Below are 144,179 nucleotides of genomic sequence, written 5' to 3' on the forward strand. Positions count from 1 at the left end.
GGGCACTCTTTTTCCCTGGACCTCCTATTTCAGAAAGTGTCTTACTACCTGGGAGATTAAATCCTTGCTTTCAGGGCTTAATTTTTTTTAATAGTAAACTAACAGGAACACAAACTGAAAGTTGGTAGAGTATCGTAACAGAGTTGGGATACACAGAGCACAGAGTCCAGAAGAGGTTGAAAATGGGTGGAGCCAGGGGAAGTTCCAGCAACTCTTAGGAGCCCAGGGAGGTATCAGGATTCAGTGGTACCAGTCTGGGCTGGGTGTCAGACTTGGCTGCTTCATCACATTCATAGCATGGAGCCAGCAGGTTAGATTCCCAAATGTCTGGGTTTCCTGGCATCACACCATCTGAGGCTGTTACAGGAACACCCAATCATTCAATATCTAATGATTCATAAGTACCCTAACAGCCCCTCCCCATCCCACCAACTATTTCCATCAAGGGATGTGAATGGAAAAGATGGCTGAGGGGGATATCCATCAGGGAGAGAGGTGAGGGAAATATTCAAGGTTCCTTTGTCCTTACCTGGGAGCTGATACAGGAGTGGGACAGTGTCCTTTTCTGTAAGGTGTGCCTTGATGAAGACCAACTCCTAACCTTGCCATGAGACCAGATCATCCTGTCCAAGTAATTTTTAAGCAACTGGTACCCGAATAATCCTTGACTACCCCTTCCTCCTGCTCACAGTTTGAAGTAGCTCCTATCACTCACCCCAAAATGAGTTGGAAGTTTAAGAGATTAGAAACACAAATCTTATGTCCTGGCTAGCTCACCAACTGACATGACCAGTTAATGTCAGCCTTGAAGGACACCACTACAGGGGTTTTAGGTCCTTACATGCACCAAGGACTGAACTGGAAACACAGTTATATCTAAAGCAGTTTTTCTTTTTCTTTTTTTATTAGGTATTTTCCTCATTTACATTTCCAATGCTATCCCAAATGTCCCCCATACCCTCCCCCCCCTACTCCCCTACCCACCCACTCCCACTTTTTGGCCCTGGCGTTCCCCTGTACTGGGGCATATAAAGTTTGCAAGTCCAATGGGCCTTTCTTTCCAGTGATGGCTGACTAGGCCATCTTTTGATACATATGCAGCTAGAGTCAAGAGCTCCGGGGTACTGGTTAGTTCATAATGTTGTTCCACCTATAGGGTTGCAGATCCCTTTAGCTCCTTGGGCATTTTCTCTAGCTCCTCCATTGGGGGCCCTGTGATCCATCCACTAGCTGACTGTGAGCATCCACTTCTGTGCTTGCTAGGCCCTGGCGTAGTCTCACTAGAGACAGCTATATCAGGGTCCTATCAGCAAAATCTTGCTAGTGTATGCAATGGTGTCAGCATTTGGAGGCTGATTATGGGATGGATCCCTGGATATGGCAGTCTCTAGATGGTTCATCCTTTTGTCTTACCTCCAAACTTTGTTTCTGTAACTCCTTCCATGGGTGTTTTGTTCACAATTCTAAGAAGGGGCAAAGTGTCCACACTTTGGTCTTCGTTCTTCTTCAGTTTAATGTGTTTTGCCAATTGTATCTTATATCTGGGGTATTCTAAGTTTCTGGGCTAATATCCACTTATCAGTGAGTACATATCATTTGAGTTCTTTTGTGATTGGGTTACCTCACTCAGGATAATGCCCTCCAGGTCCAACCATTTGCCTAGGAATTTCATAAATTCATTCTTTTTAATAGCTGAGTAGTACTCCATTGTGTAAATGTACCACATTTTCTGTATCCATTCCTCTGTTGAGGGGCATCTGGGTTCTTTCCAACTTCTGGCTATTATAAATAAGGCTGCTATGAACATAGTGGAGCATGTTTCTTTCTTACTAGTTGGAACATCTTCTGGATATATGCCCAGGAGAGGTATTGCGGGATCCTCCAGTAGTACCATGTCCAATTTTCTGAGAAACCACCAGACTGATTTCCAGAGTGATTGTACAAGCTTGCAATCCCACCAACAGTGGAGGAGTGTTCCTCTTTCTCCACATCCCTAAAGCAGTTTTTCATTCACTAATCTCACTTACCCATTCTGTTCTCCCTCCTCATTAGGTAGCAGAGGTATTATAATTGATCCAATTACATTATTATCTCAGTGGAGTTTCTCTTTACATTGGAATCCTTAGTACAGTACCCCGTTTATGAGTATCTAACACAGCAGTATACAAACATTACCAAAACCATTTACAAAGTATGGAAATCTAACATCAATTGGTGGAGAAGAGTATATAGCTGACATTCACACCACACTTCAGAATTTGCTTTTCCCAGTGAACTACAACCTTTAAAACCTGATGATGTAGGTCACAGATAAGCCCAGTTATATCGACAAACTCACAAGTACTGACATCAGTCTATTTTCTCTAAGTTGATTATTAAAATGAAGGCAGCAGATCATCATGTCAGCCAAGCTCCTCATTCTCTCCCTGCAGAACATTTACAGGGCACTCTTAACCTCTTAGAAAGCTAATGAACAATAATGGCACCTGAGCCTGAAGCCTTCCACAAATTGTCTTCATAGCTAGCTATCAGCAGCTGTGCCAGCCTGGTGTCACCAGTTGTATCTCAGACTGGTCAGTTTAGAGATGATAACACCTCAATCCCTAAAACAGTCTTGGAGATGCTGACAACCTTGCTTTCCTGGAACCTGTAACTCATCACCCCAATTCTAATCAGATATGCTCAAACACCATCATCTAAAACTAGGTACTAATACACATATTTGTATTACATTGTATCACACTGGTTGTCTTGCTTCTAGGCCATGCCTGGGGTCTCCTTTTCCACCTCTGTGTAATTCTGAGAGTCACCTTTGTTACTTCCCTTTCCAGATCTTATTCCATCAAACAATACTCAAAATGTATTCACTGGAGAAACATGGCCTCCAAAATAGGAATACATTTCTATGATTTATTCAAATGTTCCACCTATTCTTAGCAGAGCTAATCATACAATTCTATTGACTTGGTGGGAACTCACAGTAACTGCGTAGACTGACTGCAACAGTGTTGTACATTAGAACAACAATTATTTCCTAAGTGGGGTTGGAATCCTTTGCACACAGGTACCCATCGTCTTATTGGAGGTAGCAGATCCATGATTGATGCATACACCTTGAAGAGTCAGTGTAGTTCTGGAGGTCCTTGATTGGTATTGCAGTAAAGTTACACATGGTTTCTAATGCATGAGCTGTAGGGCCACATTCAAAGCTGTGCCTAGGAAATAAATGACTGTCTTCACAAGAGTGGGACAGTCCAGCCTTACAAGTTATTGTCTGGTCTGGCAGTGAAGAAGGGTGAGATTATAATGTCTATCAAGTAAATCTTCAGTAAGCGCAGTGAATCAGGTGTAGGATTTCCTTTGAAGGATTTCACTTGCTAGATGACTGTTCTAAAGGAGATGAGAAGCAAGTAAATAAATCAGTGCGTGTTTTACACTTTTATCTTAAACATTTAATGTTACCGGGTTGTTTGTTTGTTTTGTTTTATTTTTAGATAAAATGGGGGATGATGAGATGCAAGGTGTCGATTACGTCTGTGATCATAGGTCCATGAGGCAGTTAGGAAATCCACAGTGACGCAGTCTGAGACATGTCAGTCTACTCTAATGTGCACTGGAAGTTACTGAGCTTTAAATGTTTCAAGAACAAGCCCAGCACAGTTCACCCTTACTTATGTTCTTATACTCTGACTAGTGGAACATACAAAGTCATAAAGACTGATGCAGCAAAATGAGCCAAACTTTACACTGTGTGTAAAGGATTAGCCACCCAGGGACCTAGAAATATCTGGAAAGTGTGGACAGCCAGAATTCTGGACCCAGATGAAAACCATGACTGACTTGCTTCCACTTTTATTCGAGTCTCTTCCTTTCCATCTTAGCACAACCCCATATTTATCAGAAGAGCAAGCCCCTTGAGCAGACTCTAGTAAGCATCCAGGTATACAATGCCACCAGATATCTTTACAGATAACAGCAGGAGACACAAAGAGTAAATCTTCTTGTCTCTTTAAATAAAAAGATCCTACTCACTGAAAAAAAAAACTAATTGTATTTTCCACTATATTATTCTGCAATTCCTCTAGCCTTTCCCTAACCCCTCCTCAAGTCTCATATAATGATATTTAAGTTAGTAAAGAAAAATTCAATTCCTTCGTTGTTGGTGGTAAAAATGATTTTATAATGCCTTTTGAGACAGTATCTTGCTATACAACTCAGGCTGACCTCAAGCTCCTGAGCCTCCTGTGTCTACCTCCCAAGTACCAGGATCATAGACTTCAGGTCCATGTCTGTCTGTCTGTCTGTCTGTCCATTCTCTCTCCCTCTCCCCCTCCCTTTCCCTCTCTCTCTGTTACTTTGTTCCTTCATTTGCTCATTTCTTCATTCCTTCTTTCCCTTTACACATCTTTACATTGAGAATGGCTTAATAAAGAAAATGATGACTTACATCATATCCAGTGGAGTTATCATCATCGCTAACCTGATTGACAGAGACAGAGCAGATTTCTAAAAGAGAAAACAAAATAAATTTCTCTTGGTAAGAATTATGTCTCTGTGTAATTGTGAGAGTCACCTTTACTACCTCCCTTTCCACATCTTATTCCAACAAACAATACTCAAAATGCATTCATTGTAAAAACATGGCATCCAAATTAGCAATACATTCCTATGATTGATTCAAGTGTTCCAAAGGGGAAAATAAATACAAGCCAACCAATCAGCAATTCTTGGCTCATTAGAGCTGTTGGCTAGGCTTCCACCGACTACTAACAATGGAAATGTCCTGGCCAAGCAAGGGCTGACAGTGGCAGTTACAGCACAAGAATAGATGACTTTTGTCAGAAAAGCCTAGCCTTGCTGAAAACTCTGGACCATTTAAACATAGCCTAGAGGGCAGGTATCTTAAGTAATAGAAAACGGAATTAAAAAAATCAAAGAATACGAATCATAGTAAATTAAACAACAACCAGAAACCTGGGGAGAGGTAAGAATTTATGGAATTTAGTATAACAGATCCAAATACGCTTTCATTACACCAAGCTGTAGAAATATCGAACGCTTCTTTTTACAATCAAAAGGAATATAACCTGACCTGAATTCTGCCCGCCTACATCATCAGAACCCCAATTCACTTCTTCCTCTGGCAGGGGAACCAGGTAAGACTGAGAGCGTCAGCAGCAGAGTATCCGTTTCTTCTGCTCCCTGGTTTGATTGGAGATCAGAGAAAGAGTTAAGTAGGTTTGCATCTCCCTCAACCCTTTCCCTGTAGAGTCTCCTTCCTCTGGCTGTGACTTTTCACTGAAGGTCACTCTCCATTCAGGAGTGATTTGTTTTGAAGCCTCCATTTCAGGATTAGGGAACTCTTTTCTCTCCTTGCCACCTCAAGTTTAAGTTTGGCTCTGATTCAGATGTGGTAGCTGGGGGTTGAATCCATTATCTTTTTGACTAACTCTGAACAGTTCTGAATGTCCTGTGTATTTCTTTGGGACTGGATGTGGGCTGACTTTCATTGTACACCCTGTCAATATCAAGTAGCATGTGACAACCCATCTCCCATAATTTGAATTTAATCCAACCATGGGATCATTATTTTAGGTCAGAAAATGAATCTGGAAACAAGATAGACTACTTGAGATATATCCTCTCTGACTGTTTCTGGTCAATTAAGAGACATTCATAACAAGCAAGGAGGCCAGCCTACCTATTAGACTGAACGATCACAAGGTTGGAGAAATGATCTCTTGTTGTCACCCTGAAAACCTCATTCTCAATAATGGTTTTCTGGTAACTAAAATCTTGTATTTGCAAGAGGCATGAGATTTACCTGAATCCCCAGGAAACCTGGGGCTTCTTGGAAGCAGGGCACAATGAGGAAGAACTTCTGGGAGCTCTATGTTAGTGTTGGTGTTGATGCTAGTGGGCAGGGAGAGAGATGCAGTCCCACAGACCTGTTTTGTGAGCCTGCTTTGCACTTGAACACCTTCCAGGATTCACATTTCCTGGAATGTGAAAATCCTTACTTTGTACGGATTCCTTCCAGGTCAAGGTCTGATCATTTATGTACATACATCTCAGTACAGAGGTCTAAGGATTGGTCATCACAGTTTCTTAAGGCATCATTTTAAATAATGGTTTGGTAATACAAGTTTGTTTCATAGAAATCAGAAAAGAGGTGGTTTTGATGTGTCAAGGATTTCAAGAAAAGACTCAAGATTATAGCAATTTTTGGAAGCACCAAATGTAAAAGGAAGTCTGCGCAGCAGATGACAGAGACCGGGGACAGAATGGAATTTCCTGCATGAGGTGGAAGCTGGGAGATCCTTGACCTAACCACTACAAAGACAACTCTTTAAAGTGCTATTTTAGTTCCTGCTAGCTATTTTTTAGTACAAGATGATCGGTTCATCCTGTTGATTATTTTAAATAATATTTTGGAACTGTTTTTTTTAAAGTACACTTATGATTTTTTAGTTAATTGAACCATCTTACCTACTAGTGATTAAAATTGTAAAAACCCAGGACTATTAAGAATGAGCTACAGGGAATGTGCTCATGTATATTCTGGTGTGCCTCCGATCACCTTGCTTGGAACAAATTTTAGGAAGCAGAATAGTTAGGTGAAAATGCCAGCCTGTTAGTGGATTTGGATAATTGTAGAATGACTCTCAGAAAAGTAAGATATTTACATCCACAGCCAGCAGTGTAGAGGTGTGCTTCCCTACATACATTGTTAATAGTAAGGGTATAGAAACCCACTAGCCAAGCCAAATTCTCCATATTACCTGCAGGGTCATTAGAGTCTCTTCTCAGTTTACAGCAGAGTATTGCTGTCACTATCAGTAACAGTAAAGGGGGCAACCAAAATCCAGGAATATTTCTTTGTAATACTCTTCCTTGAGTCAGTGCTAAGTAAAACAAAGTGACAGAGTCTGAACTGAAGGAAACTCACCAAGTGAGACAAATGAGGATAGGTAATTTTCAGTACAGTATGTAATGAGGGTAGGTTAGTACCAGTACGGTATGTCTACCTTTTAGGTTGGGTTTTATTGCAAAGGGGACAGAACTAATATGAAGAACATTTCATACAATGAAAGGGCCCTCAAAAACGTTTTCCAAGGTTAGTATAAATAAACTATTAGTATAAATATGTCTGGTCCCAGGCTCTGTTACAAGAAACCTATGGTCACTATAGTGTCAACCAATTTGGGTCTGGATGAAGAATATACTTAGGAGAGAAAGGAGTCTGAAAACTCAAAGCTCAAGGACTCTACTCTGAGTGTTTAATTTTCCATTATTTTATATTACATCAGGAAATTAACACATCCTTTTATTTTAATAAAGGAACTATTAAGAATGGAAACCTGTGTGAGCTGGTAGTTCTGCTTAGACCTTCAGGCACAGGTACTTTTCCCTCTGACTTGTTGAAGACAGTCCTAAGGGAACAGTGGTACTCCATTCGTGTATTTGCCCTCGTGAAAATAACCCTGCACAATATAACTGCATCAAGTCTTATCTGTGATCCTCAGTCCCTACCCAGATTGAAGAACTCGACACAAGGTCACATATTAACTCAGCATGGCAATTTAGAAAAGATTGTTTAGGACCATTCGGTTCAAGGAAGTTTTCACTGAGCAGATCTAAACATTAGGAATCCCAAATGCCACAGTTTGGACATGTTTGTATGCTGTGACATTTCCTAGCAAGGCAGCAAATAGAAGTTTATAATTAAGGATAGAAATCAAAGTGTGGTATGAATCAGAATGGCCCCCGTAGGCGCATATATTTGATTCCCCAGTTAGTTGAACTGTTGGGGAAGGATTAGGAGGTAAACCCTATTGTCAGAGGTGTGTTTCTGGGGGTGGGCTTTGAGGACTGAAAATTTCATGCCATTCCTAATTCTCCTCTCTCTCTCTCTCTCTCTCTCTCTCTCTCTCTCTCTCTCTCTCTCTCTCTCTCTCTCTCTCTCTCTCTCTCTTTCCCATCCCCCCTTCTCTGCCTCATGCTTTTGGATGAGGGTATAAGCTCTCAGCTATTGCTCAGTGTCATGCCTACTTGTCTGCTATGATATTTACCTCTGAAACTGTAAGTCCTTCAGTAAACTGTTTTCTATACATTGCATTGGTCATGATATCTTAGAGCATTAACAGAAATGTAAATAAGACAGAGTTGGTACCAGGGTATGGGCTCTTACCTTGACAAGCCTGGTAATGCTGATTTATTCTTGAAGAAATGGAGAAGACTTGGGATTTGGACTATGAAAATGGTTAAACACTGAAAGCAGGACTTAATGGGTTATCATAGGAGTAATTTGGAAGATAAGACTTCACCCCAAATCCAGCAACTTTGTGGGGAGAGCCTTCTTCTAACTTCACAACAAATGAAAGCTTATGCAACTGACATTCAAGGAGCAGGGCAGACTTCATCCAAGCACACAGCAGAACTTGGCAGCATTAGCCAGGTGGATCCGGCTTTAGAGTTGTGAAGGACTAAGAGGTTAAGGAATTTCCTTTTGCCATTAAAGAAAACTGCTGAAACCAGACATGTAGCAGGGGACTCCCAGCATGGTGGCCTAGAAAGGCCACTGGATAAAGCTCAGAAGGTGAAGCCTGGATTATGTTGGAGTTCCAAGATGCTGCAAATGCTAGAGTCATGAGATATCTACCAAGGAATGCTACTTACAGGGAGTGGAACAATTCCAAAAGAGTGAAGCATTTTTGCAGTCAACAAAGCTAGAAACGCAGAGCCATCTAAGCCCGTTGGCATCATACTTAAAGGATTTGGAGTTTACCCTATTGTGTTTCAGTCCTGAATTTACAGCAGTTTACACTTAAAAGGTTGTCTTGAGTCTCAGAAAAGACTGAACTTTTAAACAGAAGACTGAAGATTTTTGACATAGGACTGAATGCACTTGGCACTGCAATATGGCCATGCACCTTTAGGTGTTAGGGAATGGAATGTGGTAGTTTGAATGTGAATAGCCTTCATAGGCTCCTATATTCGAATGCTTGGTCCCCAGTTGGTGGAACTGTTTAAGAAGAGTTAGGAAATGTGGCTTTGTTGGAGGAGGTGGGCTTTGAGATTTTAAAAGCACACCATTCCCAGTTACATTATCTCACTTGTCTCTTCTATCTATCTATCTATCTATCTATCTATCTATCTATCTATCTATCTATCTATCTATCTATCTATCTACCTATCTGCCTCCTGGTGGACCAGATGCAAGCCTTCAGCCACTGCTCCAGCATCATGCAAACCTATCTATTGGTATAAATCCTACCAAAATGTCCATGAGCTCTAATACTCTGCAACTGTGAACCCAAATTAAATGCTTTCTTTCATGAGTTGCTTTGGTCATGGTGAAAAGAGAACCAAGAAAGCAGGTCTCAGTTAAAAATTCATATCTAGTACCATGACTGTTCATCCTGATCTCTTCTTTGCTGGGATATTCCTGTTACAAGCCTCTTCTTGAGGAATGTGGGCAGAATTTCTCCAGGCTGCACTGGACAGAGCTTATTTGAGAATAAGAGGTTTTGGGAAAAAAATCTTTTCCGGAGCTGGAATTGCCCTGATGCTTTACTTTTGGTGAACTGAAATCTAAATTTCTGCTTAAGGAGATGGGGCATATGTAGTATTCCGACAGCAACTTCCTGATTGTTTTTATACTCCAAAATGAATCCAATATGAGGCAACGGTTTTAAAAATAGAATTTGGGCTTCACTGCATTTTACATAAAACTAACACCCTTATTGGGGAGAAAAAATAGGAATTATAAATGCATCCTTATTTTTCCATTCTGTATCATCAAAAGGAATTTTATCACTGAGCATTGAAGCTTTCCTTGAAGATCACATAACACATGGACAGCTAAAGATTCTTGAGACACATAATAATTTTCATAATATCAAATATCCTTTTTAAGGGGCGAAAGAGAACTGTTAGGGTTTTTTCTGTGCCAAGGTCATAGAGGAAGGGTGGGAAAATCAACCACCGCACCCAGCAAGGCATCTTCATGGCCTACATTCTTTGACTCTGGTTAGTAGACTAGAACCATTCCTTATAAACAGAGATTTTGGCAACTGGCAGTAGTGAAAAATGAGCAGACCCAGGTGCATCAAGAATGTGCTCCATATATTATGTGGTCATTGTTTTCACTAAATTAATAGACAGTGCGATGTTTCCCAGCATCCAGCAGTACCCAATTCTAATTTCCCCTGTGCCTACAACTTCAGCTCCTAAACCAAGATATATAGGGTATATATGACACAGGGCAGTGAGCAGAAATTGGAGGTATTTAACTTAGAACCACCAAAATGTGCATGTGACCCTTCATTGAAAAACACAGAAACAATAAAAAAAAAGAAATCTTCTGCAAATAATTGATCAAAAGATGCTGTGTCTCCTACCACCATTAGTAAACAGTTTGAAAAGTCTTAAGGAACCTTTGTTGTAACATCCAAAATGCATTAGCCAATCCTATTTGCATCTTACCTACATGCAGCCCGTGGACAGTGAGAAAAGTATACTCAGTTGCAGAAACATTACACAAGTATTCCTCACTATCTCACACATGAAGATCTCTCAAAGTCATGAAGAACTGTGATGTATCAGCTCTTTATTCCATGAGAATTGAAGGTTAGTAGCCATTGCATCCTGTGATGAGCTTATATTCCAATCCAAGATGGAATATCTCCCATTTCCTACCTCAGACCCAGGAACATGGAAATCTTGATTTGGTCAAGAAAAATTGCTCCTGACTCTACACCAGAGTGAAATGGATTTAGTTTGATTTCTCCAGTGAGTACCTAACAACAGAAACAAAAAGTAAACAATAAGTGAAGACAAACTGTTAGGTGAATTTTCTAAATTATCCTTGTGATTAGGAAGGAATGCAAGTGGTAATACTTATGTTTGTGGGAAAAGCTTTCTGATACTTGTATTCTAGGATTACATAACAAGAAAATCTGTCCTTATTCTATTTTATTTACTTTATTCTATTTTTTTCCCTCTAAAACTAGATCAGACCTTCAAGTTGCTCTGGGATGAGGTCTTCCAGAGGGAAAGGTCCTGGATCATAATTTCTTCAACCTGAAGAATCGCTTTGAAACATTGCACCTACTGTTAAGTCTGGCAACCAGTGTCCACATGGTAGAAGGATAGCGCCAACTCCCACAAATTATTCTCTGACTTCCACAGGCACATTGTCACATTACATTCCCCAAATATGTATAGTAAAAAGTATTTTTGAAAATTAATGTTCAAAACTCAGCAATAGTAATAGTCCAAGTTAATAAATCTTAAAACTGGGGAGAATCAGAACTTGTAATCTTTTAAGAGATATGTATTCCTATGCATATAGGAAATCCTATTTGGGGGAGGAGCCATAGAGAGATAAACAAAAAAATTCATGGACAGATTTCCTGTGTTTTTACTCAGTGTAAAACACCTTATAAGGTAGGTACTTCTATTTTATGAATAGGAGCTGATGCTCAAAACCAATGTAGCCAAATTATCCCTGCTGCAGATGGGTTTTTCTTTCTTGGTTTTTTTCTTCACAGATTCTTTCCAAGCACCTCCCAGCCTTGGACATAGCACCTGTACACAAAACATCGAATGGAGCCCACCTGCAAATTCCCACTCTCTTCTCCATATTTGCTTTAGAAGAGAATGTTCAATAGCATACTCAAAAGATGAATTTGATCCTGTAAGATTACTTTTAATATGAAATGGACCAGGAGCCCCAGTTTCTTCTGAACTGTTTTCAGACACACCTGTATTGTCCATTTTCTAGGTAATATGTGAATGAGGATAAAACACCCAGGATACTGCATACCAGAAAGATCTCTATATTCCTCTTTACATATTTCATTACAGGTCTGTGGAAAGCTGCACAAGAGAAAGAATAGTCTATGAAGAAATGTGGCCAGTAGCTTCCTTATCAATACCTATGTAATAACAGCTAATCTCTATGAGCAAGATCTCTCAGTTACTTAAAGTCAAACAAAAACTATAAAAGCTTAATATCAGGTATTGTTACCCATGAAGAAAAGAAACAATATGCTTAGGTTCACAACAAATAACAATTTCTATTCTCTAAACTTACCTGACAAAATTAGTGGCCTCACTGAGTAAGAAAATAGAGTCAAAATCAGTAAAGTTCAAGTAGCACTCTGTACTCTTTAGCTACTGACTCTTCCTATTTGAGTCTTGTTTTTTAACATACAATTCTGAATCAATATATAAAACAGTTAAAAGAGTCAGAGGAAGAAGGAGTAAGAAATATATAAGACAACATATTAGAAAATTTCCTCCCAAAGCACACAATACAGTACAGAATACTGTTATACAAAATACCCTCTGTAGAGAGAATCTGTTAAAAGCAATGTCTGTCGATAAAAAAACTGATGGCCCGTGAGTTAAGGCAGGAAATAGGAGATGGGACACTGGAAGGACGAGAGAAGGTTCTGGGAAATAGCAAGAGAATAAAAGGAGACACGGGGAGATTCAAGGGAGTAGTGGAGGAGGTTAAGGTAAACCAGCAGGTAGCAGAACTCAGGTCAGAATAAGGAGAGATTCAAGTGAGATGCTGAGGAGACAGGAATGAAGAAGTGGAACAGGACTAAAGAGAGGTAAATAACCAAGTGGTGGACAGAATATTTTAAATGGGTTAAATAAGTTATGAGCTAGTCAGGGGATGAGCCAAAGCTTTGGGCCTAGGGATTTATTAATAAATAATCTCATGGTTGTCATTCTGGGAGCCAGGGCTGGGAAAGAAAACTTAGAATTTAATTTTTTTAAATTTACAACCCTCGCTGTACTACACACTTACACACACTCATGCTCACTTGACAGTATACCTCAGAAACAGTGTAATTTATCTTCTGGCCTATACAGAAACTATTACCATAGAATAGTCACATGATGCTTATGGTTTCCTAATGCATATGAAAGCAGTTCTATATTATATATAGTCACTTACATATACAATATCCTTATAATTGCTTTCTTTCATTTGAAACAGGTACTTTTCATGGAGTCCAGTCTGGCCTCAAGCCATGTATCCAACTTTTTCAGTCTCCCTAATACTAGAATTACAAGTGTATGTCAGTGCACTATGCTCTGTAATAGCACTATACCTTGAAAACCAGGCTCATTCATAAATGGGAAATCTATACAACTCTCCCCTCAATGCTCAGTGATCATTATGGAGGAAGGGACAGAAAGAATAGAAGCCAGAGGTTGGGATGACTGTAGCAAAACAGTGTCTTCAGGACCTGGCAAAACAATTGCAGCCATGAACTTTCAGGAACTATGGTTGCCTGCACAAAACCTACCGAACATCAAGCCATTCAATATTCCAGAATAGGGAAGACAAGGCACATGAACTTCCATGCCTAGTTGAGGAATTACTGACAGTTGATACTGGCTTGGGAAGGGGTAGGTTTTGTTAGGAGTATGACCCCCCCCCCCCCCGTAGGTTGGCCATGCTGTAATTGATAGCCCCACATTCATACATGTATGAGCAGCACTGATTAGATTCAATAGGTTATTTAGAAATAAATAAATAAATTTAAATTTGGGAAGGGTACATAGGTACAAGAGAAGCTGGAAATAGGGAACGGGGATTAGATATGATAAAAATACCTTTCATACCTATATAAGTTAAAATAATGCATGTTAAAATAACAAAATACAACTGCATTAATAGTAAGTTCATAATAGTGCAAGAATGACTGTGAAACAAAGAATACTGTCTAACATACCACATGAGATCAGCACACTCATCGTTAACATTACCATATCAACAAGAATTCTTGGTAGTATAATTAATTATGAATAGGCAATGAAACTATCTCAGTGGTTTCATATGTTTTAATTAGACGCCAGTTCAATTAAACACGGACTTGACCATTGGCAACCATGAATACATTAATCATATAATATGGCTAGAATTACATTATAGTTACTACAGAGTGGATAAAATCAAATAATATCAACAGTAACTTTATTTGAATTACAAAAAGGCTATTTAAATTTAATTTGGTATTTCTAGTCACCATGTTGGAAGAAATTTTTAAGACTGATGATATTCAGTGCTAATAGATCTACAGGGGAAATAATTGTTCTTCTGCTGCTGATGTCATTGGAAAACTAAAATCTTACCTCTGCTACTTTTATTTCAGATAATTTGTCATTGTTTTCTACAACTATAAAGACACACATCACAACAGAGTCTGTGATGGCAAACTCTGGAAGTCCCAAATACCACTAATAGGGGAAATGGTTATATTAATCATTATGTGCCCATACTATGAGATATTATGCAATGGGAACTGTCTATGATATTAAGCATTAAAACAATGAAGCAGATGTATAGGAATTGAGTTTAAAGGAAGATACTAGAATATCAAGTTTAAAAAAAAGCTGTTTCAGAACTGTATCAAATTATATTATTGGGGTTACTAAAATTTACATACCCATTTACCTCCCACTTTTAGCATAACTTTGATTCTGACATTTTCTTTTCCCACATAGCAGATATAAATTCTTTCATCCAGAACGCTGAATCTTTTGACAATAAGAGAGACATTCTCATCGTGAACTTCACTATGAAAGAGGGAGGTCCTGTTTGCATATCTTAGATACTGTGTCTCCAAGTGATCTATGCCATGATAGTTACTGTGAACATGGTTTTATTGATTTTTCAAGTAAATTACAACTTGAGACCCACTCTTAAATGGGCAAGAGAGAACTACATCTTCATCATATTGTCCAGGAATGTGTTGCTCATTATTACTAATAAGGTGGCTGAAGATGGCTAGGAATGTCTATCATTAGGAACAGAGATAAAATGAAAAGGGTTAGTGACAGGTGCTTGTCAGGGCTTATGTCCCCTGGACTATCTGAGTGAACCTCCACTCAGAATAGCCTGATGACCACATCTTCCAAAAGCCCTGGCTTGGTAGTCATTGGAAACAAGCCCTGACTGTGATGGAGTATCTTCCCCTTTAGTTGCATATCTAATTGAATCAAAGTAACGGTGAGATTGGCAACTGTCCAAAGCATAAGCATATTAGTTTCTAACCCACTTGTCCAACAACAGAGAGAGTCTGTCTCTCTCCAAATCACTACTGTAGTACAAGAAAGATTGAATATGATTGAATTCAGCATTGATAACTCCTGTTATATTAATAGTTTTTGAAATTAGCTAGAGCCACATGGCCTTAAAACTGAGGGAAAAATTAGTTTTACAGAGTCAATAAGTATATGGAGCATTTAGAAGACAGTTCTTGGTTCAACAATCTGTTAGTAGTCTGAAAGCTAGTCTCAGCCCAAGACAACATGGGCCAGGAGATCAAAAAGAGAAATGAAGTAATATATTGACTTTGTCTTTAGAATATGTATTATGTTTATTATTTTTCATCATAGTGAGAAAACGCCTGATAAAAAGCAACCTAAGGCAGAAAATATTTATTTGAGCACATTGTTTCATAGGACTCAGTCCATGCTGGATAACTCTATTGTCTCTGGGTCTGAAGTGAGGCAAAACTTCATAACGATAGGAACATCTGCCAGAGGAAACAGACAAAAGGAGAGGAGACAAAAGTAAGGTACAACTCCTAAGGATATACACAACGTCCTATTCCTGCCAGTGAAGCCCTTGTTCAGTGTGGTCTGCAATAGCCATACCTTCAGCTTCAATTAAGTGATTTTATTAAGCACATAACAAACAAAAGTAAAAATACAAGTACAAACAGCAGGTAGACAAAAACCACGGGCCGAGAGCAAAGTGTCATCACTCAGGTGCATATAACATCAAACAGAAATAACTACAGAAGTCTGAGGGACAGAGTACACAGAGCTAACACTATCGCATCCCTGCTGGAATTCCCGACTGAGGGTCTCTCCATTGATAAACTCCTTTTTCCACTGGAGGCATTTTTATATCATGGGATAAACAATAGTAATATCTGTAAAGAATGGTTTGCCTTCTATCTGTTCTTAAGAACACAATGTTTTTAATGTGTTCATCTGCTTGTTCCCTCCCTGTTATGGAGATCCAAGTAGCCAGCCTGACTCAGGACAGGATTTTAGAGGGCACATACTAAAACCATGCCTGAGTCTTACACAAAAAGGGTCTCTACACTCTCAGAACCAAGTTTCAAAAAACAAACAAACAAACAAACCTTAAGTAGTGCACTGTTAGGTCTTAGAAGTTCTGGAAATCAGTCTGCCGGTTCCTCAGAAAATTGGACATAGTACTACCGGAGGATTCCGCAATACCTCTCCTGGGCATATATCCAGAAGATGTCCCAACCGGTAAGAAGGACACATGCTCTACTATGTTCATAGCAGCCTTATTTATAATAGCCAGAAGCTGGAAAGAACCCAGATGCCCCTCAACAGAGGAATGGATACAGAAAATGTGGTACATTTACACAATGGAGTACTACTCAGCTATTAAAAGGAATGAATTTATGAAATTCCTAGGCAAATGGATGGACCTGAAGGGCATCATCCTGAGTGAGGTAACCCAATCACAAAGGAACTCACACAATATGTACTCACTGATAAGTGGATATTAGCCCAGAAACGTAGAATACCCAAGAAACAAGATACAATTTGCTAAACACATGAAACTCAAGAAGAACAAAGACCAAAGTGTGGACACTTTGCCCCTTCTTAGAATTGTGAACAAAACACCCATGGAAGGATTTACAGAGAAAAAATTTGGAGCTGAGATAAAAGGATGGACCATCTAGAGACTGCCATATCCGGGGATCCATCCCATAATCAGCCTCCAAATGCTGACACCATTGCATACACTAGCAAGATTTTGCTGAAAGGACCCAGATATAGCTGTCTCTTGTGAGACTATGCCGGGGCCTAGCAAACACATAAGTGGATGTTCACAGTCAGCTATTGGATGGATCACAGGGCCCCCAATGGAGGAGCTAGAGAAAGTACCCAAGGAGCTAAAGGGATCCACAATCCTATAGATGGAACAACAATATGAACTAACCAGTACTCCACCCCCACCCCCCACCCCCAGCTCGTGTCTTTAGCTACATATGAATCAGAAGATGGCCTAGTCGGCCATCAGTGGAAAGAGAGGCCCATTGGTTGTGCAAACTTTATATGCCTCAGTACAGGGGAACGACAGGGCCAAGACGTGGGAGAGGGTGGGTGGGGGAGTGGGTGGGGGAGTATATGGGGACTTTTGGGATAGCATTGGAAATGTAAATGAAATAAATACCCAATTTTAAAAACAGGAAAAAAGTTCATATATCCAGAAATGAGCTCACAATAGATTACAGAAAGACTATTAGTAGTTAGATAAAAGCCAGCACTCCTGGGGAACTTGTGAATGCAGTTCCCATCCACTAGAAGAAGTCATTTCCCTTCCCTCTGACAGAAGAGACATATGACTCTCTATTGACATGTACCTGTGGTACACATGCTGGCCTCTAGGCTCCTTCAGTCCCTAATTACAACTCCTTGTTAAAAATTTCAAAATCTATGCTAGCTTCCTGGACCTTCCTCCAACTCCCCTACCTACTCATCCTCCTTATCACCCAGCCACTCTTCCTATTCTGTCTGTCTCTGTCTCTGTCTCTGTCTCTGTCTCTGTCTCTGTCTCTGTCTCTGTCTCTCTCTCTCTCTCTCTCTCTCTCTCTCTCTCTGCCATCTATCTCCTTGCTCTATTGGTATCTCTTGTTATCTCACTTTCTCCACCATTCTCTCCTGCTCGTCTCCCATCTCTCTTAGACAATCCTGGCAACGCTCAATCTATCTCTTTCTCCCTGATCTGGACCCATCCAGATGCCTCTGGATATTTTCTTTCTCTTATTCTCAATCAAAACCTCCCCTAAACCATACTACGAAGCAGCCTTTTCAGCTGTTTATTTTTTACACCTCCTCACATAAATACGTAAAAATTTTCCAATAGAATATGTGTTACAGCCCCCATCTCCTAAGTTTTCAGAACCTCGCAAAATAACACCAGTAGTCAGAAGCCAAACATTCAACATATGAACCTGTGAGGGACAATTCACATTCAAATCCCAATAGGACCATACTCACAATAACCTGTAAGTCAGACAAATGAGATTTGGGGAATATTACTCTGGACATAAATATAAAATTATATTTCTCTTGAATTATGAGATTTTGTTGTTGTTTTATTGTGAATGTGAAAAGACTTCAAAAATCAAAATAACTCAGTACAAGTAAGGGTTTTGTAATGAAAACTTAACTACATTATAGCATTGAAAACACCTTATTCTTTGAGTCATCATGCAAAATGTAAGTAGGTCCTATTCTCTTCTCTGAATTCTAAGATATTAAAATGAGAAAGAACCTATTGTGGACAATGGAAGAAATTATTTTCGATTTTTGTCAATGTTGCTTAAGATTGAACAACTGGGCACTGGTGTGGCTCTGTTATGCCCTTGCATCTTGTTCACCCCTCTGTGGATGTTTCTCTCCTCCATGTCTTATCAGACTCCTGGAGAGACTTAGAGTCTCCTTAGCAAATGAGAGAGATGTGGCATTATGTTCAGAAACCAACATGGAATAGTGGGGAAGAAAGAAGTGACTGTTAGCTGATAGCTGCTAGGATCTACCTCTCTACTGCTTCACTCCAATAACTGACAACTGGGGCAATGTGGAATGAAAATGCTTCTGTACAGCAAAGAAGGCAGCCTACATTAAGGGAAAAATCTTTACCAGGTAAGCATTATAGAGGGTTGGTATCTTTAATATACAAATAACTTAACAAAACAAAACTAAACATCAAAAAAAAAGTTAAAATTTTAAAATTGTGCATGGAACTAAAAGATGAAATTAAAAAAATAAAAAGTTCAACATCTCTCACCATCATTAAAGTACAAATTAAAATTGCCCTGAGATTTTTGCTTTACTCCAATCAGAATGGCCAAGATTTTAAAAATAAGTCATAAAATGCTGGCATGGATATGGAAAAGGGAGAACATTTTATTCATTGCTGCTAGGAGTGCAAACTGGTAGAGCCATTATGGAAATGAGTGTGGAGGTTCTTCCGAGAGCTAGAAATAGATCTACCATGTGTTCCAGCTCTACCACATTTGCACAGATACTCAAAGGTCACTGCATCTTACCACAGAGGTATGTGTGCTTCAGGACGCACTGCTTCTCTACTCACAATAGCCAGAAAGTAGAAATAGCCTAACTGTCCATCCCTTGATGATCAGGTAACGAATATATGATATATCTACATAATTGAATATTAGTCAGCTAAATGACTCCTAATTACATATTGCTAAAACTGTAGATCAGTACATCACTCAACGTTCATCTTCAGGTTAGGTGAGAAAGGAGAAGAAGGTGTCTATGGGAAGAGTTGGAAGAGTGAATTTGACCAAAATACCTTGTGTAAAATTCTCAAGGAATTAATAAAAGTGTTTAAAACAAATAAAACCAATGAAAAGGTAAAGGTTCATTCAAGAATCCATTTGGGTTATGGATTTTTAAATAACTGCTCTATAAGCAGCTCTTTTAAAGTGATTTTTGTTTCAATCAACACCTGTGACTTTCAGCTGTTTAGTTGTGTATCTAGATCTTATATATTTACAAAAGCTAAGAGTTTAGATGTTGCACATGAGCAAAGTGGCCTACAAAGGCTGTTTTTACTATACTCAGATGCAGTGGATCTGGCATCTGGATGATCTTGCTATTTAAAAAACCCTCTATCCTGACAAAATAAACCCCCTTTTTATCAGGACTGACACACATATGAACTCACAGAAACAACAACAGTATGCACCAGTCCTTCCTGAGTCCAAGGTAGATAGGGCCTGAATACTGAGAGAAGGGAAAACGGGCTCCCCTCCCTAACCAAGAAGCTGTCTCTAAATGACAACTACTTGCAATGGAAAAATTAGTTTTCTTCAATGGATATGTTAACACACGTAAAGGCAGACCCCATGTCCAGCAGTAGATGGCCAATACAAGAGAATTCAATGGTAATTTTGGAAATTTCTTTTTATTTATCTCATATTTCTTTATTTGATATTTTTTAACCATACTGGACTTTAACTTATATGATATGGTTTCTGACTTTGTGTTTTCAATGGGCTGTGTGTGTGTTATTCATACTTTTTTTTATTTTTAATTTATTATAATTATTATTTTTAGTTTGTTTTCTAAAAAGATAAATAAGGCATGGGATTGGATGGGTAGGAATGTGAGGAAGCTCTGAGAAGAGAGGAGAGAAGAGGACTCAGGATCAAAATATATTGCATATAAATTATTCTCAACTAAAAGAACAAATGTTTCATTATTATATATATTTACCAAAAGTCTATTTGTGTAATGAAACCATTCTCTAAATTTGTAAGCGGTCTAATATTTTGATTTTGGCTAGTGTGATAGTTCAGTTAGCCTATTGAACTGAAGTTTCTGAATTTTATTTCCATAGCACAAGCTCACTCAATTCATATGGGACTTTTGCAGAGTTCGGCTCTGGTGCTAATTATTGCTGGCTCTTTTTAACTGTGTGATAAGCCTTCTAAGATCTGATGCTTATGAAAACAGTTTATCTCAATGGCATTCTCTAAAATAAAAATGTTAATGATGGTTTAAAATAAAATAGAATCTCTATGATAGAACCTTGAAAATCTGTCAAGCTGGGGTACCAAACTTCTCCTCTGAAATGGAATCAGTCAAACTCCCCTTTCTAATGACTTTAGTAGCAGACAACATATTAGAAAGAATTTTAAATGAGCGCACAGAAGAAAATGTGTTTTTTTTTTCATTCATGTAGACTTCCGGCCTGCTGTTTCTGCTGGTCAACAAACCAATCACACAGGAAAATCCCCAGTGCTGAGGAGATAAAATTTGAGTACCCATAGCTAAAATCAGGCCTGGTTTGGTCCTTTTCAAATTCAGAATATTTCAACAAACATAATGAGATGACTTAGGGATAGCACCCAACACTAAGTCCCATTCATTTACATTCTATGTACACATTAAACACACAACCTAATGGTAATTTTAATTTTAATTTTTATTTTTTAATCTGTGTTTTCACTGTGACCTGTCACAGAAGGCCAGCTGTAGAAGATTCCCAACTGTGGAGTCACGTCAGTGCTCAAAATGTTTTAGATCTTGAAGCAGTTTGGATAAAGAACGCACAATCTATAGCCCATTTACTTTTTCTGTTACTGTTAATCTCAGATGATACAAATGACTAACACCCGGATTACAAAAGCAGTTACCCTGAGAGCCACCAGGGAAACAGTGTGATAACAGAGACGAAATGGAGCAGCGCCTGTGCCTTCGTTTCTTTCGGAGGTCACGTTAACTGTGTTAACTGTGCTGCAGAGGAGAGGCCAAAAAGAAAAAGAAAAAAAAAAAAAAGAAGAAGAAAGCATGTCATGGATTGTAACTACAAACGAGGATTGAAAAGAACTACAGTGTCTGACTCCAGGAGATTACTTTATTATACAGCCACACAGATAACTTGCCATAGCCATTACACACCGTATTATATAAATTCAGTGGCAAAGAAGTTCTTCCTGCAGCATTGGAGAAAATCCAGTTATAATGCAACTTTAAATACCATGCTCCTGGTTTTGTTTGTTTGTTTGTCTTTTAAGAACGCATGGTTTTTTTTTTTTTGTTTGTTTGTTTTGGTTTGGTTTTGGTTTGGTTTTTTGCATACAGGACACTAGCAGGATCCATCGCCATGTCTACATTATGATATTAACGCTAAAGGGTTGACGTCACATGGAGAGCCGGGTGTGCTGTATGTGAGTCGCTGATAAATGGCTGTTGGATGAATAGGGACTTGGCAGCGATCCTACAGAGGTTCTCTAGACAATAGCTGATATTTATAAAGCTCTCTACAGCGTGAATACATTACCTTTATAGTAAAATAGACTAAAACCAAATTCAATTCAATATTAAATGCCAGCGATAACTATGGCATTGTTTATTATCGCATATGAAAACAGCCAAAGCGTAACAGCAACCTCAGTGTAAACCACAAGGCTGCTGTGAAAACGGGGGCAGTGGAGCATACAGTGTCTCTGGTTTGAATGTGAAATGCTGCACATGGTCCGGTCATTGAACACTCAGTCCCTTGTTGGTGGCCCTATTCGCAGAGGTTTGTTTGACATGGCCTTGCTAGAGGAAGAGGAAGATGTCGCTTAGGTAGGGTATGGACTCTGAGAGTTTATATTCTGGCCCTGCTCTCCCCTCGCTGCCCCCTTTTGTTCTTCTGGTTAAAGATCTCTCAGCTCCTTGCTCCTGCTGCTGTCCCTGCCACCTGTTGCCAAGCCTTCCCAATGTGATGAACACTCATCCCCAAGGCTGTAAGTCCAAATACAATCTTTCTTCCAAAAGTTGCTTCTGTTCTTTGTGTGTTATCACAGCTACAGACAAGTAACTCACAAGGATGATTAGCTACTTGTCCACACACAGCATACTTTCAAGGAAAATAGAACTGATTTTCTTGAATGATGGGATTACAGTTAATTTTTTTCTCTTTGAGAAACAGTGTCTTAAAGAATAGCCTATAATTTGTCTTAAAATCACTAGAAAAATTTAAAGAACCATTTGGCAGTTGTACAATTGAGAATGTGCTTTAAATATGCCATAAGATATAAAAATTTAGAATGATTAGGATTATTCCAAAAATTTAAATTAGACTCCTCCATCAAAACAAAATCCAATAGCATGATAATTTATAGTTTCAATTTTACATTTTACATGCTAGAAGGAAATAATTGGATTTGCAACTTTTGCAGAGTTTCTTCAACTTGACTCATTTTCTGATTTTCTATTAAAATGTGTTCATTTTTCTGTTAAACTTGTTTGTTTCTTTATTAAAGAACATTTATATAATAATTAGAAAAGCAATAAAGAAAAACACAAATATTAACATATAAACAAGATTAACTTTCATAATAGGACTGTTAGCTTTCATTCCTTCAAAGAAAGAGCTAAATTATTTGGTAAAGTGAAAACCATTATAAAATGGCATTAATTTTTAAAGTAAGATAATTTCTTCTTACAGATATACCTACATACATAAGATACTAGTATACATTACATCACAATGACAATCTATGTATGAGAATATAACTGGTAAATTCATTTTTTAAAGATTTATTTATTTTTAATTTTATCTTTATGAGTGTTTTACCTGTATGTATTTATACATGTATATGTATCTACCTATTTCTAGCTTCACTAATCCTTAAAAGAATTCCCTAAGTAACTGTCTTCATTTTCCTTTAGCAGGCTTCCCTTATCCTCTGGGTTTTTGTTTGTAGGCCATATCAAAATGGCCTTTGTCACTGTCACCAAGAACTTGCATATGATATCATTTGTCATCTTACTTGGCCCTGAGTACTCTCAGGTCAGTAGACTGATAGTTATCATGAACTACTCTGCTCTGGCTGTAAGGTACTGAGTTTCCCTACGTTTCTTTCCATAGGACCCCTTGGTCCTTTGGTGGTTCTTCTTCTGCTTGTCCTGACAATATAGAAACAGAATTTTCCCAAGCTTTCTGCTTTCTCTACCCATACTCTCTCTATGTGAGTTCATGGAACTAGAAGCCTTGTGAACCAAGATTCTGGAACATTTCTGAGTCAACATCATTTAGCCTGTGTTATTATTCTACAGACATCACTAAGTCAGCGTGAGCCTTCAATAAGTGTCTTTCCCTTCCGATTGTTTTGCACTCCGCTCTCTTCAAAGCTAAACAGTAAGAATTATCGTGTGTTTCCTCAAGTACTCACTTCAGTAACTGACACCAAATTCTCCCACTTGTTTAAGCCAAAAATTAAGCTTGTTTCTTCCACTTCCTCAAGCCCCATATCAAGACCATTGACTTGACTCTCATCTACTTCTCTCCCACTCTATTGTCTTCATGCCGCTCCAAAGCACTACTGCCTCTTATGCAGAAATCTAAAAATAGGTATCTGGATGACTATCCTTGCCTCCTTATAGCTCACTGTCAACACAACAGTCAAGAACCATATTGTCAAATATATATGTCATTCTGTGACATTACCCTAATTAAATCTGACAGTGGCTTCGTACCACCAAGAGTAAGAATTAAATTCTTCTCCCTGCACATTAAGCTCTCTGTGCTCCGACTCCTTCTTCAACCTTCCCCATAGTAGCCCATAATGTATATTCTCAAAGATTCATGAACACAAGTACTCTAGTCCAAGGGTCAGCCTAAGCATGAGCTGAAAATTGGGTCCTTGAGACAATTTAATTCCTGTATTTTGAATAAAATGACTAATTACAGTAACCTACTTATCATCTAAGATAAAGCACCATGAAGAAAGTACACAAAAGCTTGATTTAACACTGTAGAAATCGTTTCAGCATTCAGCTAAGTGAGGCAGTTAATGAGTATTTGGCCCTATTTTTATGCCTAGGTTTTATTTTTAGACATTTATTTTTTTCCCCTTCAAAGCAGCAGAAAGCTTCTACCTTGGATGGAACTGGTTGTCCAAGTTGCAATCAGCACACTTACAAAAGAGTTCAAATGTTAGAAGCTGCTTGTTCTGGTATACACTGGCTAGATTCCAGATGTGAGAGAGAAAAGCACATACCGGCTTCTGTAAAGACTATGAGGAGACCGGGGCAGCTGGGACGCAGGGTCTGCTGACACTCGCCAGCTACCCACAACACCCGCCACAGGATCTTAAGACTTCTGGTGAGTGGAGCACAGCTTCTGCTCCAATCCAATTGCGCGGGACCTGAGACTGCATTAGTTAGGGAAGCAGAAACCGGCCTGAGTAGGACCACAGGCCTCATCCGGCTGGATCAGCGCCTGGGTAGCGGCAGCGCAGGGTTGCCTGACACCCGCCAGCTACCCACGACCCCCGCCGCAGGATTTTGGGACTGCTGGTGAGTGGAACACAGCTTCTGCTCCAATCCAATTGCGCGGGACCTGAGACTGCATTAGTTAGGGAAGCAGAAACTGGCCTGAGTAGGGCCACAGGCCTCACCCGGCCGGATCAGCGCCAGGGTAGCGGGAGCGCAGGGTTGCCTGACACCCGCCAGCTACCCAAGACCCCCGCCGCAGGATTTTGGGACTGCTGGTGAGTGGAACACAGCTTCTGCTCCAGTCCAATCACGCGGGACCTGTGACTGCTCTGGTTGGGGAGAGAGAAATCCGGCCTACATAGGGCCACAACCCTCTTCCGGTCAGAAAAGCACCTGGGCAGCTGGGGCGCAGGGTCAGCTGACACTCACCAGCTACCCACAACACCCACCACAGGATCTTAAGACTTCTGGAGAGTGGAACACAGCTTCTGCTCCAATCCAATTGCACGCGGGACCAGAGACTGCATTAGTTAGGAAAGCAGAAAAACGGCCTGAGTAGGACCACAGGCCTCTTCCGGCTGGACCAGCACCGGGGTACCGTCAGCTACCCACGACCCCCGCCGCAGGATTTAGAGACTGCTGGTGAGTGGAACACAGCTTCTGCTCCAATCTTTAAATAGTGACAACGATAACAACTAACCCCAGAGATTACCAGATGGCGAAAGGTAAACGTAATAATCTTACTAACAGGAACCAAGACCACTCACAATCATCAGAACCCAGCACCCCCACTTCGCCCAGTCCAGGGCACCCCAACACACCGGAAAAGCTAGACACGGATTTAAAAGCATATCTCCTGATGATGATAGAGGACTTCAAGAAGGACTTTAATAACACACTTAAAGAAATGCAGGAGAACACTGATAAAAAGGCAGAAGACAATAAAGAGGAAGCACAAAAATCCCTTAAAGAATTGCAGGAGAACACTGCTAAAGAGTTACAAATCCTTAAAGAAAAACATGATAACATAATCAAACAGGTAGAAGTCCTTACAGAAAAACAGGAAAACACATCCAAACAGATGATGGAAATGAACAAAACCATACTAGACCTAAAAAGGGAAGTAGACACAATAAAGAAAACCCAAAATGAGGCAACACTGGAGATAGAAACCCTAGGAAAGAAATCTGGAACCATAGATACAAGCATCAGCAACAGAATACAAGAGATGGAAGAGAGAATCTCAGGTGCAGAAGATTCCATAGAGAACATTGGCACAACAATCAAGGAAAATGTAAAATGCAAAAAGATTCTAACTCAAAACATCCAAGAAATACAGGACATAATGAGAAGACCAAACCTACGGATAATAGGAGTGGATGAGAATGAAGATTTTCAACTCAAAGGACCAGCAAACATCTTCAACAAAATTATAGAAGAAAACTTCCCAAATCTAAAGAAAGAGATGCCCATGAACATACAGGAAGCCTACAGAACTCCAAATAGACTGGACCAGAAAAGAAATACCTCCCGACACATAATAATCAGAGCAACAAATGCTCTAAATAAAGATAGAATACTAAAAGCAGTAAGAGAAAAAGGCCAAGTAACATATAAAGGCAAGCCTATCAGAATTACACCAGACTTTTCACCAGAGACTATGAAAGCCAGAAGATCCTGGACGGATGTTATACAGACACTAAAAGAACACAAATTCCAGCCCAGGCTACTATACCCAGCCAAACTCTCTATTAACATAGATGGAGAAACCAAAGTATTCCACGACAAAACCAAATTCACACATTATCTCTCCACGAATCCAGCCCTTCAAAGGATAATAACAGAAAAAAACCAATACAAGGACAGGAACCACGCCCTAGAAACAACAAGAAGGTAATCCCTCAACAAACCTAAAAGAAGACAGCCACAAGAACAAAATGCCAACTTTAACATCAAAAATAACAGGAAACAACAATTACTTTTCCTTAATATCTCTTAATATCAATGGACTCAACTCCCCGATAAAAAGACATAGACTAACAAACTGGCTACACAAACAAGACCCAACATTTTGCTGCTTACAGGAAACTCATCTCAGAGAAAAGGATAGACACTACCTCAGAATGAAAGGCTGGAAAACAATTTTCCAAGCAAATGGCATGAAGAAACAAGCTGGAGTAGCCATTCTAATATCTGATAAGATTGACTTCCAACCCAAAGTCATTAAAAAAGACAGGGAGGGACACTTCATACTCATCAAAGGTAAAATCCTCCAAGAGGAACTATCAATCCTGAATATCTATGCTCCAAATACAAAGGCAGCCACATTCATTAAAGAAACTTTAGTAAAGCTCAAAGCACACATTGCACCTCATACAATAATAGTGGGAGACTTCAACACACCACTTTCACCAATGGACAGATCATGGAAACAGAAACTAAACAGGGACACAGTGAAACTAACAGAAATTATGAATCAAATGGATCTGGCAGATATCTACAGAACATTCTATCCTAAAACAAAAGGATATACCTTCTTCTCAGCACCTCATGGTACCTTCTCCAAAATTGACCACATAATTGGTCACAAAACAGGCCTCAACAGATATAAAAATATTGAAATTGTCCCATGCATCCTATCAGATCACCATGGACTAAGGCTGATCTTCAATAACAAAATAAATAATAGAAAGCCAACCTTCACGTGGAAACTGAACAACACTCTTCTCAATGATACCTTGGTCAAGGAAGGAATAAAGAAAGAAATTAAGGACTTTTTAGAGTTCAATGAAAATGAAGCCACAACATACCCAAACTTATGGGACGCATTGAAAGCATTTTTAAGAGGAAAACTCATAGCTCTGAGTGCCTCCAAAAGGAAACTAGAGAGAGCACACATTAGCAGCTTGACAACACACCTAAAAGCACTAGAACAAAAGGAAGCAAATTCACCCAAGAGGAGTAGACGGCAGGAAATAATCAAACTCAGGGGTGAAATCAACCAAGTGGAAACAAGAAAAACTATTCAAAGAATCAACCAATCAAGGAGCTGGTTCTTTGAGAAAATCAACAAGATAGATAAACCCTTAGCCAGACTCACTAGAGGGCACAGGGAAAGCATCCTAATTAACAAAATCAGAAATGAAAAAGGAGACATAACAACAGATCCTGAAGACATCCAAAACACCATCAGATCCTTCTACCAAAGGCTATACTCAACAAAACTGGAGAACCTGGATGAAATGGACAAGTTCCTAGACAGATACCAGGTACCAAAGTTGAATCAAGATCAGGTTAATGATCTAAACAGCCCTATATCCCCCAAAGAAATAGAAGCAGTCATTAATAGTCTCCCAACTAAAAAAAGCCCAGGACCAGATGGGTTTAGTGCAGAGTTCTATCAGACCTTCAAAGAAGATCTAATCCCAGTTCTTCACAAACTATTCCACAAAATAGAAACAGAAGGTACTCTACCCAACTCATTCTATGAAGCCACAATTACTCTGATACCTAAACCACAAAAAGACCCAACAAAGATAGAAAACTTCAGACCAATATCCCTTATGAATATTGATGCAAAAATCCTCAATAAAGTTCTTGCTAACCGAATCCAAGAACACATCAAAACAATCATCCATCCTGACCAAGTAGGTTTCATCCCAGGGATGCAGGGATGGTTCAATATACGGAAATCCATCAACGTAATCCAGTATATAAACAAACTCAAAGACAAAAACCACATGGTCATCTCCTTAGATGCGGAAAAAGCATTTGACAAGATCCAACACCCATTCATGATAAAAGTCTTGGAAAGATCAGGAATTCAAGGCCCATACCTAAACATGATAAAAGCAATCTACAGCAAACCAGTAGCCAACATCAAAGTAAATGGTCAGAAGCTTGAAGCAATCCCTCTAAAATCAGGGACTAGACAAGGCTGTCCACTTTCTCCATACCTATTCAACATTGTACTTGAAGTCCTAGCCAGAGCAATTCGACAACAAAAGGAGATCAAAGGGATACAAATTGGAAAAGATGAAGTCAAAATATCACTTTTTGCAGATGATATGATAGTATATATAAGTGACCCTAAAAATTCCACCAGAGAACTCCTAAGCCTGATAAACAGCTTCGGTGAAGTAGCTGGATATAAAATTAACTCAAACAAATCAATGGCCTTTCTCTACACAAAGAATAAACAGGCTGAGAAAGAAATTAGGGAAACAACACCCTTCTCAATAGTCACAAATAATATAAAATATCTTGGCGTGACTCTAACTAAGGAAGTGAAAGATCTGTATAATAAAAACTTCAAGTCTCTGAAGAAAGAAATTATAGAAGATCTCAGAAGATGGAAAGATCTCCCATGCTCATGGATTGGCAGGATCAACATTGTAAAAATGGCTATCTTGCCAAAAGCAATCTACAGATTCAATGCAATCCCCATCAAAATTCCAAATCAATTCTTCAACGAATTAGAAAGTGCAATCTGCAAATTCATCTGGAATAACAAAAAACCTGGGATAGCAAAAACTCTCCTCAAGGATAAAAGAACCTCTGGTGGAATCACCATGCCGGACCTAAAGCTCTACTACAGAGCAATTGTGATAAAAACTGCATGGTACTGGTATAGTGACAGACAAATAGACCAATGGAATAGAATTGAAGACCCAGAAATGAATCCACACACCTATGGTCACTTGATCTTCGACAAGGGAGCTAAAAACATCCAGTGGAAGAAAGACAGCATTTTCAACAAATGGTGCTGGCACAACTGGTTGTTAACATGTAGAAGAATGCGAATCGATCCATTCCTATCTCCTTGTACTAAGGTCAAGTCTAAGTGGATCAAGGAACTTCACATAAAACCAGAGACACTGAAACTTATAGAGGAGAAAGTGGGGAAAAGCCTTGAAGATATGGGCACAGGGGAAAAATTCCTGAATAGAACAGTAATGGCTTGTGCTGTAAGATAGAGAATTGACAAGTGGGACCTCATGAAACTACAAAGCTTCTGCAAGGCTAAAGACACCATCAATAAGACAAAAAAACCACCAACAGATTGGGAAAGGATCTTCACCTATCCTAAATCAGATAAGGGACTAATATCCAATATATATAAAGAACTCAAGAAGGTGGACTCCAGAAAGTCAAATAACCCCATTAAAAAATGGGGCTCAGAACTGAACAAAGAATTCTCACCTGAGGAATACCGAATGGCTGAGAAGCACCTGAAAAAATGTTCAACATCCTTAATCATCAGGGAAATGCAAATCAAAACAACCCTGAGATTCCACCTCACACCAGTCAGAATGGCTAAGATCAAAAATTCAGGTGACAGCAGATGCTGGCGAGGATGTGGAGAAAGTGGAACACTCCTCCATTGTTGGTGGGATTGCAAGCTTGTACAACCACTCTGGAAATCAGTCTGGCGGTTCCTCAGAAAATTGGACATAGTACTACCGGAGGATCCAGCAATACCTCTCCTGGGCATATATCCAGAAGATGTCCCAACCGGTAAAAAGGACACATGCTCCACTATGTTCATAGCAGCCCTATTTATAATAGCCAGAAGCTGGAAAGAACCCAGATGTCCCTCAACAGAGGAATGGATACAGAAATTATGGTACATTTACACAATGGAGTACTACTCAGCTATTAAAAAGAATGAATTTATGAAATTCCTAGCCAAATGGATGGACCTGGAGGGCATCATCTTGAGTGAAGTAACACAATCACAAAAGATCTCACACAATATGTATTCATTGATAAGTGGATATTAGCCCAAAACTTAGGATACCCAAGATATAAGATACAATTTGATAAACGCATGAAACTCAAGAAGAATGAAGACCAAAGTGTGGACATTGTGCACCTTCTTAGAATTGGGAACAAAACACCCAGGGAAGGAGTTACAGAGACAAAGTTCGTAGCTGTGATGAAAGGATGGACCATTTAGAGACTGCTGTATCCAGGGATCCGTCCCATAATCAGCTTCTAAACGCTGGCACCATTGCATACACTAGTAAGATCTTGCTGAAAGGACCAAAATATAGCTGTCTCTTGTGAGACGATGCCGGGGCCTAGCAAACACAGGAGTGGATGTTCACAGTCAGCTATTGGATGTATCACAGGGCTCCCAATGGAGAAGCTAGAGAAAGTACCCAAGGAGCTAAAGGGATCTGCAACCCTATTGTTGGAACAACATGATGTACTGACCAGAACCCTGGAGCTCTTGTCTCTAGCTGCATATGTATCGAAAGATGGCCTAGTCGGCCATCAATGGAAAGAGAGGCCCATTGGACTTGCAAACTTTATATGCCCCAATATAGGGGAATGCCAGGGCCAAAAGAATGGGAATGGGTGGGTAGGGAAGTGGGGGGCGCTATGGGGGACTTTTGGGATAGTATTGGAAATGTAATTGAGGAAAATATGTAATAAAAATATTAAAAAAAAAAAAAAAAGACTATGAGGAAAAGGAATCCAAATGCTAAAGGCAATCGGTCAAAGGAGAAAGCCAAAGGCTATTTCTACAATGGTAACATAAGGGTGAGAGATGAGTTAGCATGTGCTCATCACAACAGCTACCAGCCAAAGGGATAAGGAGCTGTCACTACCAACTGACAATAGTGCTGCACATCACTTAGGGGTCAGACCAGAGTCTTGAACCTGTCCATTATCAACATGAAGCTAACACTGGTTTCCAACCAGCTGAAACCACAGCGTTAAGTCAGTGGCTCTGTTCTACAAAGGAGTTGTACACCACACATCACTGGGCTCCTTCTACCTTTTTTAATTTCTTTGAGGAAAAGTAAATTCCAGGCTACTTCCTTCCCCCTCTGCATTTCTTAAAACTTGTCTCTCCACAGGGTCCATGGCTCTGAGCCAATTTGTAAAACAAATGGAAACAGAAGGAAAACTCTTTGCAGCATCCTGGGGATTTCTCCTTATCATCTACTTAGATTTTAATAGCATTGACTTTGTTAAGACAGAATAAGAACAAAAGAATGGGGCTAGAGTTGCCTTCTCTTTATGCAAATATCTTCCCTGTTTTACAACAAAACTCCACCACATTGGGGATTCATAGATTAAACTGAAAGTCTGACTCTCTAGGGGGTACCATTATTGCCTTTGGATCTATTGGTTGAGATTTCTGTTTGGTTTTAGAAACAAGGCTAAGAGTCTGTGCTGATACATTCTGGGGGGGGGGGGGCGCAGGGGGAGAAGGAAGAGATAGAGAGGTATAATTGTAGAGAATCAAGGATGGAAGAAAGGGATTCAAACAAGAATGGGCAGCAAATACAAGAAAAGCAAATGGCCACTTTCTCACTTGCAAGCTTTAAAGACCAGAGCACCTAGACTCCTTCACAGGATAGCCCACTAGTCAAAATTTTCCTATGAAAATTTTCTTCTGGTAGTACACCTAACCTCTTGGGACAGCTACTAGGGAAGCAAGATACTATGATTCACTGTATAGAATCTTTTAAAATAGTTCTAAGTATTATTTTTAAGTGTGTGTGTGTGTACTTGCATGTGTATGCACACATAGGGATGCAGGGGTGCGTAGAATCCAGGGCTGGAGTTATAGGTGCTTGTGAGGTACCTGATGTGTGTGCTGAGAATCAAATTGCATCTTCTGGAAGAACAGAAGTATGTACTCTTAACTATTAGCGTCTCTCTAGCCCTAGTATATGGAACTTTAATGGTAAGGCACATTGAATTATTATGGAGGTGGGGGGACCAGAGCCTCTAGGAGTCTCTTTGAGTAAGATCTACACTATAGTTGCTGCAGCTCCCACTGTGGAGGACTCATTACAGGAACTTTTGAATTTGGTCTTTCTACATGAGTCAAGGTTTTCTGATGACATACAGAAATGTAGAAGTTGAACTGAGACCTGGGTGTTTTGTTTTGTTTGTGTATGTTTGTTTGTTTCTTTGTTTCTTGATCAACCTCCAAACTGGCCCAAAAGAGTAAATACCAAAAGTGGTTGGTAAATTGAGTACAATAAAATGCCTATTTTTAAAAATTCCATCTTGTTCCATGTTTGGTTGGTTGGTTGGGGGGGGGGATGTTGTTTGTGTGTTTGTTTGTTTTCTTGCTTTTGTCATCTTGACACAAACCTGAGTTATTTGGGAAGAGGAACTTCAATTGGGAAATTATGCATCCCCAAATTGGCCTGTGGTACATTTTCTTATTGCTGTGGGAGGGCCCATTTCACTGCGCATGGAACTACCTGAGCAGGTTATTTAAGAAAGCAGGTTGAGCAAGCAGTGGGAGCAAGCCTGTAAACAGCATCTTCCTTGATCTCTGCCTGAGTTCCTGCCTCAACTTACTTCATTCACAGTCAATGGACATGACTAGACTTATAGAAGCCAAAGAAACCCTCTCCTCCCCAATTCACTGCTGGTCATGATGCTTTATCACAGTAATAGAAACCCTAACCAGGACAGGTACTCATTTAATTTCTGATCTTTTTCTAATTAGCAGGCATTTAATGGCCTGCCCAGGTCCTTTATAATTGCTTCGATCAATTTAGCTTTCATAAGTGAATTATCCAGCTGCTACTGCCTGTTCTGTAGCTGCAAAGTTCTTCAGAAGACAGTGACTGGATGGCAGAAGCAGTAAGCCGGGGATTGGATCACTTCTCTGCTGCCTACTGCAGTGGTAAGTCTAATGCAAAACACCTGCTGCAGGCCAGAGCTTGCCTGCCAGAAGGTTGAGCCTTATCCAGAAGTGACACCCTGGTCTCGATACTATCTCCGCCTCACCCATCACTGCCCTCCCTTCCTTACTGGGTACAGGTGGGATCACCCTGGCTGCTTGTTCACAGATCTCCTCTCAGGTAAGGTTGGGACACTGGAAGCAAAGCCCAAGACAAAGCTTTTGGATGGGAGACAATAGCCCGAGAGAATACGATCATGGCTTCAGTGCCTTCAAGGACCAGTTCCCAGTTTTGATTCTAATCATGCAAGAAATGCTGCTTTGGGGGAAAGAGGTCAATTATACAACCCTCCACAGCAGCATTGTGTAGAAGAAGGAATATAGTCAGACGAGTGGCCTTTTCTTTCTTTCTTTTTTTGTTTTTACCAAGGATGCTGTAAAATCACAGGAAGAGAAACAGACAAAGGAAATCATCACGGGGAACAAAATAGACAGCAGGCACCTTGTCGAGCACATAAAAGCAGGAAACAATTGAAGAAGACTCCATTAGGAGCAGTATTGAGTGTATACAAATATGAAGCTTAAAACTTCTTAAGAAGAGTAACCTCTGCCCCTTTAAAACATGTCAGTAATGCCGACAGCACACTAAACGTGTGGGCAAAGCCAAGGTCTCATAGCTGTACACGACTGCTCTCTTGAGCTCATTGAATAATTTAACGAAACCGTGTGTAATAGAATTTTAATTTTGCAAAAAGACATGAACAAACAGCATTTCTGCAACAAGGAAGCTGGATAGGATGCAGGTTTAGGGAAGGATAAATAAAAGCAAGTTACAAAAAAAAAAAAAAGAGGAATTTAAAAAAAAAATCTGCTCTCAGATAAAATCTAAGAGAGACAATGACAAAAGACCAAAGGGAGCATCCTAGAAGTGGCTGGAGTCTCTTGAAGATCTCTGGTCATTTTCAAGGAATCAGTACTGAAGATGTGGGATATTACATTATAGACCTGGGAAGTACAAGAAAGGAGGCTCAGAAAACCCTCAAACAGCAGTTGGTTCACATATCCAGTACAAGGCCTGCCTCTCCCTCCCCAGAAACCCAGTCCTTTAATTTTATAAATTCAAAAATTAGTTTACATATTAAAAAAAAACAAAACAACAACTACTATTGGGCCTGATAATGCAGACATAAGAATTTCAACTGAAGTGACAAACAGTCCCAAATCCTACACATAAAGTGTCAAAGAGGAGGCTCAGCAGTATGTGGGAGCTGAGGAATCAGGCCACACTGACCCGGGATGCTTCCTGGGTTTATTTAGATTTGCCACCTAATCTCCACACTAGAATTTCATCCTATGCTGGTCGAGGGCATTAACATATAGCTACATCTATGGAATGCCTAGTAAAAGATTCAGTGCACCCCATTTCTCAGTGTGAATTTAATCATTCCATACTAATCCCTATGTCCTCTCTTCAACAGGAAGTAGAAAGCTCTTCTTTGAATCTCCATATTGAGGTGTTGGTGTGGATGAACTGTAATTGAACATCAAAGCCTAAGATTTGGGGTACAGAGCAGGCTCAAACCAATCCTGAAGAGACTTGTTCCTAAATATGTATATGGCCTAGAACTTCTATCCCATGATGCTTTATGATAGACTACTTTCAGCAAGCACTTCTGTCTATGTACACTTGGATTAGTGACTTCCTGTCCTTAGGATTTAGTGCTGCTGCTAACCTGACTGCCTGGTACAGAAGAAAAGAAAAACTCCTTGCACAGCTCAGTTAATCACTTCTAAGTACAGTGGTTATCATGTTTGCTTTGTGCCAGTGAGATTTCTGTAACACCCAGGGTCAACTCCGCCAAATAACTTTTGTTTATAAAGCTTTGTGTCTGCCGCCCTGTACTGTATACACAATCCCTTCCTAAGTTAGAGTAGAAAAATGTTACGATTCTAAGATACAAGCACAAGTACCTTACATTTATCCTGATCCCCTAAGAAACAAGACTAAGATTTTGTCACACAGCAAATCTGACATCTTTTGGATCACTAAAATTATACAGGCTGAACATCACCTACGGGTCATAAACTCTCCATGGAGGAGCCAGCCAGTTCTTAATCTCAAAAAGCTCAGTGTAGTACCAAAAGACAGGTGGATTATGAAACAAATAAATCACAATACAGAGATGAGCAGCAATAAGAGCCCTCACGGGGTGCTCACTAACAAGAGAGCCTGCTGGGGTAGGGCACTTAGAAAAGGCTTTCAGAGCATCCGTTTTGAAGAACAAGGAGAAAATGACCCAGAAGGAAGAACAGAGAATAAAGGGGTTAGATAGTCCAACAGAAAACAGAACAAAGCTTCAGCCATATGGAAACATAAATCTTAAGTGATATCACGAAGCAGCCACATGGAAGAGAAAATGCTGGCAAGGTGTGGAAGGGATATATCACAATCGTCCTTGGAATTCAGACTAAGTACATAAGAGCTAATGAGGAAGTCACATTTTACAAAGGGTACTGTAGCAGAATTTTCCCTATCCAATCACTTTAAATATTAATACAACAAGAACCCTGTGATTGGACTTGGAAAAGGAAGGCAGAGCTAAGTAAGAGTTACCAAGACAGGGAGTAAGACAGGAGAGGGGGAAGAACCAAGATGGAGGATGAACAGGACAATTCAGATTCCATGTGGCTTTAAATAGCCACGGGTAGCTATAATATCATATAGGGATAGGATAATTGGCATACCTTGTTTAATCTAGGTGATAAGCTTGTATCATTATCAATTGGCTCTGAAATTACTGTGTGGGCATCTTGTGAATTGAGAATTTATTGATAACTAAATCTGACTGACTAACTATAAGCATCTAGAGTTTTGACTTACTGGGTTACTAGAATTTGGGACCGCCAACCACAGTGGTTTAAGGCTGAGAAAGTACGGGCAGCACTGAGGTAGATTAACAGAGAAAGGAAACTGCTGACTGGGGCTAGCGAGACCACTGGGCAAAGAGTAGCAGGGTATAGCGTGGGAATCATGCCATTCATTTTTAATATTTCCCGAAACAGGGTATATCAGTACAATTGTAATGGTTGATAAAGGATGCCAGCCTGTGACTAAGATTGCAACAGGAAATGATTCAAAAGCAACGTACTAGTGTGAAAAGGGTAAACTGAGGAGAATGTGAAACACAACATCACCATCCCTCTGCTTCTGTGCTAGCAGAACTCCTCTGTCCAGTCCTGTGTAGGAGGTGACCATTCCCAGCTAACTGGAGAACTGATATGCTCATGAATGCTGACCAAGATGGCCATGACTGGTGCAAAGCAGGACTTGAAGTCCTCCAAAGTTAGAAATGGAAGCTATAAGCTTGTGTTCACCCTGAAGTTGAGCGGGGTCAGAGGTAAAAGGTGCAAGCCAGCCAGAAAGTCTCAAGTTTCTTAAAAATAAGAAGCCAAATTGTATCTTGGGTGTTCTCATCTATAAGATGGAACATAGGGCCTACAATGGAAAAGCTAGAGAATGCACCCAATTTGCTGAAGAGGTCTGCAACCCTATAGGTGGAACAACAATATGAACTAACCAGTACCCCCAGAACTCGTGTCTCTAACTGCATATGTAGCAGAAGATGGCCTAGTTGGCCATCACTGGGAAGAGAGGCCCCTTGGTATTGCAAACTTTATATGCCCCAATACAGGGGAATGCCAGGGCCAAGAAACGGGAGTGGGTGGGTAGGGGAGCAGGGCAGGGGAAGGGTATAGGAAACTTTCCGGATGGCATTTGAAATTTGTATATAAAGAAAATATCTAATAAAAAATGTGCAACAAAAAAAAGGAAAAAAAGAAAAGGAAGAAGAAGAAGAAGAAGAAGAAGAAGAAGAAGAAGAAGAAGAAGAAGAAGAAGAAGAAGAAGAAGAAGAAGAAGAAGAAGAAGAAGCCAATTGACTATCACTATAAGATACTTGATTGTGGAGCCATGACCACAATGCCTAACATATTCACCCTTTCCTACTTATAACTCTGAGTCTAAGAGAGTTAGTATAGTGGAAAATATGTTCAATATATTGCACTGCTCTGCCCCCTCCCCCAATAAATTTCGGAAATCAATTTGAAAACCAGCAACTACTATTTGAACAATGAGATTGAAAGAGTCTGCTGTTAGGAGGATGTCTACAGTAACTTGTTGCTTTGTTCCTTGCCTCAATTGTCTAAGCATTGCTTTGGTGCCTGGAGCTGCAGTACCCACATGACAGGTATGAGAGACTGAGTAAATAGTTAAAAGTCAATAGGAGATAGACAATAGGACAGAACAATGAGAGGATCTAGATTTTATAACTTCTGAGTCCATCCTCTGAGCTGTTCTGAACCCCTACCCCCCTCCATAGTTAATTAAACAATACATTTAAATTACCTTGAAATGAGTCCTCAGATGTCTCCAGGTGTTTAAAAGTGACATCAAATTAAAATAATCAGTGAAGAAAAATAGCTAAAGCTTTTCTAGCACAAAGGCTAGACCTTGTATTTTTCTATATAACAAAGTATAGAAAAACAAAACAAAATAACCCATCTCTTTTTCTATCTCAGCCAACTGCTGAAAGAAGCCATGTTATCTTTTACCAGAATAAAGAGGCATTCATGTGCTTGATAATAGTGCAAGTAACATTTAATTTGAAGCAACAAACATTAGATATGAGCCATTGGAATTTTATAGCTAGTTGAATGCACCTTATGTTGTATGTGGAAGGTTTCTAACCAAAAGAGTTCCCATTCCCTTTTAGTATAAACAATAAAAAGGAAAATACTGATTTTCAACTGAGGCATCATTTTACAAACATGAGAGATTTCTGCTCCACCAGAAAAGAGCAGGGCTGCCTAGTTGACTCTCCAGGAAATCTTGTTTTTTTTTTTTTTTTTTTTTTTTTTTTTCAAAAAAACAACAACAACAAAAAAGCAAATTCCTGTTTTCAAGAGGATTATACAAATAAGCCTATAAACAGTAAAATGACTTCAAAGTAAATAACAGGAATAATGAACCTGACATTTTACAAAATAATGATTTGTACTTCAATGCCATAAATTTAGTGTTAAATTAGCTAAGTGTTGAATCAGCTCAGACTTCAGAGAGGCAATGTAAAAGTGCTAGTTTGGTGGATAGGTTTTCACGTTCAGAAACAGAATATAAGTTTCACTTACTTTGACAAACAGGTTCATTCATACAAATAAATTTCCCAATGCACCTACCAGCCAAACTCTATCCAGTTCCATTCCACTCTAAAATTAGAAATGCTGCTAAATTTTCTGGACTCAGGAAAGATGTTGCAAATTCAGGCAAGGATTTTGAGAGAGGCAAGATCAGCCACTAGTGACTAACAGATGGGATGCAGGGCTTTATGACGGAGGCATCTTTACCTGCTCTTACCTAGGTTTTGACAGTGAGATTCCCACCTGGCATGATTTGCTGCTGAAAAATGATTGTGTTTCCCTTGTGGTAGCTTCCAGTCTCATTATTTAAAGACCATCTGCCACCTCTATCTTTTCTCTCAAGCAAACCCAACTTCTGATAAATATGTCTGCTGTATCTTAGTCTTATCCATTGATACCATCTTTCCATATACCATCCTGTTCTTCAACAAGGATTCTCACTTAGAGACTCTTTCCTATACTTACAAATACAAAATATAAGTCTCTTTGGCCCTATTGTTCCTTCTGTGTATCATTCTTATTCCCAGCTGACTCCCTTCTGAGCTTTATCTGGAGTGATATCTTGTTTGAGATGCTAACATGCCATGAGACCATTTACAGAGCTAGCAATGAATACATCCTATTGCACTGACTCAGAGAAACAGACTATCCAACGTAGCTTACCCAACACCAGTCACTAGTGTATGTTAATCTTTGGAAACCCCAAGTACCATGGTCTTGCAAACAGAGATTCTGTTTAAACTCCTAAAGCCTCTTATAACAGCCTGGCAACTTTGTCCAAGGACAGCTCTGAGAATCAATGGAGTCATCCTCTTCAGACATCTTGGTTCATCAAGGAGCCGAGTGTCCTATTCTGAGGTACTCAGTCTACTTAGGCCCTATGAATTATTCTACTGTGAAGATGCCATTGTGAATGATAACAAGAAAATATATAGGATCATTAGGGACTATTATGAGCAATTTCCATATCAACAAATTTGAAATTTTAAATGAAATAACTTTCTGAGCAAATATATCCACCAAAATTATACTATGGAGTTATTTAAAAATTTGAGTAGGCCAATAGCAAGTTAGAAAATTGAATTAGTAATAAAATGGATCCACAAAAAGAGAAACCTGGGATCAGATATTTTCACTGGTAAATTTTGTGAAACTATTAAAGACTAACACTAATTTTTAACCATCCTCCCTTAAAATGTTGAAAATGGATGAGTTCTCCTAAACTCAGTCAACAAAGATACCACTACCTTTACCACAAAAGCAGATAAGTATAAGGATAACACTGAATGTAGAAAACTATCAAAAACAGCATTCCTGATAAATATAGATTAAAAAATTCTCAACTAAAAACTAGTACGGAAAATGGCCATAATACCTCAGTCAAGCAGGATTTGCTCTAGGAACATGGGGATGGTTCAACTTGTGTAAATCTGTTGATGCCATACATGTCTTTGATCAAACAAAAGACATAAAGCATATGATCATTTCAATATAATACAAGATGTAGTATTTAATAAACTTTAACATTCAGTCCTAATAAGCACATTCAATGAATTATGTGTGAAAGAAATGTACCTTTATTTTAAAAAGCTATGTGGAAAACCTCTTCCCAACAGGTGAGGAAAGTCTGACAGTATAATCTATGATCTGGAACAAGTCACATATGGCCACTCAAGATTTTATCAATATGGTACTAGAAGTCTTAATCAGACAACCAGGCAAGAGAAATACACAGAAGGCACCCAAATAGGACTATATTATCCCTGTTTAGAGATATCATGATTTATCAATAGGAAAAGCTAAAAAATCCATTAAAGAAGTCAAACAAAGGTGCTAAGTAAAATTAGTAATGTTGTTGGACACATGATCATCATGCAAAAGTATATTGGTCATTTTTCTATCATTACAAAATACTTGAGATAGTCAACCTATTTTAAAAAATGCTTTAGATCACAACTTAGAAATTTTAGGCCACTCTCATTTGGTTCCATCACCTCAGGCCTGTGGTAGCCTAACATGGTGGAGCAGAATCATATATCTCCTGGCCAACAAAGAAAAGAGAGCGAGAAAGCAATAAAGTCAAGCAGCAATTGAAAACATGTTGTCAATGGCCTAAAGACATCCCATTAGGCCCTATCTATTTTGAGTTCTACCACTTTCCAATGATATTATTGGTTAGACTAACTAAAAATATAGTCATGTGAGTCTAGAGAGATAACTTAGAGGTTAAACACAGGTTGCTTTTCTAGAGGACCATGGTTCAACTTCCAGCACCCATATGGTGGCTCACTACACCAATAAACTCAGTTACATAGCATCTGATGCCTTCTGGTTTCCATGGACACCAGACATACAAATATACGCCTAGACATCTATGCAGGCAAAACACCAGTACACACAAAATGTAATTAAACTTTCAACTGATCAAAAACCTAACTAAATGCAATAACAAAATTGCAACGCTCCTAGAAGAAAAGAAGGAAAGCACTACAAGAGTAAGACACTAGTGTAGAGAATAATATCCTAGATAAGACTCCTGAAGCATTGACAACAACGTCAGAGTAGACAGTTGGAATTATATCAAAACAAGAAGGTTCTTCATGCTGAGGAAAACACACTGGGACAACCTGAGAGATGGGAGAAAATAACTAATCATCTAACAAGGCATTAATACCGAGAAGGAATAAGGGAATTAACAACATTTTGATGATAATATCCCAGGGCTTTTGTTTGTTTGTCTATTGAAAATAAAATTATATTCATATAATATATCCTGATCATGGTCTCCTCCTCCTCACCTCCCCCTAGAACCTCCATACCTCCCCACCCTTTCTCCTCCATGTCTTTTTCTCTATCTTTCTTAAGAAAACAGACAGACAAGCAGAAAAATGGACAAGCAAAACTAAAACAAATTTTCAAAATGCTAACCAAGAAACAAAGAAAGACAAATACACACACACATATAAGGCCCTTAAAAACACAAAATCAAAAATGGTAACATACAAGAAAAAGACCCAATAGAGTTAAATAAGTAAGTAAGTAAATAAATTAATTTTAATTTTAAAATACCCAAAGCAATATGAAACATAAAATATCTCCAATTAAGTTCATTCTGTGTTGGATAACTAAGGCTGAACATGAAGCTTGTCTCCAAGTGTGCCTGTTTACCTAGTGAGACACCATTGGAAAAAGTAGTTTTTCTGTTGGAAGGAGTTGTTAATTGGAGATAGCTTTTTGGTTGGGGATGGGATCTCATGTCTACCTCCTCAACTTAGTTCTGAGACTCCATCTTGTTTGAACCTGTACAGGCCCAACACATGCTGTCACTGACTGTGTGAGTTTGTATGTGTACCAGTCCTGTTGTGTTGGGAAGACATTGTTTCCTTGGTATCATCCATTTCCTCTTACTCTTAAATTTTTTCTACCTCTTCCTGAGCACTGAGGGAAGGGATTTGATGAAGACATCCCATTTATGACTAAATGTTCCAAGATCTCAAACCCTCTGAAAATAGTCCAGTTGTTGGTCTCTGGGTTAGTTTTTATCTACTGAAGAGTATAACTTGAGTTACTTATCTATGAGTAGAGCACAATGTTGTTAGTTGTCATTTTATCACTTAATTTCCATTACCAGAAAAATAGTATTTGATTCCCCCCACCCACCAGGTCAAGAATTGGCTCCATCTCTGAGTGAGCCTTTAATCCAAACAGATAGTGGTTAGTTAACCCAAAACATTGCACCACCGTATCATACAAGCAAGTCAGCATAGTAGATAGAAGGGTTTGTAATGAGTTGGCATTCACTTTTCTCCCTTGATAGTGTGATCAAAGTACCATGAACTCTAGTCACTAGGGTTGATGTTTCTAGGTAGCCAACAGCTTGACTTGATCTTCAATAGGTCATATAGGTGTTGTCTTCAGCAATAGGGCCCTTTCAGTTTATGGAGATTAACCACTACCCTTACCACTAGTCTGATTTGTTTAGAGCTCTCCATAGGGCCCCTTTGAACAAAATCTCAGTTAGCTGTAACTCATTCCTGGCACTGGAAATTTCACTTGGTGGGAAGAGATGTCTATTTGTGGCTTTGTCTCCCTCATGATTTGATGATTCTATTCCATTCAGATAGTGTGTGTGTGTGTGTGTGTGTGTGTGTGTGTGTGTGTGTACTTAAGAAGCTTCTACTGTAATAGGTTTCTGTATGATCCCTCAAGTGGCCCTTAGAGTTTAAGTAGACCCTCCTCATATTCTCTCCCTGAAGCCCTCTTTCCTCTCCCTCCCTGTTTAATCCTCTCATTCCAGACTCCCTCCTGTTTCTCTCTATGTCTCTCCCTCCTGCACAGTTCCTTAATCTATATACTTAACCTCTGTAGTTATTTAGATAATAGGATGGTTACCAGAGGCTTGAAAGTTAACATCCACATATAAGAGAATAAATACCATATTTGTCTTTTGGAGTCTATGTTAACTCACTCAAGAGAATTTTTTCTAGCTCCATCCGTTTACCTGTGAATTTCATGACTTTGCTCTATTTTTATAAAACTGAAGAATATTTTATTTTGTAAATATACCACATTTTGCTGATCTATTATTCTGTTGATGGGCATCTTTGAAGTTTCCAATTTCTGGTTGTAGTGAATAGAGCACAAGTTTTCATGGTTGAAGAAATATTTCTGTAATACGCCATAGAATCCTCCAGGCATATACCCAAGAACTGTAGAGCTGGATCTTGAGGTAAATCTATTCTGAGCTTCCTGGGGATACACATCACTGATTTCCATAGTTGTGGAACAAGGTTTCACTCTGACCAGGAAAGCATGAGCATTTCCCTAATTTCATATCCTCGCATGAGCTGTCAATTGTTTTATTAATCTTGGCCGTTATGATTGGTATACTATAAAATTTCAGAATAATTTTGCTTTTCTGATGACTAAAGACGGTGAACATTTCTTTAATGTTTCTTAGTTATTCATGTTTCAATGTTTAACTCAGTTCAGTTCTGCACCCAATATTTAATGAGTTATTTGACTTTGACTTTATATATCCATGCATTTTGGATATAAGCACTCTATTGGATATGGAGTTAGTAAAAATATTTTCCCATTCGGTAACCTGCTATTTCCAGATGTTGATGATGTCCTTTGTCATATAGAAACTTTTCAATTTCATGAAGAGAAAGTCTTTTCTTACCAACGAGTTCAAACTATTTCCCACATTCTCTTCCTTCAGATTCAGTGTATTTGACCTTATGTTGAGATTCTTGATCCATTTGGAGTTGAGTTTTGTGCAAAGTTGTAAGTATAGATCTATATGGATTCTTCTATATAGCTATCAAGTTTATTTAACCAGCACCATTTTTTAAAAGATGCTATCTTTTTCCAGTGTGTATTTCTGGTTTCTTTATAAAATATCAGATATCCAAGGGTGAATTGACTTATATGGAGGTCTTCAATTTGATTATGTTGATCAATGCATCTGTTTTTATTCCAGCACCATGTTGTTTTTATTATTATAGCTCTATAGTAAAATTTAAGAATGGGAGGGGTTATACCACTGGAAGTTCTTTTATTACTCAGAACTGTTTTAGCTATCTTGTTTTTTTAGTTTCCTTCCATATGTGGCTGAAAAATTATCCTTTCAAGGTCTGTGAAGATTACTGTTTGAATTTTCATGGGAATTATACCTATAGATTTATTTTAGTAGAATGTCCATTATAACTATATGAATGTTACCAATCCATGATCATGGGAGATCTTTCCATCTTCTCACATCTTTTTCAATTTATTTATTCAATATCTTAACATTTTTAACATGTAAGTCATTCACTTGCTTCACCAAAGTTACCCAAGATATATTATTTGAGGCTAGTGTGAAATATGTTAGTTCACTGATTTCTTTCTTAGTCTCTTTGTCATTTGTTCATGGGAAGGCTACGTGTTTTGGGGGTGCTAATTACTTTTGGGGATTTTAATTTCTACTACTTTTTAAAAAATTATTAATCAGCTGTAGGGGTTTCCTGGTGAATTGTTAGGGCCATTTGTATATATAAAATCATATCATTTGCAAATAAATGTACTTTGACTTCTTGCTTTCCTATTTATGTTCCCTTGTTCTCATTCAGTTGTCTTTTGTTCTACATAAGACAACAAATACTACGTAGGTATGGAAAGAATGGACATACTTTTCTTGTCCCTGATTTTAGTAAAATGGCTTTGAGTTTCTCTCTGTTTAGGTTCATGCTGGCTGTGGGTTTATTGTAAACTGCCATCATTACATTGAAATATATCTCTTGTATGCCTCATCTCTATAGGTCTATTATCATGAAGGGGTTTTGGATATTGTAAAAGGACTTTCTACATCTATTGAGATGACCATGTGGTTTTTGTCTTTCAGTCTGTTTATGAGGTAAGATTACATTTATTAATTTACATTGTTGAAACATTCCTCTATCTCTGGAATGAATCCAAAGTGATCATGGTAGATGATTGTTTTGATGTGTTCTTGGATTCAGTTTGCAAGTATTTCATTGAGTATTTTTGCATCTATTTTCACAAGAAAATTAGTCTGTAATTCTATTTCTTTGTTAGATCTTTACACAGTTTGGGTATCAGGGTAGCTATGTCCTCATAAAAATGAATTGGGTAATGTTCCTTCTGTTTCTATTTTGTGGAATATTTTGAGGAGTGTTGGCATTAACTCTTCTTTGAAAGTCTGGTAGAATTCTATGCTAATACCATTTGGGTTTTTTGTTTTATTTTGTTTTGTTATTTTGTTTTTTGTTTGTCGTTGTTGTTGGGAGACTTTTAATAACTGCTTCTATTTTACTGGGGGTCATAGGCATGCTTACAGTTGTGATATTTTCTTCATAGATTTTCCTTTGATGAATATATAGTAATCTGCCCCATCTCTTCTGATAGTGTGGGTTTGAAATCTGTATTGTCAGATATTAAAATGGCTTTCTTCTTATCTTTGCTTGATTTTAAGGTGTACTTCTTGGATGCAACAGAGAGATAGATCCTATTTTCAAATCAGTCTGTTAGGCTGAGTCTTTCTATGGAAAATTGATGGCATTGATGTTGAGAATTATCAGTAAACAGTGTTTTTGATTCTTGTTGTTTTGTTGTTATGGTGCAATATTTTCTCCCTTTGATTTACTCTTTGAGGACTATTTATTTTTCTGTTTTCTTTGGTGTTGCTTAATCTCTTAAGATGAACTGTTTCTTCTAATGCCTTCTGAGGGGCTGAATTGGTAAATAGATACTGCTTAAATTTGGTTTTAATGTGGAATATTTTCTATCTCCATCCATAGTGATTGATAGTTGTACTGGTCATAGTAGTTTGGGCTGTATCTGTGCTCTCTTAGAGTTTGTAAGACATCTTTCTAAGATCTTCTGACTTTCACACTCTCTATTGAGAAGTTTGATGTTATTATAATGGATGTATTTGTCCATGTGTCTTGGCCTTTTTCCCTTGCAGCTTTTGATAGACTTTCTTTGTTCTGTAAGTTTAGTGTTTTGGTTATGCTATGCTGAGGGGACTTGCTTTTCTGGTCACGTCTCCTTAGTGCTTTTTCTACCTTGATAAGCACCTCCTTTCTTAGGTTAGATTCTTTTCTATGATTTTATTGAAAATATTCTATGTGCTCTGACCTGAGTTTCTTCTCCTCCATCTAATTCTATTATTTACAAATTTGCTCTTTTCACAGTGTCCCAGGTTTACTGGATATTATTTGCCTAATTTTTTAGATTTAATATTTTTTGACTGAGGTATCCATTTTTTTCTTACTTGTCTTCAGGAACTGAGATCCTCTTTTCCATTTCTTCCTTGTTTCTCCCTTGATGGTCACTGGGTATCCTGTATGTTTCTAGGTACTAGGGGCTGGTAGATAGGAAGGAGAGTGGAAATTTCCTACCCAAGTCCAGATCAGGTATAACCATTGATGATCCCAAGTAGGAGCTAATAATCCAGTTTTTAAAGAGGTATGATATATGAATAAACATTTCCTAAGTGAAGCTACTGAAATGTCAAACAAGCTTAAGAAAAACTTCTTAAAATAACTATCAGGGAACTACAAATTGAAACAATGGTGGAACATAATCTCAATCTAGGTAGTCTGGCTATTATCAAAAATAAAAAAATAACAAATGATGATAATGATGATTAAAAATAGAAATTTTTGCATATTTGGGGTTCAAATATAAATTAGTGGCCTGATGGCTCAGAGGCAAGACATTTGCCAAGCCTGACAACCTGAGTCCCATCTCTGGGATTTATGTGGCAGAAGGAAGTAACTGATTCCTGCAATTTGTCTTCTGAATCCACACACATGCCAGATCATGTCCTCTCCCTTGCGAAATGAGTTTGAATTCAAAATAAATATAAATTAGCCATATAGCTGTGTTGCTATGTTTCTGATCCACTATTCAAAAGAGTCAAGGTACAGACTTGAACCAGGTGCCTACTAATAGATAGACAAATAAAAACTGTGACATACTGCAGTCTAGACATATCAAATTGACTAAAGCATATGAATTAAAAATTGTTGTATATGGAAAATACTCAATATCATTAGAGCTGTAAATCTAGGTTCTTTGTCTCAACTTTATAAGTTATGACTGATGTTTATTTAAACAAATAAAATGTTGGTCTATGCATAAAAGTGTACTATTCAGATACATACAAAGAAGGGGATCCTGTCATTTGTGTCAGTATAGATGAAATGTTATGTGAAATAAGCCAAAAATGACAAATTGTGATCACTTTATAGAAATAAAGAGGAGTTGTGGCCACAACTTCCTTGAGGCAGCAAGGGTAGACAAGATGGGATATGGTTGAATGACAGATAACCATGACACAGTATGAGTGCTCAACAGCACAGTAAGCTGAGTAGCATTTATAATAATTAATTCCTCATTTTACAAAGTACCAAAGGGGTTTTAAATTTCTCCAACAGTGAGAAGTGTTAAATATTTAAGATATAAATCCCTGTTACCCTGATTTGATCACTGCACAAGATATCCATGTATCAAACTACCATATTTTCTTCACAATTTTATACAATCATGTCTAGATTACTTTTTACTTGATTTTAAAATATATTTACTCATACATAAGGTACTCTAGGTAGCCCTCTTCCCTGATTTATCTCTACTGTTTAGGATGTAATTATTTTATAGAAAGAGGAACCCCCCCCCCTTTGGTTACCACCTAACCCTGGGAAAACCACCAGAACTAAGCACATCCTCACCCACTAAGCTCAACCAGGCAGTCCAGTTAGGGGATGGGGACACAGTGGCAGACAACAGAGTCAGATACAGCCCAAACTCCACTTTTTAGAGAACCCACATGAAATCCAAGCTGCACATCTGTAACAAATGTGTAGGGGGCCTAGGTCTAGGCCCTGCGTATTCTTTGGTTGGTGGTTCAGTCTCTGTAAGCTCTTATGGCCCCAAGTTAGTTTATTCTGTAGGTCTCCCTATGGTGTCATTGACCCCTTCAAGTCCATCTATTCTGTCCCCCAACTTTTCCACAGTACTCCCCAGGCTTCATCTGATGTTTGGCTGTGAGTCTCTATTACATCTCTTTCTATTTACTGCTGAATCAAGGAAGCCTCTGAGGAGACAGTTATGTTAGGCTCCTGGCCACAAGCATAGCAGAGTGTCATTAATAGTGTTAGGGATTGGCTCTTTCCCATGAGATGGGTCTCAAGTTGGGCCAGTCATTGATTGTCCATTCCCTTAATCTTTGCTCCATCTTTAACCCTGCACATTTTATAGGTCGGGCAAGTTTTGGGTAAAAGGTTTTGTGTGTGGGTTGATGTTGCCTGTCCTTCACTGGAAATCCCATCTGGCTGCAGAAAGTAGCCAGTTCACTCTCCGTATCCCTTGATGCTGCTAAAAGTCTCAACTAGGATCACCCCCCTAGATTCCCAAATGTCTCCTCTGTCCCAGATTTCCAGCTAGTCCCAGAAATCTCTAAGACTTTTAACATGAAGGGAAGTTGTAGTTAGTCAAACACATTTTCAGCATCTAATAAAGTAATTGTCTGTGTGTTTTTTATTTCAGTTTGTTTATATGGTGGATTACATTGGATTTTTGTATATTGAATCACCCCTGCATCCCTAGGATGAAGCCAACTTGATCATGGTAGATGATGTTTTTGATGTTGTATACTTGGATTTGGCTTGTGAGGTATTTTATTGAGTGTTCTTGCTTTCAGTGTTCTTAAGTAAAATTGGTCTGAAATTCGCTTACTTTGTTGAGTCTTTGTGTTGAGGACTGTGGCCTCATAGGATGAGTTTAGCAATGTTCCTTCCATTTCAACTTTGTGGAATAGTTTGAGTATTGTTATAAGCTCTTCTTTGATAGCGCATCTGACCCCTGGTTTTTTTTTTTTTTTAAGTTGGAAACTTTTAATAACTGCTCCTATTTCCTTAGGGGTTGTAGGAATATTTAAATAGTTTCAATGAACTTGATTTAACTTTGATGAGTAGTATCTATTTAGAAAATCTTCCACTTTATTTAGATTTTCCAGTTTTGAGAAGTACATGCTTTTGACATAAGTTCTAATGGTACATGAAATTTCCTCAATGTCTATCTCCCTTTTCATTTCTGCTTTTGTTAATTTGAAAACTGTCTCTCTGCCTTGTTGTTTGGCTAAGGGTTTAATTTTTTGTCGTTGATTTTTTTCAAACCAGCTCTTCATTTTGTTGTTCCCTTTGTTTCTAATTGATTGATTTCAGCCCTGAGTTTGTTTATTTCCTTCCATCTACTCCTCTTGGGTGTGCTTGCTTATTTTTTTTCCCTAGAGCTTTCAAATGGATTTTAAATTGCAGGTATACAAATGCACCAATTTCTTATGAAGGCACTAAGTGGTACTAAGAAGGCATAAGAGGAAGGAACTTCCCTCTTAGCACTACTTATATCTTGTCCCATAAGTTTGAGCATGTTGTCTCTTCATCTTCATTCATCATGACATTCTAGAAAGTCTTTATATTCTTTCTTTATTTCTTCCCTGATCTAGTGACCATTGAGTAGAGAGTAGTTCAATTCCCAGGAGTTTGTAGGCTTTCCTTTGTTCTGTTGTTTCCTGAATTCCAGCTTTAATCCGTGGTGGTCTGATAAGATAAAGGGGGTTATCTCAATTTTTTTTTTTTGTCTCTGTTGAGGCTTGCTTTGTGACCAACTATATAGTCAATTTTGGAGAAAGTTCCATGATGTGTTGAGAAGAAGACATACTCTATTGTATTTGGGTAAAATGTTTTATAGATATCTGTTAGGTCCATTTGATTCATAACCTATCTTAATTTAATTATTTCTCTGTTTAGTTTCTATCTTGATGACAAGAGTGAGATGTTGAAGTCTCCCACTATTAATATGTGGAGTTCAATGTATGATTTAAGATTTACTAATGCTTCTTTTACAAATGTGGGTACCATTTAATTTGGGGCATAGATGTTCATACTCGAGATGCCATCTTGTTGGGTTTTTCCTTTGACCATTTATGAAGTATCCTTCCCCATCTCTTTTAACTACTTTTGGTTGAAAGTCTACTTTATTAGATACTAGAATGGCTACTCCAGCTTGCTTCTTTGATTTGTTTGCTTTGAAAACTTTTTTCTAGCTCTTTACTCTGAGGAAATTTCTGTCTTTGTTGCTGAAGTGTGATCATTATTTGCAGCAGAATGGTGAATCCTGTTTACACATCCATTCAAAAGATATAATCCAAAGCTTAAACCTTTTTATTAGAAAATTGAGTCCATTGACTCAGTAGAAACTCTATAAGCTAAAAGAGCCTAGACAAATATTTTGTAGTTTAAGAGACTATAGATGTCAACCTATACCAGGTTGCCAACCTATATCCAGCAAAAGTCTCAACCACCACAGATGGAGAAAACAAGATATTCCAAGACAAAATTGTTCAAATTTGAACAATATCTATCCACAAATCCAGCCCTACAGAAATTATAGAAGGAAAACTCCTAACCAAGGAAGTTGACTTCACCCAACAAAACACAGGAAATAAGTAATTGCATCCCAGTAAAAACAAAAGAAGGAAAGCTGGTATAATTCTGATAGGTGTGCCTTTGTATGTTACTTGGCCTTTTCCTTTTGGAAATTTTAATATCTTTATTTTTTTGTAGATGTAATACTTTGGTTATTATGTGGCAGGAGGATTTTCATATTTAGTCCAATCTAATTTGTGTTCTGTACACTTCTTGTTTGTCTATGATTTTGCTGAAAATATTTTCTGGTCCTTGGAGGTGGGACTTTTCACCTTCTATTCCTTTTATTCTTTGGTTAGGTCTTTTCATACTGTCCCAGATTTCCTGAATGTTTTGTGTCAGGATTTTTTTAATTAAGATTTTCTATGATTGAAGAATAATTTCTTCTAACAAATCTACCTTAGAGATTCTGTCTTCTTTCTCCTGTACTCTGGTGGTGATGCTTATGACTGTTATTCCTGTTCTCTTTTCTGTTTTCCTCTCCAGGATTCCCTCAGATTGTGTTTTCCTTATTGCTCATGTTTCCATTTTCAGATCTTGAACAGTTTTGTACATTTCTTTCATCTGTTTAATTGTATTTTCCTGTAGTTCTTTAAGGGATTTATTCATTTCCTCTTTTAAGGCCTCTATCATTTTTATAAGATTGGATTTAAGGTCAAGGAAATTTTCTTGTGTTTCTGTTGTTTTAGGACATCTAGGGCTTGCTATAGTGGGATAGGTTTGCTTTGAAGCTTCCATGTTGCCCTGGCTCTTGTAGATTGTATTCTTACACTGTCCCTTTGCCAGCTGGATCTCTCTGGGTGTTCTTGGTTTAACAGGTCTCTGGGAAGGAGGCCTAACCTGAATATTTCTGATGCAGAACACTATGGGTGGGCAACCTGAATGATCCTGGTGCAGCAGACCTGGTGAGGGAGTATGGAGCAGGTAGCTCAGAGAAACAATATGAAGTTCAGGGCAGTTGGGTGCACAGTTGGGAGACTTGGGTGAGGGATCTAACCTGGATGTTCCTGGTGCATATATCCAGGTGGTATGCAGAGAGTGGTCAGGCCACAGTACTGTATTTCTATATTTTGTTCCTCTATTCTCCAGTATAATTAGGGTGACCAATCTTTAATTACCAATGAAGATAATTGCAATAATCAAACAAAGGAAAACAAAGTCTTATAAAAGAGACTTTTCTTTGTATCAATCCTGAAAGCACTTTGAAAGTTTCTAGCTATAAAATATAGAATGCCAAAGACATTTTTAAACCACAAGAGAGGAATTCAGCCATTCTTTCATGTTTTTATCTTTTGGTGGATTTTTGTTTGTTTTTGTAGTGATCTTGGAGGAAGCAATTGGCATTTTAACTAAATGAAGATAAATGAAAGAATTAGCATAAACAATGTTTGCTAGGAGACTAAACCTTCCTTTTTTTTATTCCATTTTGGTTACATTAACCTTTCAGAACTCTAACCATACAATAATATTTAACTATAAGTAATTTATATATATTATATGCAATACCAATATGTATTCCTAAGAATAATCATGTGTCATGCTATAATTGCCATTTTATAGGCAAATTCAGGAATTTAAAGATACAAAATAACTTCTTCAAGGTCACACTTGGCAAATGTCAGTCAAGATTTTGAATTGCATCAGGCTCGTGAATTTGGAGCATTCTGTTAACCACTCTGCTATGAAACCTCACATTGAAAGCATGATTCATTACCTGAGAATTATTCCTCTGAGAGTCAATCATCAGGTTGATAGTTTCTTGCCCAGGCTTAATCTTTTGTGAGTCATGACCATTTTCAGAGTCTTTGTCCATGTTCTAAGAAGTTAGTTTCTCTTAGGTAGGTGGTGATTGTGAAATCCTATATGGCTTTTCAGCCATATCTTGTCTTAGACACCAGGAACAAGATTAGTTAGTGCAGTCATTCCAATAGCCTCTGTTACATTTGCTGAGTTTTCTTCTGATAGGATGTGTCTATTCCATTAATTATTCACTGAAGCCTCTTTTCTTCTCCAAAATGCCCCACTTTAGATGATGAATGACATGATCTGATTCATATTGTTGCCATCTGCTCGAAAATCCAAAGCCCCAGCTAAGGAAGTAGGAGAAGTTTCTTCCTACCTAGAAACACTGCCTTCAACTCAGCCTTTCTTCTCCAGTTTTCATTTCACTCTGAAAAGGATCATTAATCTCAGTTAATCGAAATCTCCTGTCCTACTATTCCAACTGAGGATAGGCTAATAAGTCAGGCATGGACAATCATGGCAACCCATCTCTCTGGGCAGTAGGTAAGTGATTCAGGGAGAGTCAAGCCACTGCGAAACTTTAAACAAAATATATTTCGCAACAGCAATAATTCCTACAAAATAAAATAGCCTTCTACATGGAATGAGAGGAGTGAACACCAAAGCTTCAGTGATTGATTGTTGGGAAGCAAATGATTGCATATACCAGAATGAGCAAAAGGGTGACCCAATAGACGTGCTCTTCTGACTTGGATCCGTACTTTTAAATTCATTTCTTATCAACTATGCTGGTATCTTTGCATATATGCTAATAAAACCCTTTCAGTCTAATTTAATTTGAATTTAGTTTTATAACTTGCAGATAAAAATATTCTGACACTTCATACCACCCAAAGTTCACTCTTCAATGATTTGTGCAAAGATATGAAAAAATGCAAATAATGCCCCATTTCTAACCTAGAATAATGTCGAAGAGACATATATAGATAGATGCGTACTTACAGGCTGGGTGTCATTTGTCCAAAATGCTTCATGCTTAAAGTATTTTCTATTTCAGTTTTTCTTATTTTGGTGTATATATATATATATATATATGGAATATATATATATGGAATATATATATATGGAATATATATATATATGGAATATATACATTGGTCAAATCTAAACATGAAATTAATTTGTATATGCATATATACACACATAATTATATCCTCAATATAATTTTTAACTTTGTACATGAAACAAAGTTTTACAAGGCAATTTTTTCTGCCTGTAGCATCTTGCGACTGTTTTGGAACACCTCATTTCAGATTTCAAAGTTTTTAATTAGGAATGTTTAACCCTGCTCACTTCTTCATATGTGTAATATTTCATATGTAATATTAAGTTGCAGGAAAGACATTAAAATAGTCATTTATATCACAGGTAACGACATGGGCTAATTTTGATTTTTTTTTGAAAAGTAGATTAGAGAAATTTAACAAGTGCTTTTAAAACTTCAAAATGCCTTTTATCTGCAGTGGTTTTAATGAGAGGGCTAATATATTTGAATGCTTAATCACAAGAGGATGGCACTGTTTAAGATATGTTTGAAGGATTTAGGGAGTCTTGGTCATGGTGTCTCTTCACAGCAATAGAACACAAACTAAGACAATATCGTTTCTGTGGGTTTAGTAACAGGTAAACAGATTTGGGGGGAAAAGGAGAGAGCACATATGAGTGAGATATGAGAGAGGGAGAGAGAGAGAGATTGGGAGAAAAGAAGGAACCATGTCATCTTAGCTTAAGAAACTCTGGAACTGAAGGGAGATCAATTAAGAAGCAACCCTAGCAGAGACTCAGACAAGGCCAGAACTGTCCATAGGAACACTAGAGACCAACTGAGCTCTGACCTACTGGGTTCCAGTAAACAGATACTTTGATGTTCAGCCTCTGCCTCTGCCTCTGCCTCTGCCTCTGCCTCTGCCTCTGCCTCTGCCTCTGCCTCTGCCTCTGCCTCTGCCTCTGCCTCTGCCTCTGCCTCTGCCTCTGCCTCTGCCTCTGCCTCTGCCTCTGCCGCTCGCTTCCTCGCTCACTCTCGCTCTCTCTTTCTGCCAGAGATTCCTCACTAACACTGGTACTCTGATAGACATTGCAAACTTGCTCACTATCATCACAATGGGAACCAGAACCTCCACACTATTACTGCATCAAGAATCAAAGCCCTGTTGTGCAGACAGCTGCTGTTCACAAAGGTCAGTGCTTCTCAAGCTGCCTGTAGAAAGGGGACAATCACATTTGTTTCTAATATGCCATAGGCAAAATCATTGGGGGAAATTTAATAAAAATGAAATGTTAAAAATTAAACTAAGAAGAGCATTCTCTGCAAACCTCAATTTATTATAACATACAATAAGCACACAATTTTCAACACTAATGTGAGAGTAATATTGCAATAATCCATATCTGTGCCTTGGTGCCAGCCTACAGACCATTACCCTGTTTTAACTTGTACTGCTCCAGGTGATGTTCATTCCTGCTCCAACTCTGCTTTATACTATAGTCCAAGAGGAACACCTTCTGGGTAGCATTTGGAGACAAAAGATGGTGTCTATCCTAAGTTATAGTTTAGCAAGCAAGGAAACGGTCTTCATTTTTCTGTAATGCATGCCTAAGCCAGGACCACTGATACTATCCTCCCCTTGTCTTACTGACTGTGATTGCTGCCACACCTAAGCCATCTCCCCAGTAGAGTAGCCCGAGCCTTGGTGCTTGAGTTCTGTCCATTCTTAATGACTTTGTCCATAATAGGGTGAGAGAATTTCCTACGAATTCCTCTCACTGAGTACACTAGGAAGAGGAAAAGATCTACAATCTCATCATAACCCTCTCAGATCCACGTGCACCGCCCCTTATGAAGCAACCTCAGTCACCACAAATGGGATTGGATACCACTTTCTGCCACTTTTCTCCAGTCCCAAGGAGCCCAAGTGACCCATTTTATCTTCTAGGTTAGAAGGATCATTCTTATTCCATGATGAAAGATAGCATTTCTCCCATGTATACTACCGAACAGTGACACTAAAAGAAACAGTCGATATTTTGCAAAGAAGTTAAAGGGTTGGAACTGTTGGGTGTGTCATTTTCTCTTCACCCCATGTCTTCTAGCTATGGGAAACAGCACTTTAAGACTAGAGTCAGATTCTCACTTGGATTCTGCAATTTGCTGTATTCTCAGGTAAAGGATGTCCTGTGAGATTCCAAGACATAATATTAGAGGCCAGTGACCTACATAGAAAACTAACACTTTTATCAATAGAGAAGATGAAACAACTCATTACTTTTGAATTTTCTTATCAACTTCATTTTTTTTTTGACCAAGGAACTCCCTTCACAGCCAGCTTGAGTGGAATAATAGGACTGAGTATGAAGTATTTAGAAAAGTCCGTGGTTGGCAATTGTTGCATACATGTAGCCAGGAGAAAGAAGGAAAATTGAATACAGTTGCCTTTTCTAATGGGAGCAATTAAGTATACTGAATATGGAGCTGGCTGTGATGCTGTGCTGCTGTATCAGAGATGTGGGCAGGTCTAGAAGGTGGGCGGAGGATAATTCACATATGACTGTAGCATTGTCTGCTTGGATGACAGGAATGCTGTCTGTGGAGTGTACATGAAGAATCTCTTTCTACTCCAGTCGTTGCATCTTCCATGTCCCACTTCATTGTTCATCAGAAAGGATCCATTGCAAAAGAGGCCATCAGATGTGTGAGAAAGCATTAGCAGAGTCAGCTCTTCTATGCCTCTTTTACATGCTTGTTCAATGGGCACCAGGGCTATCTTATACTCTCAACCATTCTAAGTGACCCACACTTTCAGCTTTCTCTTTAGTCCTCCAATCAGTTTTCCATTTCCTAGAGTGATAGGTCCCAGAATGGATACTGGGCCTATCTTTATGCCTTTTTCATCAAGAAGAGTTACAATGAGATATAATATTTAATATCCTATCTACTTGCAAGTTTTCCTCCATCACCTACGGTCTTTCTGAGGTAGTGCTGCCAAGAGGTCCAGGGGTAGGGTGGCAGTGAAGACACTTTGCTTAGTGATGACATTTGTTATTTTTAAAAGTCATTCTCCTATGCCATAGTTTATTTTATAGTATTATTTATCGTGTGTGTGTGTATGTGTGTGTGTATATATACATTAGAAGGATCTGTTAGGTACTGTTTGATTGCTGTGAAAAGATATCATGATCAAGGCAACTTAAAAGAGATAGCAATTAATTTAGGGCTTGCCTATAGATTCAGAGGGTGTGTGCATGGCCATCATGGCAGGAAGCATAGCATCAGGCAGTCAGGCATGGTGCTGGAGCAGTAGCTGAGAGCTCACATCTTCATCCACACACAGGAGACAGAGAAAAAGAGAGAGAGAGAAACAGAGACAGAGAGACAAAGAGAGAGAACCAGCAAGGAATGGCTTGGGCTTTTGAAACATCAAAACCTACCCTGGTGGCACACCTCCTCCAACAAGGTCACACCTCCTAATCCTTTCTAAATAGTTCACCAAATGGGAACCAAACATTCAAGTATATGAGCTTATGGCAGCCATTCTCATTTAATCCACCTCATTCTACTGCATGACTCTTGTAGGCCTATGGCTACATCATAATGCAAAATGCTTTTAGTCCAACTCCAACACTTCCTCGTCTTTTACAGCACTGTTTCAAAATCCAACATCTCTCCTAAGGCCTGAGGCAATTTTTAATGATAACCCTTTGTAAAAATCAAAAAAGTAAATTACACACTTCAAATATACAATGGTACAGCATAAACATTTTCATTCAAAAGAGAAGAAAAAGAACACAGAGAGGAAATGCTGGACGAAAGCAAAATTGAAATCCAGCAGGACAAACTCCCAATTCTGTATCTCTATGCCCTGTTATCTACTCTGTCCATTTTTGTAAATAACACACACATACCTCTCTCTCTAGGACTGACTTCACATCTTGTCTGTAGCTTTTCCTGAGAGGTATCTCATGGCTCTAACATCTCAAACATCTTCTAATCTCCAATGCAATCTAAGCTTGACTTTCAAAGCTTCATGCAATGGCCTATCTGGGCCTCCATAAAGGGACTCTTCTGCCACATGCCTGGCCTTGGTTTTTCTTAAGTGCTGAGGCAGATTCTACCACCTCTGTATATCCCCTATTCCTTCTTTAGCAGTCCAATAACTTGGAATCAAATATTGAAATATATAAAGCTATGGGGCCATTCTCATTGAAACCACTACAAGGAGTATCAGAGGATAACAATTATCTCCTATTCCCTTTTGTGAGTTCCAAGGGATTGAACTCAAATTACCTGTTTGTAAACCAAATACTTACTCTTTGATCCATCTTGTTAGTCTCATGCCACAATTTTTCAAAGAATCTTTTCACAAAGCCATAAGAAATGGGTGAAAAATGACTACCAGCATGGCAGTCTCAGTAGACATGAAACCAATAAGCTCATTAAACTTATTTGTCTTTTGTGGCTTGATGAATTGTTGTCAGGAAAATTCATCTTTGTCCTTCTTTACTTTGTTATGGTTCTAGATTTGTCTCCACAGAATTTTAAATTCAAGTATCTTCTTGATTCAGAGTCTGAATCAGTTAAGTTTCTAAAAATAAGAGCCCCTGCAAAAGGTAGCAGTCTTTCTCTAAAATCTGAGAGTGTGTATTGCAATTCTGCTAATAGGATTTGCCACAGGCATCTTTTAGCATTTGGATCTGCCTTAGTCACTGCATAAACTTGCTCTATTAAGGAGGTAACATATGGAATAACAATTTCAAGGAGAATCAACACCAGACTAAATAATTATATTGGGAAGATTTTATTTTGTCACGGCTCAAATTCCTATTGGGGCCCTAGCTTCCCTGACATAATTTCATATTTGAAATCTGATAGAATGATTTCTAGCTTGGAAGTGACTTTCTCACATGCCCAGTGTTGTAGTGAAGCAATTTCTTCTGAGTATGACTTGACCATTAGCTATGAAACCCAATAAATGCATTTGTTTGCCGTGTTAACGCATAGGTGACCAATGCCCTAAGAAATGATTATTTTTTATATATCCCTAGGAAATTACATCCTAAAAATTGGCATCGTAATAGGGACATGACAACATCAAAGATAAGTCTAGGTGGAGCAGCTTCCTGGCACTTGCTGTGAGTCATAAGGCATCTAATTGAGGCTGATTTGTTTGAGGGTCACATATCTACAGGCTGAATCCTAGTATAACCATCTTCTATGTGGAATGTGGTAGCACACTTCCGTGGTGAATGAGAACTGCCATATGACTATGAGCATATCCTCAATCTTTCAGGTGGAGTAAGTAATGTATTATAAGCCTTGAATGTAGCACCTATGAAATAAGGTTATAAACAAGTTGGTGTGGCATTTATGTGGCCCTTGCTGTGCGTCATAAACCATAACAAGTGGTGTTGATTTTTCTAGCCAGAGGGAACTTTTCTGAATAATAAAAACAGACATGTGGAAAGAATCTTGATTATTATTCACTGATACTTATCAGGAAAAAGAGAGGATAAGGATTAGAGAGAAAATGAGTTTCAGGTACTGGCTAGGGACAGGGTATAAGGCTAAGAGGACAATGAAAACTGTGTTGATTAAACCCCTTCTGAGGGTCAAACCCCTGTGGCCATTGAAGAAAATCAGGTAATGGGACAATACAGAGGGAATAAGATAAACAAAATAGTCACAAGAGAGACAAGGGCTCGTGTCCATATACCAGGGCAGACATTGGAGAGTAAAAATGAAGTCACTGATCATGGCATATACTATAACCATAGCACTCAGATGATGAGGCAGAACTGTTGGCTGTGTGAGGCAGTAGAACATTCTAAAGGAGCTGAGAAAAGAGTAAAGTTAACAAAAGGTTAGTCCTGGTCACTTGAAAGGAAATTCATGTTTTGCAAGTATTTCTAGGAGACATGGAGACAGCCAGGACCTGTGGTTGTAAGCCTCTGGTAGGCTTTAAAGCTTGAACAGTAATTCCCCAAAAAGGTGAATGAGAAGAAGTCCAGGGGATCCCACCAACTCCTCTATTTCTGTGGCAGTGAGGAAGGACATCGCAGGAATCTGGAGAGTTAAGAGGTCAGCTTCAGGAAGACCCTGACCATTTGTACAAATTCTCATAACATCAGTTGCAGACTCGTCACAACAGCCTCTCTGTGTGATAATATATTACTTTATAATGGGACTCAAACACTCAGAAAAAAAGTCAGTCATCTTGAATCTGAGAAGAAGACAAGTAACCCTTTACCCCAGTATTGAAAAAGTACACGTGTACTTTGTGTTAGAACAGTATCTTGGAACTCTTCTCAATTCCCATCTCTCTCTCTCTCTCTCTCTCTCTCTCTCTCTCTCTCTCTCTCTCTCTCTCTCTCTCTCTCTCTCTCACCTCATTCCTCACCTCTATAGGATAAAATACTGCTCTCACAGACAATTATTACAAAGGAAGAAGTTTTCATGGCATGAAATAACCCCACTTGCTTCTTTAACTGAGGAGTAGTCTGTCTGTCTGCCTACAAAAACCATGTAGGGTGACTGGTAGGCCTGGGATGGGTTCCAATTCAATTTCCTTCCTTTGAGTTGTTGGCCATAGAGAACCCCTGAGGTTTACTACAGAGTACTCACTATTGGGACAGCTATTAGATGCTAAGTTCCTTGCTGGAGAATCCCCAAGCTCTAGTTGAACACATAGAAAAGAAGCTAGGACTAACCTGAAGCCTTATTTCCTGTGGGTTAACTGTGTGTAGTACCATAAGGTACTACACTGACTACTCAATCATCTACCCAACTATGAGCTATGACTTTATCAACATAGTCACATGTACTATATGTGACTCAATCAGCATGTGAGGTAATATGTGCCTATTGGGGTCATAGTGGCACTACCATTACAGATGAAACCAATTACTTTCTGATCAGATTTAGGGCCTGCTATTTAGAAGAGAGTCCATGTTTGATACTACACTTGAGGGTAAAACATGTAATTGTGAAAAATCATAAGTCCCTTTGAGAAGGGTATTGATATTGTTTTGTTAAATGAATACAATGTGTTTGTCAAACTGTCTTCTAAACATTTGTATTCATACCCAGTGATCACTGCTGTTGTCCATAATAATGGAAGAAACCCCCTCTGGCAGTGAGTGATACTTCAGAAACTGGCTGCTGATACTGTCTTTTTTTGTGGTCTATAAGGTATACTGTTACACTGTTATTGCTGACTATATGATTTCTGGGGCATAGTGACCCAATACATTTTACATATGCACACATTCTCTCTCTCTCTCTCTCTCTCTCTCTCTCTCTCTCTCTCTCTCTCTCTCTCACACACACACACACACACACACACACACACACACACACACACACACACACAGACAGAGGCACTCAACACATACACATTATCACAGGCTTTGGGAACATAATGTAAAAAAGAGCAGAGTTAATATAAGGTCCAGAAGACAGGAAAGTGTTGTAGTGAAGCTATTTACCCTGACTGTGACATGATGATTGAATCGTAAGGCTAGTTTGTTATGATGATGAAGTGACTAGGTAACACCATGTTGTCCTTATTCCCTTTTGTGTCTACTTACACACTTCTCAGCCCAACTCCCCTTAATAGCTTCAACTGCCCTGATCATTGTCCAGATGTATTAACCAAAATAATTAATGTTTATACAAGCTACATATTAACTAAAATAACAGATAATGGTATAAATCTTAATTAATGGTCATGTGTCTGAAATAATGACTATGTTTTGTGAAGACAGATGTTACAAGGTTACTCTGATCTTCATTTAAAATTGATTTAATTTTGGTCTTCTGACTTTAAAAATGTCATACCCTGAGAAAGACTCCCAACCAAGAGTCTTTCTGAGGTACTAGCCCAAAATAAAAGACTCTTATACTCTTATTTGGCTTAATATGTGTAGTATCCTTTAAATTTTTGTGTGGATCATTTCAGCAGTATATCAAATACGTTGGCTTATATCATGGTAATAAAATAAACAAAACAATACATTATAGGAACTAAGCTTATAGAAATGATAATAATGATACTCTAGTAGCAAGGGTGAGTATCACTAAACTCTTACTTGAGATTCCATCTTCTATTTCCACTTGCCCATCCCCCAGCTACTCATGACCTTTGAATGTATAGAATACGTAGGAGCTGGGAGTTTGATTAAGAAGTGAAACTTTAGAGACTTCCGGCACCCTCCCAGCCGGAGGACAGAGACCTGCCCTGCAGAGAGTGCCATCTTGGCTCCGGGACTCCGCCGAGCTTAGTCTCTACAGGTCAGAGTGGGGACCACGGGGGCAGACGGCTTCTGGGACAGGCGGGAGCCACAGAGCTGCTGAGGCAGCACCCTTTAGGGGCCGCAGACATCCGGCACCCTCCCAGTCGGAGGACAGTGACCTGCCCTGCAGGGAGCGCCATCTTGGCTCCGGGACCCCGCCGAACTTAGTCTACAGGTTAGAGTGAGGACCACAGAGGCAGACAGCTTCTGGGACAGGCGGGAGCCACAGAGCCGCTGAGGCAGCACCCTTTTGGGGCCGCAGACATCCGGCACCCTCCCAGTCGGAGGACAGTGACCTGCCCTGCAGGGAACGCCATCTTGGCTCCGGGACTCCGCTGAGCTTAGTCTCTACAGGTCAGAGTGGGGACCACGGGGGCAGACGGCTTCTGGGACAGGCGGGAGCCACAGAGCTGCTGAGGCAGCACCCTTTAGGGGCCGCAGACATCCGGCACCCTCCCAGTCGGAGGACAGTGACCTGCCCTGCAGGGAGCGCCATCTTGGCTCCGGGACTCCGCCGAACTTAGTCTGTACAGGTCTGCTGACAGAGGATACTCAGAATCCCCAGAAGAACAACCTCTGAACAGAGACAACTATAACAACTCCAGAGATTACCAGATGGCGAGAGGTAAAGGTAAGAATCTTACTAACAGAAACCAAGACCACTCACCATCATCAGGACCCAGCACTCCCACTTCGCCCAGTCCAGGGCACCCCAACACACCTGAAAAACTAGACCTGGATTTAAAAGCATATCTCATGATGATGGTAGAGGACATCAAGAAGGACTTTAAAGAACTACAGGAGAACATGACTAAAGAGTTACAAGTCCTTAAAGAAAAACAGGAAAACACAACCAAACTGGTAGAAGTCCTTAAAGAGAAACAGGAAAACACATCCAATCAGATGATGGAAATGAACAAAACCATACTAGACCTAAAAAGGGAAGTAGACACAATAAAGAAAACCCAAAATGAGGCAACACTGGAGATAGAAACCCTAGGAAAGAAATCTGGAACCATAGATGCAAGCATCAGCAACAGAATACAAGAGATGGAAGAGAGAATCTCAGGTGCAGAAGATTCCATAGAGAACATGGGCACAACAATTAAGGAAAATGGAAAATGCAAAAAGATCCTAACTCAAAACATCCAGGAAATACAGGACACAATGAGAAGACCAAACCTACGGATAATAGGAGTGGATGAGAATGAAGATTTTCAACTCAAAGGACCAGCAAACATCTTCAACAAAATTATAGAAGAAAACTTCCCAAATCTAAAGAAAGAGATGCCCATGAACATACAAGAAGCCTACAGAACTCCAAATAGGCAGGACCAGAAAAGAAATACCTCCCGACACATAATAATCAGAACAACAAATGCACTAAATAAAGATAGAATACTAAAAGCAGTAAGAGAAAAAGGCCAAGTAACATATAAAGGCAAGCCTATCAGAATTACACCAGATTTTTCACCAGAGACTATGAAAGCTAGAAGATCCTGGACAGATGTGATACAGACACTAAAAGAACACAAATTCCAGCCCAAGCTACTATACCCAGCCAAACTCTCAATTAACATAGATGGAGAAACCAAAGTATTCCACGACAAAGCCAAATTCACACATTATCTCTCCACGAATCCAGCCCTTCAAAGGATAATAACAGAAAAAAACCAATACAAGGACAGGAACCACGCCCTAGAAACAACAAGAAGGTAATCCCTCAACAAACCTAAAAGAAGACAGCCACAAGAACAGAATGCCAACTTTAACAACAAAAATAACAGGAAACAACAATTACTTTTCCTTAATATCTCTTAATATCAATGGACTCAACTCCCCGATAAAAAGACATAGACTAACAAACTGGCTACACAAACAAGACCCAACATTTTGCTGCTTACAAGAAACTCATCTCAGAGAAAAAGATAGACACTACCTCAGAATGAAAGGCTGGAAAACAATTTTCCAAGCAAATGGTCTGAAGAAACAAGCTGGAGTAGCCATTCTAATATCAGATAAGATTGACTTCCAACCCAAAGTCATCAAAAAAGACAGGGAGGGGCACTTCATACTCATCAAAGGTAAAATCCTCCAAGAGGAACTATCAATCCTGAATATCTATGCTCCAAATACAAAGGCAGCCTCATTCATTAAAGAAACTTTAGTAAATCTCAAAGCACACATTGCACCTCATACAATAATAGTGGGAGACTTCAACACACCACTTTCACCAATGGACAGATCATGGAAACAGAAACTAAACAGGGACACAGTGAAACTAACAGAAGTTATGGATCAAATGGATCTGGCAGATATCTACAGAACATTTTACCCTAAAACAAAAGGATACACCTTCTTCTCAGCACCTCATGGTACCTTCTCCAAAATTGACCACGTAATTGGGCACAAAACAGGACTCAACAGATACAAAAACATTGAAATTGTCCCATGCATCCTATCAGATCACCATGGCCTAAGGCTGATCTTCAATAACAAAATAAATAATAGAAAGCCAACCTTCACGTGGAAACTGAACAACACTCTTCTCAATGATACCTTGGTCAAGGAAGGAATAAAGAAAGAAATTAAGGACTTTTTAGAGTTCAATGAAAATGAAGCCACAACATACCCAAACTTATGGGACGCAATGAAAGCATTTCTAAGAGGAAAACTCATAGCTCTGAGTGCCTCCAAAAGGAAACTAGAAAGAGCACACATTAGCAGCTTGACAACACACCTAAAAGCACTAGAACAAAAGGAAGCAAATTCACCCAAGAGGAGTAGACGGCAGGAAATAATCAAACTCAGGGGTGAAATCAACCAAGTGGAAACAAGAAAAACTATTCAAAGAATCAACCAATCAAGGAGCTGGTTCTTTGAGAAAATCAACAAGATAGATAAACCCTTAGCCAGACTCACTAGAGGGCACAGGGAAAGCATCCTAATTAACAAAATCAGAAATGAAAAAGGAGACATAACAACAGATCCTGAAGACATTCAAAACACCATCAGATCCTTCTATCAAAGGCTATACTCAACAAAACTGGAGAACCTGGATGAAATGGAGAAGTTCCTAGACAGATACCAGGTACCAAAGTTGAATCAAGATCAGGTTAATGATCTAAACAGCCCTATATCCCCCAAAGAAATAGAAGCAGTCATTAATAGTCTCCCAACCAAAAAAAGCCCAGGACCAGATGGGTTTAGTGCAGAGTTCTATCAGACCTTCAAAGAAGATCTAATCCCAGTTCTTCACAAACTATTCCACAAAATAGAAACAGAAGGTACTCTACCCAACTCATTCTATGAAGCCACAATTACTCTGATACCTAAACCACAAAAAGACCCAACAAAGATAGAAAACTTCAGACCAATATCCCTTATGAATATTGATGCAAAAATCCTCAATAAAATTCTTGCCAACCGAATCCAAGAACACATCAAAACAATCATCCATCCTGACCAAGTAGGTTTCATCCCAGGGATGCAGGGATGGTTCAATATACGGAAATCCATCAACGTAATCCAGTATATAAACAAACTCAAAGACAAAAACCACATGGTCATCTCGTTAGATGCGGAAAAAGCATTTGACAAGATCCAACACCCATTCATGATAAAAGTCTTGGAACTATCAGGAATTCAAGGCCCATACCTAAACATGATAAAAGCAATCTATAGCAAACCAGTAGCCAACATCAAAGTAAATGGTGAGAAGCTTGAAGCAATCCCTCTAAAATCAGGGACTAGACAAGGCTGTCCACTTTCTCCATACCTATTCAACATTGTACTTGAAGTCCTAGCCAGAGCAATTCGACAACAAAAGGAGATCAAAGGGATACAAATTGGAAAAGATGAAGTCAAAATATCACTTTTTGCAGATGATATGATAGTATATATAAGTGACCCTAAAAATTCCACCAGAGAACTCCTAAGCCTGATAAACAGCTTCGGTGAAGTAGCTGGATATAAAATTAACTCAAACAAATCAATGGCCTTTCTCTACACAAAGAATAAACAGGCTGAGAAAGAAATTAGGGAAACAACACCCTTCTCAATAGTCACAAATAATATAAAATATCTTGGCGTGACTCTAACTAAGGAAGTGAAAGATCTGTATAATAAAAACTTCAAGTCTCTGAAGAAAGAAATTATAGAAGATCTCAGAAGATGGAAAGATCTCCCATGCTCATGGATTGGCAGGATCAACATTGTAAAAATGGCTATCTTGCCAAAAGCAATCTACAGATTCAATGCAATCCCCATCAAAATTCCAAATGAATTCTTCAACGAATTAGAAAGTGCAATCTGCAAATTCATCTGGAATAACAAAAAACCTAGGATAGCAAAAACTCTTCTCAAGGATAAAAGAACCTCTGGTGGAATCACCATGCCGGACCTAAAGCTCTACTACAGAGCAATTGTGATAAAAACTGCATGGTACTGGTATAGTGACAGACAAATAGACCAATGGAATAGAATTGAAGACCCAGAAATGAACCCACACACCTATGGTCACTTGATCTTCGACAAGGGAGCTAAAAACATCTAGTGGAAGAAAGACAGCATTTTCAACAAATGGTGCTGGCACAACTGGTTGTTAACATGTAGAAGAATGCGAATCGATCCATTCCTATCTCCTTGTACTAAGGTCAAGTCTAAGTGGATCAAGGAACTTCACATAAAACCAGAGACACTGAAACTTATAGAGGAGAAAGTGGGGAAAAGCCTTGAAGATATGGGCACAGGGGAAAAATTCCTGAATAGAACAGTAATGGCTTGTGCTGTAAGATCGAGAATTGACAAGTGGGACCTCATGAAACTACAAAGCTTCTGCAAGGCTAAAGACACCATCAATAAGACAAAAAAACCACCAACAGATTGGGAAAGGATCTTCACCTATCCTAAATCAGATAAGGGACTAATATCCAATATATATAAAGAACTCAAGAAGGTGGACTCCAGAAAGTCAAATAACCCCATTAAAAAATGGGGCTCAGAACTGAACAAAGAATTCTCGCCTGAGGATTACCTAATGGCAGAGAAACACCTGAAAAAATGTTCAACATCCTTAATCATCAGGGAAATGCAAATCAAAACAACCCTGAGATTCCACCTCACACCAGTCAGAATGGCTAAGATCAAAAATTCAGGTGACAGCAGTTGCTGGCGAGGATGTGGAGAAAGAGGAACACTCCTCCATTGTTGGTGGGATTGCAAGCTTGTACAACCACTCTGGAAATCAATCTGGCGGTTCCTCAGAAAATTGGACATAGTACTACCGGAGGATCCAGCAATACCTCTCCTGGGCATATATCCAGAAGATGTCCCAACCGGTAAAAAGGACACATGTTCCACTATGTTCATAGCAGCCCTATTTATAATAGCCAGAAGCTGGAAAGAACCCAGATGTCCCTCAACAGAGGAATGGATACAGAAATTATGGTACATTTACACAATGGAGTACTACTCAGCTATTAAAAAGAATGAATTTATGAAATTCCTAGCCAAATGGATGGACCTGGAGGGCATCATCTTGAGTGAAGTAACACAATCACAAAAGAACTCACACAATATGTATTCACTGATAAGTGGATATTAGCCCAAAACTTAGGATACCCAAGATATAAGATACAATTTGCTAAATGCATGAAACTCAAGAAGAATGAAGACCAAAGTGTGGACACTGTGCACCTTCTCAGAATTGGGAACAAAACACCCAGGGAAGGAGTTACAGAGACAAAGTTCGTAGCGGTGATGAAAGGATGGACCATTTAGAGACTGCCGTATCCAGGGATCCATCCCATAAAAAACTTCTAAACGCTGACACCATTGCATACACTAGCAAGATTTTGCTGAAAGGACCCAAATATAGCTGTCTCTTGTGAGACGATGCTGGGGCCTAGCAAACACAGGAGTGGATGTTCACAGTCAGCTATTGGATGTATCACAGGGCTCCCAATGGAGAAGCTAGAGTAAGTACCCAAGGAGCTAAAGGGATCTGCAACCCTATTGTTGGAACAACATGATGTACTAACTAGAACCCCGGAGCTCTTGTCTCTAGCTGCATATGTATCGAAAGATGGCCTAGTCAGCCATCAATGGAAAGAGAAGCCCATTGGACTTGCAAACTTTATATGCCCCAATATAGGGGAATGCCAGGGCCAAAAGAATGGGAATGGGTGGATAGGGAAGTGGGGGGGTGCTATGGGGGACTTTTGGGATAGCATTGGAAACGTAATTGAGGAAAATATGTAATAAAAATATTAAAAAAAAATAAAATAAAAAAAATAAAAAAAATAAAAAAAAGAAGTGAAACTTTAGGGGTGAAGATTTCATGAGTTATCACCCACACTAGGGTGCAATCTTTCTGTGATATCGTTGTTTCTAAGTCAATCTATATTTAATCCCCAATAAATTCATCAGTTCACCTATCTGAACTTGGATGCAATCTTTCTTTTATGTCATTAACCTTTTAGAAGAAAACTTATTTCTTTATGTCTTCTCTAGAGAAGTTAGGCAACATCTGGGTTTTTTGTCATAGTCTTACTGGATTGTCAGCTTTCCTAACACATTTCCCTGCATTAAATTCCCTCTTTTATAGATACTTGATGTGAATAAAATTTTTCTGGATACATTGCCTGTGTATCAACCATCCCATTTTTACTAGTACCCATGAGGCTATAATTAATGTTTTTCTTTGATTAAATGTCTATTCTTGCCAACTTTCTGAGTCCCCAAATTAGTACCTTGCATTTTTTATATGTAGAAAAATGCAGTATATTAGGAAAGCCAAGAGGCAGCTATTTGTTTGCTCTTCAAACCAGTAGATGAGAAACAGTACCACATCCCAGGCTGTTTATAAAGCATAAAAGGATGGACATGTGGGTATTTATATCCTTTCCTTTCTAGTTATTTTGTTTTGGCCATAATACAACATTCATGACACTTGGAGAATAAAAATTTTTGTTTCATATCCAAAAGTAAAGATAAATAAACAGAGACTTTAAAGAAGGGCTCAAATTAGTCCCCAAAGATCCTATATTTAGTTAGAGCCAGAAATCTCTGCTTCTTTGGGGTGTTTCCTGAGCACTGAATACTAAACTGCCTTTGGATACATGACCATCGCCATCTGGAGTCTGCTGTCTCTTGTCTTTTGCATGACACTAATCTGTGCTACTTTAGAATCCATTACATTGTACCATTTATTCACCTCTTGTCTTGGACTTCAAAGTGCAGTGATACCCATTTCAAGGATTCCAAAGCCTACTTTAGGAAACTGTCTCATTAGAAGGAATATTCTTCTGGTCAGTGAAGCAGCACAGAGTTAGAGATGAATGGAACACACTCGATCTCACACACACACACACACACACACACACACACCTGCATGCACATGCACACTCAAGCACCCACCCACGCATGCACCCAGGCATGCACACATGCATCCACACATGCACTCATGCTCTCTTGGATGTGAGTGCATGACTCATAGCCTGATACATACTAAACATAAAAAAGAAATAGAGCAGAAATTAGAATACAACTCTTGAAAGATTAAGTTCTTTTATCTTCTGCCCTCTGTAGTTACTCCGTTTTGGAGAATCCAGCTACTACATACATGAACAACCCTATGGAAGGACTCCCATGACAAAGTAGGAAAGTTAAAACTTCATAGTAATTTACATGAACAGCTCAGAAGCAGTTTCTCCAACCGCTTCAAATCCCACATCCTACCACAAGAGACTCTGGAGCCATATTCATCTATCTGTGCTTTTCACAGACTCTGCCTCCAGGAAACATTTGTTATGCAGCAGTAAATAACCATGTTAGTCAACTTCCATCACCCATGACTAAATACCTAGGAAAATCAACTTAAAAGAGGGACAATATATTCTGTCATATTATAGTTAACAGTTCCAATCAAGTTATCCATACTGCTTTGGGGACTGTGGCAGAAAGCATATAGCAGAGCAAGTTTCATCACTTCAGAATGGCATAGAGTCAGAGAGAAAGAGAAATGGCCAGGGTTCTGATAGTCACTTCAACGATACACCCCTCATGACCTTCCTTCTAGAATGCCTGATCTCCTAAAGATTCTGTCATCTCTCAACAGAATTACTAGATGGAAAGCCCATCTAGCTCCTGGCTCTCGTTGGACATTTCAGGTAGATATCATAACAATAATTAGCAAGCTTCCTGCCCCAGCAATCTGAGGAAGAATGGAAGATACTCATGTGACTCTTCCCTGGGAACATGAGAAGAGTATACAGTGGAAGCTAAGGCATCTACAGAAAAGCCAAGATGAAACAGAGGTTGCACACAAGAACAGGGCTATCTTTTGTTTCAACACCTAATGAAGTGTAAATGGGTGTCATTCCCATTGTTCTTGGTGCCCTGAGTCAGGACCTCTTCTCCACTTTTAAGTTCATAGTCTTCAAAATATGTTGATCCCTTGGCCCTCTCCTTAGCTCAGCAAGTATGAGTTCATATTGATATGCAGCATGACCAAGCCAAAGACTGCAATTTGTTCATCTTCTCCATCTTGATAGTTGTGATTAGGCTGCTTTGCATCTGGTTTCTGTCACATTCAATGAAGGGTTCTGTCTGGTATGTATTCTCTCCAAAATCAGCTTCATGCCTCATTCCTTAATGGTCGCTTTCTCTCCAAGGTCGAGTCAGCTGATTTGGAATCGCATGTTAGGCCACACTTATGTTCCCTTGTAGGGGGAAAATGTGTTTTGTTTATTTGGGCTTCTAAGAGAGATTCTATGGCATTTTCTCCCAGGGAAGACTTAACATGCTGAAAACATAGCATTTTGACTAAACAATCTGCATTTATTCTGGGGTAAATTTCCTCTAAAGTGGATGGCGTTTTGCTTCCTAGCATAGTTAATCAAACACTCTCTGGGTACTGAGCCAACCATCTGAGCTGAAGCAGCCTGAGCAGTCATTGTGAAAAGGAACACAGTAAACAAACAGTACACAAGAATCCAGCAAGAATTTCCAAGTCCCAAGATGCAATCTCCCCATCCTGTTGCTCACGGTGCAAAGGAGTCTTTAGGAGCATACACTCAATGCTCAAATTTCCCTCTTACCAGTGAGGAACTGCAACAAATTAAGAACTTATTTTCCAGTGAGTCCCTTTCTCCATATAACAGATAGTATTATCCTTTCTCTTACGTATCCATTATAGTTTAAGGAGTTTGAAATGTCTCTGATGTGTTAATGATTTGAATGCATAGCACCCAGCTTATGGTGCTCTGATTTTGCTTTTAAATTTATTGATAAGTATGTGTGTGTGCATGTCTGGGTGTGAGTGTGAGAGAAGATGAATGTGCATGTGCATGTCTGTACAAACATGTCTGTGGATTCTTGTTTACAAGTGGAGGTCAGAGGACAACTTGCAGGAATCAGTTCTCTTCTTCCATCATCTGGGTCCCAAGGATAGAAACTGTTAAGGTTTGTAGCCTATGCTTTTCCTGGCTGAGCCACCTGATCAACACATATGAGGTCATTTTAAAGGATGCAACATTTTTAGGAAGGCCTGGATGGTGGGGGCCATTCATTAGACATAGGTCTGTGAAGATGAAAACCGCTCCTGTGTCAGGTCTGTCTTCACTGCTTCTTGTGGCATGTCAACAAGCCACATCTGTACGCTTAAACTTCCGTGGCACTTAAAACACTCTGAGTACTTAAACCACTCTGGCATGCCTTACTAGATCTGAGGGACTGGATACCTTTACAATCATGCACAAGAAAACATCTCCTCCTTTTAGTTGTTCCTCTTAACTGTTCTAGGCACAGTGATACAAAAGCAATCCACTAATGTACTGGGAGTTGCAAAGGTGACATGTAGAAAATACATTTAAAACTTATACTCATTGGACAAAGTTAAAAAACTAAAAGAAGAAAGAAGGAAGGAAGAGTCCATTTCTTACTGCTTCTGGTCTGCTGAATAATTTGCTACCCTAACTCTAAATTGCCTGTAAAAGCAAAGCATTGTGCCCACTCACCCTCTGTTTTGTTTTCCAATTGGCATATAAGCTATATGTTTCTTTGTGGCCTTGTACATGCTTAGTTTTAGGTGACCAGCTGTCCTCATCTCTCCATGTTCTCTCCCACCACTTACACCCTTCAGGTTTCTCCTCTCTTTTGTGTAACACGTGCTCTGTTCCTTCTCCATCACTCTCCATAACCAGCTCCCTGCCATGAAGACCTGTTGATTGGAATACTTCATAGAACAACCACAATGGAAGTAAATATGGAAACCTGAAGTAGAACTCTCATATGACCCAGCGACAGCACTCCCAGGCTTATGCACAAGGGATGGGACTGTACATCCTAGCACAGAGATGAACGTACTTCCATGAGCATTGCTACTCTGTATCTAAAGGAAGGGGTAGAATTAGAATAGATGTTTCCATCAACAGACGAATGGGTAATAAAAATGCCATACCTATATAAAATGAAACTTTATTCACCCATAAAAAAATTGAGACTACTGAGACTATATAATTTGCAGGAAAGTAGATAAAACTGGAAAATCTTATATTAAGGAAGGTAACATGGGCTCAGGAAGATAAATACTGTGCATTCTCTTTAATGTGAGAATGCAAACTTCTAATTTTTATTTGTGTGTATTTATGTGGAAACAAGTGTGGGTAGAAGTCATAATACAAATTCAACCTTTAGTTACCTTGATGGCCATTCACAAAACTTGCCCCTGAAAGAAAAACCCATATCTTTCTACTAATAATATTGCCTTTTAGTTAAATACATCCAGGGAAGCCAGGAATATAGTTAAGTTGAGAAGAATTGGCATAAATAATAGATGTTCTTCTGCCATAATGATCATAAGATAGATGGAATGGAAGCCCAAATTCTTCCATGGCCAAAATTCATAATCCCTCTCTACCTCAGCTTCACTTCAGAACCATTGGGATGATTATAATAACCGCCTCAGATTTATTGCTCTCAGGGTTGCCTTAGTGATATTTGGGAGGCAATTAAAATCTGACATGCATATGTATGGATAAAATAAATATCTATACAAATCATACTGAACTCTGACTGCTTATCTCTCAACTCGTTACAGAAGACACCTGGTGGATTTGGAAATAATTTGAAAGAGGGATTACCATCCCACCTTTAGCAAGTTTGTATTTCCCCACATATTGTGTGAATGAAATTAGATCAACTGGATTCCAGAGGATGAGTGTCCCAGCAAAATAGAACATAAATCCTCTTTAAGGGATGTTATTCAAGATTGAAAATTATTCTTTTATTTTGCAAATATATTGTGACATACCATAAAAAATGTAGCAGCAAGTATTCAGAGACAGGAAAATAACCAAATGATCGGAAAATCTTCAAGTGTTGAGGTTTTACATTTACAATAATTACTGGGTTTGTTCAAAGAAACAAAGCTAGGGAATTTAACAGCACAGGACAAGAATAACTAGAGTACTCGTTCATCAGAGGAACCCTCTGAATCAAGAAAAGAGAAACAAAATGATGGAGACATTAGTATGGAAGACAAGAAACAATGGATGCTCTGTGTTTGTGTGTGTGTGTGTGTGAGAGAAAGAGAGAGAGAGAGAGAGAGAGAGAGAGAGAGAGAAAGCAGGAAAAAGAAAAACAGAGCATATAAAACTACATGAATAAATAATTAATAAAAATTCTCTAAAACTTAAAGACATTAAGGTCCAAAAAGCATAGTGCCCCTCAAATATAAAAAAATTAATTTACCCCATAGTAAAATGTTACAAAGGAAAAGAAAATGTTCAAATAACCAGAAAGGACAAACAAGAAAAAAAAAAGACAATCTGTTCCAAAACAGTAAATATTGCTTGACTCTTAAACACAAGTAATAGAAATAAAATGATAAGAAATAATAAATATCTCCTAAGTGCTAAAAGAAAGTAACTACCAGCTTAGTCAGTTGACAAGCATGAGACTAATTTAAACCTGCATAGCAGTGGCAATGACGTCAATAAAGCTGAAGTGCAAACATTTGAAATGCAAGCTGAACACATTATTGCCACTTGTATTTTAAATATGAAATAAGACAGGAAGGGACAACAGTGGCCTCAAAAGTTTAGGAAAGGCACAAACAAAAACAAAAAACAAAAATCCTTAGCTAGTTCTGTTTCTTAAGAAGACAGTAAAACTCCAGCTGACATGTGCTCCTGAGAACCAAGGATGCGGTGAATAATCCTGCTGAAGACCATAAGGGAGCCAACAGGTAATAGTGCTTGTCCACCTTATGGGATTCTCAATCACCATAGAAACACATCTCTAGACACGTCTATATGAGATTACCTCATTCCTCCTTAGATGGGGGCAATGTCATCCCATAGCCTGGGGTCCTGTACTGAGTAAGATGGAAAAAGCAAAGATGGATACAAGCTTTCCTCTTTCTCCACATCCCAACTGTAAACGCAACATGACCAGCCGTCCCAAGCTCGCCTTGCTATGAGTTCCCTAACAGGAACTGTGAAGCCAAACAACCTTCTTTAATTTTCTTTCTTTTTTCTCTCAGTTATTTTGTCACAGCCAAAGGAAAAGTACCTAATACAGTGAGTACAGAAAAGTGGAAAGATAAATTATTGGTAAGGTCCCAGCAGAAGGAAGATTGGGCAGGGCAGGAGAATAGAGACAATGAATAGGAAGAATCTGCAAGTCAGGCACAGAGCAAGTCCTAGTGTTTAATCCCAATTACCTAGAACTATGAAAGCAGGCAAACCTTAGCCATAGTGTGTAAGGCTAATATTTGAACATTAAACATGTGAAGAGTCTCCACAGACCGTAAGAAGAGGTATCCTTTGAGAAACATGGAGTTGAAAGGGACCTGATGGAACTTTGCAAAATCTTGAGAATATTACACAGCTTGGCTGGACTGAGAGGCTTTTACTTTGTGGTGGTTTATTTAGTTACGTCCCGTTTCATATATGTCTCTGAATTCTATTCTATCTCACAAAACCCAATAAAAGGATAGGGCAGATGTGATTCGGTGACTATAGAATAATCTTCAGAAGCCCAGTTAAGTACGATATAGTACAGGACAGCAGGTAAAATACACTTTTCTTTGTGCTCTTAAAGCTCACATACTCATATGCATGATTATATTATAGACTTTTTTAAAGATACATAATACATTTAATCTGACTCACTGACTCTGGTGTCTGTAGCTAAGAAGAACTAATTTGCATCTTTATGCTTTTATTCTGCAGATTACTTTGGAACTGTGTTTCAACTGTAAAAACAACTTTACTCATCTACAAATTAACCATGAAAATGAAATAAGGTCACCAATAGGTGGAATCATTATTTTCAAGCCAACAACTGCGTTTTCGATTCCTAACCTTACATTTTTTATTTATTTATTTATTTATTTATTTATTTATTTATTTATTTATTTTTGGTTTTTCAAGACAGGGTTTCTCTGTATAGCCCTGGCTGTCCTGGAACTCACTTTGTAGACCAGGCTGGCCTCGAACTCAGAAATCTGCCTGCCTCTGCCTCCCGAGTGCTGGGATTAAAGGCTACCACCACTGCCCAGGTTATCTTACATTTTTAACAAGATTTTTAAACCAGATAAATAGTTAATTCCCATTAAGTGTAGCTTCTTTCTAGCCTGTTAGTTGAGGCTTTGCATCTATATTATGGTGGACAGTAATGTTTATTATAATATATGATATGAAATACATGATATATATAATATTATAATCTATAATATATAATGGTGTCAGACTATATGATATATAGTAATGTCACAAGTTACACCCATAAAGACTCACCAACATGAGTGCCTAAACATATATTCTATATTCTATTCTATATCATATATCACATATTATATTATATCTTCATAAACAGAAAACAAATTGAGTGTGAACCAAATGTCTGAGTTTGAGAGTCAGCTGTAGATTGTGAAATTATACACTAGTGGATGGTAGATTGCATCAGAATCCAGTAATACAGATGATCTGCACTAACAGAGCAGTTAGAACAAAGCTTGTATGCACCTCAGGGACTTAGAACAAAATCTGTATGCCCTTTGGGGATTCCGCAGTAAGACGATGATAGTAGCCACGGTGTGTGAAGAAAGAGCTCACAGAGTTCCTCTGAGCCAACATCGCAGGAGACACATGCCTTAATTCAATAACTGCTTAGCAAAGACATTTAAAAGACACCAAGCAGTAAAACAAAAGAGGAAAAAAATGACAGAATAGCGCCAAAAATTTGCAAGTTTAACAAAACAGGTAAGAAGTAGCTGACTCGGTAGACCTAAGGAAAATAATATTTATATAGTACAAGATATACGAGAGAGTCAACCACTTTGTATGAGGGTATCCAAAAGATATAGATGCTATTTTTGGATCTGGTTAGGGGAGATGGGTTGAGAGGAAAATTAAGAGAAAATGGCCTTCTCTGAAGACAGTTTCTTGTAGCCATTCAATACCTGAAAGAGGTGCCCTTCCCAGTTAATAGGGGCTGTGAGGTTGAATCTCCTAGTAATGTCAGAAGCTACACCGATAAAGTCACACCAAAATGACTGCCTAACCATGAGCTAACAAGGCCGGCAGCAATGGACAAACAGAAGAGGGGAAGCCCTAGAAGCCTCAACCTTATTCAAACAACTACAGGCCGCTAAGGAACGCTGAGAGTGGGAGAAACAGTCTTTCCTGGGAGCATGCACACCAATGCGTTATCCAACACCAATGAGCATCCCTGAAAACATACATACAAGTGACATTATACAGACCGAGCAGTAACGCTTACGTATTTAGGAGTGTGTGTGCATGTGTGTGTGTGTGTGTGTGCGCGCGCGCGCGCGCGCGTGCATGTGCGCGCGCACGTGCATACACATGCATAACAACAATTAATGACAAAAGAAAGACCATGAACTTGAAAGGAAGCAGTGAGGAGTATAGGAGAGGGCTTAAGGAAGGAAAGAGAAGTAATGGTGTAATTAGAAAAGTGTATTAAAACACAATAAAAGAAATAATTTGAAAATGTTCAAAAAAATTATAAAAGCAGGTTCTATGTCCTGCCTGGTGATATCATCTATATGTGAGAAAAAAAGAAAAAGTGCATCAACATTACCATCATCATCATCACCATCACCACCACCACCACCACCATCTCAGACCTCCCTAAGAAGAGCTGGGTAGCACTCAAGCTATCCAGGAATTTGCTTGAAGGGTCAGTGGTGGGAGAGGGAGTTGAGGATAAACTAGATATGTTTTGTACTAAGAGATGCCTTTGTAGAAGAGTTGATCCGTATGGTCTGACCCCTCTGCTGTGCCAAGGAAAGGAGCGCAGAACGCTTCCTCACCAGTTGGCTGAAGGAGAGTGGAAGGGAAGGCTCTCAGCTGTTAGAGATTTTTTAAAATGGAGACAAGCCAGAAAAAGTAGCAGACGCCTTTAATCCCAGCACTGTGAGGGCAGAGGCACGTGCACTTCTGTGAGTTTGAAGATACCTTAGTCTGCATTAGGGAGGTCCAGAATGCCAGACCCTGCCTACAGTTTAAAACGAAACAAAACAAAACAAAACAAAAAGGGGCCAGATGCTATTATACCATTTAAGAGGGAATAATTGGACATTTCTCTCCTGGTCCTTTCCTCCATCCATGTTGCAGAGCCATTGTGCCCACTATGGGAGATATCTGGAGGTTTGTTCCCTACAGAAAATAAAAACCTAAAAAACGTGAATATCCACGTTTATAAGATTGAATAGTTCACGAATCCACTGCTGAATAGAGGGGTCCTTGGCACTCCCCTGCCTGAACCTCCTGTAACAAACCCGGATGAGAAGCACGGTCCAGAGTACAGGCTCCAGAGTACAGGCTCCTGTAGCCTTCTATAGGCGTCTCAGATTCCCATTCTTAATACTAAGAAGATGCAGTGACTTTCAGGTACCAGGAGGGAAGCTGTCATAGAAGACAGAAATTAAAACACGAGAGCACCTTCCATCAAAAGGCACCCTGAGTTAAACAAATATGTAGGCACGAAATCAACAAATATGGGACTGCCTGAGACAAAACTGCCGTGAACTTCCCCAGGGAGAATAAAAATGCTGCCTCCAGGATAAGGAGCACATCGTGTGTTTCAAGATTGGAAACAAGAGCAGCGCTGAAATCACTAGGAAAGGAGAAAGCAGAGGAAGGCTGCTTGACAGTAGAGGAAAAAGATATGGAGGCACAAAATTGGAGAAAAGGAACTCTGCCGACAGCTTCCGAAAAGCTGGGGGAGGGGCAGAAAGAAGAGAAAGAGAACAGAAAGTAAAGATAAACTACTACCCAAAATTCCCAGAAGGTATAAAGTAAAGTTTCTATTACTAAAATACAAAGACAGGAAAAACCTTACTGAACAGAAGCAGTAGATGGAAAAACTCAAGAGTCTTCATTCTGATATTTCAGAACACAAGGGGGGAAAAAAAACTCTACATACTCCCTGGAAGAAAAAGTTTGTGGATCATAACGGCTTTCCCCTTCACAACAGCGTGACTTTCAAGCCAAAGGGAAATACCGTGCCATAGGGCATTCTAGTGGAAGATGACAGCTAAGCCAGAATTACCTCCAACTCAAAGCGTATGAGGGCTGAACGACATGTTCAGACTTACTCGGTCTTCAGAAAATAACCATCGTCCCCTTGCGAAGAAGCCACAGAAAGCGCTCCGCCAAAGAGGATGTAAGAACAAGAAAGGAGAGAAGGAATGGCCTGGGAAAGAGCAGTCCCCACAGGCCAATGATCTCCAGGAGAGAAAGCAGACATCCGAATGTGTGGTCTGGAAAACAGCCCAGAATGGAGCAGGGTGAATGGAGACAGACAGACTGTCTGGTGATAGAACCATTTTTCAAACGCCTGGGGGAAAGCTCTGGACAGGCAGGCCCACATAAGAAGCTGGTGATCTTGAGAACAGGTTAAAAATCTCCTGCTGTCTTTTCCAGGTCTCGCTGGCAAAGCCAGCCGTACAGAACATTTATCTTCCTCTGCAAAGTGTTCTGCTCTGGCTTACTTCCGAGAGTGGGAACAGGATCCTGGGAGCTTAGAAATAAGGGATGCAGGACAGCCCTACTGATCTGTGCTTAGTACTTGGTTTGTAGTAGGTTTTTTGTTGTTGTTTTGTTTGTTTGTTTGTTTGTATGTTTGTTTCAAACTCACCATTGATAATTGGGTTGAAATTTCCTAAAATTCAACTCAGGGTCTCTCCTACATATCTGTAACTCTTATAAACTCACAGGACCCAGTTCATCTTACCCGGGATACTCTCACGTAAAAGTGGCAACCATATTCTTTTCATAAAACTGAATTTAAGATTTTTTTTCCAAATGTAATTTTTTTTGATATTACATGTAGAAACACCCCCACCTTATCATGAACCGACCAAGAAACCATGAGGAAGCTAAAGAGACATCCTAAATTCTACACTCAGGGAGATTCTAAATTTTAGAACATAACTTCTGTGGATGATTCAAAAGTCATCTATCACTTTTTGGATTGTACACTTAATGTTTTACACATAACTTCACCTGTAGAAAATAAACAATGAAAAGAATGAAGCCTGTGCAGACAGCCATGCCCAGAGTACAAATTGGAACTCCCTGTATGACTTGGCAACACAATAATACTACTTGTAGGGATTTGGATAAAAAGTAGTATATAAAAATATAAAGATCTCGATAAACCAGAAATCCATAGGTTATAAAAATAGAAACTGAAATTTGTCTTTCATATTTGATGCTTGTGCAATGTGCCATTTTACCACTAGAGATGGAGTTCACTGACATAAGTGAAGTTCACATTATATACTGCACACTCAAACGCCCACGTGATGAGTGCATGCAGCTAACACACAGTGCATGTGATCAGCGCATGCGTTGCTTTTCCTCTACTCCCTAAGGACAACAGATGAATATCTCTGTTCAGAACACGCATTCGGAGACTGCGCTGTAGAAGCTGCTAATACAAGTGCCTTAATGACGATTAATTCTATCAATATTGAAGGACTTGCTAACTAGCATAAGAGATGCTCAGAACATGTTTTCACCTGTGAATGAACAAACACATCTGTTCCTGCACAGAAATGTAATAGAAGCCTGTGACTCTACGAGCACTTCAATTAGCATATTTCAGTGTTTTCCTCTAGGGATTTCCTCTCCCAAAGAGCATCTAGTCCATAAGAGATCAGAGCGCTGGTAGACACAGGGTTGCCACCAATAGAGTCCATGGTTTTAAATAGTCGCTTGCTGAATGCTTGGGGTTCTTTTGAGAAGCAGATGTACTGATGCAGCAGGTAATATTGAGCGAACACTCATTAGGGGAAGGAGGTGGTTCTAGAAGACAGGATGAACCGGTGACGTGAGACAGGGAAGAAAGGTCTCAGATATCAGCAGAGTTCCAAAGAAGTTTCAGTTGGACCAATGGTGAAGACTTCCTCCAGACTCCTAGGCACAAGAATGTCCTCATACATGCTGACATGCACCCTACTGAGACCTGTGAGTCTCTAGCTAACAGACTTCCAGCTGCCAGATCTCTCACCTACAGAACTGGGACTGAGTTTACATGAAACAAAACATTGGTGGGCCCATGTCCCTTCCCTGCCTCCTGGAAGGGAATCGGAGAGCCCAGCTAGAGATGTATGCTCACCACCCTCATCCTCAGAAACATATAAGCTCTATGTGGGTCCTTAGTCCTCTCCTCCAGGCCCTGCCTTATTGCCTATCTCCGGTGCTGAAGCCTGAACTCAGTCCAGAACCCCTCTGTCCTGCTATAATCTGTTCATCCATCTTTCCTTCGTACTAATAACTTTTCTAATAAACTACCAGATCTCCACAGTGCATCTTGGTTCCCTATTGAGCCCCCTCGTTGGGGTTTTTAAGTAATTAGGTGGGAGTAGCCACAGATTAAGTTCCCACAGAGGGATCATATCTTATGGTTAAAGGCATGTGTTAATATCCCTAATCATCTTGAGCAACTGGCTGGGGCAGCCATGGGAAAAGAGCAATGAGGCAGTGGATCCAGAGGCTTAAAAGCTGGCACTGCCAGGCACTGATGCTCCCCTAGCAGAGGGCCTGAGTATTAATTAACACAGCTGCCATAGTATCTGTGGCATAAGGCAGGCTGAGTCACTCCACTTAGAACAGAGAGTGTGAGTGTCCATATTAACACTCTAAACAGCCAACACACACACACACATGAAAAAGAACGTGATGGTTATAGGTAACTATAATGTGGAATCTGGAGTTGGAGAGATGGCTTTGTGGTTCAAGGGTATTTGTTGCTTTTGCAGAGGGCCTGAGTTCAGTCACCAGAACCTACCTCTAACTCCAGTGCCAGGGCTTCTGATGCTCTCTCTTGGCATCTGCAGACATGCACTAGCATGTACACATACACACTCATGGGCACACATATACACTTAAATAAAAATTTTTAAATATCAATACTGAGCTAGTTATAAAATGGGCACATTGAATTAACTCTGTTCTTCGTAAAACAGTTGGACAGGCCAGTTTCAAGAAATATACCATGGTTCCCACTTTTTAAAAATCTAATGTGTGAGAGAGTTAGAGTAACAAGTCAAAACATTGCTTTACTGGCTGACTTTATCATTGTTTGAGACCTGCTTCCTTTCTACTTAGTCCTTTGGACTCTTAACTCTCCTCCTATTATATTAATGCAATTTCCTAAGGCATTGGGAGTAAGAAATGAAAGGAATATGGGATATGAGAAGTCAGGAAGAACAGAGGAAATGTACTGAGAAAAAGCCCAGTGTCTTAGTCTGAGTTACTATTGCTGTGATGAAACACAGTGAGCAAAGCAACTTGGGGCACAAAGAGTTTATTTCAGCTTACGCTTCCATATTGCTGTCCATCATTGAAGGAAGTTAGAACAGGAACTCAAACAGGGCCAGACCTTGATGTAGTGGCTGATACAGAGGCCATAGAGGGTGCTGTTTATTGGTTTGCTCTTCATGGCTTGCTCACACTGCTTTCTTAGAGAACCTAGAATAACTAACCCAGGCATGGCACTACCCACAGTACACTGGGTCCTCCCCTATCAATCACCGATTAAGAAAATGCCTTACAGCCACATCTTATGGAGGCATTTTCTAAGTTGAGGCTCCCCCCTCTTTGGTGATGCTAGTATATGCTAAGTTGACACAAAACTTGTCAGAACATCTAACAACAGATAGTCAGTGGCCAGGGGAATGTAAAGTCCTTATGAGTGATGCAGGTTATCAGCAACAATGCGAAAGAGAAGCGTTTGCTGGAAGGGGCAGAAGAAAATGCCTGCAAGGAGGAAAAGTGAGGGAAGAAGGCTGATGTTGATAAAGACAAACATGAGTCTACATTCCAGAGGCATGCACTAAACTTCTCATGCAACTTGAGGTGACTGAGCCCTATCATAAGAGCTATGATCAGCACAGCTCACATATTACATAAAATTTCTGTAGCCACAATGTACATGTGGGTAGAAAAGAAGTGCCAGCGCAAATAAAATGTTCGTTTTGGTTTTTTGCACAATATGTTGATGGCTTGATTTTTGTTTGTTGTCTAATTTTTCTTTCCCTCTCTCTCTTTTTTTTTCTGTTTGTACTTTCTGATTTTCTTCCATAAAGCACAAACTGGCACAGAGGAAGAGAAATGATTTAGGTAATTGCTTGTTTGCAGGAAGGAAAGTGAACATTAGCTAAGTAAAGTGTTTGTTTTCAGCATAGTTTCCAACATAATTGGTCAATTATAAAAGAGTGTTCTGGAGCTGGTCAATCTACCCTGCACCTCTCAGACCTGTTTTGTAGTTAATTTGTCTTGGTAGGCATTTGTAAGGGGGCACTTGCAAGACATAGCAGAAGGCTCAGCTAGGATCTCTGCCATGGCCATAGATGAGGCTGTCTAGATTTTCCTCAAAAGCTCTTTGATTAGAATCATTTCTACTTTATAATGAGGGCTAAAAGAAAACATTGTCCAATAAAGGCACCATTCAAATTTGGTTATGTTAAAACGCTATAATTTTGTTTGCCATCATCATTGATGATTGATGATGCCATGTGCATACATGAACATATGTACATGAATGTGAGTGGGTACATGCATCACCCAATCACACAGCATGCACATGGGAGACTCAGTTCTCTCCTTCCATCATGGCTTCTTGATTCAGAGAATCGAACTCAGGCTATCAGGATTGGAGAGCAGTCAATGTTGACTAGCAAAGGATCTCTTTGTTTGTTTGTTTATTTGTTTGTTTGTTTGTTTGTCTGTTGAGGCAGGGTTTCTCTATATAGCCCTGGATGTCCTGGAACTCACTCTGTAAACCAGGCTGGTCTCAAACTCTGAAATCTGCCTGCCTCTGCCTCCCAAGTGCTGGAATTAATGGCATGTGCCACCACTACCCAGTTAGTGAAAGATCTCTTTAACCCAACATTTCTAATTTCTTTAAAAAGCAATCTCCTTACATCTCTGTTTCTCTCACAGAATTCTATTGGCAAACTTCTGCAGTTCTGTGAAATAATGGAATGCCCACCATTCCAGTGCCAACTGGGATGTCAAGATGCATCCTTCCTACATTGTTCCTCTTCCAACTTAATTTCTAAAGTCTATAGGTGCATCATAATTCAGCAATAGCTGACAGGTGGAGCCCTACTAATAGGCAACTAAGAACAGGCCTACTCATTAAGCAAGTGTCTCATTAAATGAATGTCACATAGACTCCTGGGGTACTGCTAAGCTTGGTTGTTATATTAGACCACTGGATGTGTATACCCTACAACCAGCCAGTATCTTGCCATAAAGAGCAAAGATTACCTTTTTCTTCTAGTTGAATCCCACCATCATCCAGGTACATGGCCTGGTAACAGAAACAGAACTGGATGCAATTTCTACTCACCCCAAAAGCCCAGTGACTGAGGATGGCGTTCAACCCAAATCATTGTTCAGGGAAGCCATGATTTGTATGTTTTGAAAATCCTCCCTTTAGTCACAGGACAATGTTCTGTAACTAGACCATGCTTTAACCTTCATTTCCCACTAACTTCATGTATCTTCAGCTAGAGTTATTGAATGTTTAATGAAACAAAGTTTTCTAGCTTTTAAGATTCTGCAAACACATTTTATTGTTTAAAAAAAAGCTTGGGAGAATTGACATAAGGTTACTAAATTTTAGTTGAAAAACAATGTAAGGCTTTATATAATTTACTGAGTAAACCTATTATGTTGTTACAAAATTTTCTGGGTAAACCCAGACCAAAAAAAAAAAAAAGTCCCATTTTAAGTTTAACAAAGCTGGCTGGAAGAACCAAAGTATGATTGATCCTACCCAGCTGACATTGCTAGCCTGCACAGGCTCCTCTCTGGCTCTCTGAGCATAATGGCTCTGTATAGCGTTTTCAGTCCATCTGGCTGCCTCTCCTGTTTCCTTCACTTGGTTGATGTCTGTTGTTTCTCTGATGTCTGACTAGAGGGCCAGGGAAGCGTTCTAAGAAACTTTAAGAACTGTTACTATTTCCACAAATTAGATGAAAGCAAAGTTCAACTGGCTCGAACTTTGGCAAGTGCAGCACTCACCACGTCTGCTGCTGTGAGCGTCCTGAGAAGGGTATTTGTACCTGCGTAGTTTTGCTCCCCGGCACCTGACACAGGAAAGGACTATTTACCATGTATTTAAGTACATGCTGAATGAATTTAACTAATATTTGTAATATAAAGTTTGCTGTGGGCTTTGAACTAGAAGACTGGGTTCTCTTCTTTTGACTAGTAAAAATTCCACAAGTAATTTCTGTCCCGGCCCTGTTTCCACACCCTTAGGTACATCTCAGAAACTCTCTGTGCTTCCACACTCTGTTTACTCTTTCATCTTTTTCTGCTTATTTTTTTAATCCTTTATTAGAAGCAGTTCAAGGTTGTTTCAGATGCTTTCCCCCAAAGCTGTGGTGTGTAAATAAATAAATAAAAGCCTAATAAATGTAATAGCTCACCTGTTCCCGAAATAAAATGCTGACATTTCAAATGTTCTTCATTGTAAAGGTTAGATGATTAAACGTATTCCTTTTCTGCTGCCGCAGATTATTCAAATAAACATCAACCTCACGCAAACCACACAAACCACATCAGGCTTCGGAGCACAGGTAGCTTTGAGGAACAGATAGATATTTGAAATCAGGAGAAAGGAAAACACAGGTATAGCATTCTAGTTTAAAAACAAACAACCTTAAGAAAGCCACCAAATCTATTTATGCATATTACCTGCCCTTTCCAAATACCAAGAAATCCAGCTGCCAGCCAAGTTATTTCTCATAAATGTTGTCGATGCACAAGACTGTTGCTTCCTGAACCTATGCAGATCTGCTGTTAGCCTTCTTAAACCATCAGACTGGCTCCTCCAAGCTATGTAAATAACACTTAAAACTGGACCAAATCTCAATTAAGCCTCAAATTCCACGTTATTTTCTAACAAAGAAGACTTAATCCAAAACACACAGAGACTGATAATCCCTATTTGCCTTCATTCCTCCTCTAAGGATGTCACAGGCAGTATCTCTCATTGCTTTGCTATCTAGGGGAAAAGCTCAAAAAGGGAAAGTTCCCACCATAAGATAAACCATCTGAATTTCATCTAATGCTCACCTGTCCAAACATGCCAGAATCCTCCAAGCAGATACAAAACCTCTCAGAGTCCCAGGCACCACCATCCTTTCCCATGTATGTTAAACAAAGTGTAGCAGGAGTTGAGGGACCGGCCCAGGCCACACAGAAACGGAGCCAGGCTAAGTATCCTCCTCTACACCTACAGCACAGAGGGCAAGCATAAGGATCTCGTGGCAAAGGAGAGGTTAACAGCTCAGGGAGAAATTAGCATTGGTCCTTGGCAGGTGCTTAAGCATTCCGTGCGCCAGGGGATCATCTCTGTTATCATCTTTTGAGTATTTTCCAGTTACCGATGTCCTTGTCCCCGAAGACACAGAGCACACTCAATCAGTATGCACAGCCCTTTTATAAAACAGCTAGTACTCAGCTTTGAGCCGGGGGCTCTTCTGAGGGCAGGGAACACACCCCTGGCACACACTTGATGAGCTACATTGAATTTAGTCTAATTCCACAGGGCAAGCACCTCCGATAAAAGCCTTAATGCGAGTACAAACACGCCGTTTTCAACCCATCTGGGAAAATAAAGGCACTCGCTCTCCTGAAGAGCAGAACAGCAGCTTTGGCACAGGGCCTGGCATCTTGCTTGGGAGGCACGGCAACTTTTGTATTCAGATGAGTTGAAAAACAATCCTGACTTTGAGCATCAGCCTCGTTAGACAGTGAGGATTCCTGAGCGTTGTTGCCAGGTCAGGAGCAGGAGTTGTAGGGTCAGAACCAGCTCCAAAATGACCAACAATACCATTACGTGGACGCTTTTATATATGCAGTGATATGCATACATAAAGGGGTATCAGGTACCAGTTGCTGGTTTAATTCGTACGGCAACCTAATAGATTTTTTAACTTACTTTATAATAAACCTATAATATCAGTTCACATTCTACACGTCCTGCTGTTTTTTAGCTACCTCCCAGGTTGACTTCTATGAGATGGATACCAACTGCCCTCACTCCACTTTGTCTATTGTGTACTTCTCAAGTAAGAATCTGAGAAATTTATGAAAAAAAAGAGAAGACTCTTATTATCATTATCATCATTATCATCAGTATCACCATCATCATCATCATCACCACCACCACCATCATCATCATCGTTATTTAGGCCACAGTTTTTGCTGGCTAAAATTTCAAACTTAAGCACCCCCAGCTGTTCATCTCCTCATGCGGGACTTCTAGCTAGCACACAACAGGTCATAGCAATGACCCATGAGTCAGGACAATGGAAGGACCCCCAATAGCAGATGCCGAGGAGGTCACATGGTGTGGTTCTTTGAATGAAAAACACTGCCTCATAGGCCCATGCCTTTGAACACTTGTTAACTCTATTAGTAGAATTGTTTGGGGAGACTGTGAAACCCTTAGGAGTTGGAACCATGATAGGAAATACATCCCCCATGGCAGACTTGGAGAGTTTATTGCCTCTGTCCCATATCCACTTAGCTCTCTCTGCTTTGCATTTGCCTGGCCTCCTGGTACCCCCTCTCCCCTGCCATGATAGCCTCTGTGCCTGGAACTATAATCCAATAATTCCATCTTCTAAAAGTTGTGCAGCAAGAGCAGAGTGAGAAGATGCCAGGCTTGCTCATTGACAACCTGTTCTATTAAGAATGAATCCACTCCTGCCAGCCTCAACCAAGAGGAGAGCAGCACTGATACCTACAAAGACATCATGACCCAATTATCATTCACAGATCACCTCTTAAAGTCCCATGATCTTTCAATACCTCTCCACTGGGGAGGAAGGTGTTATGGACCAAACTTCTAGCTCCTGAAAGTGTCAAATGAGGAAAAGGCAATTCCCCCGGGGCATGAGATTGAAGATGGTTTTGTTTCTCAAGGGACAACACAGGACCACTATTCTCACCTGATGGATGATCCCAGCATCTTTTGTTTCCTTCCTCCCTTAACATCTTTCTCTGCATTGAATATTCTCAAGACATGGTTGTTAGTACAAGCTTACAGCCAACTTGTTCCTACCCTGATAAAACCCAACGTGAGTGCACCCAGAGAAGCCCAGCAGAAGTGAGGTATACGCCACACTGAGAAGGATCTAGACTTGGGCTGGAAACAATGGCACTCAGCAGAGAAAGCGAGCCCTCCCTGAAACAACTACCCTTTCTCAGAAATAATGGAGTTATGCAAGTTAAGGAGGACTTAGTCTGAGAATGCAGAAAACCTATCGTAATAATGCAAAGAGCTGTAAAGACAAGCACTTCCTAAATACTCAGTTCCCACACCAGTAAATTAGGATTAATATGTGCAAGATCTCAGAGCTTAATTTTTATGTGTGGTCAGATTTGATTCTGCAGTAAGCCTAGTCTTTTTGACCATTTTGTGACTATTCTTTACCCTATGCATGAGGACAGACTATATTCAGGTGGTGTGCACACATTGAACCTCATGTGCATATGTACTTAATGATTGACTCTTATGCATGACTTTCATCGACCTGCCCACTTCTTCCTGCAGCCACACTGTACTAACCAGTTCTGGGGAAGACTCTAGTCCACTGACTACATCCTGATGTATTTAGTGTGAGAGCAAGCCTTGATCTAGAGCTCTCAGGAGAGAGAGAGAGAGTCTCAGTTATTCTAACATCACTCTGCCAACCCAGCATATACAAAATGGAATTGCAGAGAATGCTACGTCCACACAAATACTGGGAGGGAATGGATGAGTGCATCCCATCCCTCCTCCTGGTAAATCGTTCTCAAATACGCTTCCTCAAAATAAAATCCCCTCGAGTTTTGCACCATCTTTGGTGGTGACTTTCCCCACTGTGTAGCTCTGTTTAGCTGCTTCTGTTATTCCTGTTTCTACTCCCACTAAATTGCACAGCCCTATTTGCATTTCCACAAGACGACACATGCTAGCCTTTTTCCATAAAAGGAGAAGTATGATTCAACTCTGAGGATGCCTGACTTCATATAATTATCTCAGAGTCTGAATTTCTAGCCTTGCTGCAGACTTCATTTCTAATTGCCACCCAGGCACTCGCACTGCTAAAAACTCCAGACTCGGTGGATCAGAGGCACAGTATCACCTTTCTAGCCTGGATGCACCTTGTTGACTTTTGCAAATATATTAGTTTTCTCTTCCCTGTGTGCAAACACTTATAGAAACAATGTAAAGGAGAAAGTGTTTACTTTGGCTCAGAGTTTCATGGCGCTTCATCTCGCTGGCTCTGTCTTTCTTTCAGAGCATCACATATTAAGGATGTCTTATAGGTGAACTTTGCCATGATAGGCAGGGGACAGAGAAAAGGGGAGGGGGTACAGGAAGAAACTAGGGCAAGATTTAGATCCCAGTGACCCACTTCCTCCAAGAAGGCTTTACCCTCTACCTTTCGTAGCTTCCTGTTCTGTTATTGCACGATGAACCCATCAATGGAGCAACCCATTCCCTATGTCAGAACCCCCATGGTCTAATCATTTGGGACAGTCTCACAGAAATCCCTGGAGGTACATCTCACCAACAATCCTAAACTCTTGTACTATCTATCAATGCTAAGCATCTTAGTATGCCTCCTTTTCGCTTCAATTCTAAATCATCATCTTTCCACCAACCTTTCATTCCTCTGGATGTTTGCCTGCCGCTGCCTTCACCTTCCCGTTACTGTTCAAACTGTTGGGAAATGATGTCCCTAACCTCCATCTGTGCATCCCATCAGATGAACAGATTTTCTCTATTACCTCTGGAAACACACTATAAACTCCAGTTTCAAGTAGCAGAGGCAGAGATGGGGATTAACACAGCGGGATCACTGAGAGGAATGAACATCCAAGAACAGGTTATAAAGGAATGAGGAGGTAATGCAGAGAAAGGTGAGAAGCCCAGCAGGCTAGGCTTAGCTGAAGTCTGGTCTCTGAAGCATTGAAGGCTGAATCTTACCATAGCCTTACCTTTGCTTCAGTAAGAGATTGTTTGCATCTTTAAATATATCAGTTGTTGGCTAGGATTTACCCCTGGTCAGATGGCATAGATTCCCAGGCTCCTCAGAGCAAGGGCAGGCCCATCATTAGCCATTAGCAGCAAAATACATACAGAGTTTGGGTGCACCAGCCAGATCTGTGTAGAACATAGCAGGGGCTACTGCTCTCGCTGGCACTTAACAAAAGGCATAACAAGTAGTAACAGGGTCAAGTCTGGAAACAGCAACAGCCACGAGTTTGCTTTGCTTGTTTATTTTGTTTTTCATAACAGAATGAGTAAAATTACCCAGTCATTATCAGTAATGAGAAGCTGCTACAAGCCAAGAAGGCCAATCAAAGAACTTTGTAGTAATAGTGAGGGTCTTTTTTGTTCTGTAAAACTATTGTGGTACAGACGAAAGGAAACCTCTTCGAGGACACAGCAGCAAGTAAAAATGAGAAGGGTCTGGTTTCTTCACTCCCCGCTTGACTTTCAATTTTCTGCCTGGACCTCCTATTAGCTGAGTCTATGCTGATGTCATAGAGGAAGGGAGCCTGAACAATGTGGCTCTTTCTCATTGACAGCAGAGTAGGGGATGGCAGAAAGAACAAGAGCCAATATGTGATACTAACGCCATTACTCTGTTACATGCTTAGACTTCTGCTCGCACTAAGCAAGTTGTATGCTTACCCAGCAGCCATTTTTCTTCTGTTCTATAGAATTAACCAGTTTGGGGACATACATATCTCTTTAGATTAAAATAGAAGTAATCACATTTTTGTCACGTCCCACTTAGCGCAATCAAATATGTACCATGTGTTGTTTCTCTGGCTCCGATCCTAGCTCCCAAACTGTGCAAAAGACCAATCTTCATAACGACGCTTCTACTGGATGCCCATTCCCAGCCCCAAATTAGAACCAAGCAGAGAAACAAGAAAGAGCTCAAGCTTTTGAAAGTGGCAGAGTGGATGGAGGAGATGCAGGAAGGATGTGGGGGCCTTGGCCGACATTAGCCGGCAGACAGGGCCAACAGTCCAGGGTCAGTCCAGGAAGCATCAATAGCCATATTCTTTTCGACATTTCACGAGGCACTGAAGAACATAATTAAGCATTGGCCATAGGTCCATGTTTAGCTGGCACATTTACACGTGTCTTTAATTATTCTTTTTCACACTAGAACAGTACTCAGATCACCCAAGAGACAGCTGAGACAAAGACCATCCCAGGAGACTTAACTAAGTGATTAGAGGCTTATCGGGAATGAGAGAAAGCCAAGCCTTTAGGTGTTGTTCTCCACCATGTGGGAATTACACAGTGGCAGGTGGGAGCAACTACCATGGATTTGCTATGAGTGGGATAATTTCTCAAGTCTACAAGTACTATAGGAAGACATTAGCCTGTTTCTACTTGGTAAAGTGAAGAAGATCAATTGAATTCTGCCATCACTCTTGACTCTATATTGCTTTAAAGCAGCATGAAAAGTCTGTAAGTTATAACCTTCTGCCAAGCCTATAGTGGATTTTGGAGACAAGTACAAGCTTATGCAATAAATAGTCTTTTTACCAAGGTACGTCAGCACACAGTTAGTGGGACTTTATTTGTGCTGGCAGTGATGACTGAATACTCCTCTTAAACGTTGCATTTAAAAAGTTTCAGTTCTCAAGGAATTTATACACTTGAGAAAATGACACAGAGTGAAATGCAATATCAAGCACTTACATCTTCCCTACACCCTCTTTCTAAATAGCCTCTCAAGCTGTCAAATCAATCTTGAGATGCACCATAAGGGCATCCAGTTCTCTATTTGCTGAGATGAGAAATCAAATCCACAATCATAACAAACAAGCAAATCCATCCCCACTGCCAATACGCATGTGGGATGCAGTTCATTTTCAGTGATTAACAACTTTTGAGAATCAGAATTCAGATCATTATACTGTAAAAATTTCCCTTGAAAATCCAAATGAATTACTCTGACTTGCCAAGGACTTTAAAAAAAAATCAACAATTAAGCCAGCTGATTTTTCTAGTAAGAGAAGAACAATATATCATTAATGTCAGCAGAATATGATTGATGATAATAACACAAGTGTGTCAACAGAGTGTTGACGAATTTTGCATTTTTAAGGTATTTTACCCCTGAAGGCAATTTATAAACTGTATAACTGCTTCTTATCAGTGTAAGGTTTATTTTTCTTTTAAATATCAAAACTAGGGATAAAGCCGGGCAGTGGTGGCACATACCTTTAATCCCAGCACTTGGGAGGCAGAGGCAGGTGGATTTCTGAATTCGAGGCCAGCCTGGTCTACAGAGTGAGTTCCAGGACAGCCAGGGCTACACAGAGAAACCCTGTCTCAAAAAACAAAAAACAGGGAAAAAATAATTCCTCCTGGCTTAGCTAGACTTTCTCTAGGAAAAAAAAAATCACGCCTTCTCTGGCTGAATTAGATGGCTTCAGTATGACAAGCCCCAGTTGATGAACTACAAAGAAGGAAAAGCAACACTGGCTAAGTTTTTGAGAAGCAGAAACAATGACAAAAGGGCAAGGGCCTCAATCTGACCCCCAATGCCAAGGTTGGAAATTGTAACCAGCAATACAAACTATAATATCGACTCACAGTGACACAAATGCATGGTAGGGTGAACTGCATCTGTTACTAAATAATTCCAGAGAATATATCTGTACACAAACTCCTCATGGCAAGTGAAGCCTAGTAGCTCACTTGTTGAATACAGATTGGGCGTGATCTCTCATAGTGCTAGAGTATGAAAGGGAAGAAATCACAATTTTTTTTAATTTATAATATGTTTTATTACGTATTTTCCTCAATTACATTTCCAATGCTATCCCAAAAGTCCCCCATAACCCCCCCCCCACTTCCCTACCCACCCATTCCCATTCTTTTGGCCCTGGCATTCCCCTGTATTGGGGTATATAAAGTTTGCAAGTCCAATGGGCCTCTCTTTCCAGTGATGGCCGACTAGGCCATCTTTCAATACATATGCAGCTAGAGACAAGAGCTTCGGGGTACTGGTTAGTTCATCATGTTGTTCCCCCTATAGGGTTGCATATCCCTTTAACTCCTTGGGTACTTTCTCTAGCTTCTCCATTGGGAGCCTTGTGATCCATCCTAGAGCTGACTGTGAGCATCCACTTCTGTGTTTGCTAGGCCTCGGCATAGTCTCACAAGAGACAGCTATATCTGGGTCCTTTGAACAATATCTTGCTAGTGTATGCAATGGTGTCAGCGTTTGGAAGCTGATTATAGGATGGATCCCTGGATATGGCAGTCTCTAGATGGTCCATCCTTTCATCACAGCTACAAACTTTGTCTGTGTAACTCCTTCCATGGGTGTTTTGTTCCCAATTAAAGAAGGGGCATAGTGTCCACACTTTGGTCTTCATTCTTCTTGAGTTTCATGCATTTAGCAAATTGTATCTTGTATCTTGGGTATCCTAAGTTTTGGGCTAATATCCACTTATCAGTGAATACATATTGTGTGAGTTCCTTTGTGATTGTGTTACCTCACTCAAGATGATGCCCTCCAGGTCCATCCATTTGGCTAGGAATTTCATAAATTCATTCTTTTTAATAGCTGAGTAGTACTCCATTGTGTAAATGTACCATAATTTCTGTATCCATTCCTCTGTTGAGGGGCATCTGGGTTCTTTCCAGCTTCTGGCTATTATAAATAAGGCTGCTATGAACATAGTGGAGCATGTATCCTTCTTACCTGGATATATGCCCAGGAGAGGTATTGCTGGATCCTCCGGTAGTACTATGTCCAATTTTCTGAGGAACCGCCAGACTGATTTCCAGAGTGGTTGCACAAGCTTGCAATCCCACCAACAATGGAGGAGTGTTCCTCTTTCTCCACATCCTCGCCAGCATCTGCTGTCACCTGAATTTTTGATCTTAGCCATTCTGACTGGTGTGAGGTGGAATCTCAGGGTTGTTTTGATTTGCATTTCCCTGATGATTAAGGATGTTGAACATTTTTTCAGGTGCTTCTCTGCCATTTGGTATTCCTCAGGTGAGAATTCTTTGTTCAGTTCTGAGCCCCATTTTATAATGGGGTTATTTGATTTTCTGGAGTCCACCTTCTTGAGTTCTTTATATATATTGAATATTAGTCCCTTATCTGATTTAGGATAGGTAAAGATCCTTTCCCAATCTGTTGGTGGTTTTTTTGTCTTATTGATGGTGTCTTTTGCCTTGCAGAAGCTTTGCAGTTTCATGAGTTTCCACTTGTCAATTCTCGATCTTACAGCACAAGCCATTGCTGTTCTATTCAAGAATTTTTCCCCTGTGCCCATATCTGCAAGGCTTTTCCCCACTTTCTCCTCTATAAGTTTCAGTGTCTCTGGTTTTAGGTAAAGTTCTTTGATCCACTTAGACTTGACCTTAGTACAAGGAGATAGGAATGGATAGATTCGCATTCTTCTACATGATAACAACCAGTTGTACCAGCACCATTTGTTGAAAATGCTGTCTTTCTTCCACTGGATGGTTTTAGCTCCCTTGTCGAAGATCAAGAGACCTTAGGTGTGTGGGTTCATTTCTGGGTCTTCAATTCTATTCCATTGGTCTACTTGTCTGTCACTATACCAGTACCACGCAGTTTTTATCACAATTGCTCTGTAGTAAAGCTTTAGGTCCGGCATGGTGATTCCACCAGAGGTTCTTTTATCCTTGACAAGAGTTTTTGCTATCCTAGGTTTTTTGTTATTCCAGATGAATTTGCAGATTGCACTTTCTAATTCGTTGAAGAATTGATTTGGAATTTTGATGGGGATTGCATTGAATCTGTAGATTGCTTTTGGCAAGATAGCCATTTTTACAATGTTGATCCTGCCAATCCATGAGCATGGGAGATCTTTCCATCTTCTGAGATCTTCTAGAATTTCTTTCTTCAGAGACTTGAAGTTTTTATTATACAGATCTTTCACTTCCCTAGTTAGAGTCACGCCAAGATATTTTATATTATTTGTGACTATTGAGAAGGGTGTTGTTTCCCTAATTTCTTTCTCAGCCTGTTTATTCTTTGTGTAAAGAAAGGCCATTGATTTGTTTGAGTTAATTTTATATCCAGAGACTTCACCGAAGCTGTTTATCAGGTTTAGGAGTTCTCTGGTGGAATTTTTAGGGTCACTTATATATACTATCATATCATCTGCAAAAAGTGATATTTTGACTTCATCTTTTCCAATTTGTATCCCTTTGATCTCCTTTTCTTGTCGAATTGCTCTGGCTAGGACTTCAAGTACGATGTTGAATAGGTATGGAGAAAGTGGACAGGCTTGTCTAGTCCCTGATTTTAGAGGGATTGCTTCAAGCTTCTCACCATTTAATTTGATGTTGGCTACTGGTTTGCTGTAGATTGCTTTTATCATGTTTAGGTATGGGCCTTGAATTCCTGATCTTTCCAAGACTTTTATCATGAATGGGTGTTGGATCTTGTCAAATGCTTTTTCCGCATCTAACGAGATGATCATGTGGTTTTTGTCTTTGAGTTTGTTTATATACTGGATTACGTTGATGGATTTCTGTATATTGAACCATCCCTGCATCCCTGGGATGAAACCTACTTGGTCAGGATGGATGATTGTTTTGATGTGTTCTTGGATTCGGTTAGCAAGAACTTTATTGAGGATTTTTGCATCAATATTCATAAGGGATATTGGTCTGAAGTTTTCTATCTTTGTTGGGTCTTTTTGTGGTTTAGGTATCAGAGTAATTGTGGCTTCATAGAATGAGTTGGGTGGAGTACCTTCTGTTTCTATTTTGTGGAATAGTTTGTGAAGAACTGGAATTAGATCTTCTTTGAAGGTCTGATAGAACTCTGCACTAAACACATCTGGTCCTGGGCTTTTTTTGGTTGGGAAACTATTAATGACTGCTTCTATTTCTTTGGGGGATATAGGGCTGTTTACATCATTAACCTGACCTTGATTCAACTTTGGTACCTGGTATCTGTCTAGAAACTTCTCCATTTCATCCAGGTTCTCCAGTTTTGTTGAATATAGCTTTTTGTGGAAGGATCTGATGGTGTTTTGGATGTCTTCAGGATCTGTTATTATGTCTCCTTTTTCAATTCTGATTTTGTTAATTAGAATGCTTTCCCTGTGCCCTCTAGTGAGTCTGGCTAAGGGTTTATCTATCTTGTTGATTTTCTCAAAGAACCAGCTCCTTGATTGGTTGATTCTTTGAATAGTTCTTGTTTCCACTTGGTTGATTTCGCCCCTGAGTTTGATTATTTCCTGCTGTCTACTCCTCTTGGGTGAATTTGCTTCCTTTTGTTCTAGTGCTTTTAGGTGTGTTGTCAAGCTGCTAATGTGTGCTCTCTCTAGTTTCTTTTTGGAGGCACTCAGAGCTATGAGTTTTCCTCTTAGAAATGCTTTCCTTGTGTCCCATAAGTTTGGGTATGTTGTGGCTTCATTTTCATTGAACTCTAAAAAGTCCTTAATTTCTTTCTTTATTCCTTCCTTCACCAAGGTATCATTGAGAAGAGTGTTGTTCAGTTTCCACGTGAATGTTGGCTTTCTATTGTTTATTTTGTTATTGAAGATCAGCCTTAGTCCATGGTGATCTGATAGGATGCATGGGACAATTTCAATATTTTTGTATCTGTTGAGGCCTGTTTTGTGACCAATTATGTGGTCAATTTTGGAGAAGGTACCATGAGGTGCTGAGGAGAAGGTATATCCTTTTGTTTTAGGATAGAATGTTCTGTAGATATCTGCCAGATCCATTTGATTCATAACTTCTGTTAGTTTCACTGTGTCCCTGTTTAGTTTCTTTTTCCATGATCTGTCCATTGGTGAAAGTGGACATTGGTTGAAGTCTCCCACTATTATTGTATGAGGTGCAATGTGTGCTTTGAGATTTACTAAAGTTTCTTTAATGAATGTGGCTGCCTTTGTATTTGGAGCATAGATATTCAGAATTGATAGTTCCTCTTGGAGGATTCTACCTTTGATGAGTATGAAGTGAGCCTCCCTGTCTTTTTTGATGACTTTGGGTTGGAAGTCAATCTTATCAGATATTAGAATGGCTACTCCAGCTTGTTTCTTCATACCGTTTGCTTGGAAAATTGTTTTCCAGCCTTTCATTCTGAGGTAGTGTCTATCTTTTTCTCTGAGATGAGTTTCCTGTAAGCAGCAGAATGTTGGGTCTTGTTTGTGTAGCCAGTTTGTTAGTCTATGTCTTTTTTATTGGGGAGTTGAGTCCATTGATATTAAGAGATATTAAGGAAAAGTAATTGTTGTTTCCTGTTATTTTTGTTGTTAAAGTTGGCATTCTGTTCTTGTGGCTGTCTTCTTTTAGGTTTGTTGAGGGATTACCTTCTTGTTTTTTCTAGGGCTTGGTTCCCGTCCTCGTATTGGTTTTTTTCTGTTATTATCCTTTGAAGGGCTGGATTCGTGGAGAGATAATGTGTGAATTTGGTTTTGCCGTGGAATACTTTGGTTTCTCCATCTATGTTAATTGAGAGTTTGGCTGGGTATAGTAGCCTGGGCTGGAATTTGTGTTCTTTTAGTGTCTGTATAACATCTGTCCAGGATCTTCTGGCTTTCATAGTCTCTGGTGAAAAATCTGGTGTAATTCTGATAGGCATGCCTTTATATGTTACTTGGCCTTTTTCTCTTACTGCTTTTAGTATTCTATCTTTATTTAGTGCATTTGTTGTTCTGATTATTATGTGTCGGGAGGTATTTCTTTTCTGGTCCAGTCTATTTGGAGTTCTGTAGGCTTCTTGTATGTTCATGGGCATCTCTTTCTTTAGATTTGGGAAGTTTTCTTCTATAATTTTGTTGAAGATGTTTGCTGGTCCTTTGAGTTGAAAATCTTCATTCTCATCCACTCCTATTATCCGTAGGTTTGGTCTTCTCATTGTGTCCTGCATTTCCTGGATGTTTTGAGTTAGGATCTTTTTGCATTTTCCATTTTCTTTGATTGTTGTGCCGATGTTCTCTATGGAATCTTCTGCACCTGAGGTTCTCTCTTCCATCTCTTGTATTCTGTTGCTGATGCTTGCATCTATGGTTCCAGATTTATTTCCTAGGGTTTCTATCTCCAGTATTGCCTCATTTTGGGTTTTCTTTATTGTGTCTACTTCCCTTTTTAGGTCTAGTATGGTTTTGTTCATTTCCATCATCTGTTTGGATGTGTTTTCCTGTTTTTCTTTAAGGACTTCTACCTGTTTGGTTGTCTTTTCCTGTTTTTCTTTAAGGACTTCTACCTGTTTGATTGTGTTATCCTGTTTTTCTTTAAGGACTTGTAACTCTTTAGCAATGTTCTCCTGTAATTCTTTAAGTGAGTTATTAAAGTCCTTCTTGATGTCCTCTACTATCATCATGAGATATGCTTTTAAATCCAGGTCTAGCTTTTCAGGTGTGTTGGGGTGCCCTGGACTGGGTGAAGTGGGAGTGCTGGGTTCTGATGATGGTGAGTGGTCTTGGTTTCTGTTAGTAAGATTCTTACTTTTACCTTACGCCATCTGGTAATCTCTGGAGTTGTTATAGTTGTCTATGTTTAGAGTTTCAGTGGTTAGAGCACTCTCTGCTGACAAGCTCTCCTCTTTTAGGGAAGGTGCACAGATATCTGGTGTTTGGACCTCCTCCTGGCCGAAGAAGAAGGCCCAAAACAGGACCTTTCCCAGATGCTGTGTTGCTTTTGCAGGTCACAGAAGCTGTCAGCTTCTGTGGTGCACACTCTCACCTGTGCAGACTAAGTTCCTAAGTTTGGTGGAGTCCCGGAACCAAGATGGCGCTCCCTTCTCCTGAGGCAGAGGGCTCCCGTGCAGGGCGGGACCACTGTCCTCCGGCTGGGAGGGTGCCAGATGTCTGCGGCCCCAAAAGGGTGCTGCCTCAGCAGCTCTGTGGCTCCCACCTGTCCCAGAAGCTGTCTGCCTCTGTGGTGCACACTCTCACCTGTGCAGACTAAGTTCCGGGCGGAGTCCCGGAACCAAGATGGCGCTCCCTTCTCCTCGAAATCACAATTTAAACCTGACAAACTGCTTTGCACGAGCAAGCAGGTTAACATTACCCATGACAGTGTCATGATGTAATCTTGTACTACATTATATGTGTGATAAGACTCCATGATAATCTCATGATGCAGCTGTGTACTACATTATACATGTGGCATGTGTACCATATCTGTGAGTATTCTGCCACAAACACACAGCCTCATTCTTACCATGGGAAAACTATATGATAAAGCTACAATCAATTTACCTATAAATTGCCTAACCAATACAACCTCCAACTGTCAAGGTAACAAACAAACAAAGCAAGACGAAGAATTTGAAGTCTAGAGAAAACTGGAAAGACAGATCTGCTAAGCCTTTTGAGGTTTTCTCATTGGGTCCTAAAACACAGGAAAAAATATGGAGCAAACAGTATCTATGCTGTTGTATTGCAATTATTGCATTGTATGTATCCATTGTAATTTTCTTAAATATTTTGGAATGCAACATGAGTATTAGATGTAAGGAAACCTGGGAAAAGTAAATAGAATGTTATTGTGTTCCTGTAGATTTATTTAATACTCAAATGTAAAACTATTTAGGAACTCAGAATTGCAATTTAAAAATGAATGAGACAAAATAAAAATGTTGCATATGTAAATAGGCAAAATGCAATTCTTTATGTGATCTTGAAGAATTGTTCAGATGGCTAAATATAGGTCATTAGTACTTGCTATGGCTCTCTATCCCCCCACCCCCCGAAGAACCAAAGCAACATGTATGTAACTGTATACTGGGCTGGCTTGAGGGGATGAGAAACTTAACAGTAGAAAAATGAAAGCTTTTCTTCAGAAACCAAACTACAGTAAGATGAACGAAAAGGAAATACAGCAATGCTCTTGGAGTGTGCTCCTCAAAGAAGCCTACCCCAGGACAGAAAAAATGTGCAACACGCTCTCAAGGGGAAATTCCACTGGGGAAATTCCTTGGAGGGCTAAGGGAGCTTAAACTGAAGTAAACATAAACTTCCACCACTATTGTTAAAGAAGGGGAGAAGAGAAGGTATAAAATAAACTACTACTCAGGGAGCCTTTGTGCCTGTCACCCTTTAGAGTGGTCCTGCATTGCACATCATTGAACGTGTTATTAGTGTTGCCATTGGGCTCAGAAGTAGAGGAAATCGCCGAGCCTCAGCATCAGCTCACATATCCAGGACTCAAGGATGATGACAGATCTAGAAAACAACAAATGGCTTACCAGACACTTATTCTTCAGCCCGACATCTGGCCCTGTTTCATGTCTGCCAATGTAACAAAGTTGTGTTTTTTTAGGAAGGTAAAAAAGGTTTCGTATTAGAAAGATTTATAAATGTGATTGACCACCTTGGTTGCAAATCTCATGAGCCTCTTTATATTGCACTGTCTTAACTGTTTTATTAACTAACTGTAGTTGTGAGGAGCTTACTAGCCATTTGTACTGAGTGCCAGACTGTTTTCTCTGAACATCACTTCAGAGCTAAGCCACACCTGGAGAGCCTGGCTCTTCCTCATATTTCTGGAGTGAAAAGAAACACTTTACTGCAGGGCCTGGGATGTGACATCCTGAACTGTCATGAAATGGACTAGATGATGAAGTCTGGATATATAGGATAGTTTACCTCTGCATGCTAAATCTGTGTATACATGTGTATATGGGGAGGGGGGCATGCACGTACACACAAACAGCACTTGATGTGAATTCAGCCATTCCTCTGGAGGTCAAAGTAGACCATTGGCTGTGTCAGTTCTCACCCTCTAGGTAGGGCCTCTCTCTCACTTTACTACTTTGTATGGCAGACCAGCTGGCCTTCAAGCTTCTGAGCATTCTCTTCTATCTGCCTCCTGTCTCCCAGTAGACAACTGGAATTAGACATGCTAGAACTATGTCTATAGAAAGCCAGATCATTCTTTTACAAGGGTTCTGGGGATTCCAGAACAAGACCTCATGCTTGCACAGCAAGGACTTTTACCCACTAAACCATCTTCCCAGCCACTGCATAATAAATCTTGATGGAAAGAAAATAATAGATGTGGCAGGCGAATGCCTTCTCTGTCTGTCATCCCTCATTCTCAGGAGACACAGCTCTCTATTCAGGCTCTAAAAATGTCCATCACTCTGAGTGAATGTAACTGTCTGCCACAAAGGTCTCCAAATCTCCTCTCCATTGCTCACAAAGAAGTAACCAACATGGAAAGCCATCTCTCACAGAGCCACCCATCCAGCCTCACTTCTATCTTTGCAGCTTCGGGTTCTCACCTTGGACATGAAAGATCAACATTTTAATCCTCGCCTCAGGTTCATTTTTTTTTTAGAGAGAGAGAAAGAACACAGGCTCATAATTGAACAGCTTATAATTGAAAACCAATCATCTGAATATGTGCAGAAAAACAAAGTTTGCAAAAATAATTATCTTAGCCCCATTTTATGAGAAAGTACATTTTAATATGATAAAAGCTAGATCTTTAAAAACTGCAACAAAGTTCTATGCAGGGAATTAGTAGAAATGCTATAGGTCAAGGACATAGAATCAGGCATGAGTCCTAGTTGGGCAGCAAAACTAATAACCCATTGGGGTAATTAAGAACAAATGACAAGGGTGGAGGTATAACTTAGTACCATAGTACTTACCAAACACAGTCAGTTGCTAAATTTGACCTTAAGAATTTCATGTTGACTAGGAGTGTGGGTTGACACCTGATGCACATAAACTCAGTTGTGCACATATACACACAAATAAAGAAAAATAAAGAAAAGTTTAAGATAAAACAAAACAAAAACAACCAAAATATTCTGCTGGCAGGGTTAAGGGAAAGTAACGTGAACAAATGATCTACCCCCTAAAGGCAGGAAGAGCAGACTCTAGCACTCTAGGCTGGAAATTTAGCATATCCACTGGCTGTGGAAGTTTGCTAGGCAGGGCTCTGGGAGAGGGCTTTAACGGACACTCAGACTCAGTAAAGTTCTGGTTTGTTGACAAGTCTTGAAAGTCTTTCCTAATATGTAATAGTAGGTTGACTTGAATCCTGCCTACTTAATGTCATATATAGAAGACAGGAACCTTGTGGAAGGGAAGGAGGTAAGGTCTGAGAGATTATCCTGGGTTTGGCTATACCTTAAATCCCATTAAGCTTCAGAAAAGAACACAGACACACAGTAAGAAAGGTCATGAGAATATGGAGATCAACACTAGAATTACACTGCCTCAATCAAGCATGATCAGGGCACGATAGAATCAAGGAGCAGGAAGCAAGATTTCTCCTCTGGAGCTTTTGGAAGGACTATGTGCCCCGCTGAAACAAGATTAAAGGCATTGGGGCTTCAGAACTGTAAAACAATGTGTATGTTCTTTTAATCCATCATACTGATGAGGGACCTAGGACCCATTACAGAACCACATTTGGAACATTTGGAGAACATTTTTTTTCTTTCTAAAGTATGAGATATCCTAAAACAAGATGAAACATGGATCATGGAGCTGACTCTAGTTGAAGTATAGCTTACACTAATACTATACACAAACTGGGGGAAATCAGACGAAGTCCTAAAAAAACTTTTGACACACAATAGCCAATGAAAGGGTCTAAAAACAGGAACATGGGTTTTGATACATACTAAAAAAAAAAATCAGTCAAATAATCTCACAAAACCACACACTGCTTAATATCCACCCATAGCAACTGAGCCATAATTCAGGCTGAGAGAAAATGGATACAACAGAACATTTAGTCCTCAGAGAGTACTGTGATGTGAGGTGATAACAATTACAGCTATCATCATGAGTTTTAAAGTCTCAAATGCAGTGCCAAAAACAACTAAGCATAAGTCTATCACATTTATACTATATCAAACCGATTTGGGTATTTTGAGCAAAGATAGCCATAGTCTGTAAAAGGAATAGACATCTGAGATAACATTACTGAAAAGTAATGGGCAGAATATGTACCCAACCATGCAAGAACAAAAGCCAAACCTAACAAAATAGTAAGACAAGAGAATATTTAAAGGCCAAGGAAATGATCATGTTAATTGTAAACCAGTGTGAATACAGAACTTGAAAAGCACAGAAGATACCCCACTGGAAGCCATTCTTGAGACAGAAGAAGTTGGAACTAGCCTGATAATTTCAGATGCACAGAATCAATGAGGTTAATGCTTAGGACACAATTGTAAACCTTGAAGTAAAAAGCCATCAAATGAAGCAGCTGATACACAAATAAAATAGAAGTATTCCTTGAAGTGAAAATAAAATTAAATCACTTTACTGAAAGTAAGTCTGACTTCCAGTAAAAGTCAATCCAGCATGCTCAGGACCTAGACATGTACTAATTAAGCATCTGAATGTCAAAAGAAGAGGGGGGAGGGGGAGGAGGAGGGGAGGAAGAGAAAGGAAGAACAGAAAGAAGAGGAAGAAGAAGAAGAGGAGGAGGAGAAAGAAAAGAAGAAGAAGAGGAAGAGAAAGAAGAAGAAGAAGAAGAAGAAGAAGAAGAAGAAGAAGAAGAAGAAGAAGAAGAAGAAGAAGAAGAAGAAGAAGAAGAAGAAGAAGAAGAAGAAGAAGGAAGAGGAGGAGGAGGAGGAGAATTTTATTGGAAGGAAAAGAATAACTAACCTTTAGTTTCTACACAGAAGACAGGGAGATTTGCTGATTCTGTGACTCCATGCTGCTTTCATAGAGGGAGAAAACATTAGAAAGAAAAAGCAGCACCAGAAGGAGCTATTTATGAAGTGAATTCATTTCCTCCTCTTCCTTTATACAATATACAATATCTTTAGTGAAGCCTCAAACTAGGGAACCACACCCATACACACACACAAAACAACCAACAACAACAAAACAACAAAGAAAAAAAAACCAATAAATGAAAACAACAAAATCTAGTAACAGACATTATCCGAAATATATCACAAACCACTTATGAAAATTTCATATAACCAGAAAATACTAAGGATGTTACTGTGACATAAACTGAAGACAGGGAACAAAACTTGAAAAGGCATTGGAACTCAAAGGCAAGACAAATGCATGATTGGAAAAGCCTTCTCACTTGCCTTGAAAAGAATGAATGGCATTGGTTGTCAGAAGCCAGGACTCCTCACCAATAACCTGAACAAATCAAAGTAATGTTGGCAAGGGAAAAAGTTTTGTCAGATGGCTGATAAAAAGTCTGTATCTGTCAACACTCTTTCGGGAAAACGGTGGGAGGGAGGCTGAATTCAGGATAGTGAAATATTTACAGGTTTCTAGTTACTCTGGGGTTGACACTTGCAGATCTGAAATAAATAATTAACCATATTCAACCAGGAAAACAAAGTCAATGGAGATGATTTTTCTTTCATTCTCAAGTTACCATAAAGGTAAGATTGCTATACCATCATATTATCACTCATCTTCCAACTAGGGACATGCGTTCAACATAGTTATTAATTGTATGATTGTGTATGACAATGAGCATCCTAGACAGCCAGGGTAGAAATCAAATCTCTGTTTTTTAGGTGTCTGTTTCCTCAACCTACAACACAACTCAATTGTCTTCTGAATGAGGATACTCATGGATTAAACTAGCTTTGCGTTTTCTAATGAGTAAGCGACACATTGACTACTGACCTCACTGTGGAGGGAGGTGTGCCCAGAAATAAGGCTCATTCAAGTTAGGTCAAGAGAAATGATAGAAGAAAGGTTAAGGTAGGAAACTTAGAGAAAGGGAAACAAAGTGTGTTGCTTGCTTGCAAGAACTGCAAGATTTACTCTCCTTGAGGTGCTTGCGTGGATAGAGACAGAGACAGAACTCTTATAGGAAAAAAATTTGAAAGAATTTGTCAAACAGAGTGAAGCCATGCTAGGTCATCCTCAAAATCCCCCCAAAGAAAAGGAGGAACAATGCAGTCTTTCAAATCACCCAAAATAAAAAAATGGGGATATGAAAAATCAAAGATCTTGAAAACCTGGGGTCCAGGAGAAGAAGATAAGGTGCATCTCAGCTTCTAAAATAGAAAAAATAAATAAGTAATTTTGTTTTATAGTCGAACGGGAGATACATTAGGAAAAAAAACACTGTAAAACTGTAACTCTAGAAGAAAACAAATACATCCAAAAATATGCTTAGAATTTTCATGTCAGGTGGTTCATAACTGCCCCTACCTCCAGCTCTAGAGGATCCAATGGTATTTTCAGACCTTTGAGGACATCTCTCTCATGTGGGTATAACTAATCACACACACACACACACACACACACACACACACACACACAATTAAAACAAAATAAAAATCTTTTTAAAAAACATATCATATAAGGAAATGGAACCAGTTAGATGATTCAATATGTAAAGAAGCCTGCTGTCAACCAAGCCTGACAACCTGGGTTAGATCCTTAGGATAGCTAACAAGCCCCATATTGTAGTCAAATAGGTACAGAATATACCCACTGAAATCAGAAGTCCTCAGATATCTTTTAAAACAAGTATTATTTATTCCTGCCTTCTGTATCTTATCAGAACATTAGGACCTTATTTTTATATTTAAAATAACCAGTAGTATCCACCATGCCAACTTCGTACTGTTTGTTTTGTAATATGTATATGTGCGTGTGTGTGTGTGTGTGTGTGTGTGTGTGTGTGTACTGAATTAATTTAAAAGATCAGTCACATTTTCCCTAACAAGAAATTAAAATGTCAAGTAAAAGTAATATACATTTGACTTAATCATGCCCAACTCTAGTATCTAGATATAAACAGAATAGAATGAAAGCCTTACCTTGGTTAGAACTTCATAACTTCTAGTCAAATGCTAGGCAATCCAAGGGGCAAATGTTAGATGCATAACTAGCAAAGTATAATGATGAATGAAAAGTGTTAGCCTAAGAGCTCTCTTCTTGGAACTTCATCCTTGCTCTGAGTCACTTGGATTCCAAAGTTCAGATTCCAGCAGTGACGTTACAAGAAGTAAAAAGGCACATCCATGTGATCATAGTTTGTCTCTCCTGCTATGGGAGACAGCCAGTAATAAACAGAATGACACAGTATCAGAACAACACAACTCCTTGCTGCTTGATAAAGTTCACGTTACAAAAACTACAAAGTGAACAACGACAACAACGAAAAGAAGTGTGAAGACACGCACCAGGAGTCTTCTATCTGCACCGAGCCTTAGGATGGCACACAATTCTCTTTGTTGCATGACTTCACCTTTGCACATCACTGACTGCCCACTTTATCCACCTGTCACACATGGGAGAGGAAAGATACATTTGAGAAACTCCTCCCCTCTTCTTATCCAGGTCTCCCTCCACAGCTCTATTCTGGAGTCATCTGTTCTAAGCCTTCCATTGCCAATTGAGTATTGATGTAGATGTCCCCAAATCCCCACAGTCATCCACTATAACTTTTATTATTCTTTAGTAAGATCTATTGTGACACAAGATCAAACTGGAACTTCCTTGAAGGATGCAGACAGTCCTAGCTTCCACCTCTGAATCCTTGAGAACCATGTAGTTCCTGATACATCACAGCCACTCTTGAGTTAGTCTAGGGAAATATCTAAGATCCTAAAGTATTAAAGTGTCACCACAAGGGAAACATACTTTCATGGAATCTCAAAATAGAAGAACTAGACATTCTTTGAAGGTGTTTGAAGTTGTAGAATGAAATACTGTATACATCCAGAGATATTTTGTATGCAAACATTGTTCTGACTGAGGCTAAAAACAGAGCTAAGGTTTTTAAAAATACCAATGACTGGGAGATAAATCAGACCATACCAATGTTGAAGTCTAAGTCAGCAGCTTCAGGGTGTGTACCTTTCCCTTGCACAGTGTTTGCTCCAACCACCAGTAAAAGGTACCTGAAGAAAAGTTAGAGGGACCATTGGGGAGTTACATAAGGGGAGCCTGTAGGGCCATATCTGGCAGAAGTTCAATTGTCAGTCACTGAAGTCCATTATCATTTCAAACATCAGTTTGAGTTCTCATCTGCAAAGTAGCTCTTTAATCCCTTCAAGGGGTGCCATATGAAATATTGTTAACTGTGATAATATCTATAATGTGCACACCCATACACCTATGTGCCAGAGGAGAATTTACAGATGCATTGGTGTTTAACCTTCATTAAATATATAAAAATTATTAAGGAATTAAAGCATTACTGTCATGCCACTCGAGGAGGGCAGGGGAGCTGCCGGTTGATGTCTCAGTGATCAAAAAGGGCTGAAATTAATAATGTAACTGGAGGCTTTCAATTGTCAAAGCACTGCAGAAGAAAGTGAATTTGAAGTCTAAAGCTGAGAAGGGAATCATGACTGAAATGTAGATCTTAAGTGGGTTTGAGGTGTGCAGGTGTTGTCCTCTTCATGTATTAGCCACTTAAAGCGTATATATCAATTAATATTAACTCTAGCAAGAAACATTCTCCTAGTATTCAAATTAATAAAAAGCATGATGTGTTAGAATTACACATGTACTTCCCAAAATGCTAAGTGTGATGTTGTTAACACTTGCATGTATCCTATGTTCTGGTCCATTGCTGTTTTGGAACTGCCATGTTAAGGCAGGAGTTCCCATGGCCTTCTCCATTCTTTTTCTCACCTTTTCCCTGTTTTATGGCTATGCCATAGATCTACAAAATCCCTAGAAAATTTTAAGTTTGTAATGGGTTGTCTGTCAAACAGTTTCACAATGTTTTTTGGAGGGGACCATTGTGATGAACAGGCAGGGCAAAAGACACCCCTGTCTCTTTTAGAGTGATATCTTCATGCCCTGCCATATCCCATTGATACAAGTCTTTGCTCTACCTATTATTGAGTCGACTAGCCCCACATGAATGCTTGACATCTTATCTCAGCTATAGAGTGTGACTGTCCTGCCTTTTGTCCTGTGTATTCTTTACTTTGTAATAGGACTCCTGAAAAAGATAGCATTGATATTGATAACCTCTGCTGGTAATGCCAGCCTGTAGGGGTCAGACTGACCCTTATTTTGTGTCTCTAGTCAACAACCCTCAAGGATATTCAACATGATTTCCCACCAGGTACTTTTTGCCCATGGAGATAGCCAATTCAGTAACTCACCCTTAGATTCAGTCTTCCTCCATCCTGAAATTTTTCAGGATCTCTCCCTCTATTCCCTGGATTCACTTCCAAAAGACTGTACTTATATTAAAGATATATCCTGGCCATGTTCCTTGGAGTACCCTCATTGAAAATGGGATACAAACATAATCTTTCAATTTCCCGGTCCATTTTCTTTTTACCCTAACAATCACCAGATCTAAAAGTCAATGCTTATTATACCCATTTCAATCTCAGAGAAGGCAACAAGATTTAATATTTAAATATGAAGCATTTAATCTCTTTATGTCCTGTATGCTTTGCATATATTAGGTGCTTAACTATAGAAAACTGTGGTTACCTTTAAGGCAAGCATTGTCTAGGATGAATACGTGTATAAAAGCAGAGCCTGTCTGCAGACAACGCCAAAGAGTTGGAGTAGCTATCTTTACACCGTGACATTTCAGTCTATAAGGCTTCCTGGCAGGCTCCTTTTTATCCTGAGTTTTCTAATAAGAAGTCAGACTTTTATTCTTATGGCTTCTTATTTTAGATGTGCATGGCTTATTTTAAGCAGCCTCATCAAACAGAGAAAACAGAAAAATATCTTTATAGATCCGAGGCTTATAATAGAAATAACATCAACATTTACCAGCTGCAATTATATATACACATGTGTGTGCTTATTGAGACTTGCTCCTCAGAGTTTTACTGGTGGGCTCATGGTTGTTTGTTTCTTGTACAAAAAGGATATTGAGAAAAATAAACGAAGCATCTGAGGTGAAATATCGTGTTGCTATCAGCATGCTGTATAACATAGGAATGGGGGGGGACTGCTATTCTTGATGTAGAAAGGATAAATTTAAATATAAAAGCCCAAAAGGAGTTATTCTATTCATCATGCTGGCTATCGGGTTAGTTGGTCACACTGCTTCTGAGATAAGAGCTCCTAAAGGTCACTTAGAATACACACGTTTAGCAGACATATGAAGGCAGACAAACACTGCTGTGTTTGTTCACAAGAGTGAGAGGTTATATGTGAAAACACAAGGGAAGAAACAGGAGTCTTGGATCTCACCTATATTAATTAAAGTGTCTGTTACTCTAATATAGCAGACTATATTTATTCTGGGATTTTCCTAAAAAAATACATCTAAGCTATGTAGAATATCTAGAAAGTCTGTTCTTTCAAAGCAAGCATAAAATAGAGACCTCCTCCATCAGCCACTAGCTCATGCAATTGGCACTAGAACTGACCATATGATCAATAACTTGATACAAAATAACTGAGTAAGAACATGTAATTGGTGTTTAGAGTTTGCCATTTGTTGTAGATTGATTGCACTTTACCAGAGCATAAAAAATAATAGCAAATTATTTTATTTGAAAAAAAAAGTAGGATAAAAAATTCATAATTACTTTTAATTATTTAGGGAAAAACATATTTTAGAATTTTGGTTGTCTCCATGTTTGTTGGACAGTACTAGGAACTGACCCCAGAATCTTGGGCTTTACCACTAAAGTCCATCTCCAGTCCTTTTTTCACTTTGACACAGGGTTTCACTACATTTCCAAGGCTGATTTAATTTACTCAGGAGCCCAGGCAGGTCTTGAACCTGTGATCCTCTTGCCTCAGCCTACGAAATTGATGGAGTTACAGGCCTGCACCACTGGATCCTTGTGTACTTGCTTTAAAAGATAAATTGTTCCTATCTCTTTTTCTCTTAGCTCCTTGGGGATTTGCAGACATCACAAACAACTTATGTGGTGCAGAAGTTCATGACCAAGCAACTATTGCATAGGAAACCAATGATTACTGATGGCTTTTACTTAAGACAGTAATTTAGGAAAACTAGCCCAAATGTATAGAACAGCCTAGATTTCATCTTTAAAATTGGATTCAGAGCTCATTTTGGTGGTGGCAAGACAAGGAATAGCCTTTGACATTATTTATGACTGGCTACTTGGATTATGCAAAAGAAAATGAGCCAAACACTGGCTTGCAAAGTTTGGCTTGTGTGAGCATTCACCCCTTCAAGAAATCAGTGAGAAGAATGCAGAGGTAGAATGAATGGTATCCAGGGGACAACAGAGGCCAGTGGGGGCGCTAACAATAAGCAGAAGCACAGATTCTATGATGACTTTCTCTGTGGTAATTGTGCAACAGCAATTCATAAGAGGATTAATAAACTACAAAAACATGTTTGCGAAATTGACCTTGAGCTGGAGAGCTTGTTCAATATATAACGCATTTGCCACACAAGCATAAGGGCCTAAGTAGGTTTTCCAGAATCTATGTAGAAAAGCTGGGATGAATGCAGCGGCCCATATGCTTGTGATATCAAGGTTGAGGAGGTGGACAAAGAGATTCCTGGAGCTACTTGGTCATCAAAATTTGGCCAAAATAGTAGTTTTTAGGACAAGGCTCCATTTTTGAAACTGGTATTCAGCACCTACATAATATTACCTAAGGTTGAACATTGGCCTCCTTATATACTAACTCATTAATGCAAACACACACACACACACACACACACACACACACACACACACACACACACACACTTGCACACACAGCCTTTGAATCACCATGCAATTTACTAAGAAAATGAAATCCTTTTCTTTCTGCAAGTCTACTCCCCAACTGATTTCATGTTCTATTACAATGCAAGTTCTCTTACTTATCATGGCTTTCTGTAGTCTCCAGCATTATTATTAAAATTTAATTGCTGTTTTCAAGAACATTACAGCAAAGGCAAAGTTGTGATAGTACTCTCATCAGTGTGATTAAAATCGTACATACAGAATTGTCACTAGTCGCTAGCAGTATATATTCAGAAGAGATCCCGGCATCCATGGGAGAGGCAGTGACAAAAAGTGAACAGCAGACATGACAAATGGCCCTAGCTGCTAGGCAGCTTTAAATGGTTGCAGATGAACAATGGGGATCAACAGGATCCTGCAGGATCAACAGTGGAAAAAAAATCTTTTTCAAACTCAAGTTAAGTCTAAGATGTCAAGTAGCGGCAGACAGGGTGGACTTTATTGGATATGCATTATGAAGTCTTCATTCTGGGGGAAATTATATACTTGCTCTAGAAACAGGGCAATTATGTGAAACGTTAATGAATACTTTCACACAAAAGAAGTGTCAAAATAGCAAAGTGGGATTGGATTTTATGAGGAGGTTAATTTCTCAAGTCAGCAAAATATTCACAATGTCAGAATTACCTCTGAAACTTCCTTGTGAAAATCTCTTCCTACATAATGACCAGACAGGAGCAGGAGAGTTTATATATTTAAAAATTACTATTTTCTTTCATATGTGTGTATATGTATGTATGTATACAATGTACTTGTGTATATTGTATATAATTTTCAAAATATAAAATGATTCATTGAGGCTTTATCAAATAACCTTGGTGTCATTTGTCCTTCTTCCTTCCTTGTCCTTTATTGGCCCATCCTCCTCCCCAGTTGGAGACCCCCTTTATTATTCCAACTCCATATCACTTGTGTCCTGCTATTCCCCTCCTCCAAGTGCCCCCAACCTATGGTTCCTTTATGATTTCTTGGTTTCTGCTTATATGCACATCTGAGTATTTGGAGCTAGGAACTGGAGACAAAAGAGAGTATGAGACATTTGGTTTTTTGGGTCTGGTTTACCCCACTCAATATAATTTTTTTCTAAATCCATTTGTTTAACTGAAAATTTCAGGACTTTATCTTTGTTTACAGCCAAATAGCATTCCATTGTGTGTATATATATGGCATTTTCATTATGCATTCATCTATTAATGAACATTTACATTGTTTCCATTTCCTGGCTCTTATAAATAGGGGCAATGTATATCTCTGTGGAGAAGGATTTCAAATCTTTTAGGCATATATTAGGGAGTGGTAGAGTTAGTAGTCAGTTTTAGTTTATATATATAAGATGTGTGTGTGTGTGTGTATTTAAATATATCTTAAATCTTATATATAGTTAAAATATATAAGTTATGTATAACTGTATATAATTAAGATACATATATATGATATATCATTATATACATACATGTACATATAATTTGTGCATGTGTATGTATATTTTATGTTATATATTATAGTTAAGCCACTTGGACTGACAGTGGTTCCTACAATAATCACAAAGGAACACAAAGCTCAGTACCAGGCATAGGAAATGTCTCAAATGATTGCTCAAACTAGTCCAAGTGACTCCCCAAACCAAATATTATAGATGAAGCTTTTGGTTGCCTTTCAGGGGCTGAGAGTTAGGCCCTGATCATGGAGACACTACATACCTAGGATAGGACATAAGACTTGTATAATATATGTTGGACCTGACCTGAAAGCCTCTTTTTTCCTGTAGCCTAGCTTCTATGGTTCCAGAAGCTGCAAGGGAGGAAGCAATTAAAAATTCCTACACAGCTGCAACACCTATGAACCATGGCATCTGCCAGCATGACAAGATATACATGAATGTGCAATCAGTGATACTTGCATGTCTGTGTCAACCAGCAGCTGTTTAAATGGACTTATGGCCCACTCAACAGGAAGAAAAACATACCTGGTACCAGAAACCTAGCCAAGTTTCCTGGGACTGGGGAGGTCTTGGACCTTAGAAAAGAATCTACTGCTGCTACTTTGCTAGACCAGCATGGTTCCTAAATATATTCTAAATTATATCTCTCTACCCACAAGTAAATATAGCTCCCACCCCTCATCAGAGAAGTCTCTCTTTACAGCAAATGCAGACTATCACAGAAATCCACAGCTGAATATGATGCAGAGACCAACTGATCCTGGAGAGCCTCGGCCAATGAATATGTCGACATCCTAACTCCTGCCTCTAAGGCTCAGGGAACACTGTGGAAGAGAGGGTGGAAATCCTATAAGAGCCAAAATACCAGGAAGTCTGCTGTGAAATGGGCTTCACCCCCAAAGGATGGCATAAGCAGGGCCACAACAATAGCCATATGGGTAGATGTGTTAACATAGAAGGCAGAAAATTTTCTGCGTTCCCAAGCTTGACCAAAGAACTACAGGCAACTGATAACTGCAGGGAGAGGAATTAAGTTTCTCCCGGGGAAGGGATGAGGCTCTTTAGCTTTTGTCCAGTGCAGAGCAGTCAGTCTTGAAACCATTTACATGAAAGTAACAAAAATGAACTTGAAAAGTTCTGCTTATACATATTTGTACACACACATATATATATACATACTTTCATATATACATACATTTCTGTGTAATGGTAATGAAGAAGAAAGGTACCATCTTGAGAGTAGGGAGAACAGGAAGGGTTGGAAGGAGGGTATCTGGAAGGGACTGGAGGGCGGAAAGGGAAGGGAAAAGTGATACAATTCCATCTCCATTAAAAAAGAATTAAGTAGGAAAGAAATAAATTGCTATTTTCTCAAGTGAAGACTTGACATGGTCAACTTGCATTTAGGGACTATTCAGTACCAAAATACCTAGTTTAAAAGCAATATTCCCCTAATTACTACAAAATGATGTCACTCAAAATTGTTCAGTGTGATTTTTAGAAAAAAAAAATCTCAGAACATGATGTGGTGCCAACTGCCTTAGACTCTTTTCTTACAGAAGAGAATGATAGCAGAAGCCACTCCCCACTAAATTCTGGGTCCGAAAAACGGGGTCATTACTCCACAGACAGCAGCAACCACGAAGTTCTGACCCGCAATAAGGAAAATGAGAAAGCTCTATGGAGTTCTGCTATTGGACCTATCAGAGCTAGGCCTTTAGGTCAGGACCTACGTCAGTCTCCTGAGTCTGAAGACATACTTCGAATCACTGCCGTGGCTTCAGAATTAACGATCCTTGGACACAGGCGCAGGTCAAAAGTCTTAGGTGGATTCTCAGTACATGCTTTCTCAGCAGACTTGCGTTTGAACCCTATAAATACTTTAAACATTTATTTTGAAGGTACCCTGAGCCTCTTGCCATGCAGTTGTCCCGGCAGTGTGGTGACCCATCAAGTCATTGACCAAGGCCCTAACCCCCACCCCTGGAGGTCCGCAGGGAAGTGGAAACTTTATCAGGTGGAGAGGTGGTACTGCCTTCCTCCCAGCCTTCAGCCTGTAGCATAGTCTGGCTCCGCTCAGCCCCTGTGCTTCTTCCTCAGCATCCGCAGAAGCCCTGCTGCCGCATCCGCAGCAGTCCTTGGTTCTTCATCTTTCCGGTTGCCCAATAAGCTAATGAGTGTTCAGTTCACTTGCAACCAGTGGTCCCTTCATCCAGAAGGCTGGGCGGACTGAAACTCATCCCACATCTTTCCAGACACACATCTTGCTTGCCTCCCCTGAGGACTTCTGCGGAAAGTTCTCTCCTCCAGCTGCCTGAAGCCGCAGGAAAAAAATCCATTCCCAGACATTTCAGTGGTACCAGGTGTCCCTCAGGGAGCCTGACATAGCAATCCATAGGGTGCAGATCCAATATTTACACTTAGAATTTGCTGAAGGTCAGTCCCCAGGTTGGCAGAGTTTAATGTCAGTATGGGTGTTACCTATCAGCGCACAAGTTACCAATGGATTTAAAAGGTAAATTGGTATCTTCTTTGGAGCAGAATCTGAAGCAGGATCAAAAGGTCCTTAAGAAAGCAGTGCTTGCTGGAGTCTGCAGCTGCAGGGCTCTGGCGATTCCTGAGAGTACTCCCTGCAGGTCACTCTGAGCCTAGCCCATCTTCTGCTGACACTGTAGAAGCAGCCTCATTTAAAAGTCAGACATGCCACACAGCTCTGACAGGGACAGTCAGACTCTCACTGTAAAAATACATTGAGGACAGAAGAGAATGAAGAAAGGGATCCCAGGCCTAGAGGAGAGCTTGCTGCCTGCTTTTCCCCGCAGCCTTGGGTCATCAGAGATAACTGCAGGAGTACTCCACCCGTGATTGTGAGACCACCAGAGTACAGACAGTGATGGATTGCCAAGTGATGGGCCGCTGGAGAGTTGAAGGCAACATCAAAGTAGTATTGAGGATGCTGAGGTCCTCTGAGAGCAAAGAGAGCCTCCTGGGCAGAGACAGAGCCTGAACCTGACCAGTGGAGATACTGAGCAATGAGTGCATTGAAATTGCCAAGATTCGGGCACGTGGATGAGCATTAGAGGCAGTGATGCACAGGAAAGGTGGGCAGCAACCTGTAGGGATGGATTCAAGTTTTCTAACATGCAGTTCCCAGGACAACCAACCCCTGTGGCTCTTCAATACGCATTCATGCTGCTTGGTCTTGCTCTTGCTGAAAGCCTGTGTTTCATGTGCTGTTAAGAATTTCCGTGGTGCTTGCACATACTGCATTGGGAGGAAGGGAACTTTGTCTCCTCGTCTCATTTTCCTCTGGGCACTAGCAGCTGTACAGCTGCTTGTCAATCAGGGCTTGCTCCCCCCTTTTTTTTTTTTCAAAATAAACTAAAATATAACAGTTTAAAAATCATATAGGCATTACCCCATGTACTTTTTATTCAGTTTCTCAGGCAAGCAACCTTTCTCCAAACTGTAGCGGAGTGTCCTAACAGTCTATTCATTTCCTTTGCTATAGCAAAGCACCATGGGCTGACTGACAGGAACAAAATGTCTCATGATTCTAAATACTAGACATTCAAACACAAGATGTCAGAGGGGCTATTTCTTCAGAGACATCCTTCTTGGGCTTGCAGGTGACTGTTTTATCATGTACCTCACAGCATTGTTCAGTGCCTGTCAGTCAAAATCGCTCTTCTTCCAAGAAATCCATTCGTATTAGACTATGGTCCACCCCAAAGACCTTTTTTTTTGGTTTGTTTGTTTAAATATCTCACTAACGATATATATGGTCCCATTCTGAGATACAGGGATTTGGGTGGGGATATATGGTTTTTCCCAGAACAACTAGGTTACTGCTGGTAATACAGCAAAGACAGGCCTTTCCATCACCATAGAGACCTCAAGTTGACCTAGGGTAGCTTCACTTCCTTCTTCCCCTCAATCCATTTAAACCTTGGCAATCATTCATCTGTTCCTCATGATTTTATCGTTTCCATGCCATTTTTTAAATAGTATCCTGGTACGTAAGGGTTTGAGAAATGGTTTTTACTTAACTCAGTCAAACCGTCAAGAGATGCATCTAGGTCCTGTTTTTCCTATGGCTGGGTGGTGCTCCGTGATACACTTCTCTTTAGTCGTCTACCCACTGAAGGACATTGGATTAACTTCAGAGTTTGGAAATATGAGTCTTGATGCCATAAATATCTGTGCCCAGGTTTCTGAGTGAATATAATTTTTTTTATTTCCCTCTGGGAAAAATGCCCAGGTGTACAATTGATATTTAGTGTTTTAAAGAACAGGCCAAACTGTTTTCCCAGAACTCTCTACTATTTACACTCTCAGCAACAATATGCAAAATCAACCAATAACTGGAGCAATCCAACTTTAAAAGTCCTCACCAGGACTTGATATTGTCGTTATTTTTTATCTTAGCCATTCTGTTAAGTGTGTAGTGGTATCTTGTTGTGGTTGTAATTTGCATTTCCCTAATGTCTAATAATGTTGAACATCTTTTCATGTGCGTATTCACCATCTGTATACGCTTTTGGGTGAAATGTCTCTGCATGTCTTTGCCCATTTCCTAATTGGATTGTCTTCATACTGTTGAGAATTGAAGGTTCTTTATATTTCCAGATTTCATCCTTTGGCAGATATGAGAGTTTGCAAATATTTTGTCTCATTCTATAGTTTGTGTTTATATTCTTTTAACAGAGAGTTTTACAGAGCAAAACCAGTTAATTTAAGAGACTCTGGTGGTTATTTTTACATTGTATTTCAGCTGCCTTTTTCTGACACCGCTCCAGCAGGGGAAGAACAAGAAGGCATTTGATTACTGCATGCTACAGGCAGACATCCAGACATCCCAGCATAAACTCCATCAATGCCCTGGGGAGCTCTGGAGGGCATAAAGTTCTTGTTACAACCTGGGATGGGGTATAAAAGGCCAGAATCTCCATTCAGCCTCCTGTGACACCAGCCTTGATAGTGGGTCCATCCTTGTAGCTGCCACGAGGGAGAAATTGAAGCTCTCTGGGTTAACATCAAAGGTGCCACAGGCCACCTCAATAACATTCCATTTTTATCAGCATTTTTTTCTCTCTCTCTTATGTCCTGTTCCATAGCAAGGAACAGCTGGGGATCATGGAAACAAGCAGAACATGAGTAGAGAGAATTGCCCAAAGAATCCAGGACTACGTTGCATGAGAATTCTAGCCACTATGGGACAACTAAGGACCCCATTTTGAAGTTATAGCCCAGACTCTCCTTTATAATCGAATAGGAATACATAGCCAATACATTGTACAGCTATAAAGTCATATGTCTTTAGGTTGAACTACTGAGTGAGAGCTACACATAAGCAATAGAAGCTAATATTCCAAAAGAGCATATCCTCTATCCTATTATCCTCCCACACTACCATGTGCAGATGTATCAGGTGCCCTTCAACATTTTTATTTCCCTATTTCTCTCTAGAGCCCAAGCTACCTGGAGTGGGGAGTAGATTTCTTTGGTTTCCAGAGGATGTGAAGATTGTCTCAGTCACATGGAATCTATTTTCCTCTCTTCATTTCATGAAGAACATTTGTTTTAATTAGACCTCTCTAATGGTAGAGTGCATGTGATATGCTTTGAAAGATAATCATTTGTTATTAAATGGTTTTTAAAAGTTCAGAGTCTCAGAACTACGGGATTGCAAGGCATATGATCACAACCCTGAGATTAGTTGGTTGACTCCGTTTCTAGATTCTAACAAGTCCAAGAAAATCTCAGGGGAAGATTCTGGCACACATTGGAGGTGCTGGGTGGGCATCTGATTACTACACTGGTCATCAAATTTTAATATCTAATTTTTCATAAAAAATAAAAAACATACATGTGGCCATTTCTTATTTAAGTTGGAAATTTGCCATAGTCTCTTTCGCTACTTTGAAAGTTGAAAGATGAGATTCTATAAGAATGTTGTGGTTTGTATAGGGCTCAGACATCAATGGTCTCTATTTCTGCATATTGAAGAGGGAATTTTATTGTTCAGAAATGCAATCTTACTGACATTCACTGAAAATGGCTGACCTTGGCATGTGGTGAGTACCTGCAGGAAATTCCAGGTTCTTCTGTCTGACATAAAGAATTCAGTAGCAAATTAGACAGTGGTAAGCAAAGTAAGAGAACAGATATAGAAAGGATATTCTTCCAAGGGAGCAGGCAGGCCCCAGGAGAGAGGAAGTTTAATATCTCAATTGTTCATTCCTTAGTGAATGGAGTTGTGTGTCTATGTCCCAAAAGTCTAAACTCTTGCATTTCATAGCATTGACTTTTTAGTTCATGTTTTGTTACATACAAGTCTACACTTTATATGTCCCATTAACAGCTTGAAGCTCCACCCAAAATATTTTAGTTAGCATTTATTTTAGTATTAGTATTCTAATGAGTCTTGGATTACTCTCAGACACTTAGAAGTGCCTCCCTGCCATACCTTTGCCAGGGGTGCCAGCCAGGTTTAGTTGACCGTTGCCAGGAATGATCCAGCCTTCCTCTTTGCCAAGGTGTAAGGCTATGCAAAAGGCCTGTACACTTTACCGCTCTACCTTATTCTCATGCTACACTGCCACCTGCAGATGAGTTTGATGACCTTTGACATCACTGCTTCTCTGTTCCTCTCAAGAGATCAGGCTCACCTCCAGTTGAGAGTCTGTTTCTTTGGTTACTAAAGGATGTAAACAATGTCTCAATCACAGGGAAGTCACATGCTTCTCTTTAACTTGTTTAGCAGACCCCTTCCAGGAAAGGGGTCCTATTTAGTCACCAGTGTCGCAGTAGCACCCTGGCTCATTGGCAGTCATTGAGTAGCATGGATTGAATAATAGAAACGAGAAAAGGATTTTAGAAAATAAAGAACAAAAGTGGTTCACACGAGCATCACATCCTGTTTGGCTGACATGTAAGGGTTAGGGTTGAAGTTAGTGTGTAGGGGAAACACCTCAGAGTCAGCAGATTCAGCCAAGGCAGCTGTAGAGGGAGGAATCCTTGGCAAAGGTCTTCTGATGGGAATGTGTGGAAAGTTTTTAGTCTTTAAGCACCTTTCACTGGAACAGGATAAAAGTGAGCCTTAGAAATGCACGTGCCTACTTTCCAGTGGACCAAATCCTGCCGTAAGAGCCTTCCATGCAGCCTAAAATTAGTACTTTAGGTAGCACAGGAGAGAAAACTAAAAGAAACGCTAAGGCAGTAGCAGAATGCACTATGAGTGACCCAGAAAGGGACGAAACATAACAAGAGCAAGCAGCAAGTCGGCTCCAAGAAGACAATGAGAAAAATCATACACCCTTATACGACTTGATATCAATTTTTTGTTGTGGGTGGATGGGTTGTGTTTTTGTTCATGGTATTTTTCATTCACAAAGGGCTTTTCCAAATTGGGATAAGATAGAGTTTTAATTATTTCTGTCAAAGAACCCATTTCTCAATCTTAATTGAGTACCCAAAACAATCTTAATATTTAGTAAGAAACTCTTGGAAAATTGTGGCATTATAATAGTTAACAACATTTGTATTTGTACTAATATGGTTGATTAAATGCCCTAAACAGTTTGTTTCAATTAAACATAAGAAAGTGAATAGAAACATAAAAATCACTCATGAACCATCATTAAACTGGTACAAAATTAGAGAATATAAAACTTCCAAATCATTTAAAATAAAGAATACAGGACAGTAAGAATGGTACCACAATTGATTTAACAGTCTCTGCTGGTCTGTGAAGATTCTTGGGTTTCTTTTATGTGCTTTCCTCTGAGTAAAGGACCTTACTAAGCCCTATGCACAGTGCAGTTGGAGAATCCAACAGGAAATATTGATACCTTTAAGATACAAAGAGAAAGAGCACCAAGGGAGAAAAAAAAAAGATAAAATCAAGAAAACATACATCCTCAAACTTAGTTATAGGGAGCAAGTGTACCATGTACCCAAGTGTGCCTCTGAGCATAGCCATATGAAGGACACCAGTGCCTCGTCCCAGTAAGAGTAGCAAGGGTTTCCCTTGGTGCAAATGTTAACAGCATGTACAGGAAGTACTAATGGCAGCTTCTTCCTCCGCAAATGACTGTAGCTAAAACTGCTTCCCTACAGAGATGTCATACCAAGATTAGTTAACAAGCCTCTTCCTTTGACTTCGTATAATAAAGCCAGGACATTTCTCCCAAGCTGCTGCAGCTCCACCAGCTCAGGCCACCTGATCCCAGATTTTTTGTATGTGTATCTGTTGAGTTCAGTCTCAAAGCTGTGCAGGTAGCAGCACTTAAAGCAAAACAGAAATTCATTTGTCCCTGAGAACACATAACTACACAGTAGCCTCTTGGTTTGATAGAGAAATGCAGGCCATCTGTGTTGTTGAAGAAAATTCCAAGTACAGACTTTAATGTCCTGGATAAGTCATACCTCTTGATACTGATAAAACAAACATCAATTTTCTCAGAAGAACTGACAGTTAGCTTCAAGTCTAAAAATTATACAAGTAAACGTCCAGTGACGTTGAACATACACACAAACACACATCAAGATACAAATAAAAAAAACTGATAGTGAAAACATGCTATGAGCTAAAACCAGGCATTACAATTATCAGACTGAATGAAAGGCAACAGAGATTCTGAAAAGCAAGCTGGCCATCTATTGTACAGATAGAACTAGAACCAACAGATTTAACATGCAATCATAAGAAATGTGCGTGAAATAAGAATCCAGTGTGTCAAATTCAGAATAAGAACTTGGAAAGGCTGATTCATCTTATTTTCATTCTGTGTATTCTTGAAGTACATTTTGAAGAGACTTCCAATACATACCCAGGAAGATGGATGTACACATATAGAATAGAAGATATGGCTAATAGAATGAAACCCCTGAATATGTCCAACTCAGGTTCTCTGGAGGAAGAGAGAGAGAAAGAAGATAGTGAGTAACAGAAACATGTGCTGATGGAACATGTAACGTGGAAGATGGAAGATGAAGGTGTGTTATCGCTAGAGGGAGGAAAAGAGTAATCTATATCTAGAGATATTCTAAAGAAAGAAGAAGTGGGTAATGCAAGAAAGCTATAGTGTCTTTAAGAACAGAACCTGAGCAGGGCAGTGAGCCATTGGATGGAACAAAGGGATCCCAGTGAAGGATCTAGAGAAAGTACCCAAGGAGCTAAAGGAATCTGCAACCCTATAGGTGGAACAACAATATGAACTAACCAGTACCCTACGGAGCTTGTGTCTCTAGCTGCATATGTATCAGAAGATGGCCTAGTCGGCCATCAGTGGAAAGAGAGGCCCATTGGTCTTGCAAACTTTATATGCCTCAGTACAGGGGAACGACAGGGCCAAGAAGTGGGAGGGGGGGGTAGGGGAGTGTGGGGGGTCATGGGGGACTTTTGGGATAGCATTGGAAATGTAAATGAAGAAAATACCTAAAAAAAAAAAAGAAACAGAACCTGTCTCTGCTTTTGAGTGTTCTTTAACTTGGAATTAGGTTGCTGGAGTTGATGTAGTGTCAATGGCCCCAGGTTGGTCATGATGTCTTATCGCAGCAATATAAAGGGAGACTAAGACAGGAGAGGGCTGCTGGTTAGTCCAGTTGGCACAGCCATTGAGGTGTCCAGGGGCCTCCTCTCAGTCTTAGTCACATACTCAGACATTTCTTCCAGGTAAAATGAAGAGATAACAAAGAACCAGGAACCAGAACTCTCCTCTAGCTCTCCTGTTGTCCACAAAGGATATTCTAAGAACTGACACACTGGGGTCCCTGGCCCTGACCAGTTTTTATCACCTTTTTTTGCATCATTAAGAAGAACTTTGCTAGGTGCTGGAGAAGTGGGGCCCAGCAGTTAGGAACACTGACTGCTCTTCCAAAGGACCTGGGTCAATTCCCAGCACCCACATGGCAGCTTACAACTGTGTAAGTCCAGTTCTAGAGGATCCAACACCCTCACACAGACATAAATGCAGGCAAAACACCAATGCACTTAAAATTTTTAAAAATAGTTTAAAAAAAGAAGGAGAATTTTGCTGTATGAAGTTAAATAAACACCATTCAATTGGGTGGGAAGCAGTTCTAGGTATAGAGAGCCCACAATGTTAAACAATGCCCATAGATTGGCAACATAAACATCCAAATGTTGTTTTTCAGGTCTCTCTTTGATAAAAACATCAGTGTGGTCTGTTAACAAGCATTGCTCTGTGCCTTTGTGATCCATTGGTGTTTGAGTGAAGACAGCCCTGCCTGAACAATCCCAAGCCAATGACTTAACACAACACGGTACAGAAAAGCAGTATAGTGCTCACGTTCCCTGGTAAGCATCAAAAGTATCACCAACAATACAACGAAAGCTATCTCCATCTCTGTCCTCATGACTTCATCCTTGAAAATACAACCTAACGCCATGGCTCTCCAGGGTAATCACAGGGAGCAGGTAATAAGAGGTTTGGATCCAAGATTCTTGTGATCAGAGGGTTGAGTTCTCCGCCCTTTGTGTTACATGAGACGAATTACATGAGACGACCCTAATCCTTTACGGCAGTGGGGCAACTTGAGCTCTTAAAAATTAATTATATCTAGGCAGACAAGGAAAGCAGAACTTAATAGTTACTGCAAACTGGCATCAATGATCTAACTATGGGAGGAAGGTAAATAAGACTACAGGGCAGTTTCAACACTGATAACCAGTATGAAACCCTAAGGTCCTGTTTTGGGAGAAGTGACAGAAATGGCTGTCTGTGAGTGCTATGGCTCTGAGGACATTCTGAGCCTAAGCCTAATAAGATCATTTAACCCTGCCTCTTGAACAACAATTTTGACCTCTTGAAAGATGTTGCTTTTCATTAAGGGAAGCATGAATGCTCTGAAGGATACAAAGGCTTTACCTCATAAAGCATTTAGTGTCTACATCACCCAAAGCCCCAGGGTTTAGGATTTTAGGATGACAATTAGGGAAATCAGAGCACAAGCCAGCTGAGTGGTACTGACAGGCTTGTTAAGGGCTGAAGGAGAGGAGTTCCCGGGAGAACTCTGAAGAATTCCCAGACTTGCTCTAACAAGGACAAGGTGAATCTCCTTGTAGCAAGCCATCCTTAATTCAGAAACTTCATTCTCCTTATTTACTCCCAATCCTCTGAGAAAATGCAAGATTCGTAGTGACTCTGAACCATGATAGACCTCACAGTGACATTCTCCGGGAAACCTTCAGGTCAACTAATGCCATCATGCAATTAGTTCCATTAACTTCAATTTCTAGAGTCTAATCTTCATACCCGCTATGGCATAAATGTGAGCAATGTGAGATAACTAGACAGACAGGGCACCAAGGCAGAATGGTCGATGTAGCTACTCTCGACTCCTACATATCCCATGGAAAGCGATTATACTGAAATATAATCTCTCGGAAGTAGGCACAAGCCTTTCTGACAAGTCCTAATAACATCTTGCTGGTCATTGTATTAAGGGATAAGACACAACTACTCTAAAGGAGAAACAAGATAGCACTAAAAAAAAATTCCAAACAGAACTAGATCCTGAGCTGCTCTGGAACACACACACACACACCCACACACACACACACACCACACACACACACACACCACACACTGTGAGTAAGGCTGGTATGCACACTGTTCTCAAGACTGCTGTATTCTACATTCAGGAACCCAGTCTTTCTTAGCCCTAAAGATTGCATGAGATACAACCTATTTTAATCCACATGCACCAGTCTGCCTCAAACCAGCACACCTCTGCTAGAACAGTGTATGCAGCAGGCAAAAAACAAAACAAAACAAAAAAACCTAAAACAAACCAAACAAACAAACAAACCCCAAAAAACCTCCCATGAAGCCTTTCAACAGAAAAGCGGTAAAGACCAAAGACACATAAACTGGAGCACCAAGCCCTAGCAGGCTCTCTTCAGCATTATTATGTATCAGATGTTAAGTGCAAGATTGCTGCTCCGGCTTATCAAAACAGGACAATAACAATAAAACAAATGCCACAAGACATTAAAAGAGTCAAATAAATTTTTACACATATTAGTTTAAGGTCTGAGGGTGTCTTTGTCCTTGGTATTTGCATCAAGGATCACTAATAGCAGGAGCTGGAGAGATGGCTCAGCAGTTAAGAGCACTGGCTACATACTCTTCCAGAGGACCCAGCTTTGCTTTCCAGCATCCACATGGTAGCTTACAAACTGTCTATGACCCCATTCCTGGGAATCCAATATCCTCTTTTGACCTTCACATGCACTGCATGCATATAACACAGACACACACTCACAGGCAAAACACCTGTACATATAGAATAAAAGAAGATTTAAGAAAACAACCAACAGCAAATACAAAAAATTTCTGAAATTCATTTTTATAATTAAACTCTTAATTTTTTTAAAAAAATCTGAGTGTTTCCAATAATCATAATGGATTTTCCTGTCTCTTTTTCTTATACCTTAGAGAGTGTAAACTTTTTTACCAACCACATAAACATTGATGATAATAAGCTTCTGTGGGTTTGGTATCATCAGCATTGGCTTAAAACACAGACATTCTTCAGAGTCTACAAAAGCCACTGTGCTAGTCAGGTTGGTAAATGTGACTAAGTTTCAAGCAAGGCAACAGAAGTAAGAATTATGTGGGTCCTGAGTCCCCATCAGATCAGCCACTGTGTACCTGTGGTCTCAGGATGCAGAGGATGCAAAGGATGTGGAGAGCAAGTGTCTCAGGAAGTGGTGAGTACGGAGGTGTTGAGAGCTTTTGGTGCCGCTTCTAGGAATTTGGCATTTGTCACTGGGTTTGGACGAGGAAGTAGGCTCAGATAAGAATATTAGAAACAGTAACCATGGGGCTTTGTTTACTACTATGCTAGACTACCAGCTTATGTGATCCTTTGCTTACCACTTTACTTAACTATTACCTTGTGAGATCCTTTTGCTGACTACTCTGCTTGATGACTTTCTTGTGTGATCTCCTTGTTTACTACTTCATTTGATCACTTTGTCTTTGATCTGAGAACTGATCAAAGTTTTTGGATGAACCTGGAATGATATAAAATCAGGCTGTAGAGAAATAAGGCAGCTTCAGCCTCAGCCCAGGCTGGAGTCAGGTTATCATTTTCTCTAACTGTTTTTCTTTTTCAATCCTCACTCCCTCGTTTGAGACCCTGTTGACTGACCAAGCTGCCCTGGTCATGCAGGGTATGAACAACCCAACCGACTGTTTTGATAGACAGCTCATTTATTCAAATAGGGAGCATATCTAGCTTACATAGCTTGAGTCAGGCGAAGGGAGGGGAAAAAAAGGACACTAGAGGAAGTGTTGTATTGGGGACATGGGCCTTCCAGATGTATCAGCTAGATTGGTGGACTGCTTGTCACATGGTTTCTGAGAAGCCAGTTTTCCAGCAGGGAAACCGAAGCTTAACTGGCTTTATCATGGCATGGCATTGTCTTTATAGAGTTGAGTAGGCCCAAACCTGATTTGAGGAGGGAGCAGCCCCATACCTGTTGTGCTCTCTGAGCGATGTCTGGGGCATGGGCAATGCTCTACTGTCTTGGGAACCCACAGTACTGACTCAGGTTGGTTGTTTAGAGGCTATTGGCACTTGATCTTCTTGCTTTGAGGTTTGAGATAAACTTAAACATCATGGTGAAAAGTGTGAAGAAAAACAAAGCTCCTCACCCATGACTATATATATTGAAATATATATATATATATATATATATATATATATATATATATATATATATATTTATGTACATTATATATACACTGTATAGATAGATTGATAGATGATATAGATGTAGATGTAGATGTAGATGTAGATGTAGATGTAGATATAGATATAGATATAGATATAGATATAGATATAGATATAGATATAGATATAGATATAGATATAGATATAGATATAGATGATATAGATATTACATTAGGAGACCTTGAAGGACATCCAAGATCCAAACTTTAACAATTATTCAACAAATATTTTAAAAATTACAATCTTATCTGTATTGTATGTGGAGATTAAGAAAAAAAATCTGGGAACTGTGAAGCAACTTTATCACTTCTCATATGTTTGGATATATACATGGAGAAGAGACTTATTAAATGAGCAGTATGCAAACTTGACAGCCAGAGGTGACACCGGCAGAGAGATGTATGCTCAGTGCCTCTAATTCCACTGGCCGTTGTCCAAGCATCTCTGTACGCCAGGTGCAGATTTGAAAGCCAAGTTGCAAATAACATAATAGGAACCCTTTTTCTATAACCAGTTTCATCTTCGTGCTGAATCCCCACGACTGCCCAGATACAGAAAAAAGTCATCCAATTCAGTAATTATTTCCAGCCAACTTCAAAATCACCTAATTGCATTCCTGTTTAAAGATCCAATTTGAAGGGCTTCTCCTCACTCTTGAGTTTCTCAGAAATGATGTCACTTGGCTGTGGGGCGAACGAAGAAAAAAAATACGTGTGTTTTCTGCCTGTCTCTGCATAGCTGGAAAAGTCTAAGGCTAGATCTCTTAGTGGGCATTCTATCATATAAGGTGAGTTTTAGCCAGAACTCCCCCTCTCCTGCCTTGTAGGCTCTCATTTTCCACTGTTCTATGAAGACCTGGATGTTTTAAACTATATCTTAGATCTTGACAACACTTCAAAGGCCTATGTGTTAATGATGGATACATACAGTGGCTCTTTTGTGAGGTGGTAAGACCTTTAAGAGGGAAGACCTAGGAAAAGGGGGAAGACCTAGGAAAAGGTCCTTAGAGACCCTGAGACCCCTACTGTATCTACTGTGTCCAGGACGGAGTCAGGTTATCATTTTCTCTAACTGTTTTTTTTTTTTTTTTCAATCCTCACTCCCTCATTTGAGACCCTGTTGACTGATCAAGCTGGCTTGGTCATGCAGGGTATGAACCTGTCTTTTGCTCCCTGACCATGAATGAGCAGCTTTTCACTGTCACATGCTCTTGACATGGTTTGTACATAGATAGAAATAATGGGGGCACTCAATCCTAAACCAGACTTTCCAAAAGAATTGCCTAATACCAAGTTCTTCTCTTTCTGAATCGGTTATGTAGGGTATTATGTCACAGCAACAAATAAAAACCTAATAGATCAGAGATAGGTAGCTCATGGCCAAGTATGATCTATAACCTGACTTTCTTTGTTTAAACAGTTGAGAATTAGAAAAATATAGAGAAACAAACAAAGAGAGCATATGTCTGCAAAAATTGAAGAATTTTACATTTGTCCCTGAGAGCCTATCAGCCCTTCAGGTTCAGTTCTGTGGAACGGGTATTCTAATATTAATTATTGGTGTTAACCACCTGAATTATTAGAGATTTTGAGTCTTCTCGATGCCAAGCTCATTGCTGTATTAAGTAGGGCTAAGATAGGCCCTCTCTATCTATCCTAGACTTCTTTATCATTTCCATCTGCCTTCTTTGCCCAAGAGAGCTGCATTAGATCTGACTGCTTAATAAACTCTAGCCATGACACTAGCTCTAGAACCCACCTGCCTTAAGGAAGAATCCATTGTCTACTGTAATCTCTAGAGTAAAAGAGCATCATATGTTTCTCTTATCTCGAGTATTTCTCAAAAATAAAAATTAAAGCTAAGCCTATTGCAGTTTCATTGTAACTCCTTGAAAACTTCTGATTATTCAAGTAAATTTGACAAAAGTCAGATATGATCAAGTTACCCGTCCTTTATACAAGTATGAAAAATGATGATATGAACATCATATCAAGAAGTTTTTCAATTTGCTATAATTCTTGGCTTTAGATACTAATAATTTCAATCTTGATAGTCTTCTAATAATAGTTTAATATGATACCTTTTGGCCATTCACCAAGAAATACACGATTTTAAGAGAAAATCAACCAATCAACTCTCTCTCTCCCTCTCTCTCTCTCTCTACACACACACACACACACACACACACACACACACATACAGAGAGAGAGAGAGAGAGAGAGAGAGAGAAAGAAAAAATACTATAGTGCTCAGGGAGACTTTATACTTATCTGCTACATTCACCATCTATCTTGGGGGAAGAATGTCTGGATCATGCTCTAAGTACATAGTCAAAAATAAAGGTGTGCTAACTAAAATTTCAAATGGTTTGTCATTGGCCCTGTAGCTAGCTGACAAGACAGTAAATTTTGGATCATGGAAAAGTAGCAATTCATACTATAGTGTAGTGAGACCCTCCCTAAAATTGTCACTTGTGACACCATGGATGCTTTTAGACTGTGTAGGTACTTGATAAGATCGCATCCAAGGGGAAGAGGTTGAAAAATAAAATAATGCTTACCATTGTCTGCATTTGTTAATGCATAAGGAATCAATAACTCAAGAGAGCATTGACTGATTTGTCAAAGTGATTAAAAAAGGGGAGGGATCTCAAGGAGTCTGGGAGCAGTAGAGTCGGGGAGTCACTGTTTTCTCCAGTTGATAAACAGTAATTCTCAGAATTTACTGTCAAAGAAGAATCAAGTCAGTTGTCAATTGTTTCAGAACAGAGTTTGTTTTCAGTGAAAAGGCATGATGGCTTAGATTTCCACACCCCAACCTACATTCAAGCCCAGCACTTACTGAAGGCAGCCCAATTTTAAGAATTGTGCATGAGTCTATTGGCGCAGAATACTGCTTGGACTCAAACAAGTGAGAACCCAGTTACCGTAGTGGTTATGGTCCAGAGAACCACAAGACTAGATCAAGAATTGGTGGCTATTTGAAACTGAGCCAGGAACCTGGCCCTTAAAACAAAGTTTGAGAAAGCTTTCAACTATAAAATGGGGACGTAATCTGCAATAGTCTCCTCAGATGCAGCCTAGGATGACAAAGAATAAAGAAGAAACTTCCCAATCGTGAAGCTGAGGGCAGCAGAGCAGGTGTCCCCATCCCCAGGATGTATCACTGAGTCCTAACTAGAAACTACCAACTCCGCATTCAGGACCCGTGGGATTGTGAGTTGGGATTGTGAGTTGCTCTACACCACGCTCCACCCTTCCCCACCTGAGCATCTTCTTACTAAAGCCACTTTTTCCTGACTCTTCAAGATGTTCTGGCCATGTGAGCAGTGGGCAATTAGTCATCTTTGGTCATAACTCTCCAGATAATGATTCTCATTCAGAGATGCAGGAACTTTGACTTTGATTAACTGATTGGAATCGGTTTTTCAATGCTATTTCTCAAGAAATGGCAACAATTTCTCACTTTCAAGGAAAAAGGTAATGTCCTGTATTAGTGCCATGGGGGTTAATGTTAGTGCTTTTTATCGTGACCAGTTTCAAAAGAAATGGTGGGATTTTTGCTTCCTGGCCCCTTTAGAAACTGGCTAAGGCATCATGACACATCTTGGACAGAAAGTTGTGGGCAAAACCTATCACTTCCAGGCCAACCCGTTAATTTAGATACCAGTACCTTCAACGCCCTCTTCCCTTTGTCCCTGCAGTGCTTATGTTAATAGCTTATCCATCAGGCCCTGAGTGACCATGACAGGCAGAAACCCCATGTTGATCCATAGTTGACATGTTCATTTCTCACCCAAGTGTGCAGCCAGTTCGAAGCCATAAAAATCTGGGAGATGTTTGCTACTGCAACATAGTCTAATCAATCTTGACTGATAAAAGAGGCAGGTAAGGATCTCAGGAAGGAAAGAAATGAGCACGTTGAATTTATGAAATTATTGTCTTCAGATACACAGCTAGATAACAAAGACCTTTAATTTATTTTCTCTATGATACTTGCAGTAGGAGATATTGATAAGAGATTAATATCTAAAATGTATAATAAAGAGACAGGAACTCCAAGAGGGAAATAAAACTGTACCAAGAATATACTGACAGGCAATTTATGGAAGAGAACCCAAAGGCTAGCAAGAATATAAAATGATCCCTGAGCTCATTAATAACCAGAGAAATGTAAATTAGGAAAAGATATCACTTTACACCCATTAGCCTGGAAATGGAAAGCAAAATTAATTATTAAAGGATGGTAAGAATGTGACAAATGGGAATCGTTTTGCTGATGGGAATGTATGATGGGAAACTTGACTGTCCCAATCATCCCAGGAGACGATCAGTCACTAGTAATAATCAAGGTAAGAGGAGTTAAAATTATTTTTCGGTAATAAAAATATGAAATAGAGTAAACTAAACCATTTCTGTAAGTGAACAAATATGTGTAGAGCAGTACATATTTTATAAAGATATGCACAAAACGTTAACATCAAATCCATGTCAGTAGAAGACAATATTATTAAAGAACAAGGATCCACTAAACTAATAAAAGACTTAAAACATGAGGCACACAGTGATGGACACTGCCCTCTGCTCTTGAAATCTCCCTGGAAAGAAGCAATGGGCTTTCTTCCCTCACCTTAATATCATAATTGTCATATGGCCAAGTATTTTAAATCACTGAAAGAAATCCTAATAAATCCAAGATCCCTTAAGCATATAAGTAAATAAATCCCAGCGGCCACAGTGGAACGAATCAATCTTTAAACCCTAGTCTACTGATAAATATTTAACAATTGCATCTGGATGAGGGAGTGTGGGTTTTGTTTGCCGGATTTGCTGATTTCTGTGATATAACTATTCTTGTCCTGGCTGATTTTACACTATCAATCATTGTATTAACAGATGGCAAAGCTCTTATAATTCCACAGTGGACTTTGCTGAGCTCCTAGGAGTGTGTTTCCACATGCTACCTTTGAGGCTCCTGAGTCAAAGCGGCAGACCAGCTGATTTAAACATGGATCATGCAAGGGTGTTGCATAAAACAAACACTTAGACATTTTCTGTACACAGGCTCTCAGAAAGCATTTTATTTCACTTGCACCAAATCATTAATCTGAGCTAAGGGGACCTTCTTCCATCTTTCAAGTTGAAACATTTAATTGTTGCACGTGTGTAAATCTCTTTATTAAATGGTGGCCAAGTGACAGCTCCAGTTGAGTCACAAATCCTGAGCCTTGGGTGATATACTTGTTCCTACGAGCAAGAAGCAAGACTGAACAGTTGACTATTCCTGCAAGTTGGTCATAGGACCTGAACCAAGAGGAGGAGACAGAATGCCTGTATCTAGCATCTCACAAATGCCTTGTATCTTCAAAAAGACAAGCACACAAAAACGTATCAATAGTGCTCACTGCCAACCAATTCCCCAATATTCCTGACCACAAGCAATTCCACAAGCTCTTCAATGTCTACTTTTTCTCCTTGTTCTTTTGAAACAGATTTTATTTTCCAACAGTCTCTTCTTCTGTTAAGTGGTTATTACATAAGGACAGTAAAATCCTCTGAGATTCTGTTTTATAAAGATTAGAGGCAGAATCATCAAGATAGCCTTTGGCATATAGTACATGCTAACACTGCACTTTTTTTTCTTAGTTTTCTCATTACAAATAAGGTTACAACAACAAAACCCCAATAATACAAGAACAACACAAGATCTGGGCTAATTTTGTACTTAGCTGACAGTCTTTGCTAACAATTAGCATACTCCTCAAGGACCTTTATCACATCACCCTTTATAATTTTTATCACCTCTCCTGATGCCACCAGAAAGATAACAGAGAACCTACATATGCAGTGTTAACAGACTCAAAAGCCAAACCTCACACTACTCCCCCAGAAAAGGGCAGGAACGTGGGTTTGAATTGTGGGACCATCAACAAGTCAGGCTCTTAAATTAGGGAACATCTTGGTATTCTAGGAGCATTGCCTGTTTTCTGATGATTAGTGGTAAAGATGTGGAGCCTCAGGCATTTGGTAGAGGACTAAGCACTCCAGGTATTCTAATACCTACAAGAAAATCTCAACTCAGGAAATACTCTTGTACATTTTTGGTTTTTTTTTTCTGGAGGGAGGTGTGTGTGTGTGTGTGTGTGTCCATCTGTCCCCTAGAAGTGTCAAATCTACTACAAAATAAGTCAATACTTTGTTAAATAAAAAACTGAAAATTTACATATACACATAAAAAAGTCAATGTAAGTTAAGGGAATATTGCACAGAGAGGAGCATAAGTACAATAAAGGCATTATTTTTAAACTATTGGATAATTGACTTACTCTCTGGTTTCTACCTACTCAATGTAGCATAGCACTTCCAAGTACATATTAGTTAAAAGTGCAGATGTGCAATTACTGCGAAAACTCCAGGCAGATTGCAAATGTATCATAGACTTGGGACTCTCTTTAAGCGACTAGATGCCAAATATTATCAAATTAGAGGAACATATGGAAAGCTTACTGCATTTCACTACAAAAAAGTGTATTAAAATTTTATATCCTTAGCCATCTTAAATTGTTTTTGTTTAGTACAAGGATAAAACTTTATGCTGTGAAAAATAACAATAAAAGTTTTTGGAGTTGTTTATTTTTCAGCAATTACTTCAACACTATTTCCAACCGTTTAACACCCAATATTTTAAGTGTCCTTTTTGAATTTACTCGATAGTCCCAGCAGCTTATGGATGACTATGGCCTTCTCTGACTTGGTATATGGGACTAAATGTATGTCCCAACCTGGATAGAAGTTCAAAACAGGAAACTTAACACCATCATACCACGTATTGCAGTAGGAAAAAATTCGTGCATCATATGGACACTGCTGTCATTTTTAAGAACCTTATTCTCATTGGTTCCACCTCAGAAACATTTAGCTTGGCATGTTACTTCTACTTCTGCTGAGGTAATGCTCTCCCTTATCATGCAAACAAAACAAAACAAAACAAACAAACAAACAAAAAAACAACCTCTTTTGCTCATTCACAAGACTACAAGATGAGCACATTTATTTCCATTTATTCTAGTATCTACCCATCCTGATTGTGGAGGCTTTCTCAGAAATGCATGTTAAAACCCTAATTCTCAAAGTGATGCACTGGTGTGAGCCTTTGGGAAATAATTTAAGAAGAGAAAGAATAATCCTCATTAACAGTATTAATGGCCTCATAAAAGAGAGCACAAGAACCCTCTGACCCTCTTACAGCATGTGAGCACATCACAAGGAATTTTATTCTTTAACCTAAAAGGAATCCCTTAGCATCCAACTGTACTGACCACCATTCTCACCTAAAACTTCAAGCCTTTGGGAACAGGCAAAGTGAATGTTTGTTTAAGCCACTCAGTGGTGACATCAGACTGAGGTGCCATAGCTTTCACATGGCACCCTTGTCTGTCATGGAGTAGTGTTGGCTATTCTTACTTTCTTGCTCAAGACTAGGGGATTAATATCTGACTGCTTGGTTGTCTTTAATGAAATTGGAGCTGGGTATATACACATTGCCACACTGAATTACTTCTAATATTTAAATATTTTCTTTAATGTAATAAAGCATTGTATTGTTGTTTAAAACTCATACACCCAGGCACATTATAGATGAACTTCATTTTGACATCCAAACATTTGTGATAAGGAACCCCTGAAAACATGTGTTAGCATGAGTCCAGAAGACATTCCTTAGCAGTGAGGGCAATGATCATTCTATAAGGCCAAACACCTGTCTATAAGTAGCTGAGCAGAATTTCTTATTTTCCATTCTCTTGAATTGCCTACAGAACCAGCTGTCTTCCAGTTGATTTTTTAACAATTAAAATGTAAGAGCTACACATCAATTACAATGGCAAAAAAAAACTCCTAACAATAGTAACCACTGCTGAAGACATAGAAGAAAACAAACACTTACTTGTTGGTGATGGGAATGCAAAAGTGTACCGTCATTATGGAAAACAGTTTGACATCATCTTACAAAGCTAAATATAGTTTGACCATATAACCGAGCAATCATGCTTGTAGACGCTTACCCAAATGATTTGCATTTATGTTTACACAACAATCTACTTGTCGGTGTCTATTGCAGCTTTAGTCACAGTTACAAAAAAAGCTGAAAGAAACCAAGTTATTCCTCAATAGGTTGTTAGGTAAACCACCATGATCTGTGACAGTGCACTACTAATCAGGGATTAAAAAAAGAGCTGAACTCTCACACACCGCAGAAAGACTTGGATGCATCTTATATGCTTACTAAAAAATAGAAGAAGCCAGCCTGAAAAGCTACATAATTATGATCCAAGTTATAAGACCCAAATGATAGAGATCATAAAAAGAGCCATGGTTACCAGACAAAAGCAGGTTACATGGGTGAACAGTTTTTTCTAGGCACCACTTCTGCATAATTTTGATTATAGGTGCATATCATTCCATTTCTAAAACTCACAGAAATTTATAACACAAACATGTATACACAAATACAAATATTTACAAGGTCCAGTAGTCTCTGAATATAATGCAGACTGTGTAGAGAGCCTAAAATTTATTGCTGATGTATAGAACACCCTCACTGAAGAGCATGGGAGGTAACTCAGGAAATGAGCAGACTGATGCTAATGCAAAACACACAAACAAACCAGCACCCAGGACTCTTGTTCATAAAGATCATTCCCATACAGTAGAGATCAGAACAGGAACCAGGTCTCTTCACTGAGAACGTCCATGCAAACAAAGTGAGAAGGCTAAAATTATCTGTGTGGTAACAGACCAGACCATAGTTTGATATGCAATAATGAACTCATTTAGATTAATACAACTATATATGCTCGCATATGATATGTGTAGTCCCACATATGCAAATGTTAGTCTGGACATAGGTATAACACAGAACTATTTGTCATGTTGACTGATAGAACCTAGGAGGAAAGACAGCAACAACCTAGATGCCCAGTCTCTGTTTCAAAACCACTTTAAAAATAACCACAGTTCTTTTGAGAAATGACTGATTTTAGCATTGAGGCTAAAATGGCCCAAGATGTGATGACTTAGAAACAGTCATACACTGCAAAAAAGGCATTTGAGTCAGTGATAGATTGTGTATTATGAGATGCTAAAATGTTACAGTAGATCTGAAATATCGCTTTTGGCCAGGGACACCATCACATTGTATTACTCCTGCCTTACTGATTCGGAGAAGCGTACTCTGCTGTCCATCATGTAAAAACAGAGCCCAGCACCATGGCATCCACTGCACAGTATTTGCTGATGGTACTAATACACAACTATGTTATCGAATTTTGCATTTACTCTTTCATACTTTTAATCTTCAGGGTCAACCGCTCCTGTTTATTAAAGTCGTTTACATAAAACCAGTCTCAGCCAAGTCTGTTGGGAGACATTCTAGAAGAGGGAGCTTTTGTCATAGAAGACGACGTGGACATGTCTTTGACTGTTGCTCCTGAAGAAGACTTTCCACCAGGACAAAATGTGGAGGGAGAGCAAAGGACATCAGTGATCTATGACCTTGATTTGGTGGTAGCCTAAAGGGAACACGTTTTGTGGTAGCTTTTTAAAAAATATGCTAAAAAATTTAACCATTAAAATATTGAACTAGAAAAAAAATCCATGGATTGGAAAATAACAAAGAATATATTTTGCATACCTGTACATTGTGTTTGTGTCAGACAGTTGAAATGTAAATGTTTATAAATCCAAAATATATAGTAAGCCAAAGTTAGTTTACTAACTTTGAAGGAAGAGTCATTTATAAAATTGGTATAGCCCAAGGGTACAGTGCATATAAAGTCCACACACCGTGCACAGTAATGTCCTAGGTTTTTGTGCTCACCCACTATTCACACACTCACACACTCATGATGATTTCTAGTCGTGGAAACTCCATTCTTCATAACTGCCCTGGCACATTTAGTAGTTTTAAACATCTCTCTACAGTATATTTCCTTTACGTTTTCTTTCCCTGTGTATACAAATATTTACCATTGCCTGCAGTCTCCACCGCAGTAGGACATTGTGCTGACTTATATCATGAGAGCAATAAGCTAAACTGGACAGTTCAGGCATATACCAAAAGCTGAACCATCCAGGCTTATATAATACACTTTCTGGTGTTCTCACCATGAAGTTTCCTGCCGGTCGTGGTGGCCCACGCCTTTAATCCCAGCATTCGGGAGGCATAGGCAGCGGATTTCTGAGTTTGAGGCCAGTCTGGTCTCCAAAATGAGTTCCAGGATAGCCAAGGCTATACAGAGAATCCCTGTCTCAAAAAAACCAAAAGAAAAAAAAAAACAAAACAAACAAACAACAACAACAACAAATGAAGTTTCCTAATAACACTTTTCTCAAATATGTAACCCCATCATAATGAGGCATGATTTTATCAAATGTAAAATTGTAACACTTTTCTTGAATGTGAGAGAAATCTTTGGTATAACTGATAAACATTCCTTAGATTAAACACTGAAATTATGACCCAGAAAAGAAAAATCTTGTGATGGGGGCTTTGTTAAAATGTAAAACCTTCAGTCAGAAAAAGACTACACTGGGAGAGAAAGGAAAAGCATTTCTCTGTAGGCCCCTTATCTGGTGAAGGAATTGCATCTGGAATATCACATTTCAACAATAAAAAGCAATGAACACAATAATACAATGGGCAAAATATACAAAGAGACATTTCATAAAAGATAACGTAAGAAAATTTGTATGAAAAGATGCTCAACAGTATTGGACATATGAGCTATCACCATACACCAACCAAAGTGACTATTATAAAAGCTAATGACAACTCTATGGGAAAGGTAGTAAGAAACTGGGTCATTTGTACACTGCTGTTAATGACGTCTAACAACATTTTTGCTAGTTTCTTTAAAACAAAACATACAACTATCATACAACTCAATATTTACTACTAAAATTTCATCTCAGACTGACAGTTATACAGTCAAAACCTATACAATGATAGTATAGAGGCTTCAATACTCATAGTCCAAACCTGGGACCAATGTAGATAATCCTTTAGGGGAATACAACTCAGCAATAAAAATGAACCAACAACTGCTACATACAACAGTATACATGAGTGTCCTGGGGATAAATTTTAGTTTTAAGACGTAGTCCCCAAAGGTTTCATACTGTGTAATTGTATTCAGGCAGCATGCATCATTATAACTGTACAACTGGAACAGCTCAGTAGTCCCAGGGGATTAAGAGGGACGTGGACATGGCTAGACAAGGTCAAGCTGAAGGATCCCTGCGGTGGTGGATATGCTCTATATCTTGACAATATCCATGTCAGTAACTTAGTGATGATCTTGTACCAGTTTTGTACAATGTTAACTGGGGTTTGGTGGGTAAAGAGATACTGACTCCTTGCTATTTTTTTTTTTACAAGTGCATGTGTATCTATACTAATCTCAAGATAAAAAGTAAAATCTTATTTAAAGATGCCTCATCAAAGGGCAAGAGAACGGTGACTCTTGCTGTATGTAATATCATCATTTCATTGGAGGCTGCTACATTATTTTACTTTGGCTTCCAATGGAAAGATTATGAGTTTGTCATTAGAGGTGCTGGATTGCCACCTATGGCATACCAATCTGTGCTGTTAGACAATATGAACTACATTTACAGAGTCTGCATTTACAAAATGCTAAATACCTTTTAAGTCTAGTGTGAGATCATGTCTACATTTGATACATAAAGAACCGAATACTTGGTGTCTGCCATACAACTAGATTCAAATGCTAGCCAGCAGGAAAACACAAGAATTACTTAGGAAACAATTGTATCCTCAGTCCTTTTCATTATATTTGATAGATGAGACTTGAATAGGTTTTAGAACCAGGTATAAGAATAAAAGAGAAATCTAACCAGGAAAACAACCTAAGATGGAGATATGTGTATCTACAATAAAAATGATCAAATACAATATTTTTATATTTAAAATACTATATAGTTTCAAGATATTTAGAAAATGAAAGAAAAAGAACAAATACCATAATAATCTGATGGTGGTACTGCTGTTAACATGATTCACCTTGTTATATTTCTAGAAGACTGACATTGTATTCTTTACATAATCTTGAAACCCTCTTTGAGATTGCATGAGCATTTTTCCTTGTCATTAAGTATCCCAAACCGTCTTTTCCAGTGTTGTCTAAGTAAGCACCATATAGTTAATGGAATATTAATTATGTACCACTGGACATGCTATTTGGATCCAATTATTTTTCTATTGTACAAGCTAATAGAAAAATTCTATTTACATAAAAGTTTGCATTGACTTTGATGTAGTAGTGTTTTATGCAGAGAGAGTGTTGAAGGGAAAAGATATATAGTAAGTCCTTTATTTGCCTGATGAATTCTTCTGTAAAGAATGAAGCAGGATTTTTAAAAGAAGCTTCCTTTAAAAAGAAAAAAAAAGTGTATTTTCTCCCTGAATTAAATTCACTTGGTCCACAAATGATTACATTTGGGAGAGAATAGAAACCCTGGGAAAAAGCAAAAAAGAAAAAGGAAAAAAAGCAACCAAATCTATTACAACCCAAAAACGAATGTCAGGAGCATCATAAAGTGTGCCAGGTCCTAAGGAAACCTCAACAAAAGAGTTGCATTCTGGTGGCAGATACTCCACCATGGTGAGAGACAGCTGGGACTGGCAGAAGATTCAGCACACCTCGGAAGCTCAGGAAGGGAAGCAGAGAGACAGACTAAACAAACAATGCAGATGTGGTTTCAGGAAACCAGCTATCACTAAAACCAATAAAGGACTGCTTCAGGAAGTTACAATTAGACTTGCAGAAAATAGCAATAAAGACAAGACCGATTCCCTTGCTCAAAGAATAAGAGGTTTTAAAAAGCCATTGAGAGAAAGAAGGCAGAGGCACTTGATTTTGTTTTGAGTTCTTCCTTCAGAAGGAAACATTGTTTTACGGTAAGGTGGAACGTTCAAGATTGATGGAGCAAAGTGGTTGTTAAGGGAATACAATTTACATCTTGTGGTATCACAGGGCTGGGTAGTTAAACAAGCAAGCAGTATTCCTGAACAGGATGGTAGTTATGATTTCTTATCCATAACAGCAAGATGCTAGATCGAGGCAGTAACCAGTAACATTCTTGGGAGGATGGCATAACTCCTAGCTACATGTGGAACTCAGCTGTAGCAACTTTAAGCATATATTTAAACAGACTCCATCCAAACACTGTAAGTTAGAATATCCTTACAGATTGATGGGATCAGACACCTGCATAGCAACAAGACACTTAGCCTGCATGTTTAATAAGACAGAACTAACCTGAACCCTTGTGGCTCTCAGATACTGAACCACTAATCAAAGAGCACATGGAGGCTGAAGCCAGCCACCCCCAACACACACATATGTAGCAGATACACAGCTACTTCTTCATGTGGGTCCCAAACAATAAGGGCAATCCCAAAAGCTGTTGCCTGTCTGTTGGATATGATCTTTTAGCTGGACTGCCTTGTCTGGCCTCAGTGGAACAGGATGCCTGTAGCACCACCAAGACTTGATGTGCCAGGGTTCGGGGATACCCAGAGGGGACCTATACCCTCTCAGGAAAAAAAGGAAAAAGAATATGAGGACGGGATTGTGGAAGGGGGTGACCGGGAGAATGGGTCAGCAATCAGGATGTAAAGTGAATACATAAATTTAAAAAGAAATATGAAAGGTAGTAAGAGGTTTGCTAAAGAGGAACACTGAAGGCTAGTTTAAGTACCTAAAAGGCTTCTTAGCTAATTATACTTCCCCAGTTAAGATCTGAGATGTACCTCCACACAGTCATGTTTTAAGCACTAGCTTCCTGGCTGGTAGCACTGTTGTGGGGCATGTTGGACCAGTAGGAGTTAAGGCCTCCCTAGCAGAAGCACATTCCTAGAAGCAGACATCTGAATTGAAGATGACTACCGCACACTGATTCCAGACACTGTTTCCCGACCTGTCAACAGTTGACAGGCTGCCACAGGCTCCACACACTGACAGAAGCTGTCCCACCTGTGTACCTTCCCTGCCACGATGAAATCTCACTAAAGCCAACACCAAACAAATCATTCCTCCCTTCACCTTATGTCAGGTGGCTTTGCTGACAGTCACATAATGGTCACTGATACATACACCAATACAGTTGCCAGAAATGCTGTTGACCACATCAGTCATGTAAATCCATAGACATCTAAGCATACAGGGCATGCCTGTGGTATCGAGTCAAATAAATCAAGGGTTTCTTAAATTCCCAAATCTTCTCTTTCTCATAGACTACATCAAAGTCGGATGTAGCTGTACTAGTTCCTTTCTCTTCATAACTGAGAATCCATCTCTAATCAAGATGTTCCTACCCAACAAGACCGTTCTTGATTCATTGCACTATGCACTATGATTTTAAGTTGTTGATTCAGTAGCAGTCAGGGTAAAGCAATGGGAATCTACATTACACCCCCATGTGGTGTTCTCTCTGACTAGGCCTGCTCCAAGTGAGGTGGAGAGATGGAGAATACAGGTTCCTTCATCTTATTCAAGTCTGACAAGGAAAGACACAAACACGAGGCAGATAACTTGTGATCCAACCAGTGATCCCAAGATCTCAAGAAAGAGAGGCCAGAGTTCAAACATTCGATTCTGAATACATTAAGGCAAAGCTGCTAGTTTATTAAACCAATAATAAAAAGCACAGGTTGGTATAAAAATTGTTTTTTTATAACTTCAATGCATCTTTTGCTTTAAAATTCTGTGCATTTCTTTAATTACCAAACAGTGCCATTGTCGCCAGAAAATCAAAGTTACAAGTAACTCCTATCTTTTGCTTTCCCACTAAGATGAGGATTTTATCTTTACTGATAAGTCAAAGCTAAGTTTCCAAGAAGGATTTAATTTATGATATAGCTCCGTCCTGAGTTTTAGCGAGTCCCTGAGCCAATTTATTTTAAGTGGTGGATTTTCTTATCTTCCCAACTAATTTTACTTTGGAAAAACTGGCTTCACTCTGATACCTCTGAGTTCTCTAAACAATATTGCAAATTAGCCAGCTCTTCAAGTATAAATGACATGAAGATTAAACAAATCGAAGGCTGATTTGGTGCCCGGTCACAAGGTGTATCTTGGTTTGTTCTTGTTCATCTCCCGTTGTTTCTTCTGCTATGCTGCATTTTAATTCCCAAACAGACAGAAATTAAATATTTTAATCTGTGTCATTATCTTATGCCCATTTATATTTGGGTAAGATTTCTAAAGGAATATAGGACAATTGCAAGGCTGACTAGAATAAGTGTCCTCCAGGACAGAGTGCTATTGTCCCTTCTCTTTCTCATTCAGGGCTTACTTCATTGCTCTAGAATACACCAAGGAAGCTATCTTGAAACTGAGTTACCTGTTGAAGGCCATTTAATTGCTTTTGCATAGGCACTCAGTTCCCCAGTTTCCATTTTGAAAAGGCCATTTCAGTAGGCAAATTTGGGTTTTATTATTTGGGAATTATAGGTCAGCCTAGAGTTGAAATGTTAATCAACCATCTCAAAGGGAAGAAAAGAATCCTGAAACAACTCCCTGTGATTTGTTTTAGGGGTAATTCTTGTTTTTCATCAATCCGTATTTAATAGAAATGAGAAAAGAAAGGAAGGTTAACGCTTATGGTACTCACTGAACCACATCAACTTTTAATTTTATTGTCCTAAATTGTATATAATCATATGTAAATTAGCAGGAAGCCCAGATGGTGGGATGCCTCTTAAACACCTCGGAAACAGATGAAACAGAACTTGGAAGAGAGAAACAAAAGTAAATGAAAAGTATCAGCTAAAGAGTGTTAATCATTGTAAGTGTAAATTCAGGATGCTAATGACAAAGTGTTGTAAAGCAACAAAGGCCCTCTTCATCTGAAGTAATGTCTGCATGCATACAAGCCAACATCTTATAAGCAGAAGCCAGGGAGTGACTCTCAGAACTGTGTCCTGAAGGTGCTTGATCAAGGCAGCCTGCATATATAACTCAGTATGGAAGGACTCAATAGCTTGGGGATTAATTCTTTTTTTTTATTTTGTTTTTTTTAATTAGGTATTTATTTCATTTACATTTCCAATGCTATCCCAAAAGTCCCCCACCCGCTCCCCCACCCACTCCCCACCCACACACTCCCGACTCTTGGCCCCAACGTTCCCCTGAACTGAGGCAAAGTTTGCACGACCAATGGGCCTCTCTTTCCAGTGATGGCTGACTAGGCCATCTTTTGATACATATACAGCTAGACTCAAGAGTTCCGGGGTACTGGTTAGTTCATAATGTTGTTCCACCTATAGGGTTGCAGATCACTTTACCTCCTTGGGTATTTTCTCTAGCTCCTCCATTGGGAGCCCTGTGATTCATCCAATAGCTGTCTGTGAGCATCCACTTCTGTGTTTGTTAGGCCCCGGCATTGTCTCACTAGAGACAGCTATATCAGGGTCCTATCAGCAAAATCTTGCTAGTGTATGCAATGGTGTCAGCATTTGGAGGCTGATTATGGGATGGATCCCTGGATATGGCAGTCTCTAGATGGTCCATCCTTCCGTCTCAGCTCCAAACTGTGTTTCTGTAACTCCTTCCATGGGTGTTTTGTTCACAATTCTAAGAAGGGGCAAAGTGTCCACACTTTGGTCTTTGTTCTTCTTGAGTTTCATGTGTTTCAAAATTGTATCTTATATCTTGGGTATTCTAAGGTACTGGGCTAATATCCACTTATCAGTGAGTACATATTGTGTGAGTTCCTTTGTGATTGGGTTACCTCACTCAGGAGGATGACCTCCAGGTCCATCCATTTGCCTAGGAATTTCATAAATTCATTCTTTTTAATAACTGAGTAGTACTCCATTGTGTAAATGTACCACATTTTCTGAATCCATTCCTCTGTTGAGGGGCATCTGGATTCTTTCTAGCTTCTGGCTATTATAAATAAGGCTGCTATGAACATAGTGGAGCATGTGTCCTTCTTACCAGTTGGGACATCTTCTGGATATAAGCCCAGGAGAGGTATTGCGAGATCCTCCGGTAGTACTATGTCCAATTTTCTGAGGAACCGCCAGACTGATTTCCAGAGTGGTTGTACAAGCTTGCAGTCCCACCAACAATGGAGGAGTGCTCCTCTTTCTCCACATCCTCACCAGCATCTGCTGTCACCCGAATATTTGATATTAGCCATTCTGAGTGGTGTGAGGTGGAATCTCAGGGTTGTTTTGATTTGCATTTCCCTGATGATTAAGGATGTTGAACATTCTTTCAGGTGCTTCTCAACCATTCAGTATTCCTCAGGTGGGAACACTTTGTTTAGCTCTGAGCCCCATTTTTTAATGGGGTTATTTGATTTTATGGAGTCCACATTCTTGAGTTCTTTATATATATTGGATATTAGTCGCCTATCTGATTTAGGATAGGTAAAGATCCTTTCCCAATCTGTTGGTAGCCTTTTTGTCTTATTGACGGTGTCTTTTGCCTTGCAGAAGCTTTCCAATTTTCTGAGGTCCCATTTGTCAATTCTTGATCTTACAGCAAAAGCCATTGTTGTTCTATTCAGGAATTTTTCCCCTGTACCCATATCTTCAAGGCTTTTTCCTACTTTCTCCTCTATAAGGTTCAGTGTCTCTGGTTTTATGTGGAGTTCCTTAATCCACTTAGATTTGACCTTTGTACAAGGAGATATGAATGGATCAATTCGCATTCTTCTACATGATAACCGCCAGTTGTGCCAGTACCATTTGTTGAAAATACTGTCATTTTTCCACTGGATGGTTTTTGCTCCCTTGTCAAACATCAAGTGACCATAGGTGTGTGGGTTCATTTCTGGGTCTTCAATTCTATTCCATTGGTCTACTTGTCTGTCTCTATTTTACCATGCAATTTTATCACAATTGCTCTGTAGTACAGCTTTAGGTCAGGCATGGTGATTCCACCAGAGGTTCTTTTATCTTTGAGAAGAGTTTTTGCTATCCTAGGTTTTTGTTATTCAAGATGAATTTGCAGATTGCCCTTTCTAATTCGTTGCAGAATTGAGTTGGAATTTTGATGGGGATTGCATTGAATCTGTAGATTGCTTTTGGTAAGATAGCCATTTTTACTATATTGGTCCTGCCAATCCAAAAGCATGATAGATCTTTCCATCTTCTGAGATCTTCTTTAATTTCTTTCTTTAGAGACAAGAAGTTCTTATCATACAGATCTTTCACTTCCTTAGAGTCACGCCAAGGTATTTTATAATATTTGTCACTATTGAGAAGGGTGTTGTTTCCCTAATTTCTTTCTCAACCTGTTTATCCTTTGTGTACAGAAAGGTCATTGACTTGTTTGAGTTAATTTTATATCCAGATACTTCCTTGAAGCTGTTTATCAGGCTTAGGAGTTCTCTGGTGGAATTTTTAGGGTCACTTATATACTATCATATCATCTTCAAAAAGTGATATTTTGACTTCATCTTTTCCAATTTGTATCCCCTTGATCTGCTCTTGTTGTCGAGTTCCTCTGGCTAGGACATCAAGTACAATGTTGAATAGGTAGGGAGAAAGTGGGCAGCCTTGTCTAGTCACTTCTTTTAGTGGGATTGCTTCCAGCTTCTCACCATTTACTTTGATGTTGGCTACTGGTTTGCTGTAGGTTGCTTTTATCATGGTTAGGTATAGGCCTCGAATTCCTGATCTTTCCAAGACTTTTATCATGAATGAGTGTTGGATTTGTCAAATGCTTTCTCAGCATCTAACTAGATGATCATGTGGTTTTTGTCTTTGAGTTTGTTTATATGCTGGATTACGTTGGTGGAGTTCAGTATATTGAACCATCCCTGCATGTCTGGGATGAAACCTACTTGGTCAGGATGGATGATTGTTTTGATGTGTTCTTGGATTCGGTTAGCTAGAACTTTATTGAGGATTTTTGCATCAATAATCGTAAAAGAATTTGGT

The 144,179-nt window shown here is 39.4% G+C and overlaps 1 protein-coding gene and 1 long non-coding RNA gene across 2 annotated transcripts; both read right to left on the reverse strand.

Annotated features, from left to right (window-relative positions):
* Window positions 1-8,264: 8,264 nt before the first annotated feature.
* Hhla2 (HHLA2 member of B7 family) lies at window positions 8,265-52,498 on the reverse strand. The gene is given in 6 exon segments (XM_085832229.1): window positions 8,265-8,366; window positions 10,702-10,802; window positions 11,622-11,808; window positions 11,810-11,883; window positions 14,483-14,825; window positions 52,400-52,498. Coding segments are annotated over 6 exon segments (906 nt in total).
* Window positions 52,499-52,760: 262 nt separating this feature from the next.
* LOC115029581 (uncharacterized) lies at window positions 52,761-105,173 on the reverse strand. The gene is made up of 3 exons (XR_003835150.1): window positions 105,101-105,173; window positions 104,291-104,329; window positions 52,761-52,855 (listed from the first exon to the last, which is right to left on the reverse strand). It is a non-coding gene; the product is annotated as an uncharacterized LOC115029581 (long non-coding RNA).
* Between the last annotated feature and the right edge of the window lie 39,006 nt (window positions 105,174-144,179).

This window comes from Mus caroli, unplaced genomic scaffold, assembly GCF_978045245.1.
Source record: "Mus caroli unplaced genomic scaffold, Mus_caroli_1 scaffold_17, whole genome shotgun sequence".
Lineage (NCBI taxonomy): Eukaryota > Metazoa > Chordata > Mammalia > Rodentia > Muridae > Mus > Mus caroli.